We start from the raw sequence: 121,896 nt of genomic DNA, 5'->3' as shown, positions 1-121,896 counted from the left end.
TTCTGCTCATGGCGTCCTAGTGCTTGGGACCACTGAGAGGAGCCTGGCTCCATCTCTTTGGCACACCCACTTGCCCCTCCTTTTAGACATTTATGCACATTAAAGATGTCCCCTCTCAATAGTCTCTTCTCGAGACTGAACAAGCCCAACTCCCTCAGCTTTTCCTCGTAAGAATGATACTCCAGTCCCCCAAACATCCTCACTGCTCTGCACTGTAGGACTCCCCCTTGGGTGCCAAGGGGAGTCAAACCAAAACTACGCTGAACCCGCCTGGGGCTCAGAGGTGCCCGCTGAGGCAGAACCATCTGTTTCCATGCCAAAACCAAAAAAGTGTGGGGTTTTTCCTCACAAAACCCGCATTTCCCCCCAGGGATCGGCACGCCCGGGCCGTTAACGCGCAGTGGGCACAGGCGGTCCGCAGCCGCATGGGCCCAGCCGCCGGTGCCGTCCGTGGGCCGGGGAGCCCTTGGCGGGGCGGGGAAGGGCAGGGCCGGGACGCGCTGCCTCCCGCCGCCGCCGCCGTTCACTTCCTGGTTCCTCCCGGCGGCCGCTCCACCTCCGCGCAAGGGGCGGGCGGGCGGCCGGCGGAAGGGGGGGTGCGGTGCCGTGCCGTGCCGTGCCGCTGCCGGCGCGGGGGCGGCGGGGCGCGCCGGACCCGCGGCGGCGGCGGCGGCCACGGCCACTGGGGTAGGTGGGTGCGACTGACAGCGCGGGGCGGGGGGTGCTGGGGGGCGGGCAGGTGTGTGCGCCGGCGGAGCGGGGCGGGAGCGGGAACTGGGAGCTGAGAGCTGGGAGCGGGCCGCCAGTGGACGGCATCCCGCCGCCGCCTGCGCCGCTGCACCAGCCGCCCCCCGGCCCCGCCGCTGTCCCTGGTGTCCCCGGCCCGCGCGGCCCCTCGGCCGTACGTGCGGGAGCCTCGGGGGTGGCGCGGCCGCCCAAGGGCCGCGCGGGGCTCCGCGTCCCTCGGCGGGGCCCCCGGGCCAGGGCCGGGCGGCGGGTCGTGTCCCGCAGCGGCGTCCCCGGGACCTGTGGGCATCGGTCGGGAAACGGGCGGAGGGCTCCCGCTCTCACCTCTCCGCCTTCCAGCGCTGGGTTTTAAATACTGGGAAGCTGAACGCGTTAAATGATAGCGTGCTAAGTACGCGGTTTAGGTCTGCTCCGCGGCCTTTCGGAGCAGCGTTGAGTCCCCTCGGCAGGAAATTAAAAGTCGGAGCCTCCAGCGATTTCGTCGGGGTCCTGTGACCTGTCGGTGGATTGCAGTGGTCCTATAATTTGCTAATGCGTTGCAGCGATGGGAGCAGCTGGACAGCGCGTGGAGCTGACCCTGTCGCTTCCGAGGTGGCTTTGGTCACCAGGCGTGTGGCTGCGGCTGTCCCATGGCCCCATCGGCCAGGTGCGCCCCCGGGATCGGCAGGAATCCCTGGCGAAAGCATGGCGCTGTGCTGTGCTGTGGCGGGTTTAGTTGAAATGGATGGTGAGTTTTACGTGGCAGTAGCAAGCGATCCGGACTGATGTAGAACGGCAGCTTCTGAGTGCTACTGGAGTTGTTCTGTAAGGTAAATTTTTAAGAAGAAGCAAGAGTTCACGATGGCTCATTAGAAAATAGTCTTCAAGAAAATAATCAAGAAAACAGGCCTTGGGGAGGAGGGGGCAGCAGTCTGGTCCCTGATGGGCTTTCCACTTGGTGTGTACCATTGAGGGATGTGGGATGGAGAGCTAAGTTCGTTTACGTGTCTTTCCTTTGATCCCGATTAAGAAAAGCTAAACTGTGTTATTCAGCATGAGAGAGAGCGACAGTGTGCCAGACTCCTGGCACAGCAAAGGTGTGTGTGGAATATCAGATCTGTAGGAAAGGAGCCCAAATTTGGATGGTTGTTCTGATACGGTGGAATCACAGAGAAGGGAGGGACTGGTGACTTATGGTGAGTGACTGCATTGGGTGTCTTGTGGTGTACATAGCAAGGCATTAGTGAGGACCATATTTTCCTTTGCTTATTGAAAGCAACAGATAAGTCTTTTGCCTAGCGTTACAGGCATTTCAGTGATAAGAGTCCTCATAAGGGGAGCCACGCCATTCTTACATCTTTTTAAAAACACGTGTGCAATAAAGATGCACTCCTTCAAAGGCCATGACTCTGTCAGCGTAGCTCTTGGTGCTGCCTCACTGATGCAATAGTGTTTGTCACACCAGAGGGACCTGCTGCTGGTAGTAAGTTGTGTCTGACTGAATGCTCATTGAGATTTACAAGGTGCAGGCCCAGAAACTCTTGTGTGTTTATAGGTTTATGAAAGGGCAAATATCAGGGTCTGTCTAAACCCCAAAATATTTGTTGTGGCATTTAGGATCCATAGCAATAACATCTATTGGGTATTCTCATGTATGTTTCTGCTTCCTTTTAATTTTCATTTAAAGTGATATAGTTACAGGCAAGGGTGTCAATTTCAGTTTGAAATTGCTTGTTTGGTTGTACACAAATGTAATTTAATCCAGATAATGGGAGTAGGTTGCAAGAAGATGAATGCCTAATTCCTCAGCAGATGCAGGTCTGCTGTGCTCAAGTTATGTGTTTTTTCTGGGCAGTTTCCTTTGCGTCAGCGAAGGGGAACAGCTGACAGTCTTCAACAGTGTGTGTGTATCCTGGGCAATGGTCGCTCAGCTTTGGTGAATTGCTTTTTCTTACCTAATATGAATTTACTTTTCTCAATGGGTGGATTGCTGTGTGCCTCCAGCAGGACAGGAGCTAGCAGTGCTGCATAGTCCATGCAGTTTAAACCTGTGTGTTGCATTATTTCAGGAAGACTTGCTCATGGAGCCAGTTTTACTGTGCAGACATTTCCCATACAGCTGTGACAGGGCATCTCTCCTGTAGAGGAGACTAGATGGGCACCCACAGTGATGTCAGTCTGAAAATGGACTGGCTGTAGCTCACCCAGTCTCTGCAGATATTAGTTGGCTGAGCTTATGCTTTTCTCTGATGCCTCTGCAGTGTAGACATGACCTTTTTCTTAGGGCAATATTCAGGAATACAGTTTTTCTGCCTTCCTGACAGAAGACAGCAGATAATGTAAAATATGACACAACAGAATAGCTTGTTGTCAGTTTTTATTTCCCCCATCCTCCGCTTAGCTGGTTGAAGGAAACTAAATGTGACCAATTGTACCTGGAACATCATATTTAACCTGTGCATGTAACTGATCTGAAGCTTTGGGTTGTGTTCAAGAAAACGAGAAGTTAAAGCTTTCCTAATTGAAGCTGTGTGTTTCCCGGGTTAGTGCAGGCAATAAGGAAAGAAGATAGCCCTTGCCTGGAGCTGCAGTGCAGCAAGTCTGCCAGTAACACTTCACACATTGTCCTTTTGAGAGGGAGTCCAGAAACGTGAGCCAGCTTGTTTGCAGGGTGTGGGTGCCAAAGACCTCCCCATATGGCAGCAGTTCCCTGCTAGTGAGGTGCAAGGTGTTAGAGGCAAGGTGCAGCTAGGTGCTGGCTCACTGCATGGGAGCACTGGTGTGTTAACTCCTGTCGCCTGCTTCTGGCTGTGCCCCTAGCTTGGGGGCTGCTTGAGAGTGCTTCTGGAGACTGGAGTGAGAGATTTGTCTAGCCTTATAGCCCCATATCTCTCTTTGCACCACCAGGGTGACCGTACAGAACCCGTGCTGTTACAGGAGAAGAGGTAGAAGTGCAAGAGGAGGGGGAAAAAAGAGAGGATAGGTATGGAAAGGTAAGGAAATGAGAGGGAAGGGTACAGCAGCAGAGTTCAGTTAGAAAAATGTTGGGAAGCGCTATTCCAGGAGCAAGTAAAACAGCAAGTAAAAAAAGGACACAGAAGACTCACTGTTAAGATCCTTTGACAACAGAGGAATGTTGAATGAGAGGAAATGCAAGGCCTTTATTGATGTTCCTGCTCCTGGGCTGGTGGTGGATGGTGTGCTTGTCATGTTCAGCTGTAAGTTTTGCAATAATGCAGAATTGACAGGGGTGACCAATCTTAAGTGTGGTGCAGCATGCAGAAGTTAAAACAAGTGGGCTGAAGCTGAAACAGTGTGAGTGAGTAAAGGTAGTGTAAAATACTACACTCTTGAAAAAAAAAGGTAAAAAAAGACATATGTGGGCTTAGTGGGAGGGCAGTAGTACCATACCATAGATTGCAGAGAGGACTGTAGCAGATGATAAAGGTAGGTAATGTGATATGCATTCTTTGTTCTTTGCAATGCCCACTTGAATTACAGATGTCCAATACAGTACAGAATAGATAAGGGAGATATTATATATGGTAGCTGGTCTTGTCTTGAACTCTGTATTTCAAAGAAAATTAAGGTTTACACACAGAACTATTTTTTATGGCAGTAAGGATCCCAAGGATCCCTGCTGCTTGCCAGCGCTAAAGTGAGCAAAACAAGAAATGCTTAGTTTGCCAACTCAGATGTTCTTTGCTATGTTTCAAAAGCTTTAACCTACAGCAACTTTGAAACCTGCAGGTTTTTCCAGTTCTCTGAAGTAGCAGCGTATGTTTCTTCCAGTTGTGATTTTAACTTTGCAGGATAGAGGTGATAATTGTTTGGTCCCTGTGTTTTTAATGTGCTATTTTAATGTATGCCCTGTGTACTTCTGTAGTTGGCTTAGGGATCTGCTTAGGTGTAGTATGTAGATTTGAAATCTAAATGCCTTACAGCCTTTATACCTACATCTTTACTTACCCATATGTGGCAAGGCAGAATAATAAACTACAGGCAGGGGAATAAAATCAGAGAGTGAGTGACTTGTTCATGCTTGTGAAGAGGGGGCTGTAGCAAAAGCAGGTGAGAGCCAAATCCTGCGATAGACCATCTTGAGTGAAAACCTATGTCTGCTAGTTAAAGTGCTCTTTCTGCCTTGAAAGATAGTAGTTAAAATATTTTTTTAGACTAGAGGGTTTCTGCCAGCTTCTTATTATGATTAAAACTTTAAAGCTGCAGCTCTTTCCTGCTCTGCAAAACATATTCCTTATGCCATGAAAGTTGTGTGGTTTTTTAAGTTGAAACTAAAAATAATACCAGTTTTATAGATAAGCCTTTCCCTTTATTTTTTGTCTTTGTTAAAAAAAAAAAAAAGTTGATAAAGGACAAATTGAGAATTTACGTTCCCCTAATCCAGTGGCTTGCTGTTTTAGGTCCTGAGTCAGCATGTAAATTGCAAAGCTGTCTAGAAGACCAGGACAGCTTCTCCTGTTTTGTCTCTCATAAGGCTGTGCATTCAGGATAACTGCAGTGCTGTGGGAAAGCATGACATCCCCATCTGTTGTTTTCTATTTCCTGGTGCAGTCTCCTGCACGATTGCTCTTTCCTTCCAGTGCTTAACTTTAGATAGGTGGCAATGCAACAAGGATGGTATGTTCAGGATTAGTATTTCTCTTTTGACATGGGTTAAGTAGCTTGTGTGTATTTGGTTTATTGGGAACTGTGAGATTGAAGTAACAGAATATCTCTGTTGCCCTTGTAGCTCTGATAGTTAAAAACTGACCAGTTATTTTGTAATGGTTCATTACTTAATGACAGTTTTATAAAGTACCTTCTATCTCTGATGAAAGACTTATTAGGATCACTGACTGTGATTAGTCCAAGTCAGATCCAAGTCTGACCTCAGTCATGATGCCCTTGTGATTTGTGCCCTGTTTCTACATGTTGCCCCAATTTTGTCACTCTTCCATAGTGGTCCAGTGTTTTTGTACCTTGGACAGTAACTACATTGTCTTTGCTCTCCTTTGCTCTGGCTGGCAGCTGACAGGCCTTTTGGTGGGGGTGCAATCACCAGATAACTCAGACTCTTAGGTCAGTCTTTATTGCATTATAATTTATTTATATGATACATGTCCATTAGTTAAACAGAAATGATACAGACATGAACCAGGGAGCTGTTCCCATCCCCCCCGAGAGACTGCATGCCACAAGCATCAGGATAGGGAATCCCCTGTATTTGTAATTCAGAAAACATGGCCTTATTTTTCTTACAGTTCTACTAATGGAATTCCTCTGGCACTGTTGAAGTTGCTTCTTGTCTACACTGATGTAAATTAGAGGAGGACTGAGGGGTTTGTGCCTTATGTGGTTGCATCTTTTTTGAGGTGCAGTCTGATCCAAACCCTCAGGATGGAGTTTCTAGATATGACAGACATCTTTGATGTAATTTCCCCCTCCCCTTTCTCTCCTTAGGGAGAAGTTTCCTCTGTGTATTTGCTCTCCTATTCAAATGTGTTCTTCAGGAAGGCATGACTTCAATTAAATCTTCCCCTCTAATAAGATGCTTCTAATAAAAATAATGAAAGTATGATTTTAGCATGAGCCATATTTACTAAGGTCTTGTTCATGTGTGGCATCTTTGAAGTAAGAAATTAAAATTAGAAAATAACATCAAAATAGTTGATGTTATAAACACTTTTGCAAGCAATTACTGTAAAGCATTCTATTGCAGCCATTTACTCCCTTTATATATAGAAAAATGTTATAAATTGGTTATCATCTGGTTTAACTTGCTCTCTATTCCCCTTTTTAAGGGAGGTAATTCAAGCCTGTGCTTTTACCCTCAGGAAACATAAATATATTTTAAGCCTTGTAATTTTTTAAAGATTTCTTTACGCCACTTTTCTTGAGTATGGGAACTGAAAGTGTTGCAATTGCCTGACTTCAGGAGTCAAAGGATTCAGGAGACTCTTGAGATGTTTGTGAGCCTTTTGCTAAAGGCAGATGCATAGCTGGTAATGTAATATTTAGGCTGTAACTATACTCCTTAAAGCAGCCTGAATTTCCGGGAGAAAAGTGAAGAAGTATATGTGGTAGGCACAATCCTGTTCCCTGTCCCTGGAGGAGGGCTGGCAGCGCTGACTTTGCCCTGTGATAGTTCGATCTGACTCATCGGGTGTCCCGTAAGCACAGCGTTAACTTCTGTGCCCTGCTCCTTCCCTCCTTTGCCGTTGTAACCCAACAGGAGGGTTCTGCCCCTTTGGGTTTTCAGCCCCAACTGGGGTGGGGTTTGTTGTGTTTGCTGTTTGTTTGGTATTTTTAACCATGTGTGGCGTCCCGAAAATATGCCAATGGAAGTACAGCTCTCCATAGCAAATTTGAGCCTGCTAATAATAGGTTTGCTTTTTTTAGCTGCCTTTCGCAGACTTGTTAGATGTGTCCCGTTGACCCTCCAGGGTTTTGTAAACCAGAGGTTGGAAACTGCCATGCCAATGGATATCTGGATGAATCTGCAGGAGACTGCCAAAAATTCTCAGCATAGCTGGCCTCTTTTGTTGCACTCCTGCAGATCAGAAAAAGCTTTTTAGGCCTTGCAGGAGCCATTAGGAAAATACATATAAATACTGATATTTTCTTATTATCTGTGCTTTGGCAAGTTTTCACAAGCTTGTTAGATTTTGGTTGCATGGAAATGTGGCAGGAGAAGCATAGGTAAAAGCCCTTTTAGTTAGGAAACTCACCTTCTCTTATGTCTCTTGCAAAGGAAGATTTAAATATGCAGTGTTTTAATCTATTCAGTTTTATGTGCAGAAAAAATGAAATAAACTTAAAAATTAATTCTTCTGCAGTTTCTGTCTGTCTGGAGCTGACTGATTTTGTTTAAAAGGACATCTGTCCTGTGGATCTAGATTGCTTGCCTTAGCTGTCGTGAATATAGTAAGCCTAGTTATATATGTCTGTTTCCTTTTGATGATAAAAAATTAACTTTAGTATTGTTTGTCAGCTCTCAAGGTACTCTGTGTGTCATAAAAGCTCTTTGGAAGTATTCCTTTAAAGTAAATTAAAAACCAAACTGAAAACCTAAAAAAGTTCTGCCATCTGCCCTGATCTCTCGTCTTTTTATTCTTTTTTTTCCCCTCAGTATTGTTTTCATGTAGTTGGCAGAACTTGAAATTCACCTAGTTCATATGGCACAATGAAAATGTAACCTCTTCCCCGAGTTCAGTGTTAATGGACTTGTAATAGAGGAAATGGTTGCAATGTACATAGTAATGCTGTAGTTCTGCAAGTCATACCCATGTGCTTGACTTCACTAACATGAATAATTACATGAAAATCAGCAGGTTCACAATGATGGTGGTTTTAAGCTTGTTGTAAGTTTTACATCAGAACCTCATGTAGCTTTCAGGCACTTACTGGGTGAAGGTTGTTTGTACATTCTTAGCAAATTCTTTAGCTGTCACAGGCAATTAAAAACCAGATTTTTTTGACATGGCTTATGGCAAGTAAAAAGACAGTTTATCAGTTTATATAGGGTGTCGTAGCATATTTTAAGTGTTCATTGTAGCAGGAAGTAGATTTTCATTTTTGTTTACATTTCTAACTTATGTATTACATGTTTTTTGGTTGTTCCTGTATTGCCAAATGCCTTCCAGACAAAAAAAACAAGAAAAGGTCTTTGCTCTGTCATGTCATTAAGCTGAATTGATGTGTGTGTTGTCATTGTATCTCACATTTACCTAGTGGCCTCTCTTGTAGCCTGACACCAAGATTAAGTCCTTAAGCCCTTTGCCTACATTGTTTACATATTGTTTGCTCCAGAGCAGGAGGAGCTGACATATTCCATCTGTATTATAAATTAAGTTCATATGCAGCATGATCAAAGGGCAAACCAGTTAGGGCAAGTTACTGCTTCCACCCTGCTACAACCTTTTTTTTTTTTTTTTGGTTGTTGTATTATTTATCTGAAAATACCAAACTGGATAACATAAACCAAAACAGATGTTTGTATATATAAGAGCAAGGAATTAAAAAAAAAAACTCACTAACCGGGTCATGTAGGAGAGAGGCTGAGACTTTAAGCTCCTATAGCTTGACTCTTAAGATAATGAACACTAAAACACATATGTATTTCTCAAAACAGTGTATGGTGTTTATGTACTGATTTATTTTGTTGTCTAATGAGGCCTCTAAAGCGAGCATTAAATGGCAGAGTACATTAAATAACAAAATTTTCCTCTAGCCACAATCAGGGGCCTGTGCTCTGTCCTCTTAACTCCCTGCAGAATTGAGTCTCCAGACTTTCATACTGAGGGGGCCTCAGGGGTCCTTCCAGTTTCTCCTTAGACAGTTACACAGCAATAGGTTTTTCTTAATTTCCCCAGTTTAGCTTAATAATAAATTATTATTATTATTATTATTATTATTATTATCTCTCTGAGAGAGAGCTGTAGGACTTTTATTGGAGTGAAACTATTATTGGAGTGAAGCTACTTCCTGAACTTGCAAAAGAGATTAATTTTTATTTCACTGCTGAAGTGTGCTGTTCAGGACTAAACCCACAGCTTAATCACTGTGTATTTGTTCAGCTTTCAGTCAGCCTTTGCTCATACTGACCTTAAGGTGACTTGTCAAACGGATTCCTTTCTTAAATAGGAGTTTGCTTTTCCTGTGACTGTTTGATTCCTTTGCTTTGGGATACAAAACCTTAGTGGGGGGAAAAGGCTCAGAGTCTAGGCAAAAAATCCTGAGAGTCTGTGTTCAGGACTGTCCCAGCTTGTTACTGTACCTGATGTGTCAAGTTTAAACTTTCAATTGAAAGTTGAACACCTAAATTACAGTTTTCTTTCTTACTTTTTAGTATAATGTGATGTTCTTGTCAACTAAACACTGTTGTCAGGTGTGAGTCTAATTATGTCAGTTTTATTTTGAGCTGGCAAACAAGCACAGCAATTTTAATAAGATTGTTAAACAACACAGTGAAGGTTAACCTGTTTTCTTGAGGGAGTGAGGGAGTGAAAGAACTAAGTCTCTGAAATACTTGTTAAGTCTGTGTGAATGCTTGAATACATAGTTGTCCTTACAGCAGTTGTGAAAAAAGGGAGAAAAGGTATGCATATACTAGTAGGTATAGATTTATCTGAACTTAGACTGCCAGATTGTTTGGGTAATCACTATTTACAAAAATTACATAGCTTGTCTTCCTAAATATCAGAAATCACGAGGCTAAATTATAGCTGTGGTTAAAATACAGAGTAATTACAACGTGTTACGTGAATTTTGTGAATGAGGAGTGGGTTTTTTGTTGTGGACTTTTTTCTTGTCAAAGTAAATGACATCCTCACGAGGACATTATCATCTTGATATTTCTGTTCTGTGGGATGTGTATATAAATACAAGACTGATATGCTTTAACATTAATTCACGTGACTTTCTTCAGATTCATAAACCACCTTAAACTTGCTTGGCAGCATACTAAATGTTCAAAGTGAAAGATAAGAAAATACCTAATTCTCCTAGTTTATTTATAAGAGTTGTGCTAGAAAACAAATACTGTAAATTATCTAGTTCATCTGCTTCTGTGCACTTAGGAGGTTTGTGCTCCTGGCTTTTGCTTCTCACTGCTTCTCAGCAGTTCCAGTACCTCTCTTTGTGTCTGTCACTCGCAGTCAGGTGCACAAAGCTTTGTGCTTGGATGTAATTAACCATCCTGCTCATTAATAACCTTATTCTTTGACTGTGAAAGAATGATTGTCCTCTTATGAATTTGGTCTTTTTAAAAGAACAGCTGAAAAGTAAACTATCACCTCCTTCCCTGTTGAGATAGGGGAAGCAACATCTCCATTTAGGCTGGTGTTAGGCAGAGTAGAGCTTTCTTCTTGTACTTGGCAGAATTTAGCCATAAGATTTGGAGAAAAGTTTGAAGTCCTAGGGATTTCTGCAGTTCTCTCACTATGTTTTATGTAAAATATATCCATTTTTAAACAATTAATGACAAAAAGAGCTTTAGGGTGAACTTTCTTGACTGAAAAAATAGTTAGCAGTGAACATTTTCTCTGAATTTAAATGGTATAGTGAACACTCTTGTTTTGCAAAGCCATGAGAATAAGCCTTACATTTTGAAATAGCAGGAAGTTGATACCTTCCATTCAGGGATCTGCAATTCAATGTATTTAGTAGTAGAATTATTGCAGCCATTTTTGTAGAAGGTGGGTCTTCAGAGGGTGTAGTGTTATGAAGCATTTAGAGCCCTAAGCAAATACTCTGAGTAGAAGTGTGTTTGGAAGAGGTTGCTGGGTGGGTAAAGAGCTGCTTTCAAAGTGTACCATTCCAGGTGTGCTCCAGCATCGAGTGGTGGATGGAATGAGTGCAGATGGATTGATGCCTTGCCAAAGACTTAGGAGCACCCTCTCTGTTTTCTCTAAAGCCTGCATTTGGTGGGAGTTACACTGAAACACAATCCTGGTGCATACCTGGAGCATTACTATTCCTGGTTCCAAGATGGCTCTTACTCTCTGGATAGACAAGGTGTCTGCAGAGCTGGAGAGGAGAGGACAGGGCAATGTCAGTGTTGGTCCTCTTGCTACAGTAGAGTGGAGTTGTCTGGAATATGGGAAGCAAAACAAATGCTATTGAGGGATGGAGCAAAGGTGGTGGGAGAGGCATGGCAAAGCAGAAGACTTCCAAGGGGTGTAAGGCCAGAGGAGGAGGTGAGACTGGGAAAGAGCTGTTGTTGGGAAATAACATCCTCCAGCCAAGACCAGAAGTTCCTGTCAAGATATTTCCTGGGTTGCTTCTTAATCAGTTCCTGCAAATCTGACTGTACTGCTGTTTGTTTTTGCACTTTTACCCCAAAGCTGGGAGTCAGTGGGTAAGGAGGAAGGAAGCCTCATCCACTTGCTAAGTTTCCCAGTATGTGTAGGAAAGACCCTTCCCCAGATATGAAGCAGAAAAAAGGGGACCCTGCCAGCTGTGACAGGAGTTTTCTCCCCTCATGTAACAGTGCTGAGTTCTTGCTTCAGTTCCTGTTGTGGCCGCTCCTGTTGGCTCCTACCTGATGACTTTTTCTTCATTAAAATACTTGTTGCCTTCCACTTAGGGAGGTGGAGGTGGCACACAGGTAGACCTAGTGTGTAATTAAGCACTTCTTAAAAGCACTTAGAGTCTTCTGAGTAAGGAGTGTTCCGATAAGCGCAAGAGTGTGGTTTCCCAATCCATTATTTTATGTTTGATTTATTTACCTTTTTTGCTTTTTCATCTCACTTTCTGCAATTTTCCCATGCGGTGACCGTGCCGTTATGTGAACAGAGGTCTGGATGTCTGGCAGAGCAGTGAGCACTGTTTCTGACTCTCTTTCAGATGCAAGTATGGACATAATAGCCTATGATGATTACTCCAGTCCACCGCTTCAGAGATATTGAAAGGACACCTGAATACCTCCAGCCGGAAAAGTGTGTTCCACCTCCTAGCCGCGCTTCCCTGGGAACAATGTGGTTTATTCGAGATGGCTGTGGTATTGCATGTGCTGTCGTTACCTGGATGCTGGTGTTCTATGCCGACTTTGTAGTCCTTCTTGTCATGCTAGTTCCATCGAGAGATTATGTTTATAGTGTCATCAATGGCACACTGTTCAACACCTTGGCTTTCCTCGCTTTGGCTTCACATTTTCGTGCTATGCTGACAGATCCAGTAAGTATCCACCTCTCTCCGTGTGTCTCGGAAAGAAACAGGCGGTGTTTTTCTTGTCTGCTAGATGTTGGGTAACTCAGTTGCCGAGTGAGTGGCAGATTTAAATAACTTTTGTGTGTCAGCCTGCTGAGTGAGGCTGCTGATGTGGTATGCTAATTTTTCGTCCCACTCAAGTCGGATGCAAAGTCAGGGACCCAGCGTTAGATTCCTGGTGTGTGAGCAGCTCCTCTTTCTGCGCTGGGAAGGAGAGTGTTTCTCTCCGATGCTGTTTTCTCCCCAGTGGCAGATCTTGTGTTTGTGGCTTGTTGTGTCTTGACAAATAGGAAAGCTGGAAAAGCTGGTTTTGGTTGTCTGCCTTGGCAAGTATTGCTTCAGCAGAATAGAGCAGAATATGTGTTGTTTTGAAAAGCTGTGTTACCATGTCTCATTCTACTGGTTTTGTTGAGTGTATTGGACGATGCTGAAATAAATACGGTCTGAGCATGAGATGGCAGTTCTTAGGCAAGTTGGGGAGCAGCAGAGCTGTGAGATCCCTTTGTATGTATCCTTAGGACATTGCTTTGAGAGATCAGATCTGCTGCTCTCTCGTCTTTCAGTTTGTGACAAGGTAAAGTTTAGCACCATGATGTTAATTCTGAATGGCCTGTGATGATTTATTTTCCTTAATAACCTCTGGACAGTAGACTCAGTTCAAAACCCCATCTTCACTAGTTAGTGGAAGGAAAGACAAGCTTAGACTTCTCCTTCCTCACAAATATTCTTGCTGCTGTTGGGAGTGGTGATGTGCCTCTGATAACTCTGTCCCTTCCAAATGTTATTTCCCCCTTGAAACCTTGTTAGGTGCTGTTGAGACTTCAGTACAATTGTTGTTTCTTATATTGTAGCTCTTCCAGAAGCCCCAGCACTGCAGAAATGGCTTGATTTGGGGTATTCTCACAATTTGTGGTAAAGACTGTTGAATTGCATGCTACTGCTGCTGGGCAGAAGTGTAAGCAGTACTTCAGCCTCTGAAACTTCTGATCACTGGACTCGGGAATGAAGGGTTGCAGCAGTTTGTTAGATAGTTTGTATCCTAAGGGTGGTTGTTAATTATTGTATGTTGTGTGATTTTTATGCTTAGGGACCTTCAGGTGGCTGGAATTATTTTGCTGAGTTAGCAGCAGCTCTTGTGAAACAAAAGCTGTATTTTGAAATGGGCTAGTTGGAGCAGTATTGGAGAAGCAGATACAATTTCTGTTGAGAGTAATTGGGAAAAGATATGTTAATTCCTTGTGTGAGGTGGGATTTATGAATGTGGATGGAGAGCCAGTGGGATTTTGTTTCATTTTTATAATGAGGAATTCAGCTAAATAAAATGCAGGAAGGAAGATACAGAGAAGGGATGCACTAACATCTGGCAGACAGTGAGTCTGGGATTAAGGAAGCTTCCAGGACATGGGGAACCAGAGGCATATGTAGGATGAGAATGAAACAAAAAGCACTGCTGAGGCAAACAAGAAGAATTCTTATTATAAATAAATTAACAACTCAGTTCTTCACAATTGATAGCAGGTGTCCTGCATTTCAGTGGGTCCTTCTAAAAACTTCTTCCAGTGGATCCTTGCTAAAAACATTCCTAAAGTTTTGAGCTTTGCTGCATACTGAAGAGAGAGAACATGAGTTGTAGCAATTTTGTGGAAATTGGTTTGGTAATTTTTAAATTAGTCAGGCCTGTTGGGTGGTTTTTGTGAGAAAAAGCCCCCAAAGATTGCTTTAAAAAGTCTCACACTACTGGTTTAATGTGCAGTTCTCTCACTCATGTATCACTCCTGTTTATTGCTGTTAGGAGGTTGTATAGATGTATTGAAAGGAGACTCTTCCATCAGAAATCTATTGAAATATTGCATCTCTGTTTTTATTTCAATTTAAAAAGCCTTAAATTCACAGAAGTAAATTGTGCCAATGTACTAGCAGTGTTTTCATACACCATCTTTCATGGTGCTCTTTTTTTTTTTAGCAGGGGGAGTTTCTTTGGTTTGTTTGTTGTTTTGTTGGTTTTTTGGGGGTTTTTTTTGTGAGCAAGTTTTTGTCCCTATAAAAACTGTAAACTCATGAACTTGGGCTCCTGTAGCAGCAATATGTTATCTATTTAAAGATATACTTTGAAGTGGAAATTGCACAGCTAAGAATTTTTTACCTGGTCTTATTCAGGTGTGACAATTCGTAGTGTTCACTGTTTGAATGTTAACCCCCAATTTAAATAGCAAATACACAGTGGAAGCATAACTATAAATACATGAGTTACTTACCAGCAACTCTTAATGTACACAATAATACTTCTGAAGAAGCTGCTTCTACTGGCATAAAACATCTGCAGTTTTCTGTGTGTTAGGAAACACTGGCATGATAAATTTGTTGATGGGCAAAGAGGGATGAGGATTCTTAAATATTTTAAGGTTACTGTAGGACTACAAAAGACTAATTGCTTAAGTGGAGGTTTATTGATTTAAAAAAAAAAACAAACCAACAAAAGCCCCACCAAAATTATGTGTAAGTATGTGGTTCCATATTTTAAGACCACATTTAAATTTCTTTCCTGAATCTTCTTGCTCTTCTTAAAACTCTGTTCTGTTGATCTTAGGAAAACTTTTATTTCTTTTTCTTTCTGCCCCTCCCATAGTTTTAAGTCATCCTGTTGTTCTTAGCAGCCACAAAGTGCACAAGTTAATCTCCTGGTTTGTTTTTTTTTTTTTTTTTCCTGCAGGGTGCTGTACCCAAAGGTAATGCCACAAAAGAGTTCATCGAGAGTTTACAGCTAAAGCCAGGACAGGTGGTTTACAAGTGCCCAAAGTGTTGTAGCATCAAACCCGACAGAGCACATCACTGCAGGTAAAGTCTGTTCTGAGGAGGGCTGTCTCATCAAGACCTCAAGAATTATTCACCATTGTGCCTTGTTATTGCAGTCTGACACTGCAGTGGGTCAGTTGAGGGATTGGCATGCAAATTCTGTTGCCATTAGTACCAGACACATTTAAGCTTCTCACAAGAAATCTCATACCTTTTCTGACAAATGCTCATATATAGGAGGCCAGGGCTACTTTGTGCAAAGTGAGAAACACTTGCAATTTTTGAGTGCTGCCTTGGTTCCAGACTTCTAACTGACATTCCATAAATTTTCATGTAAACATGACTTGAAAAGAGACATTCTATACCAAAATGCATAGAAATCCATAAAACGTCTCCCAAAGGGTCAGTGTCTTTTCCATTTTTGTTTTTATCCACAAACCCATTTGTCAAACTATGTATTCTATTTAGAAGTGGTATTTAAGTTAAAACTGAAGTGCAGGTAACCGTATATGTATTTTTAAGAGTTCAGACTTCCACATTTTCATTGAGTGCTGTGACTTTGTTTTTGTGCTGTGTGATAGATCAGTATGCCTACTGATCTGTCATGTCCTTTCTTTTTCTGGTAGGATAAACTTCCCGGAAGACAGTAACTGGTAGTGAGCTTTTTAGTACTAAAGGCAGTGAGCAAAAAAATAACTACTTCCTAAAATTCTCTTCTGCTTTTAAAGCAAGCGAACCTGCTTTCCAGTAAGTAGTTAATAAGTTTGCACTGGTGTCACTTCCTTACCTACTCAAAAACCAATACATACAGAGAGAGCTCGCACCTGGGCTAGTGCTGATTCGTGCAGTGGTCTTGTGGGGAGGGAAATATGTGCTAATGAGCTGAGCAAACTTGTCCTGCTATTTGCTTTTTTTTATATTTGTTTTCAGAGCTTCAGTTTGCAGATGTTTTTATTTTTTGTTGGTTTTCGTTATTTTTTAAATTTTAATGAAAATCGGGAGTTGGTTATTCAGCAGGAGCAATGTGGTCATGCCTATCACTTATTAATGCTACTGTAAAATCCCCTCTGACAGCTTTTCAATTATGAATGAAACTTCACATCTAATATGCTGTCTTGGTGATGACTCACAGTGTAGGTAAATGAAAAGGACTCTGGCTAAACACAAAACCTTGTCGCTGTGGTCCTTTTTTCTGTCCTTTAAAGATAAGGTTTTAGACATTAAGATTTGGGAAGGTGATCCACTCACCACTGATGCTATTGAGAATCTTCAGTCAGACAGTTCTTTTTTGTGGCCTAGGAGATTTATTAGACTTTAAGACACCAAGGTTGAGTGTATGCATCAGCAGGAGATCCTGCTAGCTGTGTGCCAGAGGAACCAGGGTGTTTTTGATGGATGTGCTATTTAGTGAGTCCCCTGTGCCCACTAAACTAGTCCTGCCAGCATTTGGAAGCTGGGTGGTTGAATGGGGGAAGTGTCTGACTATGGGCAATCCCTGCTCCCTGTAGTGTTTAGTTGTGGTTTCTGTGTTTCCTTTTCCACCAGCTAGCTTCCCGTTCTCCCTGTCATCCAACTGTTTTTGGTACGTGTACATGGAATAAAACTCCCCTCCCAGTCTCCTCTCCTGCCTCTTTCACATCTGTGCCGTGGCTGTTTCAGGTTGTCCCTCTGGGGAAGTAGGAGCACTTGGAGGGTTGCTTGGGTACTCCCCTCTCCCGAGCCCAAGGGAAGGGTGTGCACACCTGCACACAGGGAGGCATCCTCCTCCTTCACCATCTTCCTCACCTTACCCCTTCCTTTTTTTTAATCACAATGAGAGATACTTGTCTTACAAAGTACATTAGCTGGCAGATAAATTGCTTTTACTGTGCCTGCTGATTTTAGACCCCATGTAGCTCCAAATAATTTTAAGCTGCTTGTTCTGGCAAAAGGTGGCTTTTTCTTGTTTCCCACTGGACGTGGGGCTGACAGATAGTACAGCACCCATGTTTGCCTGAGGAGAAGGAGCTCCTGATGTGCTTGCCTGGACTTTCATTTAGGATCAGGCCTATAGCAACTCATTTGTTTTTCAGGCATAGCCCATATCCTTGGGGATTATCCCCTTCCACCAATTAAAGTGAGTGAAAGGCTGTTCTGACAGAGATTTTCTATTATTTATCATACATGTTGATAAGAACATATTTATGTTTTCGTTTGAGTTTCCCTTAAGTGTTTGGGTGTTGAAGTTTATTATTTATATTGAGGTCAAGATGCTTTTTGTTATAAGAAGAAAAATAAAATTAGCAGAGCACTTAGTCCTTTCTGTTTAATTGCTGCCAGAATTGTTCTGGCATGGCTCTTTCCTTTCTGGGTCTATTGTTTGTTTGCTTTGGGGTTTTGTGTTTTTTCATATTTGATTTCTGTGCTTGTTTGTACAATGTGGTATCAGGAGACTGACTGGCTTTCGTCTCCTATCATATGAGAAAGCAGCAGAGAAAAAGGCTTCCTTTATTATGTGTGTTGAAGCAGTCACTGACTAAGCAAGAGAATGATGTTCAGAGTAATATATAAAGTAATAACATTTTAATTATTTGACTTCCAGCCACAATTTGCACATTGGCAAGAATTTGAATTTTGATTTCATTAGTCTGGTTTTGTGAAGTACTTTAACATCTAATTTCACCTTGAATGTCTATTGTGGTACCATCTTCCTGACTGACTGCCACAGCTATTTTCTGCTTGATGTCAAGAATCTTTCCTAATGCCTTATTTGATTGCAAGTTCCTGCTACCAGCAAATGTTGGCAAATAAACCTGAGTTTGTTGTTAGCAACTCTGAGAAGTATCTTTATTCATTACTACCTTTTGTATATTTGTGATTTATGTTTAGTTTTAATCTGTGGACGTTTTTACAGGCCAAATAGATTAAAACTAAAAAAAATCACAGATTTTTTTTTCCATCTGTCTGAATGTATTGTTCAAACCATATTTTGGAAAGAACCATTGGTGTGTGGCGTTAATTTTTGCAATGGTGGTTTGGTATTGTATGATTCATTTTGAACAGGCTTAGTCAAGTAAGCAAACCACAAATATAAATATGGTGGCAAGTAAATTCTTTCATGTTCAGATTTCGCCTTTGGTTCTTTAGCTGAAATTCTTTGTCCCCCAAATCCCTGTAAAATCCTGTGTTCTTGGAATGAAAAGTGCTGTTAACGAAGACCTGTGTTCTTTCAGTGTTTGCAAGAGGTGCATTCGGAAAATGGACCATCACTGCCCGTGGGTCAATAACTGTGTGGGAGAGAATAACCAGAAGTACTTTGTACTGTTTACAGTAAGTATTTCACAGGTGATGATTGAGGTTGTCCAGTGGGAAGTGCTGAAATGTAGTGCCTAGTCTGGTGAAACAGCTCCCAGGGCTGGTGTTCTCTTCCTTTGTGTTTTGGAAGAACTTTATGGGGACCTGCTGTGGGCTTCTGTTTCACTAATTAGGAAACACCTGCCCCCCCCACCATCCATCCACAGCAATAGGAAGAGGCATCACAGGAAGCATTTGTCAGGGCTTTTTGAGGTTTGCATTGATGGTTGCTCAGCACCTATTTTGTAATGTGAGTAGTGTATTGTGGTGCTGAGCTCTTTGAGGGAGGGGCCATCCTTTTACATCAAACACTGGCTGGTAGGATCCCAGGCCATATGTAGAGTTCCTAAACATTATAGTTGTACAAGTATCTGTGTGGGATCATGTAATAAGAGCTGTTGCCACATCTCAAAGAAGGAGTGGGAAGTCTGCATCCCCTTGGATAAGAATTATCCACCTTTTAATTGCAAGTGGTTTATTTTTGTACTTGAAAACCACGGAGGTGCTTGACTTTTTGTACTATATCTGTAGCATCATGAGTAAGAAAACAGGAGTACAAACTTGAACAGTGGATATTTCTGGAAGGTTTGAAAAGTGTTTCATCAAAGTGAACTGCAAATATCCCGTGGGAGTAGTGTGAACATTACAAGGCTGAGTCTCAGTGATGCTCTGTTTTATTAATAAATCTTCTGAGACATCTGTAGGTTTGAGGAAGTATGTTCTCATATTACCAAGCAGAAAGGAGGAGATTTTCCGTTAAATGACAGGCCTAGTGTTCTATGCTGGGGTTTGCAAGGATGTGGATTACAGAACAAAATGAATCCTATTTCTTTCCTATGAGCAAACAGGTTTTTTTAAACCTTGAGAAGTGAGCTAGGTGTTCTAGTCCTCTCAAAAGGATTTCAGTTACTATTAGGACTTGATATCCACTTTCTAGCAGACTGTATTTTAGACTTAATCTGGTTGAGAGAAACAAAATAAGGGTTGCTGGTTTTGTTATTGAATATTCTTTTTAATACATGAGGAAGTGAAAGAGCAGCAACATGCTCAACTTGCAAGGAAAACCAGAATGCTCCCCTATTGCCTCTTACTGCTTCCAGAGGTGTTTCTTGTTACAAAATCTCTCTCACTTCTGCTATATTCCTATCTTCCTCAGAGTTGTAGGTTCAGAAGAGTAACTTTTTTACCCCTTAGGAAATTGTAATCTATGTGTGACATTGCACATAGCTTTTGTTCTAACTTTTTGTTACATACAGTTTTTCTTACAAAGCTAAGACCTCGTTTAAACCAAAAATTATTATGTACGAAGTATTAAAGCTTGAGAGAAACTTTCTATGCTAGTGCCTACCTCAGAGAAAATACTTCTAAAAAAAAAAAAAGTAATTTTTCTGAACCTCATACTGGAAAACAAAGTGCATTTTCTAGTTAAAAGAAAACGACTGTTGTTTCTCTGGGAAACTGTAGTGCTGTCAAGAGCAAGGATGTAGGCTTTGGCAACTGGATACCTTGATCAGTGTTACTGTTCTCTGAAGGTTGTGCAGTGCTGAGCTGAGGTAAGGGCAGTGAGCTGTGTGGAAGGCCACTCCGGGACACAGGAGGCTGGGCTTTGGATTCAGCTGCTGTTGGATTCAGCATCTGCCTTGTGTTCACTCAGAGCTGTTCAAAGGAGAGAATGAGTCTATGTAGTCATGCTGTTTGCCAGCTTCACAGTGCTTTTTCAGGGGAGATGGGAGAGCTTGATAGTTTTTGGAGTTGTTTTGTGGTTTGGTTTTATTTTGAAATCTTAGCACTGTGCTTTTAAATAAAGTGTTGGGAAGATAAAGCATTTTGGTCTTTGAACTCACTTGATACCTGTATTACATCCTTCATTTTTCAGATGTATATAGCACTGATTTCCCTGCATGCCCTAATCATGGTGGGATTTCACTTCTTGTACTGCTTTGAAGAAGACTGGACAAGTGAGTATAAACAAAATACCTTATTAAAATAACAGATTATCCTTTGAATAAGAACTTAAAATGCAGTTGGCTTATTTCAGAAGAATGTTACCAACGTTCTGCTATGCTATCTCTATTTTTAAATTTTTTTTGTCTTTTTAATGATCATTCCTGGGACTTCATAATTCTTTTTGAGCTGCTGGAATCTCTGTCCTGAAAAGTCCTCTTTTAACTTATACCTGATAGTGCCTAGGTAAAAGCTGATATGTAAAGACACCTAAGGAATATGTGTGCAATAACCTACTGTTGGCATGAACACAGCACTAATTTCCTGAATGCTAGCAAAAGATAAGAAGAATGTGTGTGCTTTTTTTAAAAGGGTACTGTGAATCATTCTTGCAAGACTGCCAGGAAAACATGCTGCTCGTATCCAAAAATCCACCCTTACAAGAACAAACAATTCTTTTCCTCAGAAAAACATAAACCAAACAAACCAAAACCAGAGCCCAAGCAGCTCAAAAAAGTGAAACCAAAAACCTCAGCATTCACTCTGAAGTAGTCAGTGAGTACATTTTCACAAAGTCAGTCTGTGTATGTTCCTAAAACCACAAATGGATATGGGAAACCCTTAATGTAATGCTGAGTTGAACAGCAAGGTATCAAAGAACGTGTGTGCACATGTATGTACTGCCTGTGAGTTTTTTTGGAAAAAGAGGAGGGTTTTTTCCCTTGGAATTGCAGTAGTAGTCTCAATATCATGACTGGTTTTAGATCATAGTACTGCAGAGGATACACATGTGAATTGAATTTGAAAAGGTTGTTCTGCACTTCAAAACTTTTAAAACAGCTGCCAGCAGTCACTGAGAACATCTGCATTTGACTGCAGTGGCCAGGGCCATAAAGGAAGGATACATTAAAAGATATATCCCTTATGTCCTTTCTCAGAGCCTGTTCCTGTGGGGAAAGCACTTCCCTACACCTGTCCCAGGTTTAGGTGGCAGAGCAAAGCTGTTAGGAGATGGATGTGCTGTTCCAGCTGCCTTGTGTTTGTGCAGATTGTGTTAGTTCCTGATTATCTGTTTAAGTCTAAGATCTCATTAGAAAAATACAGGCTTTTGGTGAGAGTCTTAGATTTTGGAAAAATCTGGAGATGTTCTGGCACTTACAGCACTCAACTGTAACTTTGCAGCACTCAACTATGACTTCGGCCCTATAACATTACTTTCTTCTGCTCCTCCTTTCTAATTACCTTCTTGGGTTTCTTTTTTCAGCTCTTGCTTGAGGTTGCACTGTTGAGTATGAGGAAGAATAGGAACTTGGTTTAATCTGACCTTCTTTTAGTTACAGCTTAGAACAGTTATGAAAGGAAGCACACCCTGGTTTTATGTTGGTGCTACATATGCTCATGTCCTGACTGCCAGCTTGAGATTTTTAATGGACTTATCACTGTGGAAAATCTGTTAAGTCTAAGATTTAAGAGAGAACCTCCATGTGAAATGGAGGAGAATGGCATCCTAGTTGGTATGCTGGGGAAACACCAAAGTGGAAAAGAAAGTCGCAATCTTGAAGTGTTGCAGGGGTTTTGGTGGGCTTTTTCACTTTTTTTGAAATTTGAGGGAGTGATCATTTTATGATTGAATGTCAGAGCTTCCCTGTGTATCTTTCTGGGAATGTTGTTCATATAATTAATTGATAGTTTGGGTATGGGAAATTCATGGCTTAGTGGGTATTTTGCAGCAGCTGCATTACTTGGTGTCTATCCTTCCAACTCCACTGTTTTGTCTTCACAGAATGTAGTTCCTTCTCTCCACCAACTACAGTGATTCTACTCATCCTCTTGTGTTTTGAAGCTCTCCTATTTCTCATCTTCACCTCAGTTATGTTTGGGACCCAAGTACACTCCATCTGCACTGATGAAACGGTGGGTGTCTCGCTCTCTCCTTTACCCTGTCTCTCACCATTTGTAGAAACAGTGTCTACAGGGCTACAGGGTTTTGCCTCATGGCACAGGGAGACCCATGTACCCTCTGAGGAGAGATCCAGTGTAATAAAGCTGAGTTAGCACAGTGCTGGATGGTGCTCTTGAGGGTTCCTGTGGGACACAGTACCCTGTGTATTGGCTGGGGTGCTGTGTTGACAGTAGCTCCCATGAGGTAGGCATAGGTAGCTGGGGTTACTCTGTAGAGAGTATTTGTCCCTGTGGATTGGAGAACCTTTCTCCTTTAATGAAGTGCTTTTACATCAGTATTGTCTGAAATTCAGCTGTGTGTCCTGGTTGTCACTATTCACAGATTTATGTGCTGGAAAGGCTGGAAAGCCAAGATGAGAAGTTGGGGGAGGAACACACACGCACACTTCTTTTAGCCTAGAAGATTTTCCAGCCTTAGCTACCTCTTCAGCAGTTCAAAAACTCTTGCCAGGAGGAAAAAGAAAAGGGAGTGGAGTAGGCTCATGGAAACTGCTGGATACAGTCTGCTGCAAATCCACCAAGCCATCTCTGATTTGAAGATGGCATAGTAGAGATGATATAGTAATATTGCAGTCCTAAATCCATGTATTGCTCACTTCTGCGAAGATGGAGCTGGTGACTCCTGGGGGTGTTCCCACACTTGTGAATACTTGCACTCTTCACCAAGCATGCTCAGGTAATTGAATTAACCAGAGTGGCTGGAGAGACGTGATAGTCTTAAAAGAGGGACAGCTCTTCTTTCCTCCCCTGCCTCCTTTAGGTTTCTTTCTCCTTGTTTGCCCATGGCCAGTTGAAGCTAGAGTAGATGTTTTTGCTGCTGTCAGAGAGCTGTGACTGGCATTATATGCTGTACAAGCCCATTGTTCTGAGCCTTTGTTTGCAGTGCTTTCCTTAATGCTTGGCTTCTGCAAGAGGCTGATGTTCCACCTGTGTGTGTTCAGAGAAAGACTTCACTGTGCTTTCTGATGGGGAGAGCCCCAGGAAGAAGTACAGAGTGGTACAGATCCTGCTGAGCTTGTGTTCAGCAGAAAGTGTGTAAATTGGCAATGCTGCCTGTGAAATCATCATTTGAATTTCTCTATCTTTGGAACCTGTCAAGAATTTTTAGAAACTGCTTCCTACAGCTGGGCACCCAAATAAGTCCCCAGATTTTCCCTTCCAGTGTAGTTCTGGGGACTCGTGGATGTTAAAGGAACAATGCCACATTCTAAAATAAAGGAATGAAATATGGTCTCCCCCACTGGGTTGTGGGTTTTTATTTTTGGGTGTTTTTTTAATATGTACCAGTAAGGATTCTGCTCTATGGAATGTCTCATTGTTGGTTTGCTAGCATTGAGCTAGCTGTATGCAAGCAATCTGTTTTGAGCAGAGGAATATTTCCAGGTGAAGTGCTTCTTGGTGTGCTCTCTTACAGTGTTCTAATTTGCATTTTAGAGACAGGGCCGTATGTTGCCCTTTTTTCACCTTTCTCTTCCAGTCACTGGGAGACTTCATTCCTCAATTTGAGTATGCTGTCCTACCAGGATGGTTTCTCTCTGCCTGAAGGGACCCAGAACCCTGGCATTTTGCTGTTGTCTCTGGAGGTGACATTACCAGGGATCAGCACAACTCCTGCAGCTGCCCCATGTTCTGTTCATCAGAGCTCCCAGCGTCAGTGATTTGAGGCACACAGATGTATTGCAGTGCATTACTGTGTAGCATGGGAGACACATGTAGGTCAGGAGGAACCTTGCCTTGCAAAAGATGCAGAGTCAAGGAACTGGGTGATCTGCCAGCTGCTGCTGCCCGTGGGAGAGTGATGCTCTCCAGTGTCTGCTCTTACTCATTGGGCTTCTATAGCAAGCATAAATGGCTTTCCTGAAAGACCAAATTCACTTCCTGGGCTTCAGACACAATATGGGTTTTTATTTTCTTTTTAATGTTTAACTAGTGAATGTTTCAGCTGATTGCTTGACGGCTTATTTTTGTTCTGCCTCTAACCTTTACTAAACAATGCCAATGATTTCTTCAAATCAGTATCTTATTTAACCCTCTCTCCCTGCTGTCAGCCCATGCATGTTTTAGCAGTGATTCTAATGACACATGAAGAGGCACCAGGTAGACTCAGCTACACTGAGCCATGGGCACTTCCTGAACTTGCTTGGTGAATCTGAGAGCATTACAGAGATTATCTTTGGGTTTGTGGGGTTTTTGGTCCCTTTTTTTTTTTGTTTTTTTTTCTGCAAGCTTGTAATGGTTTCTTCTAAGACTTTTCCATCTGGTTAGCACATAATGCATTCAGCCATTAAAGCACATACTTTTTGTTTGGTTTTAAGTGGTGGGGTTTTTTTTATTGACATCAGAGGCAATTGGATGGCAGAGCTTAAAATGGTTCTGAAGTATGTAGGTCTGAAGAAAATGGAAGCAATTTTATTTCCAAGGAACAGTTTCTAGCTTTAGTATTTTTTAATATAAAGCAGAGAGAAGAAAAGGAAAGGCAGTACAGATGCATTTGTATTTTCTTACTCTGTCCTTCGGATGAGGGGTAACTGAGAGGAGACCTTTCCCCGAATCCAGAGCTACAAAACCTGAGTATTTGACTGAAAATGTCATATTTCTGTTTTCAGGGAATAGAACAGTTGAAAAAGGAAGAGAGAAGATGGGCTAAAAAAACAAAATGGATGAACATGAAAGCAGTATTTGGCCATCCGTTCTCTATAGCATGGCTTAGCCCATTCGCAACACCAGACCAAGGAAAAGCAGACCCATACCAATATGTGGTCTGAGGAATTCCTGACCAGCATTTCCACTAAAATAGAAACATATTACAGCACTACTGTTACAAATTTTCCATGAATGTTTAAAACAAAAAGCAAAATGGACTTTTTTATGTCTATTAAATGGCTGATAATTGCAGAGGAAAAAAAAACCCTGTGTTCCACCATTTTAGATAATTCTATATCTCTGGCTGAAACTGCTGCTTTTTTTTTTCCCTTTTTCTTTTTTTTTTCCTTTTTTATCACATTAACTTTACTGGCATTTGTTTCTCTTTGCTTTCTGTATGGCATAACTAATGTGAAGGGAATCCTCTCTTCTCTGTTATGACCCACCTCTTCTGAGTAAATTCTCATGCTGTCTCCTGACTGTGATGAGCTCTGTGGATGACCTGTGAGTGCCAACAGCCCTACACAGACACCTTTGGACTTCCTGAAGGAGCACATTGCTCTTTCATAAGTGAACTTGAACAGGGGAGCAGCACCTTCATGTACCAAAAGGTGCAAGACCAGAAGGCAGCACAGCAAGTGAGCCAATTGACCTGGTGATCACAAACAGTTAAAGTACTTCAAAGTTGCCAAACCAATTCTCACTCCACCCTCCTTTTTCCTTCCAGCCACAGAACTGATTCCATCTTTCTGGCATTATTTTATCTGTTCCCTCCCTTGTGTGCAGGAAATTGTTGCCCCTGTAGGATAACTGTGGCAGATTTAGAAGACTCTTTGGATTATTACATGCCTTACACTTCCAGGAAAGAAAGAAAGCTAATTTTCAAGTGTTTAGAATAGCAGAATCATGTTTTTTGATGTGTGTTTGTCTTGGTAAATGACTTGTTAGAGCAATGCCTGCGAAACAGTGTTAAAGTGAAAAACTGACATGAATGCCCAGATTACTATAAAGACTAATATTGATGGGATGTGTAAATGTTCCAGGGTGGTTGATTCTATATTGTTAGCTTTGCCCTGGTTTAGAGCTTTGTAAATCTTTTCTCCTGTTTATGCATACATGTGTATGTGTGTAAGCACACGCACATATATGTGTAAGGGTTTGAAATTGGGAAATATTTATGGTAAGGAGCATGCATGATGTTATGAACTGTGTGGTGATGAAAAGTGGGAGGGACAGAATGCATTCCAAAAACAGGTAGAGCTAAACCATTAATAATACCAACTGTTAATGTTAATTACAACATCTTGTGTTCAGGCAGGAATTTTATTTATATTTTTGATTCACAGCTCCCATGGGCTCATTAAATGAATTGCAAACAGAGGAAATACACAAATCAGCTGCATCTGTGACTTCCAAGGAATCTTTTCTTTCCTTGGCTTAAAATATTTTTTTGGAAACTGACCTGCTTAGACTGCTTCAAAGCCACGGGGGAAGGGAGGGAAATCAGGGAAGGAGAAATTTAATGGATGTCTCATTTTGGAAGTAATGTGAATGCTGCATCTTTTCAATCTGTTAATGCTTCCATATGGAAAACAAATGCAATAAAACTTTTCCAAAAACTTGTTTGCTGTTCTTTCTTTCTTTCTTTGTTCCAAATCTTGGGAAAAATCTGTAATGGTTTTCTGAACTTTCACTTCTGTATGCAAGCAGGCAGAAGCATGTAAAAGTTAATTAACTTGTGTGTTCAACTTCTAAGTTGAAAAGTGAGTTAATTGATAATATGCTGATCTGTTAATCAGTGGTTTATTTCAGCAGCTGGGAGAAGCTGTAACTCTGGTTTGAGTGTGTGATGGTGTTTCTCAGAGAATGCTCCCTTAATGGTTAAGCTGGATCTTGGGCCGTGGTCAGTCCAGCCAGTGAGACATGTGCAGGTGATAATTTGAACTGGCAGAGAATCTGGCCCTAAAGCTGCCTTGATGCAAAATCAGAATATATTGAAGGGAGAGGCTTTAGTCACCTAGGCAATTAACTAATGAATGCATCTCTCTGTAGTTCACTGCTTCAAAAATTGTTTTGATCACAAATTTTACATTCCAGTTTGGGCTTATTTTAATTACCCTTATTGGCTATGTGTTCTGGAGGAAGATTAATTATATTGTTCTGGCCTTTTGACCATTGTGGAAAAATGTGCAACTACTGTGTTTTTCTTGTTTCAAACCAGATGCAGATTGTTAAACAGCATTATATAGTACTGAGATCAAACCGTGTGTTTTGTCTTTTAAATGAGGCACCATCACAGAAATGCCACTGGTACCTGTCCTGTGTGTGGTGGTAACCTGGGCCTTCGGGTTTTCTTATGCTGTGCGACTTTGTTTGATGCAATTTGAATGGTACTAAGTCAGTATTAGTATGAGAAAGGCAGACTTAGTGGTTTGCTGATGGAAAGTATTTTCTTGGTCAGGACTACCTGATTTCAGGTGCTGGTTCTGTTTCAGTGTGGCCAAGAGAAATTGAAGGACAAACTCAATCAGAGCACTTCTGTTTTAAAAAACTAAGTGGTGCTCCGTGCAGAAATGTGTGAAGGAGCTGCTGTAAAAGAATTTCTGCCTTAATCATGATTTTCTAATGGCAATGCTTCCTGTGTCTTCTCCTTAACCATGAATTTGTCTCAATGCTTGTCTTTTTGGTTTGCTCTTTCCTTTCACATCTTAAAAGTGCATTGAAAGACGTTAATGCATTTCTTCTAACATTCAAGAGCTGTCCTACAGATCGCTTCTGGGTCAGACCATGCAGCCCACCATCCTCCTCTGGCACTGGGCAGGAGGAGATACCAAGGGCAGTAATTGAAGAAATGGGTATTATTCTACAGCATCACAGTGGTCACAGGTCAACTTGTCTAACTGTCCCCATGTTTGCAATGTCGTGCCTTTTACTTAAAGAGGAATGTCCAGTATCTTATATTTCTCACTGTATGTCTTTTCAGTATTGGTTCAAAATTATGTAATTTGAAACAGGGAAAGATGATGCTTTCTAAGCATTTTTTTTAAGTGGAATAGCTGCATGATGGGAAAGAGAAAGAGGTGTTGGTTTAATTCAATACACAAAATTCTCACTTTGTAAAATAATGGTGAGAGATTAATGTAAATATATTTCTTTTTAAAAAGCTTAATTAAATAGTACTTAAATGTCTTCAACATCTGTGCATTCCTTCCCTCTCCCTTAGATTCTTTTTAAGGCACAACCTCATGCCCTACTGACCATGTGGCCAGCAGCCAAACTTAGATCAAGATACAATTATAAAACTTCTGTTTATTTTGAATACATGCTGTGAAGGGATTAGTGAGGTCAGGCTGGGAGAGAGAAAGTATGCCCCTGGCTGTTCTGATGAACTACTCCCTAATTGGCATTAGCATAACCTCAGCCTGACCTTGCCTTGGTTAGCAGATGCTGATAGGAGCAGGTGAGCAGTGTTTTTTGGGGGAAGGGAATGAGGGGTTGCTGCACAGAAATGTTCCAAATTTGTATTCCCAGTCTAGATGGCAGCAGGGATTGAAGTGGATTACACAAATGACTGCGGGCAGGGTAGAAGCTTGTGCTCTCAGGGAAGGGTTTAAATGCCTGATGTCTGTCTCTCCTCCTGCTCTGTGCTGCTTGTTTTCCTTCTTTCCAGATGCTCACGCAGTAAGTGCTCCAGCCGTGCTCCAGCCAGTTTGTTACTAACACACAAGGAAACCTCTGCAGTTGGCTAAGGAACAGCGCGCAGCCAAAGGTGCTCTCCTGCTTTAGGCTGCCAGAGCTTCTGCCCCCTGGCTGCACAGCCACTGGGTGCTGGAAATGCAGTATCCTGGAGGAAAAGCTCATGGTAGTGCTAGAACACTTTGCCAAGGGCCTGCTGTGCACAAACTCTGCTCCTCTCCATCTTGCCCAGCAGGGAGGTAAGGTCAGGTCCTGGCTGTGGCACACAAATTGTGCCATCCCAAGGCACCAGAGGCTGCAGGGGATTCTCCCTGGAGCACTTGAAATGGTACATTTGCAAGCTTGGGAGCAGGGTGAGGTGCCACAGGCCTGTGTTTAGCATTCTAAATCCTTCAGGGCCTGATTTTTTCCCAAATTACAGCCCTGAGGAATTCCGATTTGGTATTGCGTTGTTCCTTTCTGCACGTTGACTGCTGAGTTTCTCTTAAGTCAGCACCAGAAATGGGGCATGAATGAAGGAATGAAGTTCATAAAAGCTTTGCACGCAGCGCTTTGGTTTATGGTGTGCTTTCTCCTGGGTCTGCTCTGCTGACTCAGCGTTACTGCAAACTGAGCTGCTGCTGTTGTCTTATTTGTGAGGCTGACAACTAGTGCAGCTGTGGTGCTGCTGAGCTGCTGTGTGTATTCCTTTCCCCTCGCTGCAAAGCTCTGAATGTTTTGTGTGTTGTCAAGAAAAATCTGTAGAATTAGAATGTGAGAAGTGTACTGTTCTTCTAGCTCTTCTAAAACTGTTCTTTCTTACAGTTTTAACCCAATTTGCACTTTTTTTTTTTCCTTCCCTTGAGTTTCTCAAAACTTGGATCCCAGTATTCTTGCTTCTCTAAGAACAGACTTTTTGTGTGGTCACTTGTATATCATCACAAGTGGATCGTACACAGCTGCAGATCTGACTCCTCTCTTACATGATACAGAAGATGGGCATAAAAAATCGTGCCCTATTTCACACAGTGGTAGCCTTAAAAAAATCATTAAGAAAATAAATCTTAGTTCCCTATTTCTATGTGGAGAAGACTATCAGGAAAAAAATATCCCTGCCCAAATTTGATGGATCTGTTTATTAAGTGCAATCAAAATGTTTGCTTTACTAAAAGTGACATTCTTGGAGGGAGGATGAATCAGAATATTGACTGACCAAGGCTCCAGTCCCATTTTGAAGCTTCCACAATAACCTGTACAGATTTTCTCAACTCCCAGCAGGTTATCTGGCTTGCATTGTGATTTGTCTTTGACAATTTGGTAAATGGAAGTTGTGTTCTTAAATATTTGCTCTTAACTGGCACAGAGTGAACTTCTAGTGACTAGCCTAGGTGTGGCAGTGGTAAATTCCTGATTGCTGGGAAAAGGTGCAGTATTTTGGCTGTGTCTGAACTATTGCAAAACAATGCCCAAACAAGGTGAAACTCTTAAGTTGTAACTGTATTTTGTCACTCCTTGGAAGGATTTGAAAAGCTGTGTGAAAGAGGTCCATGTTTCCCAAAAAGACTGGCTTTTCAGAAGCCATCCCTGTACTCTAAAAATCAACTGATTCCAAAATACATCAGCAAGACTCAGACTGTCCATGAATTAGATCTGGTGTGAGGGTTTTGCTGTTAAATGTGGAGATGAAACTCTCAGTAATGCAGAGTGTCTGTCTTCATACAGACACAGTTCCCCATTAGTTCACTCAAACTGGAATAGCATCAACCTAGCTATAGGTAGGCAGTTCTGCATGTGCTACAGTGCTTGGTGCTCCAACACCTGCTGTAGGCGTGAGATGACCATAAACTCTTCTCTTCTTGCAGGGTATTGAGCGACTCAAAAACCAAAAGCCAACGTGGGAGAAGATCAGCGGCTGGGAAGGAATGAAGCTGGCATTTGGAGGTGCCTTCTCCCTGGGTTGGTTCAACCCTTTCTCAAACCTGAACTGCGAGAGCCCAGCGCCTGCTGAAGCAGCTCCTGCGTCTGAAATAATGACCCAAGAAGAAATTGAGCAGTTTCTGGCTCGAGATGTTGCCATCCAAATGTTGCGTGAATAAGCAAAGCGTTCTTCTCCTCCAGGAGAAGCTTTCAGGTGTTTTTTTTTTTTTTAATAATTACTTGTGCTGGAGATTTAAGGGTTGTTTGTTAACATACTTTCTGGTGCATTAAACAATTCAGGAGTATTGGTCTGGAACAGACGCTACAGCACTAGCAGAAGCAATGCAAATCTCCAGAGAGAGCTTCATAAGTGATGGGGTTCATAAGCTCCTTTCAGACCTGTGTCAGCTGCTTTATTGGTCTTTTCTTACATGGCATTTAAGGGCAGTTTATAATTGTCAGATAGATTGGTTCCAGTTCCCAGAAATGTGCCATCCTAGGGAGTCTGGCTAATCTTTTGTTCTTACAGCCCTTTGGAAGACTAAATGTGTGATGGCAAGATTAGCCAGCTCTGAAGGTTTTCTGGAAAATGCATCCTCTTTAACCCATCCCATCCCATGCGTGCTGCTTGTGGGTTATGAACATTGCTAATGCACTGGTCTTAGCAGAGGTGGGATGCAGGGCTATGGATGAGCTCACCCTGGGTGTGATTTCTTTGGGCTCTGAAATATCTCCAGGAGTTAATTTTTACCTTCTGTGCTTGTGAGAGTGCCCAGGGCTGGTGGTGCTTGTCAGAGGTGGTGGTGGGCTTGTGATGGTGCTGGCGGGAGCATTGACCCAGGGCCAGTGCAGCCAAGAAGGAGCAAGTGTTGGCTGGGATGCTGAGCTGCTGGTGCTGGTGGGGGGAAGCTTTTCCCCAGGGCTGTGATTCATGTAAGATGTGTGGAGTGGGAGCTGCCTGGCTGAGCTCTGCAGCCCAGGGAGCAGGGAAGCTGTCTAGGCCAGGTCCCAGGGCTATTTTTGTATTTTTGCAGTGAAAGAGAGGGTGATGTGAGCACCCTGTGATGGAGGTACTACCTCTCTGTTTGACTTGTCTAATTTAGATGTTTCTCTTTCCTTGGTAGCTAGAGTTGGTGGAGAATTAGTAGAGCCTCCTAATCTAACTGTGTCTAACATTGTACGTGCCATTACTCCAGGTTTCCTTTCACTGATTTTGCAGCCAGTCCCTGGGGAATGCTGGTGACCCTGTAGAAGGAACACCTGTCACTCAAAGAGGGCACCACTGCAGGAGGCAGTAGTTGCAGCAAAGTCCTGCAGAGGTGTTGCCAGCTGCTGCATTCAGATGCACTGAAAACACTTGGCATCCTCCAGATGTCAGGCTAGTTTTAATTTAGACTGTTCTTCATTTGTGTTTTTGTTCCTCTTCTGTCATATCCCTTAGATTAATTGTCATTAGATTTGCAGGAGTCTAGAAATATGCTACTGGTTTCCCTCCACAGAACATTCTTGCTTTTATCTCCCCCTCCCCTTAACCTGAACCAAAGAGAACTGCTTCCTCTCAAAAGGAAGAGAAAGGAGTTTTTGGGATGAAAGCATGGTATTGTGAAAGACCTATATGAAGTTTTTATTATTTATAGGAGTAATATCAAATGGAATTTGTGCAAGATTTTTTTAATGTTTATTTTTAACCCCTCGGAAAGCATCTTTGTGTGCATTGATTGTGTGACATTCAGGGCTGCTGTGGAGGGATGAGATTCTCTCCTGGCCTTGTCCTCTGCCACAGCAATCCTTTTATCTGGCAAAGCAGTGGGAACAAATAGAGTGCCTTGGCTGTTAAGAGTACAGCTTCACCAAAATCCAGGAGGTATTTCTGAATAGTTGTCCCATTCTCTGTTCCCTCTGGATGTCTCTTCGTCAGTGAAAAGCAGATCTACAGAACATCATTAGGAATTGCATATTTATAACCTTTGGGTTAAAGGGAAACACCACCCATTTGAGGGGAAATGAGATCTCCTCTCATGTCATTTAGTCATGAGGTCTTGAGTGTCTTTGCCCTGTGCAGCAGGGTGCTGAGGGAAGAAGCTTCTCCTCTGCACTAGCCTATGTTCCTCCCTGTCAGCATCCCACAGGAGAGGGATGTCAGGGATATACACAGGTCTGTAAGGGATTTCCTTAGGCAGGAATGGCCATGTTGAAAGAGGAAGAGTGCCCTTTTTAGCTCATGTTTTCTAATTTTGCCCTGCTGCTCCACTTCTGCATCCAGGTAACACCCCTGCCTCTGGTGGTGTGTCTGCAGTGGGAATGGTGCTACAGGGAGGAACTAGTCCATGGCTGAAAATCAGCTTGAGGCAGGCATATGGGGATGTCAGCTTGGGAGAGAACCCGTGTGCTGCGTTCCAGGGATGCTTCTCAGGACAGGGACCCTACTCTGGGACATGGCTTTGGGTAGGCATGGATGGAGGCAGCCAAATTTCTCCTCCACCTTCAAACCTGGTTCTCTTCATCATGAGAACATTTGTCATTTGTTCTGTTTCCCACCTCTCCTGTTGTTCCTCAGGTGCTGGCATTTTTCGGTTTGTTTTTTTTTTTTTTTAATAGGGGAAACAGAAAAGCAGTGTGAAGAGGAGGGTAAGAGCCAGAGCAGTCATCTCCTCTCCTCCAGTTACAGTCTGAATGAGACAGGGATGTGTCCCTGGGCCTTACACAGAGCATGGACAGCCAGCTCTAGCTGTGGTGCCCTCAACACATGGCAGGGTGACTTCCTCTGCCTAGGAAATCAGTTCTGGTGTTTCTTGGCTGTCAGTCTCCCTTGGCCTCTCCCAAAGTCCCAGTACCCCCTGGTGTATCTCCTTCTTGTCTCAATGTAGTATGACAGCTGTCAGAAATCACAAGTCTTCACAAGTTGGAAAAATCTTTTATCCACAGCTTTTGTATAAACCTTCTTCTTTAAGGATTGAGTGGTAACTTGAGACCAAACATGATTTACATGGAATTGAAGCTAAGCTCACTGTTTACCTTCCCTTCCCTCTGTACACTTCTTGCCCTTTGTTAGGGGATGCCTTCATGTTCAGACCATGCTGCTGTGGTCCTGGCTGGCTCGCCAGGTCCCAGGAAAGACATCCTGGAGAGCCTGTTTTTAGTGCCCTGAATTTATGGGGCTAGGGAGAATGCTCCCCCTGCACTGCTCAGTGGGACATGGTCTGCTGAAGATCCCATCACTGCTCTGACATGAGGTGTTAATATGTGATGGACAGAGCTGTGGCATATGTGGAAAATGTTCTCGTACTTCTCACCTGGTGTCTTCCACAGCAGGTTTTCTATGCAAATAGGGAATTTACATCTTGTGAAAAAATGCATTTTTTGCTGTTTGTAACTCCTTTTGTGCCTTTGGTTGCTGCTGTACTTTTTAAAGAACTAATACTTCATCTGCCAAGCACCACCTGCTCTTCCCTGCTCTGCGGACGTGATGTGCATGGACCATGCACCTGTTCTGCCTCTGGAGAGGAGCTGCCACTCCCTGCTGTGCCACCACAGGAGGTGGCCTTTTGGGGACCCTGTGCTGCTGTGGAGTGACACAACACTGGGCAGAGGGGCAGCAGGGGTCTGGGCAGCCTTGACCCCCTTCTGTGGCCTGGCAGCCACGTGTGTGCTTGTCTGGGAGTTCCCCAAATCTTTGAAATGCAGAAGAGTGGTTAAAACCTTTTGGCCTTTTAATGTCCTTTTTTTCCCTCTTCCCTTTTTATGGGCTGGCACATAACCAGATGTAGTCACTATTTCTTTTTTCCGCTCCACTGCCTTAATGCTTGAGCATTTGCCTTTTAAATAAACAGATAAATTACTCCCTGTACTACTGTGTGACCTGATTTCCTCTTTACTTGTGGAAATGCTGTCAAACCCACTGCCACTCTGCTGCTGGCCATGCTGGGACAGGAAAATCCCTTGCTAAAGGTGGGCTCAGGAGTTGCTGGGGTGTGCAGTGCAGAGGTGGGCTCCAGCTGTGCACAGCTGTTGTCTTTTCCAGTGTGATTATGGCTGGAAGAGCTCCAGGTGTACACTGCCATCGAGGTTCTTCCTGTAGTCCAGCAGCATTCAGGGTGGAAGGGGAAGAATAGAGGTTGTACATTTCTAGGGAAGTACTAGTAATGAATGCTGCTGGAGATGGCAAAAAATGCCTCTTCCAAAAATGCCTGAAAACCCCCAAAAGAAGTGGGATAGGAAGATGTACGAAAAATGGTGTTTGGGGAGAATGTGCTGGGTTTGCTCTTTCTGAACTCTAAAGTCAAGGAAAGGCATCTGCTGGTACATTCCCCAGATGGTCAGCTGGGAGGAGAGGGAATTACCTAGGAGGGATTTGCTTGAAATGTTCCTTGAGCTGCACAGCAGCCCTTTGTGCAGTGAAGTCCCTGTGTGTCCCTCTATGTAGGACCACAGCACTGCTGCCCCTCCCAGGCTCACACCCATCTCTGGCTGAAGCTGGTACCAACACAAGCTCCAATCCCTGGTCTGAGATGAGAACATCCCCTTGTGGGTCCAGAGCCGTCCCAATGTGACAATATCACCAAAGCAAATCACACAGTCAATTTTCACCATCTTTATTGAATCACAATTAACTACAATCAATGCAACTGTGCCTTTAAGGCAGTTTAATTCCCTTAGCTTTATGGCATTTTTGCTCTTTACTTTAGAAGCACTGTGCAGCAATCAAGAAGGCAAGAAGTGCCCAGTGATGAGATACATTTAGCAAGGCCAACATTTGCACGCTGCCAAGGCACTGATCCTACTCAGTGATGAAGATGCCCTTCTCTGCAGAGATCCCTTTGATCTGGTTGGAGATCAGCTTGGCTACGATTTTCTTCTCTCCTAGTCTTGTCGGAGTGCATACTATTTCAGACTTCATGATCCTGCCAGGCATTATATCCCTGAGGACAAAGGAAAAACCAAAATAGTCCCATCATTAATTTGGGTTATTTGCCACTTTTGAATAATTTCTCTTAAAGAAATAGTCACTGCATATGTTTAGGGTGGGTATTCCCCTTCCCCCATGACCAGTTTGCAGCAAATGGGACCTGGCATGGTGGTACTGCCTGGTGGTCCCAGTGATCCTGGGGACCTTCCCCAGAGTTCCCTGTACTGCTGAAACACCAAATTCAGCTCTGAATGAAGCAGCTGTGCTCACACTTATGGGCAGCACAGCAGGAGCATGGGGGGAGTCCCTGTCATGCCCATCTGCCCTGAGCCTGTCAGCTGCTGTGTGGGTCTTTCTGGTCAAATGTGGTGCAGTTTCAAACACAGCTGGCAAAGGCCTCTCTTCCTGCAAATCCTCTAACCACTTCTTCAAGGATATTTAAAAAAAAGAAAAAGCAGAGCAGAGTTCTGCCATGGTCATTTCATTGGCTCATCTCCTTACCCCAGCTCAAATGTTGTCATTTTAAATATGCCCAAGCCCTCCACCAGCAGCTTGCAGTTTTCCAGGGTCACATTCAGCTTGTTCTTGAAGATGAATGCACAGTTGAAGTCATTGTACAGACTGGCTGTTTCTGGCATCTAGCAGAGGAGGAAAGAGAGAAACAAACCCAAAATTGGGGATTAGGGGGGTAATAAAGATGTCAGAGCTGCTGCAGGTTTGCTCACCACCAGCATGATAGGGGACAACCCCTTCATATCCTTTCCACCCACCCAAAGCACTGTGTTTTCCCAGATGGTTTCTCAGCACATTTTTGCTTCAGGAGGAAGAGCTGTGGGCTTGGAGATGGGCTCTGTACAAACTGCCCTCTCCCATCCCCTTCCCTCCAGCAGCCCCTGCCTTCCCCTTTTAGATGGGGCAGTAATAAAACTTTGATTTCATGGCCGCTTTCAACCTTCAAATGAATGTTGAATAGCCAAATAAGACGCCAAGAACTGAGCATCCTAGGAGGCAGCTGTTTGGGAGATCCCCCTGGGAATGCTAGCACCACCTGGTGCTGCAGTGAGCGGAGCTTTAACCCTTGTCCTCCCAGAGCCCAGCTGGCGGCTGCCTCACCTGGACAGTGATGGGGGGATACTGGAATCTCATTGAGGTCTCCTTGGTGAGTTTGTCATTGGTTTCCTTGACCTCAGCAATGGCGGTGACAAGGATGAGGACTTCATCTTCCACAGAGGACAGTGTCTTCATGTATGCATCAGGTGCTATTTTCAGGGGGATCTGCATCTCTGCAGGAAAGAAAACACAGCTTGGTGTTTCACCACATGCCCAGGAACTGGGTGGCAAAGTCGGCAGGATGTGGCATGAGCCGTATTTGCTGAGACCATCCTGCTTTCCCTTCAGTCCCTGCGGGGGGAAGCCCTGGCTGAGCGGGTGGTACCTGGCACATGCAGCCCATGGAAAGGAGCTACCTTTGTGTCCTGCCCTGCTGCATTTTGACAACAACAGTATATGAGTGAAAACACTCAGTGCTCATCAACAGCAAAGATTTTTTAAATTTTTTTTTCTTTATTTTTTTCTTTTTTTTTGAGAGTGATTCATGCTAGGAATCAGCAAGGGTTGTTAATTATTTATTATTTGTTAATCTCTTGTTTAGCAAATTTCAGTTACATGGCTTGGGATCAAAAATACAAGCTAGGTTACTCAAAGATGTGCAGAGCACTGCAGCAAACAGCTCCAGGGATCAGCCAGGCAGGCAGTCATGAAGTGGGAATTTGCTTGGGCAAAGAATTCAGAAAATAACACTCACTGGCATCACCACCACCCAAATTAGAGTGGCAAACAGAAGGACAAAAAAAGGCTGAAATTTCCAGCCATCTAAATCCTGTGAGGGATATGATCCACATGGATGCACACAAAGCCTGTGGTGACATCTTTGATGTTCAGACAGTGAGGACAGGAGGGAGATGCTTCAGCACACCTTGCTCATGCCATGAAAACCTCTGCCCACAGTGATGTATTCCTAATCACCTCCTTGAAGCTGCAGCAGGGCCTTCATGTTTTGGTCTCTGCTACAGAGGGATCCCAGTCTGTAACTGAGACTTCAAATGCAGTGAAGAGGGAGGTAGGCAGGTTCTAGGCAGGCAATTTCTGCTCTTCACAGAGTACAGGGCCTACACAGGTCTATAGTGGAGCCAGTACAAACCCCAGACTGCCACAGTAAATTAGACTACAGAACACAGCAAGCTTTCTGTGCTTACCAGATGGGCCTTCAAGAGTGATGGTCTCTTTGATAGTTCCAAGATTGGCCTGAACATTTCCAGTATAGTACTGCAGCTGGCAGGAGCCAATAAGGTCAACGGTCCAGTTCCCAGGAGCAGAGATCTTCACTGTGATGGCCATTTCCAGGGGATTGCCAGGATGCAAAGGTTCTGTATTGGCTATCTCCAGGTGGAGTCCAGTCTTGGTGACTGGCTCCTTGGGGACCAAAGGCTCGGTGTTGGCACCTATTGTCTGCACAGTAGAAGCATAGCCTGAACGAGGCATCAACCCCGAAGGGCGTAGGAAGCTGTAAGCTCTTTGCATGGACATCCTTTCCTCTTTGGAGCCTGGATGAAGAGAAATATGGGTGACAGCTGTATCTCAGTCTCCTCACCCAGAGCTATCTTCCCCTTATTTATGCTTTTGCTGATAAGCAGAGAGGATGTCAGAGCACCTCCAGCCTCTGCTTAGGACAACTTCTTGGTTTTTGCTACCACCAAATCTAGCTGTAGCATTCTGGCCTGGAAGAATTTCCTGGAAGAGACAATTTAGAGGATGGATACTCTTAAATATTTCAGCCTGATATTTTTGCCCTCCTCACTGAGAAGGTTTTAACAATCTAGGACAACATGGCTGGATCTTGAGAACTGTGGGAAGGAAATGTGGGATTTTTGTTTTCCAAAATGGTTTGGGGGAATGGAAAGGCAAAATGAAGAAATGAAAAAATAAAGCCAAGGTCAGTGTGACACTAGGTCCATCACTCAGCCCATTTCTTTCACTGTCTGGAGGCTTGCTCGTGTCCCTGAGGAGCAGCCTATAGGTGTCACTGCGGGCATGAGGATGCCCAGGAGCAGCGCTGCCTCCCGAGGGTCTCCAGGCCTTAGGCCGAGTTTGCTACTACAGCTACTCCTGCAGTTTTCTCCTGGAAAAAACACGTGCTGTGGGGTGACCTGCAAGGTGGGGGTCTCCTCTTTGGCACTGGGTCAGAGGATGGGGGCAGTTACCTTCGGGGTACTTGTACTCCTTGGTGATGTCTACCCGCCTGTTCTGCCCCACGGCTTTTGTGCTGATGTTCTTGCCGATGGCTTGGGTCTCTGTGCCGACCTTGAAGTATTTATCCTTGCCGTTCACCTTCTTGACCACCCAGTAGACCCTGTCAGCGTTCACCTCCGCATACACGAACTTGGCGTCGTAGGGCAGGTACACATCTCCTTCCCGCACAGCCTTCACCGGGCAGGGCCCACACTGGAAACGACCTGGAAAGGGCATTCAATACCAGCTGGCTTTCCAAACACCTGCTGTGGCTCCAGTTTTTGCTCCACACTCAGACAACATTCAAGCAGGAATCTGTGGCCATGGCAGTTGATGCTTAGCAGTAAACAGCCCTCCAACTCAGTAATGAACTCCAAACCCTCTCATTTATCCCACAGCTGCTTGGGAATTTTTTATAGATGACCAAGGTCTGGTAGGAGCTTTTGCACGTTTCCCCTTACTTAGATAATTTTAAGGTTAGAAAGCCACAGCTGGGTTTGATAAAAGGAATGGAACATAACAGTCCCTTGTCCAAACACAGGCAGTGTGCTTTAAAGACATAAATAAAATGATGTAAAAGTAGGCCCACAGGATGCTAAATATAGCTGGAACCAGTGCATAAACAGATAATGAGGAATATAGTGGCTTTTGTGTCAATGTTATGTGACAAGAAACAACTGCACGTGCCCTAAGAGAAGTTCCAGGCAAGGTCATCTGTAAGGCCGGGGTACTTGGTGAGTACAACCACCAGGGACCCCTTCAGACGACCCCCCAGAACCATAAAAGGCCTTTCAGTAAGAGGCAGATGCAAGCAAATTAGTTCTAGAAGAAGCGATGTTTATGTATTAGCCATAAAGTACACTCTAATGAATATGTATGATCATGATGGAATAAATACCTTGTTGTAAAATTTCATGATACACCCAATCAGAGGGAATACCCTCTGGGTGTTCAGCATGCTGCAATAAGGAATGTCTGCTTTCTAATGCTTCAAAATTGTGTTAGAAAGTTTCTTCCTTAGCCAATTTCAGTATCAGGTTATTAAGTCGGCTGCATCCAGACATCTCTGTTTGATCTCTAGGCAATATTCCACTTTCTGCATTTCCCTGAGGATTATTCTTTTGGTTTTGTTCCACCTTCAAATTCCCTGAACCTGTGCAGGGAGTTTTGGTGGTCACTCCTGTCATCTACCAATGAGCAGGCTCATGACCCCAATGACTTAGATGTCCTCTAACCTCTGAAACAAAATTCACATTCCCACACAGTTGGGTTTGTGCCTGCCAAGAAATGCTGTTCCTTCCATCCTGGGCTGAGGGGGCAGGAGTGAGACCTGCTGTTTTACAGTGTCACTGCGCTGGTGCATGAAGTTGTGTGTGAGGAGTACCTGGTTTGCTGACTGGGAAGCATGTTTTACACACAAAATGTCCCTGCCTCCCTCAGGAGTTGCAGAAGAGCCTTTCTAGGCAAATCCTACCTTGACTTTGCTCCTGAGGGGTTGAATCAATTGCCTGCCAGCCACTAAACCCATTTGGTATGTCTGTTCTCTTCATCCAGGCATCATTCCACACGTGGAAGTTCCTGTGTGCGTTTGGGTTGGAAAGAAAAGGTGTGAGTTGTTACAGCCTGAAGAGTCATGGTCTCCTCCCTTAATCCTTTAGTAAGGACAAATTTAATGGGTACTTGTAGGTAACCCTGTGAAACCCCTGGCTTTCTCTCTCTCTCTCCTGGGCAACAAATCCCAAGCAGTAGGGAAATTCTCAAAGGAATTGCTGGGGCTGGGAAATGGGGCACTGCAAGGCAGCACAGGGCCTTTCGGGCATTGTTAGCCCCACTTGGCAGTACCAGACAGAGTCGAAGGACAACGAGTTCAGCTTTTCTCCTTTGTCGTTCAGGTAAACATCAACCCTCAGGTTCTCCTCCGTGTCGTGGGCCGCGTCAAAGGTGCTCACACAGCGGCAGGGCACCCCCAGGCAACGCATGACTGCAGCACAGACAGACAAACACAGGGTCACAAAATCCCTCAGCCTGGCGGGCATCCTCTCCCCTGACCCCTCTGCCCACCCAGGCTCCTCTAGAGCAGGTGCTCAGGACTGTGTCCAGATGGCTTTTGAACATCTCCAAGGATGTAGATTCCATAACCTCTCTGTGCCAGTGCTTGGTCATTCTCACAGTGAAAAAAGCTGTTTTCTCAGGTTCAGACAGCAGAACCTCCCATGTTTCAGGCTGTGCCTATCACCTCTGCTCTTGTTGTTGGGTGCCAATGAGAAGAGCCTGTCTGCACCCCACTCCTTCCTGTCAGGTATTTACACACAAGGATCAGACCCCCAAAGCCTTCTCTTCTGGCTGAGCAGTGCTGGATCCCTCAGCCTCTCCTTACAGACAGACCCTGGCCCCTCTGTTGCTCAGAGGCACAGTAATTTGGCTTACGAGCACAGTAATTGGGGTGTCAGAGAAGGGAGGCAGGTCACTGTTCACTGCTCACCTGTGTTGAGGACTCCTGCGAAGACCCAGCACTGTCCATAACGCACCGGCTTCTTGGTTTTGTAGTACTTCTGCAAAATCATCACACTCCCAATCCAATCCATAGGGGATGTTCCACTGACGTAGTTCCCTGACCAGTTCCCCAGCAGGACTCCGCTGTCATCATTGGCATTAACCTGTGGCCACACACACACAGAGAAAAATTAAGGGATGAAGCTGAATGAGGCTTAAACCCCAGGGTCTGTGCCTGCCCTGTGGCTTCCCTGGTACTCCACAGCCATGTGGAACCCATCAAGGCTGCTGGTCCTGGCTGGGGGCTCCCCTGGTTAGAAATTCCACCTGCATATCTAGAGACAGGTGTAAATTCTGCTCAGGGCAGTAAAAATTAACTCTGCATCCTGTGTCTTAAGCCACAGGCCTCCAAAAGGGTCCCAGCACAGAGAGTAGCTACCCACCCAAAACACAACCCTCTTCTTGGCCCCACCAACACAGCTGATGAGGCAGGACAACCACTGGGGCAGCTGCAAACTTTGGAGATGGGAACGTGCTATATTTTGGGTTGCCTCTTCCCTCCACCCCAAAATGCCTCTGTCTTTTTGCTTGCAGTTTCCCAAAAGAATCCCATTCAGATGCCTCCTGAAATGGTGTTCATGGTCCCAGGGAAAGAAGAGCAAGTAAGGACGAGGGAAGATATGAAGAGGCAAAGCACTTCACTGAGAGAGGCTTACCAAAGCAGACATGGCTCTGGACACATGTGCAGGATCCCTTCTCTGAGCCAGGCTGAGCTTGCTTTTGTCCAGCAGATACATGCAGGCATCCAAGATAAATTCCTCAAACTGTTTTGGGGAGAAAACAGAGATATTTTTATATGCTGCTCTAAAACAGAATTTGCTTGTTATATTGAATTTCCAAGGCTGTGGGTCTTTCCAAAGCTGTTCTCTCCAAACAAGGGCTAAAATGAAACCCAGCCTTGTAAGACAAAAGGCTGTCTCGAGTGTCATACAAAAACAGTTGGAACCTGATCCAGCAATCTTTACTCCTGTGCACAAAAGTCACCAACGTCATCTCCCTGCAACTCTGCAAATTACTCACAAGAGTAATGAAAATTTAAGATCTCTACTGATATTTAGTCTATTGACATAGGCACAAAATGAACCTTGGAAAAAAGAAAGGTACGTAAATGCTAATTATTACAACAAAGATTCCTAATTAGCAATTGCTGATAAAGCTCCCTGAGGTCCAGTTCAGAAAGATGTCAAACATATGATCCAATGAAGCTTGTCAGAATATCAATATCAATTCTCATTGCTTAACAGCAGGATAAATATTAGGATAGGAACAGCCCTACAGATTATGCCCTTTGGCCCCTTTAGTGTAAAGGCATCAGTGTGAGTACCTTTAGGCTATGTATGTCCTGCAGACACATACTCTGCAGATAGCCTGCAAAAATTGTAGACTTATAAAACAAAACAAAACAAAACAGAAAAACCCCAGATTTTAATGGTTTTTGCTGGGGATTTCTGTCTGGATAGGGTGGGATATACCATGCTTGGTGCCTGTGTGCTTTGTACAGGGTGAAAATAAATCTGCTCTGGCATCTACCTCTTATCTCTAGCCCAAACCAATTTGACATTCCACTCCTCTGGAGTTATCTCAGAGGCAGCGCGCAGGAACACCTTTCCTGAGAGAGTGGCTGATTGTGTCCTGCCCACAGCTGTCAGTGAAGGCATCACTTGAAAGGTGATAACCTCTGCCAGTAATTTTACCCTCTTTATTCCCAACTACGATACAACAGGTAAATCAGACTTTTTTTTCCCCATCAGCCCTCTCCATGTCTCATTAGCTGATGAACAGCACCTACAGTTGCATGAGAGCAGGAATTCCCTTATGGGAATTTTTTCAATCAGAAATATCCTGTCCCCAGTTTCCACATCCTTTACCAGGGGGTCACATCATCTGACTATAAATGTGCCGCTAAATCCCATTCTCCAGCTGTGGGTGGGGAACACACGTAGGCACACAGGTTACTCTAAGCAGGTGAGCCCTCCCAGTGAAGCTGGCAGGGTCATTCCAGCACTTTGAGCTACTCATGGGCTCCATGCTGAAGGGATGAAGAAGGGTAATAGGGCTGACAAGACAGCTGTGTTTTACCTGCCCAAAATTCCAGGGCCTGTCGTAGATGCTGTATGCAGACCCAACATAGATGGTGCCAGTGTCGTTGAGCACATATTCCTCCTTCTCTGCATCATTGGCCATGTAGACAACATCATCTGCAGAAAAAAATCCCTCAGATGTCAAGTGGTTTGCACACCCTGTATGAAATCTTCCATGAAAAGCTAAACTGGGGTAACCAAGGATCTGCAACATTCACACAAACAGATGACCATGCAGCATTCCCATTTTTTTGCTCCTATCATGAAAGAATTTCTAATAAGACTAATCTTTAATTTCCCTTTGTAGGTCCATTGCTATGTGACCACTCTTCTATTATTGCCAAAATCTTATTTCTGAACACTGTGGAGTACTAGGTATACAACAGAGAGAACTGGGGAACTGATGCCCACCAACCACACAATTTTTTATTCTGGTTATATTCTCTGGATCTTAAGCCAACCCAGTTCTCTCAGTTAATCTTTGGCTGGCTCAGGGAAACAGAGAGGGATGATACAGAGGTGCAAACAGATGTGACAGATAGATGTCCCTCTATGTCCTGGCACTGGAGAATATCCAGTGAGGATCTGGCTTGTTGCTATTGCCCAGCTTCCCACTGTCTCCACGAGGATGCTGCTTACAGTGTTTTATGGGGAAAAAGCAATGTATGTAAGAAAGGAGAATAGGGAAAATATGAGGCAAAAATCCATCTGGGACAATCCCTGGTAGGAGTAATTATCACTCCAGTTGCAGGACCACTCACCTTCACACCAAGGATTGAACAAAAGGTAGATGACACCATTTTCAGGCTTGTAAATGTTACTGCCAGTCTTCACATGCAGGTTGTATTTTCCCACAGGGGCATTGGGCGAGCTGGTGACAGACAGCAGGCACTGAGGAGACAACAAGGAGAGACAGCATGAGGGACACCCCACCATGGCCACATGCATGGCACAAACATGGTGCCACAGAACTGGCACGAGTGGCAAAGCTGGGGGCCATGCAGATCCCTGTGGGGAAAGAGGGGAAGGCAATGGGATAAGGCAAAGCCTGCCTGTGCATGGGGGGAGCAATGAAATAAGCAGGACAAGGCTGCTGCCCATCTAAAATCAGAGAACCAAGGGAAGCAGGACAGGGACATGAGGATGCTTTGCTCTGTAGCTTCTAATGGCCTTGGTACTGGGCATTGGGCCCCTTGCCCACAAGCTTTACCTCTTTGCCTTTCCTCTCAACCATGGAGATTTTCCACCCATTGAAATCCTCCCGCTCCGGTTTCAGCGACAGCAGGCTCCCATTGTTTTTCATTGGATTTTCACCTGGAAACATACCCAAGACAATATGTGTGAGGGTTGCACAGGTCTGCAATGCCTGTGCAGTGCCAAGAAGAGGCAGCTGGATGCTCCTGGGGCTCTCTGGCTTTGCCTGGTGGGCGCAGAGGGACCCCTGCTTACCGATGCCAAAGCGCAGAGTCAGCTTGTCGGCAGCCCTGAGCTCCCTGCTGAGGCTGACCTGCACCTGGAAGGGCTGCCCGCGCCTCACCACCAGGCTCTGGATGTTGTACCCATCCGTGTGGTGCTGCCGCGTGTTCTGGCTCTTCAGAAAGTCAACCCCAGTGACTTTCAGACTGCTCTCTGGAAAAACATCAGGAGACAAGGAGAAAGGAGAAAGGAGAAAGAAGAGATGGTGATTTTCTCAGTAAAGACAGTTTTCTTCTTCTTAATGCGGCCCTGTGAGTCATCAAAATATCTAGAGTAACAAGAGATCTAGCAAAATACAATATAAAATAAAATTTTAAAAGACACAATATTGAAAATGACTGCCTCCTCTCCTGCAGCTCTGGATGGGATCAGGGCCAGGAAAAGCCTCAGCATCTCTGTGCCCAGTGGTTTGTGGTTCAGGGCTGTGGCATAGGAGTGGAACTTCGAGAGGCACAACCCAGTGATACACCTGAGCAAAAAGAAAGCCCTCAGCTTTGAATGATGATGGAGATTTGGGGGTCACTGCATCAGGCTTTGGCAGCCTGCCCAGTTGTGACAAGAAAAGCCAGAGCATGCTGGAATGTGGCTGAGCTGTATTTCTTCGGGAGCGTTTATGTCTTGTACCTGCTCATTAAATATCCTCAAAGGATGAATTCTGTGTGAACAGCAGGGAGTAACAATACCTCATAAGCACTCTTCTCATGAGTGATTCAGATGAAGATGTGGGAGAGGCAAATACGGGTTACGGTAACCTTTGATATTAGCAAGTCAAAAGCATAATGGTTGAAGAGATTAATTCACCAAATGTCTTGACAGATTTGCATGGTACCTGGCAACCATGTTATTATCAACAAGAACCATCCCTAACACAGAAGAGGCTGGAATCTGCTGGTAGCTGGTGTGGCATGGGAGATGCCACATGCAGGGCTAGTGTCAGGGCAGGCTGAAATCAGCAGCACGCTTCCTACTGCAACCTGTGCTGCGCAGCGACTGCAGCCCTGAGTAAACAGAACTGACCACCTCTGGATCCCCACCCTATCTCTGTGTATTTCTTCTTCGTAAATATATAAACCATATTTATCTTCATTACATACCAGATATAACTGGCACAACAAATAGACTTAAAATTGACCAGCATCTTTTGTTAACCAGCTTAATATTTGAGTGCTTTTTTGTTTGCTTGCTGCATGCCAGTAGCCAGCCTTGAGCTGACATTTTGCACAATGGGGTGTGTGTGCATTTATATCAAAAAATTTCAGCTGGAGCTAGCTGCTTAACCCTCTTGAGGACAAAGAGGAAGTGCATCTTCCTCAGCATTAAGAAATCTCCAAACACTAAAGTTGCTCAACCTTGTTCTTTATGGAAAACCCTGGCGCTGGGCTGAGGAGATCCCAAAAATTCTTGGCCCTGGGAGAGGGATGCAAAGGGATATGAGAGTTGAACACATAGGATAGCTGTGGGAAAGGGCCCAAGGAAATCCATTCATCCAGCATTTCTTAACTTAGGGACTGCATATCCATCCCATTTCTGGACATCACCAGTGCTGTTGAGGATGCAGGGAAGATTCACTGACAACAGCTGCCCTAGAACATGGCCTGACTGTGCCGAGCACTGTGCCAAAGATCTGTCTCCACTCAGCACTGCCCGTCAGTTGTGCTGCATTTATTCCTGTGCAAACACACCTGCGATACCCTGTGACCTGCCTGGCACGGCGTCCTGTGCCAAGGAATGCCTCAGAGTGAGCCAGTGGCGCACCCATCACCACATCCCAGGGGGCTTGGCCGCAGCTTGCCTTCCCTGGGCAGCCCTCACCTGCTGCTTTTGCCTTCCTGCCCTGCTTCCTGCCCATGGAGCTGGGCCCCCACACACCCTGAGTCTGGCTGCCTGCAGGCACCTTGGTGTGCCAACACGGAAATTCACGATTTACAGAAGAGCTGAGTATACCTAGAACACGGAGGACAGAGGCTCAGGCTGTGAGAGGCAGTTCTGTTTGTGCTCATTCCTGGGCCGGGCCAGAAGCAAGCCCAAACCTCAAATCCTGTCAGATTTCTTTTCTTTTTTAATAGAAAAAAAAAATCAAGGCAGTATTTTGTCACCTAGTTCCATGATTTATCCTTTATAGAACTCCTTTCTACACTAACCCACAAGCCCCATTGCATCACTGCCTGCCTGGAGAGATGTTCAGAGCTTCAAGAGAACAGTGATCAAAGATGGACATATGAGACCTTATCACTGGTAAGTATGTGGGGCCTTCTTTCCCTTATGATGAGGAGGTGATGGGGTTTATAACCCTATCAATATGGAGCAGGGTATTTATAGTATGTCTGGCTTCAGTGGGAACAAGGGCTGCTCAGAAGGACAGAAGAGAATGGGAATGAGAACTGTAGTTTTTCAAGACAGAGCATAATTTGTATACCTGCACTTCCTCCTGATTTTTGCCCAGCCTCCAGGCAAACACTCAGGCACATCCCAGAGATGTGAGATCACATCCCAAAGATGCTGCAGTCCAGGACTTGGAAAATTTCAACTCATCCGCACTCAAGAGTACAGAGGTTTAAAACTGAAGGACTCAGAGCGGTGTTAAAACACCCCTCCCCTCCTGAAAGCCATAGAGACCTGCTCCCAGCTCTGCTGTGGGCACCACCCAGCCCACATGTGCATCTGCTCAGCTACATCCCAAACCCCAGGGGTTCTGGGCATTCTGAGGCTGGGCTGGGCTGGCCAGTGGTGCTGGTTCAGCAGCTGCTGCAGGAGTGACCCAGGCACCTTTCTCGGTAGGTGCAGGATCTCCTGACAACAGGGTAGGCAGGACAGCCATGGGACAGAGCTCAAGCCCAAAGAAATCCTCCTTTCGGTTATTTTGAAACTTCAGATGCTATCAGCCATCACTAAGGAGCAATAATCTACATGATAAAGTAGCCTGAAAGAAAGAAATTATTTTAACATTGATGTGGAACAAGTTTAAAAGAGCTGCATTTCTTTCCCATTGTCACTGAGAGAACCAGATGTCTACAGGTTGAAGAACAATGATGAAAAATGAGCTGTGTCTTGCAGTTAGTTTACCAATCTGTCAAAAACAGAATTTGCACAGCCAGAGCAAACTAATCCCCTGTGAGCATCAAAACTTCTTTCCTCAAGGTGTCACCCATGGCAATCAGAGAGCTGAGAACCTCTGGAGCTGCAATCCTCCCTGCAGGAGACTTGCCAAACTTCACACCTAACATATGTCAAGCATTAAAAACTCACCAGTGTTGCTGAACATGGTTCTTGTCAGAGTTTCTACCCGAGATGCTTGCAGTGCCAGCAGCTTCCAAACTCCTGAGCAGTCTCTGCCACTTGCTTCTGAGTGTGGAGAAAGAAGACAGACTGCCCTTTTTATCTGTGTCTTGCTCTGAGGTGTCAGCAGGTCCACTGCCAAGGGGTGGTGTTTCGAGAAAGGAAGTTCCTGTGGAAAAAAAAAAACTACAACTCCCTCTGCACATAGTCAGACCCTGAAAAACAGCGAAACTTAAATCCCGACTCACATGGAAGGTGAATTTGCATAATCAGATGACAAGTGGACAGACCCTTCACTGACAAACAGTAAAATCATGGGCTAGGTGAGTAACAAGAATTCACCTATGCCCTAATATCCAGGTCACCAGGACTGCAACTCCAGGGCTAACTTTACAAGGAAGCACACAAACATTTAATCCTTAGGAGAACAGAATTCCCCATTAGGACCAGTCTAACATGCTTATAAGTTAATGAGGTTTCTGTCATCACATTTGGGACAGAAATACTTGGAGCCATGGGCTAAAATCCAGCATTTACACATGTGGGTTGAAAAGCTGAAGGATCCTAGCACTGGCCCCCTCCTCACAGGATGAGGTAGACTTCAAGGGACACAGCCCAGTGGGAGCACTGAGTGGGAAAGAGGAGAATCAGACTATGTCCAGGAGGAGAAAGAAATGTGATGGAACAGGAGCTGTTTTCTGGCTGCTCTCTGCTTGCAGCTCTGCCAAAGGTCTCTGCCAGGACATGGTTGAACCCCACATGCCTCACTGCCACCCTGGTCCTCAGGGCAACCAGAGATGGAGAGATGAGCCTACAGCACAGAGAGGAGAGCTGGTGGTATACAGGCCACCAGTGACACGGGCACAGTGTCCAGAAAGAGATACAAATGTCCCCAGGCACCCAGAAACTTAGAGATGGCTCAGATGTGGGAGCAGCCTCAGCGTCCTGATGCCTCCCTCAATGGGAGCAGCCCAAGGTTCAGTAAGGTAGAATTCTGTTTTCAAGGCTGCCCCGTCTAAATGTGGGTTCTTCCTAAAGAAGATCTCCCTGTGGAAGCCTTCAAAGGCACCGACTTTTCTTCACTGGTTTGGGTAAGCAGGTATTTCCTTTTGGGAGGACAGTTTCCCTTGGTGCAAATGTGGAGCTGAGTTAGCAGATACCACCCTCCGAGCATGTCACTGCTTGCTGGCAGGTGTGTGTTGGGTGTCCTTGCTTGAGAGCATGACTAGGGCACCACAGGGCACCGAGGGTTCAGCACACATCCCTAATCTCACTGGACATCTGAAGATGAACAAGAACATTGGAACCACCAATGTTCTCAGCAGACGGAGCATCACTCAGCATTCAGCCCCAGACAATGCGCTGGCAATTGCGTATTTCACTATTGACAAAAACGCTGCAGCCCTGATTTACCTTTCCGTGCCCCTTTTATTCTGCATTTCCTTCCTCCTAGGGGGTGAAAGACATTTTTGTTTAGGAGCAGTATGGGATGAAGTGAAGTACACACGGAATGTCAGTACAACAACATAACCAGTAATGCGTGTAATCTGAACATTTATGATGTATCTTACTGGTTTTCACTTAACTGCAGCAAGAGTAATCCACATCAGCTGAAGTCACTGACAGTAGTTTCCTAATCCAGTCTCAACCTGTTTTATACATCATTCTATGCTTGGTTGGAGGCATCTTAAATTGTGTTGACACAATAGTCCTACAGCAAAATTACAGATTTTTGCAAACAGGAACAGATTTATGTTGGTAACACTTTGCTTCTGAAAAAAATGTTCTATATTTGTGCTGGAGGGTGAGCAAGGGAAGCAGGGCATGTATTCACCAGGGACAGTCATACTTCCAGTCCTGTAGAGTTTTGCAAAACTTTGATTTCAACAGTGTGCTTGTCCTGATCCTCACTTTAAACCTCAGAGTTCAAGGAAAGATTGTAAAAATTACATGGATGTGGGTTCTGCCCTGCCACCTTTGAACTTACTCCATCTTGGAAGGTGGCTGACCTTTTTTGGGGGGGGAGGTTTGGCACTGGGGCATGGTTTCAGTTCTCCTTTTGCTTTGTGCAGCTGCTGCTCTAGCCTGTTCCCATTATCTTTCTCTACACACTGGTAGTATCTCAATTCAACAAAACTAAACTTGGCGCATGGTACCACACTCCCAACACAACCTCCCGCCCCTGGCTCGTACCAGCCTGCCCTGCCAGGAAAGGCCATTGAACTCTAATACTCTCCAGGAGTTGTTGGCAAGGTCTGAGAAGAGGAATTTCAGCTTAAACTACAGGAATGTTTTTAAAAGATGTGGTTTCAAGTTTTTTCATGTTGTCAGCAGGTGATCTCTATCTTTTTACAGGTAAACCTCCTGTCTTTGCTGATCAGAGTGGCTGACTATGGTTCAGCTCCATGGCTTTTTTCTTCTTGGTGAAGCAATGAAAAAGCCCATTTTAATTTCATTTTTTTACCCCCAAACAGTTATAACAGTTAATCACTTCAATCTTTCTCATAAAACTATACTCTTTTAATTAACAGTAGGAGAAGATTTTTTCCCCCACAGGCAATCTCCCTATTCTCAATAATTTCAGCAACTTACTTCCCAGCTTGCAAAATAAGACAACAGAGGCAGTGAGCCTTATCTACATCTGTCTGTTGCAAGGTCACCTTATTAGCTGGCACAAGAAGGTAATAAAATGCAAACAAATAAAATAAAATTCCCCAGTGGCTGCTCCCCTATTTGCAAGCTTGCCTTTTGTCTCAGGTTTTGTTTATTTTGTGTATCAAAAATGACAAAACAAGTCAAACTTCCAGAGCATGACCACAGGTATTGATGCCAAATACGAAAGACAAATCCTTAGCTTAACGTTTTCATTCATTTGCAACCCCATGAGAAGCTGCCCTTTATAACAGCAATTTACCGAGCTACATTTTTTATAAACACCTGAGGCTTTAAGTTGATTTTGTTTTGTCGGGTTTTTTTCCTATGTCTAGTCAGAGTAACACTCAAAATAAATAAGAGATCAAATGGTTTCCTTTTCGGTGCTCTGGAAGGGTGAACTCATCCTGTCAGCCTTCCCACGGGGTTGCTCTGAGGTGTCAGAGGGTGAGCAGTGCATGTGGCACGGAACACATCAGGACCTGTCTGGATCCTGATGGCACCACGGTGAGGAGATGTCCTCCACTGACCACAGCAGGACTGCTCCCACGTGCACCACCTAGTAGGTGTTGAGTCCTGCCTGAATCACAGCCTAGGGAGTGATAAGTAGTGAGAAATCTTGGGGGTGTCCAAGACAAAAAAAGCACAGAAGAACAGCTGAGGATCTGGTCCATCTCATTTGAGCTGGATTTGAGGTGCTACGTAGGTCCTGCTCTCACAATTTCATTAAGATGCACCTCAGTCTTTAGGAATGTCCTAGTATTGAGACACATCACATCCACACAATGATCTTGGTGTGCCAGTGCTGCTGTTACTCTGAAAGAAGCATTGATTTGATCACTTCTCACTCACATACTTCGACCATGGACCATGACAGTGGTCTGTGCCCAAAGGGCATCCCGTGTATCCAGCAGGCAGATTCACTTCTAATCCAACATGAGCCAGCTTGTGGTAGGCATTCGGACGTCAGGGGTTGATGAAAGATGGCCAAGCCCAGATCTTAACTGATTCCAAGTCATCTGGCCCCAGGTACCTGGTAATGAGTTTCTCACAGGCAAATACCAGAGAAGTGATTGATGCCAGTATAATTATTATGGAAATTCCACTGTTTCACAGCATCGTGAAGTCATAGACAATCCTGAGTTGTAAGGGACACACAAGAGTCATGGAAGCCCAACTCCTTCCTTCCAACTAAACACTGAAAGAGGATTTTTGGACCTAAATTAGGGATATAGGTGACTGACTTTGGACATTTACCTGCAGAAGGAATGAAAACTGTTATCACCCTGTGCCCAACCCAGCACCACCCAAGGGTTCTGCTCCTGAAGAAGGCAAAGACAGAGATCAAACAGCGACCATTCCTCCACATATATCAAACATAGACTTACAGCTACTCAGGCAAAACACTCTCCTGCCCTGAAAGAGATGTTCTGTGGGCCCAAAAACTGAGGTTTTAGACCACTGACAAAAGAGAGAGCTGCTTTAAGAGCAAGCCAAAATTCTATGATGTTAAAATATTTTTTAAGATCCCTTTCCTGGCAAAGGTGCAAAAGGCAAAATTGCAATATCAGTCTAGATATATGGAGCAACAACGTGTGAAGGCTGAACCTGGAATTTCAGTACTATGACTTCTTGACGCTCAGTTCTAGTACAACTGTTGCACTGGAAACACTGAAATATGCATGCTCCAGTGCCAAGATATTATGTATTAGTCTAAGACAACTCAACATGAGGTACTTCTGCTTCTCGGCAAAATACTCTAGAATTTGTCATGTTTTAAAAATATTTGCCCACTTTTTGAACCTGATGAGCCAGCTAGCATCTGCTGCTTCCTGCAGGCAGGAGTTCCTCATCCAAATGACACACTGCAAGAAGAGGAAGCTCCTTTGGCTTTGACGCTTGCTGGCTTCCCTTGTGGCCCCCATCCTCGTGGCAGAGGAGACAATTGACAGCTCACCTTCTCCATTATTCTAGCTTACTTTCTCCATGCAACTTAGGATCTTCTCAGCCCCTATTACAAAGCACCATGGTCTCTTTTGCAGTCTGAATGGCCCTAAGCTGCTAACTCCCTCCTCACACCTTCATCCCATCCAGAAACCTGAAATGGGGAGAAGGACCCCCCTCACCATGCCATCCCATAACCTACAGTGTGTGTTTGAAAAGGGTCCAACAAGTGGGTGGGTGTAGTTATTCCAGGGCTGTATCCACCCTACTGCTACTGACCCATGAACTTGCTTGCATGTATGACCACACTGACTGATTGCAGTGTGAACACATACCCACAGCCTACACCTAAAGCAAACAATATGAAAAGGTACGAGGAAAAATAAAGCAAAAGAGGGCTGCAAAAAATAAATGGTAAGGGCAAGGAAATCAACAGGCAAATATTGAATCAGGGATAAAATAGTTTATCCATGTATTAAAAACAGCTCCAGTGAACAAGGAAAATACTGAAAGAATACCTTCCCACCTACAGGATATGTGTTAGGTTGTAGATGTCTAAGTGAGAAAACAGAAACTTGCATGCCAGTGTCTTCGAGTAACATTTCTTTCTGCAGGGGAGGTGTAACAGCTTCTCCCACCTGTCTGTGTGGGTGTGTGTCTAGATACATCAAGATGTACATGGTCTGCAGACTACAGGTCACACTGAGCCATGCTGCATTCCCGCCAGCCAGCGTTGCAACTGAAATTGTCACGTGGTGGGAAGGGAGAAACTTCCTAGACCAAAGTTTGCAGGGAGGAGATGATCCTGCACAGTGCTGCACCAGAGCAGACCAAAACCACAGCAGGTACAAAGGTTTTGTCCCATCCCTGAATGCATCCATCAAGTGGCAGTCTCCAGGTATGGCAGGACTGACTGAGCCAAGGGATCTGTGGCTATTTGCTCTGAAAAGCAATCAAGCCACAGTATTCCCATCGACCCCTTGTCACAGCATCCAGGCTATTGTCCTTCACAGCAGCTCATGATGCTCCACTCCATGACTACCAGGGTTTTCTAGGAAGCATTTTCATGCAACACTGGTTCCTAGCAGAATCATGCTTGTGATTGCCTGACACTGGAGTGTCCTGAAGGGAAGAAGTCACTTAATTTACCTCCTATCTGGATGAGGAAACAGTCAACTGGCGTCGGAAAATATATTTGTAATGCCTCATCTTTCCCTGGGGCACTGCTCATTTCTCCCTAAGTGTTTCCTTAATTTACTGAAAGCAATTAGGGTCAAAGCCCTGGCTGCTGTTCAGACATTGCACACTGCAGGTCCCAGTGCCAAGAAGAGCTGTCCAACTCTCACCTCTCGCTGCAAAACCAGAGATGCTCTGCTTGTGCCAAGGAAGGCCCCGAGCTGCTCACACGGCCGAGCCCCAGCCCCGACTCCCACAGGCAGCTGCAACTCTCACAGGCTCACAGTGACCTCTGAGGAAAACGAGACTGAGCAACAGGTTCAAAATGTACAAAAAGTGGTGGCACCATCTACAGCACCCCACCTACTACCACTCCTTGCAGCCCTTCCCTCTCACTTATTTCCATTGTCATGGATTTATCCCCTCAGGGTGCAGTGGAGCCTCTGTGTTCTGCAAAACCTGTGCAGGGGCTAAGCAGGGTGTGCATCATCTCCCCCCAGCAAAATGGGAGTGGGAGGCCCCACCCAGGAGTTCCTCAGGCTTTAACCCAGCAATCCCTCAGGACTTCAAGGGCATGAAGGGAGCTGCTTAAGAAATCTTGGCAATTAGTACAGCCACTCAAAGACACCCTTCCTTAAACCTCAAAGGAAAATTGAAACAACAAATAATGTTATTAAGCAGTCAGAAACCGAAAAACTTGGTTGGAGAGTGAATAGCATGGCTGGCTGTTTGGCTGCTCCAAGGGCAAACAGTCCCCTGTGTGTGCCAAGCGCTGTTGCTGGCCATGGGTCACTGTGGTGCTGCACACAGCCAGGGGATGGAGCAACACGAGGTCCAGGCTTCCCAGTCATCCCTCCGGGCACCCCACGCTGGGGAGCTGCAGCTGGTCAGCCCTGCCCAGCCCTGGGAGCCATGGCTAACACTGCAAGAGTACAAGCCTCTGGCATGCATGGTGCCTCAAGGGGGAGCCTCCTTTCTGTGGCACAGCAGGATTTAATGGGAACTACTAAACATGGAGGCAGAAGGTCAAACCAGTTTCCAGTTATAGATGATGGCATTCATGAAATTGGCCCCTAGGTCACAGGAAATCCATCTGTCTGCCCAGACGGCATGGTCACCAACACTAGATTGAGTCACTTGAGGTTTTGTCTAGCTGAGTCTTGAGAACCTCCATGGGCAGAGACCCAGCTGCCTGTATAGGCAACTAACCTCCTAGTGACATTTTTTCCCCTGATGGCCAGCTTGAAAGTCCTAAGAGACAACCTGTGTCTGTTACCTTGTTTGGTAGTGGCCATTTCTGTGCTGCCTCTGGAACTCCTTTCCAAGGCTAATTGGGTCAGCCCAAGCCTTCCTTGTCTCCAACCAGTCCACATCCCTCTCTCCTCCTAGGCCGATGCCATCTTGGAATCCTTGAGCCAGATCAGTTTCCTACACCTCTCATGAATTTGGGGGTCCAGCACTGGATAAAACACTCCAGGTAGAACCATTGACTATGTTAGGACTCTGAAAGCCCCACTGGGACTGGCTGCCCCTGCCCAACCCACAGGGCTTCCCCCTACTCTCTGCCCATGGCCCAGGACCCCATCTCAGATTTTACAAGCAAGTTGCTGACCTTTTTTTTGGTGTTAAATACGTGGAAAGAGACTTGCCTTAGAAAGGGCGCTGAAACCCACAGCCCAAAAGCCATCTGCCTAAAGCTAGAAGGTGTTATTTTACAGTCTAAAGTACTTTGTTCTGTCCTCAGGAAGGAACATTCTCAGGAATGTTGTCTTCTTCAATTCTTTCCATTAGAAAGTCATGTGGTACAACACTCCACACACTTGATTTTTAGGGGCAAAGCCCTGGTTCTCCTGTGAAGGCTTTTACCCCTCACCTGAGCTCACCCCAGATTTTTCTCCAAGACCAAGTGAGCTGCAGGCACCACACCGCTTGCTGTAGATAAGTGCCCATATTGTGCAATTTCCCTCTGCACCTCTCAGATCCCCAAAATGAAGGTTTGCTGCTGCTCTTCTGCAGAAGAGCACCCTGAACACATCAGGATTAGTACCCATTTATTCCTAATTTCATGTTTTTTTTCTGTGCCAGACAAGGTCAGAACCACTCTTCTGACATGTTGTGTCACAGAACTTCCTTCTTCAAAAACACCCCACTGCTTGCAAGATCGTGTAATTATGTGTGCATGTGGGACACTCTTGCAATGTGATCATTTAAGGTCTCTGAAGGGTCAGCAGAGGGCATTGAGTCAAATTCCTTGAAAATTTTGAATATACCAAACTTGGCAGAACAAGCTACCAAACTTATTTATCGCATCTACTTCAAATAATTATCACCTAGGCAAACATACCATCCTTCAAGGGATTTCAATATATGTTGTGACTGAGATGCTGTACAAACTTTCAGTGACTCCTTGTCAATGACAACAGGGACATTTAAAAGTTTTTATGTATCTTTCCTTATCTAATCAGTCAAATTATGGTTTATGGTTCAACTGAAACTGTAATTTCATTTGGCTTTGTTCCTTGTAAAGGTATATGAGACACTGTTTACCTTAGAATACAATACTCCTCGATCCTGTTTATACAACATTTTTTGCTTGTTTATACAACATTTTTCTGTTTCTGCTTCCCACCATTAATTCAAATATTCTTCTTTGAATCTTCCTGAGTGTCATTGTGAGCCTTCCTGTTAACCATGCACCTGCTTCTTCTACTCTTTAAAAGTATGACATGGTATGGCCATGCCTGATGATGAATAAGATGCTGAAAAACAAAGTGTTGTGTTTGAGAACGAGAGGTAGGTGCAGGAAAGACTCATCACAACCAGCACTTGGGAGGTGAGAGAATCATGGAGTGGTTTGTGTTGAAAGGGACCTTAAAGATCATGTAGCTCTAAACACCCTATCAGGACCAGGGACACCTTCCACTAGACCAGGCTGCTCAGAGCTCCATCCAACCTGGCCTTGAATAGTGCCAGGGATGGGGCATGCACAGCTTCTCTGGGCAACCTCTTCCAGTAGGATTTTTTTTCCTTTTATCTAAGTTAAATCCCCTCTTTCAATTTGTCCCCATTACTCCCTGTCCTATCACTGCAGTTCCTGATGAAGAGTCCCTCTCTGGTTTCTCTGTAGGCCTCCTTCAGATACTGGAAGGTTGCTATGAGGTCTCTCCACAACCTTATCTTCTCCAGGCTGAACAGCCCCAACTTTCTCAGTCTGTCTTTCTAGGGCAGGTGCTCCAGTCTCCTTATGAATTTTGTGGCCTCCTGGACTTGCTCCAACAGTTGGATGTTCCTCCTACATCAGGGGCACCAGAGTTGGATGCAGCACCACAGGTGGGGTCTCAGAGAGCAGAGCAGAGGGACAGAATCACCTCCCTCCACCTGCTGGCCACACTCCTTTAGATGCAGCCCAGGATTTGTTTGGCTTTCTGGGCTGTGAGCCCACACTGCTGGCTCATGTTGAGTTTCTGGTCAGCCACCACCCAAAAGTCCTTTGCCACAAGTCTGCTGTCAGTCATGTCTCTGCCCAGCTTGTAGGTGTGCCTGGGATCAAATCCATGTCTCCAATTTAGAGACAAGGATGTTGTGCAGGACAGTGTCCAATGCTTTGCACAAGCCCAGACAGACAACATCCATGGCTTTGTCCCTACCCACCACTGCTGTAGATACAGCACTGTGTTTCTGTAAGATTTTGCTGGAATTTGGCTGGAAATATGTGCCCAAGACTCTTCTCTAATAATACCTCACCTCAACTGAGCAAAAACTTCATGCATGCACACTGCTGTAGTTCCCACATAAAGGTAACCCATCTTCTGCCCTGGTTAACCAAAGTCTTGGAGTTGGCCATGATCTTCTCAGCCACCTTATAAGGTCCACCACATCTGAACCACTGACTTGCCAAACACAGTTATTCTCACATTGCTTTATTGTCTGTGTGTGTGTGTTTGAGATCTAAAATATTTAAAAATAAAAAAAATCAGACACTGAGCTTTGGACACAGTTTTATATTGGAAATCCCCGTTTTTTTTAATTACCTTCAGCCACATTTTGGATGATCCCATATGAATGGTTTACCAGAAGTACACTGCTTTGCCACACAGTGATTACAGTTTTTCTTGTAGCCATGGCTCCACTGGCAGACATGGCCAAACTCTTGTGTACACAAGAAGCGTGGGATTCTGCCATAAAATGAACCCTGCTTGGCTGTCTTTCCTTACCATGGGAATTGGTGAAAAACTTCCTTCTGTTTCCACCTTCAAGTATTTATGAGAGAATTTACAGCCCTGGTTTATATTCACCCTTAAAGGGAACACCACAAAGCAAAGTGCTGCTCACACCTTCTGCACACGTTCCACTTCCGAAGAAACAACTCCTAAACCCTGACCTCCAACAATGACCGTAATAAAGAAACGTCAGTTTTGAGATAGTCCACGTTAAAAAGCTTTCCAAATGGTTTATTAGGAAATGGGACAACAGCCAAATTAACCAGAGTGCCTGGTCCTTCTAAAGCTGTTTGCACGAAGGCAGCCATGGCTTACAGGTGGCTGAGGGTTAATAACAAGGGCAAATAAATCAGGCTTCATTAATTTTCCATTATCTGTGAAGATCTAAGGAGACCTGATGTACTTAGAAATGCATGGCTCTTGGCTGTCATATCTGCAGACCTATGAGGTCCCTGTGTCAGGTCCCAGCTTCCACTGCTGCCACCCAGAGAGCTCCCCAGGTTCAAAGACCCACGGTGGCAGGGAGGGAAGACACTCAGAGCACTCTGCCCTCTCCCCCACCACACATGCAGCTCCCCTCTTTGACAGGAAGACCTGAGAGCATACTGAGGGGGAACGCAAAGGCTTTGCCCCTCCTGAGACACGCCTGCCAGATGTGGTGAGCTAGAATGGCAGGGAACAGAAAAAATGGCTCTTGGCCTCTTCTGGGAGACAGTGACTCTTCTGATTCAAAGAAGGCACAAACTTAACTCCAGTGGCATTTCCATCCACAAGTCTATTTTACAGTTGACACAGCACAGATCTGCCAGTCATGACAGACCTGACAGGTTCAGATACAGATGCTCACAGTGTCCTTAGGTTTTCTGCACATGCCACAACCATGACTCACCTTCTGTCATTACAAGATGACAGAGACAACCTGGCAAGCCCAGAGCAAGCAAGCAATATCACCACCATGATGCATACATTTATAGGCATGATTATATTTGTTAATTCCAACTGAAGAATTTCCAAGGAAGAAAAAAAAGAAGCGGGGAGGGGAATTAAGTCAATACCTTACAAATGATGATTCATGACACATTCACCAAACTGACACGTGGAGTAATCACTGATGCAAAATTTAGCAGATACCAGTGATCTGGTTGATCACATTACATCAATGGGAATAAGCATCATCCAGAAGTGTAGAAAAAACATGGCTTGAGAAACTTCCTTTTACCAAACATTAAAGCAATTTTCAACTTGAGTGGGGATGAGGGATGTATTGAACATGGACACTCCAAGTGGAAGCAGGTTGCCTGTTGAACTGTCCCAAAATTAGTTTAACCTACACAAAGCAGGAAGGGTGATCAAAACCCTATTCTGGGTAAGGGTTTAAAGGAAAGAGCAGCAACCTTACAGTGACTAACATGTCAGGAATGGGTAAGTGAAAATTCTAGAAGTCAGATACAAATGCCAAGTTCAAGGGTGTATGTGACTGATAGAGGAAGCTGAAGGAATTAATGAAAGTCTCTACAGCCTTACAGGTAGCAGTGGGCATAGAACCATTTCAAGAGACAAAAAGTCAGGAACAGCAGAGCAGAAATAACAGCTGCCTTCAGCATCTAATTCTGATTGCTCTTCTATTTTGGGATAGGTCCTTTCATGGAAAAATACTGATGTACAAGCACCTTCCACAGCCACTATATTTACTTTCAGCATTCCCCTAACTGGGAAAGCTCCACAGCCACAGGGTGTGAAGAGGAGGAGTGGCTGATAAGCCTCTGGCCCTGATTTTCACAATACTGACTCAGAGTTGACCAGCTCCCTCCGAGCTGTCACTGCCACCATACCACCACCAGGAAAGATGTGACCAACGTGATTTTGCAAGTCAGCAGATGAGCACTGAGCAGGGGTTAGCATCTCGGTGGCCGACGTGTTGAGAGGCCGGTGGGGACTGGGGATGCTGTCATGAGACAGGCTGGAGAGAGGCAGCATGGCACCGTGGCCCCTGCAGCAGCTATCATTCCTTCTTCTCCGCTGGGACTGGCACCAGCTGGGGCGCAGCCGTGTGCAGCAGCATGAGCCCGCAGACTGTCATGGCGAGGCCGACCCACCACAGAGGTGTCCATGTCTCCCCGAAGAGCAATCTTCCCAGGATAGCCTGAAGGAAAAGAGAGACACAAAGCTTTGCTGGGCTGAGCTGCCCCAAGGCCTCTTGTGCTGCCAGAACTGTGAGGACTTCTGGGAGAGACAGCCCTGGAAAAGACCTGGTTGAGGAAACTCCTACTGGGATGGCCAACAGGAATGGCTGCTGAAGATGATGGTGGAGATGACCAACTCCACCAGCAGCCTGGAAGCACAACCATACTGTGGTCCCCAAGCAGAATTTGACAGATGCACATGTGCTTTGCTGCCTTCCCAGCACTTTTCAGGAGCCAAATTTCCCACTGACTGGGCATTTATTATGATTGTTGATTACTGGACACCACCATGAGCTGTCTGCCAGCTGGAGCACAGAAACAAGGTGGACTGCTGTCAAGAGCAAAAAAGCACGTGGAAAAAACCTGCGGGTCAAAGACTCTCTTGCTGTCACTAGAGATGCTGCATCTTCAGACTCAGCTAGGATGACTCTGGCTTGTCACAAGTGAGGTGCTGCAAAGGAAAAGCAAAACGAAGCAAAGCTCCCAGCTCCAGCTCCCACTGGCAATCAGAAAACTTCAGTAAACTGTGTTGCTGCTGCAAGGCAGGCAGCAGCACCCTTCCTCCTGCACCACACAGGAAAGTTCCACCACAGCTATCAGAGCAGCTGAGGCCTGACACAATCATTTCCCACTCTCCCTTTGTGGCCAGAGATGCTGGTTGCACTGGGAGATGAGTTACAACCAGCGTGGGCATTCTCACCTGGCTGTGCTCCTCAGGCTTCAGTGTCTGGGGAAGGGGTCTACTCACCGAAAAGATGAAGTTGGAGGCTGTTGTTGTCACAGAGGCAGCAGCTGAGGAGGAGGAGAGTCGTAAGGCTTTTGTGAAGACTGTCCACATCACTGCATTGCACACAAACACCAGCCAACACAGCTGAGGCGAAGCAACACTGGCAGCTGCAGAACAAAATGGAAAATTCTGTGTATTTTCACCCCCTACTTATTCAACCTCAATAATTCATGCACACTTTGGAGCCAAACCTAATGGTGTGGGCTTTTAAAACTGAATTATGGCTGGCTGGTATTACACAAAGATGAACATATTAAATCACAGAAGGAAATGGAAACGAGGAAACAGCTCTGGACAGACTGTGAGCCTGCCATGTCCTGCTGCAAGCCCAGCCTCACACGACAACCTGAGAAGTGCTGGGATAATGTGCAGCAGCTGCCATGCCAGAAGCCAACCTGCAGAAAGCTCTCCAGTTCACGAAGTGGTGCCACACACAACGCCCATAAATGCCCCTCACTTATCACCTGATGGATGGAAAAGGGTCAAATTCAGTCTGACAAACACCAGAGATGTACATGCTGGCACTGTGTGTGCTCCAGAACCCAGCTGTCAATGTGAGCCAGGACCTGGGCAGCCCAAAGCACTGGTCCTTATGAGCTCCCAGGACCTGGCCTGCCCTACTGCTGCAGTGAGGGTAGAGCAGGATCTCTGGGAGGAAAGAGCAAGCTGAGTGGCTTCATGCCTTGTTTTGCACAAGGAGTGGCTTTTGCCTTGTTTTACTCACTGGAGAGCAGGGAAGTTTACTGATGGGGTCTCTGCTCTAACATTTAGTAGCAATAAAACCAATTTCGAATTCAAGGGCCTCAAAAAAGATCTCCCTCCTTAGACAACCTGACCAGATGTGTAACTGCCTCAGTTTGAAAAAAGGGCACAGTTGCACCTAAAAATCCAGCACCATTCAGTGCCTCCCACCCCTTCCCTGTTTAAGCAGCTGAGGCCATCTCCCCAGCCCCTGGCTACCATGTAGTTGATGTGAAGACACCAAGGGAGATCACAGGCACGCAGATCCCAACTCTCACAGTGACAAGTGAAAGCAAAGCTTTGTCTATGGCCATAGCAATCAGAGCTTCATAGCCTGCCACCTTTCCGTCCATGGTGGCATCCATCTTGTGGCAGACAGAAATGCAGGTTTGAGGCCACAGCTCAGAGGTGTCACCTGCCCTGTGGGAATGGCTGCAGTGTCCTCCTGCCAGCTGCCCAAATCAACAGTGTCCACCAAATGTGTCCTGCTCCCACTCAAGAAGAAGAAATTACTAATTGCAAGCAGTGGGGGAGCCCACAGTTTTCTGAAGTGAGTGATATGGTAAGTACAAAGTTAAAAGGAAAACAACACAAAGCAAATCCATGCTAGGTGGTTGGCACAAGCTCTCTGAGACTAATCCCACTCCAGTGAGGGATGGTGCTGGTGTGTGGCCTCATTTTGCCCCAGTTGTGGCAAAGGTTGCCAACTTTTGCAACTAATCAGGACAACAGTAAAGATTCAGAATGATTCCCACCAGTGAATCAGTTTGTTTTCCCACTGACATCCCACTGACAGGAAAACCCTGTGTGGATGGGTAAGAGGGACAACTATGCCTAGCTACTACTGCTCCTCTGAGGAAGAAAACTTCTGCTGTGTTAGGGCTCACCACAGAATGGGGTTTGCCTCCCAGTTTCACTCTCTGCCTGTATGACCTGGCAGTTTGACTTTCCTCAGGGAGTTATGTACATCCACACACCTCTAGTGAGTAAGCAGACTTGGGAGTGGGGATGAGAGGGGAAAACAATTCTCTGTGTTTCACCTAACTCTAGTATATTTCTGGAGCAGAAAGGTATGGTACCTTACCATGCTGCTGAGGTAAAAAAAAAAATACCCTTAAGAAATCTTGTTACTGCCTTCAACCATTAGCCTGAGGGTGTAGAGGGATGGAGCCCAAGCTCTTCTCCAAGGTCCATTAGGACATGACAAGAGGCAACAAGTGAAGTATGGAACAAAGGTCAGGGGCTCTCAGACCTTCTAAGTATTTAAAGCTTAACTGGAGAAGATCATGTGTAAGCAAAGGTTGGACTAGAGACCTCCAGAGATCTGGCCAGACTTGAGCTAGTCCGAGACTACTGGTGACGAAGCGAAGCTGGCTCCCACCGTCACAGCAACTATGCCACCTTCAAAAGTGACCCAGAACCCACGGCTACTTCTGATCTCCTAACGCAGAGCCAGGGAAACCAGCTGCAGGTGGCACGTGCCCAGAAGGAAAGTTTATCAGAGAAAGGTCACGTTTCTCTCTGCCCAGGGCAGCAGAGTGGTCACTGCAATGGTACGCAGACAGACAGATAGGAACATCCCTACGTGTTCCCCACAAGGAAGAAGGGAGATAAATTCCTCCCCTGCTAAGGACTCAGCTGAGCCACCCCAGTGAGTCAAGGATTACTGTTCTGATTGTTTTTCTAAGCAAAGATTAATTTCAGTGTACATTTCAGATAATCCAGAATCACTCCTGAAGTGGCAGAAGTAATTTTAGATGAAGACTGGCAGGGGAGCGGAGAAAGCAAAGAAAAACTTTTGTTCAAGTGCAATGACCCTTCCTGGTCACACTGCTCTCAGGCTCTCAGACCACAACACATCCTTGTGGCCAGGAAATCCATCCCTGTGGTGCCATGGAGTATCCTGCTACCCTGCATCATCAGCTCTTAGAAATGTCAATACATTTTTTGCTGCCGTGTTCCACACTGCACAAGTGATGGCTGCTATACCACTTATTTTGGGATTTCTGTAGCTCTTCCTCCAACACAAAACCCCTTAAATTTCTGTCACCTTGTGGCTGCTCTGCAGAAATGCCTTTGCCATATATATGCACTGAAATACTTATGCATCTACAGTCCTGTGCAATTTAAGCTACTAGGAAGATTATGGCATTTATATAAAACTTGGCTAGTTTTACAGCTAAGATGATTAATTAATAATTGTCACCTGGAGTGGACCTGAAAACCAAAATAAACCAATCTGCCCACAAAAAAGAAACACAGCATGGCAGAGATTGAAAGGGATCTCCAGAGTTCATCTGGTCCAACCTCATCACTCCAGCAGATTGCCCAGGTCCATGTCTGGACAGTACAAGATTATCTCCAAGGATGGAGACTCTACCACATCCCTGGGCAACCTGGGCCAGTGCCTGGTCACCCTCACAGTTTCTGGATGTTCAGAGGGAACTGCCCATTCCCGTACATGCCCTTTGCTTCTGGTCTAGTTACTGGGCACCACTGGAATGAGCTTGGCTCCATCCTTTGTGCGCCCTCCCTGCAGGTACTTCTACGCATTGAAAAGGTCCCCCTGAGCCTTCTCTTCTCCAGGAGTAACAGTCCCAGCTCTTTCAGCCTCTCCTCACAAAAAAGATGCTCTGATCCCTTCATCATCTTTATGAGCCTTTGCTGGACTCTCAGTAGCTCCATCTCTTTTTTTGCAGTGGAGAGCTCCGAACTCAACCCAAAACTCCAGGTGTGGCCTCACTGGGGCTGAGTAGAGGGGAGGGATAATCTCTCTTGACCTTCTGGCAACACTTCACATCAACGACATGATACTTTGTCATATCACATTAAAAAAAAAAGAAGTACCAACCTCCTCCCACCTCTGCCACCCCAAAAATGGGCAATATTTTTATAAATTTCAACAGAGAAAAATACTCAGAAAAGATGCTGTCAGCATTTTCAGTAATTCCATGTTCTGCCATTCTCTCAGTAGAGCACAATTTGTGATTTTTGGGCACAGTGAAGAGTATCAGAATTTTTTTTCTATTTCTCCTTTCGGAGATCTCAGAAGGGATCAACAGGATTGGCAGGTACTGAGGTTTTGCCTTTTTAACTCTCTCTAATAATCACACATGTCAATTCTTTGTTTTTTTTCCCCTTGTGCAAGGCTGGATTTGTTTCAGATCTACCTTCCCTTGTGGGCTCCCTTTTGTACATTTGCCCTGTGAGTAACAACCTATGCCTAAATGAACCTCCCCAAAGTGCTTTTAGGATACATGCATGCTGCCTTCCTCCCGTCCCCACTCACACACAGCCTGGTGCCCATGTCCCCCTCTGCCGTGGCTGTGCCAGGGTCACTGCTGGAGGTAAGGACACCGCCTCTGAGCTGAAGGGCCAGCACTCCCATGTAACCTCAAGCACGCGGAGCTTTGTGAAACGCGACCCAGATAAAGATCATCACCAATGATGAACACCCAAAGAGAAGCAAGAGGAAATCAAGGGCTGCACCTCTCTGCTCTGCTCAGGGCCGAGCTGAGAGAGAATAAATGAGAGAAGGGCGCTGCTATCAGCAAAACAGTGGGCTGAGAACAGGCATTTGATGCTCATACTAACATCCTGCTTTAAAGTAACACTGACGTGGAAGGGCTGGATATGAGCTCCCAGAGCTGGGCTTGGTTCGGGGCATTCCCCTCACACCCGGCAGCCCCGCTGCGCGCCCCGCGCTGTTTACGTCGGCACCGCGCCTTACTCAGCCCCGCAAGGCTGGGCTTCCCCGGGGCTGAGTCACGGCTCCGCCCGCGGAGGCCGCCCGCCTTTCCCTGCAAATCCAGGGCAGCCCCTTGGAGCGCCGCAGGAAGAACCAGCGCGCTCCTTCCCCTCCACCGCCGCGACGAGCAGCGCAAGACCCGGTGCCGAGTGCCTCTCGCTCCTTCCTTACCGAGCCGCCGGCCGCCTCTCCGCCCGGGCCCAGCGCCAGCTTCGCCGCGGCGGCCGCCGCCGCCCCCAGGCCCCCCGCTGCCGCCGCCGCCGCTGCCGCCCCGGCCCCTGCCCGCATGGCCCGGCCCGGCCCGGCCCGGCCCCGGCGGCCCCGCGCAGCCCCAGCGCCGCCCCGCGCGGGCGGGCGGGCCCCGGCGGCGGAAGGGCCCGTGGGCCGTTTTCGCTCGTGTACAAAGGATTTATGGGAACAAGCAGGGAAGCACGGGGCCGGGGTACAACGCAGCTTCTGCTGTGGCCAGGTACAACACAGACAAAGGGCAGAAGCCGCTGCCGACATGACGATAGTCCAGAAACAGACAGGAAATTAATACTTGTAAACCTAGAACAGGGCAGTCACAAATAAAAACACCCTTGTTTAGCCCCTCTCGGCCTGTGTGCTCCTCATCCGTGCTAGTTCTGATCTCTACTCACACCCCAGCACATCTTCCCTTTAAGGTCAGCTTTTTATTCCTCCACATCTCAAGTGCAAACAAATCTGCAGCTTAAAATAGGTAAGGTAGTGGAAAGTCTTCTTTCCCTCAGCCAAATAAAGTAGTAAATCATTAGGTATATTCTACCCTTTACCAGACACATCTTTCCTCTTTATTCCCTTTTGTCCCAGTGCTTGTGGTCAAAACTATTATTGTATGAATTACCCAGAAAGCAGAAAACACCCTAGTTTGATATTGCTATAGAAATCAACATTTTGTGTTCCACTAATAAGCATTTCAGTTATTTGCAATAAATCTTTAAGTGCAATTAAATGAACTTATGGTGTACTCCTGTAAAATTTTCTGCATACTTTCAAATCTTCTTTCCTAACATTTTTCACTTCTTTGATAAGAAAAGGGTTGCAAAACCCTCAGAATCCTATAGTGTTAATACAGAGTTCAAAGTCAATACTAACAGAAAACAGGTTTGAAAAGTATTTTATTTTCAAATAAAGAAAGAACAGAAACAAAAAATGTATTTATAGTACTATTTACAAGCCTGTTACTAAATTCACATTTATGCTTTATTGAACAAAGTTTAATATGAAAATTATTTTTAAGCCACCCAGGAAAATCATTCTATGTCTAACTAAAAAAACAACCACAAAGAAATTGTGCTTTTTGAATTTTGGCTCTGATGGAAAATGTAGCATTTCAGAAGTAGTAGGAACCTGAATAAAAGTACAAAAGGAGAGAAAAATCCAGGTGTGTTCCCAGGGAGAAAGCTTTTCCTTGGCAAGGTACAGAAGTTTCAAGGAAGTATCTACCTAGTATCTATAAAAATCAGGTTTTTAAATTGAAAAAAAATTACAAAAAGGTGTTTTATTGAAAGCTGCCCACAGAGCTGGAATAACAATATTCACTTAGAGTTATTACCAGCAAAAAATCTACAAACTAGAATACTTGATCATTCCAGAACCACAGCAAAAGTCAGATTTGACAACTGACTTTTGCTTATTCTGTACACTTCAAATATATGGCTCTGCAGTTTTATTTGGGTCATTACCGCTGATTTTGTCTACAAATGTCACATTTTTTTGATTCTTTCAAAAAAATGTTTTCAACTCGTAGCTTTTCAGTCTCCTGTAAAACAGAGAAAAAACATGGATATATTAAGGAAATTATCCTCAGTTATTTTTACACAAGCAGTATCTTGTTGTGATACTGAGTTATTCAAGTGTTTTATACACTATCTACTTGAGGAAGTAAAATGGAGATCAAAGGTATCTCTGTTTCTCTCCCACAGAAGAGCAGGAATTTTAGTCTTCATTCTCAAAGCTTAGCTCTTTGCTATGTCAGGCCATTACTACATCTGTAATCTACTCTGCAACTTACCTCTGTAAGTTTAGCATAATCTTTCTTCAGTTTCACAAGATACTGAATCTTCTGGTTCAGGTTTTGATGACCAAGTAATTTCCCATTCTCCTCAGCAAGCGAGTCAACTTGCTTCCTCAGCAATTTTATTTCCTGTAGTAATAAATACATTGTGTACCTCTTAGCAGTAGCCTCTCCTTCTCTTTTCAGAAGCAATTCTTAGAGCTATTATCATACTAACATTCAGGTTTGTTGTAACATATGATGCAAGAGTTGGTTCAGTCAGGAAATATATGTTTGTCTTATGTCTCTTAGACACTATGTTATATCCCTCTAAAAGGCAAAAAAGGAGCACCATTTGATTTGTACTACTAAGTGATTTCTGTATCCAGACTTTCAGTAGCTAAACTGCAAAACAAACCAGCTGTACCTCTGCTAAATAAGATTCTGCTGTGAAGACAACAAAAAAATTATGTCTATGTAACCTTTTCAATCCTGTCTTTTTCTTCATATGCTTCCTCTAGTTTTGATCTAATTTCTTCTTTCTCATTAAATGCTTTGAGCTCCAATGTCCTTGTTCGTTCCATCTCCAAAGTCATTTCACGACAGCTTTTCTCTTGGATTCTGAGGATATTTTTGGTCTCTTCTAATCTGCCAATATAAAAGAATCATAAAACATTAAAAAACAACAAAAATGTCATACAACTGAATTCCTAAGTCAGTCTTGGACATGGAGGGAGGCTCCTTTAAAAGCATTATTTTGAGATACTGTATTTCCCTTAGAATTTAGTGCTAAAGAAAGGAAAAAATTCATTCTGCTTCACAGTTCTTGTGTTTGAGACTATCAACTAGGCAGTATTTTGGAGCTGCTCTTCTCTTTGGGAACTGTGCTGTTTGCAATCCTGGATATACAACTCCATTCATGATTGAAAACAGAAGCTTCACCTACAAGAACACTTTCAATTAATTCACCTAAGGAATGTAAATTTTCCAGCTAAACTCAAATGCTCTACAGGTTCCCTCTATAAAATTCTTGTTTGTCTGTGGCTTTTCCCCCCTGACTGCCTCATTGCTCAGAAACATCTCTGAGCACTTCAGATGGTCTGAGCCTGCTTGGTTGGCCTGGAAAGAGAATGAGTACCACTTCTGATAGAATGAAAACATTTTCAGCAAATGAGGTAACAGGATATTAAACTGTGCCATCAAACTTAGCAGCCTGTCTATTGCTTCCATGAACTTGAGTAATTTTGCAGATCAATTCAAATATTGCATACATGAAATTTCTGTCACCAGTTTGTTTTACTGAAGCATGGTGTTTAAGACCTGCTCTGTGAACAGTATTCATTTGCTGCATTTGGCAAGACGTTTTCTTGATGAGAAAAGAATGTTTTCCCTCTGTCCATTATTTGCCTGTATGACACATTGTAGCACTGCTATGAAGTATGTTTCGGAGATCAGACAGGAATGCAAAATCAGTGCATCAAATAGCAAAATAATCCCTAATTTCCAGACTAGGGTTTCTGGAAAATTTAATGCAAATTACTTTTGAAATTACCATGTGCATAAGAACTACCTTCCTCCTTAAAAGAAGTTACTTGCATAGAAAGCATTCCATCAAATGAAAATAACTCTTGTGTTAGGAGATTCAGCCACAATAAATCCTGAAGCAGTACAGATTAGGAAAAGAACAGCAGGACAGACATTTCCAAAGTAATTTTTATCTACTGATTCAGTATTTTCTTTCTTTGCTATTATCCATCCAAGGTACAAAACACTTGAGTTTTGAGGACTGCTTGCCCAATAGTGCAAACACAATTTAGAAAGCCTATAATAAAAGAAAAAAAATTCATTTTTCAAACTGAACCACAGAAATTTAAACAAATAGCATAAACCCCAAATAATTACATTTTGTTTAAAATTATAAAACATTTGCAATATTAATAAAGAAATGAGCAGTATTTCAATTTAATTTGAAAAGGAATGCTATTGCAATTCACTGCATATAAATAACTTTAAACAATTAAAAACATCCCTTCCAATTCAAGTTTTTATGGTTCTACCCATTAAAATATTGTCCTGATATAATGCTATCTAGTAATAGGTGCTACTACCACCTACTGATGAGAAAGAGTAAGAACTCAAGGTATCTTGCCGAAGTGTAAATACGTCCAAATGATGTCTTTTGTCATTTCAGATCTTGGACTTCTATTGCTTAAATGTATCTTTTTTTCTGTCATTAATTAGTTTAATACTAGCTTCCAGTTCAAGGAACAATACTTAGACTTACTCTGCTTTGATTTTCAGCATTTCTTCCACTGCTTTATTCTGGAAAAGTTCAAAAACATTAGATGCAGTCTTAATGTTGAATACACACACATATATATATATATATGTTTAAAAATATCTGTTACTTAATTGATGCTACATATCTCATTCCAGATCATGCTGCTACCCAGTAGTTCACATCCCTAATATTCACTTTAAGTTCATCTCTTTGCTGTAGGCACTTATTTCCCATTTCATGTCAGCACAGCTGACTCACAGCAGGTCTCTGCCCACACACACAGCAGAGCTCTAACAGGGGGTTCTTCTGTCTCGGACATTCATGGAAACCTCTGCTGTGACATTCACTTCCCTTTGACAGAGCCCTGACATTAGCAAGTGGCACAATCTTCACTTTCCAACACTGGGGATGAGTCAGATTTAGCAATCTGAATCTGTTTTTGCTAATTGTGCAATCTGACACCCAGTTCACTAGTGTTAGGCCAAGATAGAAATCCTAAGAGATAAGTCTCAGGCTGTGCCTCTTAGAATTCACTAGAAATTGGTGTTCGTTTTGCTGCTATGAAAACAAAAAAATCAAACCAAATCAACCAAAAAAATCCCATTAATACTTCACAGCAGGTCAACAGCAACTGACATGAGAAGGATAATATACCTTGGCAAGTCGCTCTTCAGCAATCTCTTCCTCTTTCTCTTTAAGGTACTGAACATCAAGATGTTTCTGATCACTATGAAATTCAAGAATGAGAAAAAAAGTTTCTCACAAACAGAGGAAGCCAGTTGTAAAAACATGTTATCCAGATGAAACCAGTAAGTGTGTGCAGTTGTTTTCACACATGTTCATACTCAAAATACTGAACATCATAAAAAAACTCTGGAAGGGTTTAAACTTCTGAACACATTTTCTTTCATCAGAGTATAAAGAAATTAATGTTTTAATGGAAACAACTACAAATGTAATAAATATGCAATTTATGTTTGTTAGACAGCTGTGCTGGTTTTGGCTGGGGTAGAATGAATCATCTTCACAGCCCACATTAGGAGGCTGTGTTTTGGATTTGTGCTGAACACAGGGTTGATAATGTAGAGATCTGTTTCTTATTGCTGAGCAGGGCTTGCACACAGCCAAGGCTTCTCCTGCCTTCCATACTGCCACACTGGCTGGGAAGCTGGGGCTGTGTGGGAGGCTGGGAGGAGACCCAGCCAGGACAGGAGACCCAAGTGACCAAAGGGACATTCCAGACCATGTGACATCATGCTCAGTGTATAATAAAGTGGGGGAGAAAGGAGGAAGAGGGGATGTTTGGAGTGATGGTGCTTGTCTTCCCAAGTCAGTGTTGTGTGTGATGGGGCCCTGCTCTCCTGGAGATGGCTGAACATCTGCCTGCCCATGGGAAACACTGAATAAATCCCTTGGTTTGCTTTGCTTGTATGTGTGTGTGACTTTCACTTTCCCTGGTAAACTGCCTTTATCTCAACCCACAAGTTTTCTGGGTTTTGCTCTCCCGATTCTCTCCCTGATCCCACTGCTGGGGAGTGAGTGAGTGGCTGTGTGGGGCCTGGCTGCTGGCTGGGGTTAAACTACAAGAACAGCTTTGGGATGGAAGTACATATTTTATTATTTCACAGTGTTCATGTGTATGGAGACTGCAGAGGACTTCCCACAGGATCACTGCTTAGTGGTCTTGCCAAGTTAAGAAGGTAAAAGCTTCTTGTATTCAAAAGACTTCACTAATTTTTATTTTGGTAGTTTTTAATCAACATGGATGGAAATAAGAAAACACATACAACTAAAATAACTCACTTGTGTGCCATACAGTGTGCCATTGGTTAAGAGTTTTATAATTGCATCATATTACAATAAAACCACTGTTTTCATAAACTTAAAATCTTGTGAACAGATCAGGTAGGTTACTGAACAATGATGCTGTTTCTAAGGTGTTCTGCTTAGTTTGCAACAGACATTTGAAATTGTGTTGAAATTGTTGAATTGAAATGGAAATCAGAGTCAAACAACAATGGTTACATTGCCATGGAACACTGGATTCTGTGGCTTTGTTTTCAGCTTATATAGGTTTTCTAGACCAATTTTTTCCACAATAAAAGCATTATTTTTATGTTCCTCACTTGTTGGATTCCTGACTTGGGACTTTGGAATGAATTTGGATATGCACTAAGAATTCCCTGCTCCTTTAACTAAAAGGAGTTGTGGTTTGAATAGACCAAAGACTAATTGTATACTGGAGGCTTTAAAATTTCATTTATGTCTATATTGAAACTTGTGTTGCATTTATTTGGACATTCCTTATCTACACAAGTGACATGGCAATATATAATACCCAGGAATTACAATGAATATAATGATTTTACATTATTTCCATTCCCTTTATAAAACTTTATTGCATTTAAGACCTTGTGATTTAAGGGTTATAAAATTTACAAGCCAGTAAATAATTTTCAAAGAAAAGCTTGAGTCAGTCTCTAAATAGGCAAACAACATAAGACTATACTTCAAATAAAACCTGTAAACTTTATCTTAAATATTTCAAGTTAAGAGAGATTTTTTGTGTTTTATTTTACTTTACCTGTTCTTGCTTGGTCTCTGAGTTTCTACAAGGCTCTGTAAACTCCTGTTGTTCTCCACCAATATCTGCATTTCCAGACGCAAGTTCTCCAGCTCATTTAATTGTTCCTAAGCAAGTGAAATCCAAACCATTTTACTTGAAGACCAAATTGCAATTCCTATTTTCATTTCTAGCTGAACTTGTTTTTGAGTAGAATAGAAGACAAAAAATAATTCTCAGAAAACAGGCATGGTTCTCTGGCAAATATCTGCATCACCCTTCCATCTATAGTTGCATTAGAAACTTTATTGAGAATAGTTTCAGCAGCAAATATTGAGAACTGTTTCAGCAGCAAAAGTGATGTTACCATTTGACATTCATGAACAGAAACTGGCACAGTCCTTGGGAAAATGAGATTTACAGACATCCCAAGCAAGTTGTCACCACTTGTTCCAAGCCTAGGTAAAGGGAAAACCAAAAACTGCCTTCCTGCACTAAGCAGAGCTCACTAAAAAAACTGAACTCTTCAGTCTGTCTCATTTTGACCTTGCAAATTGCCAGCAGAGATTTACTCATAGTACCTTCAGCCTTAGAATTTCTTCATTTTTTGCTCTTCGTTCTTCATTCAGTTCATGCACAAGGTGCTCCAGATTTATTGCAGAGGCCCTTCGATCAGCTATTTCTTGCTCGTGAGTTTCCAAAAGCTTGGCCAAATTCACATCAAAATTAGGAGGAGTTTTAGGACACTGGCAAGTGAAAAAAACCAAACATACAAACTATTAGTAAAGGACTGTTTTCCCTGTGTATTGATTACATGTTTTAATACTTCATTGGAGACATAAATAATAAATTTGTGGCAGACAAATCATCAATAATTACAAAACGTGTGAAAATGTTTCTCTCAAATGCCATACCTGAGGAAATGTTACTGAAGATGAGTCCACAAAGCAATCTATTTGCTTCATTTTCAGTTCATATTCACTCTTCCTGTTCTCCAGTTCCACTGTCATTTTGTCTAACTATTAGAAACACAGGAAGAATTAAAGTAGCTCATAATACTCATAAAATAGGAAACAAAATAGCACTCAGATCTATATTTTGAGGAAGCTTAAGTACACCACAAGTTATTTTAGATTAACAAAGACTTCACTTTTTATAACCCTTCTGTATTTAGTCAATCACTGTTAAACTCTCAATAGTTGTATGCAACAAGCATTTTTGAAAGCATCTATACATCTAACTACTTTGTAGTTGATCTGAATTTTGTTCTTGTTAGTATTTGATTTGTTTTGCCTTGCTAACACAATCTACCTTTCAAAAGGCATGCTAACACAGAAAAAAGCTATTATGAACTTGGTTGGCAAACGTTACTGGTCAAAACTTCATTTGATACAAAGATTTTAGTGATATAGATTTGATCAGTTTCCCCAAGAGAATATGGTGACTTGACAAAAGAACTCCTCTTCCAAAAAACAACTTATTAGAGTCTTTGCCAACACAAATATATTATTTAGCACTATGATAGTTGTGACAACTAGAGCTATAATTTGTACAAAGGTTTAATATAGCTATTTAGTCTGCAGCAGCTCCAAACCACTGCATAATTTACAGAGCTCAGCAGTTATCTCTATTGCATAATGATACTGTTTGTGGATAAGTGTTAAGCAGAGGAAAAAGTAATCCCCTAGGTTACACTGCTGATAACCTGAGGTTGCTCTGCTCTTACAGATACTGATAATTTTACTCTGCTATCAGAGTACACATTTTTGTGATCTCTAGACAACTGTTCCAAAACATTAAAAGTTACCTAATCTTTGTTCAGAAGTTTCTGAGCTACTACTTTCCTTTTACAAGAAGGAGCATTTCTCTTCCAAGAGGACTATGTACCAGATGCTCTAAAATGACAAGTGAAACCTTTTTCAGAAGCTACAATTGACCACAGCTCCCTCTCAACGAGCTAACTGTGAATATTTCTTTGTTTTACCTGTTCCCTGAGTTCCTGGATTACAGCTTCTTTCTTTGCTATGTCTTCCTGTGCACACTGGAGCAATGCATGGTGTTTCTTAGAGGCCTCTGTCAGACTGATCAGCTGATCAGCAGTATGACGCAATTCTTCACACAGAAGGTCCCTCTGTTTTAAGTCGTGGGATGTGTGAAAAAAGAAATGTTAAAGTTATTGCTCTAAGTCAGTTGTTTCAAGATGTTTTGTCATTGGTGCTGAGATTGCTAACAGCTACAAGCATCTCCCTTTTCCTTCTACTTTTTCATCATTAATTGTAGCAAGCATTTATCTATAAATTTATTTTAGCATATTTTCATATCCTTGGTCTTGGTTACAGAACAAAAATGAGGACTCTTCCCCAGTATAGTGACAATTAAGATTCTAGTGGAAGATCTTTAGAATTAGTCACTATTTTAAAATATAATATGTACTTCAAAAGAAACCAGAAAAGAATGTATAGATTTTAATCACACTGAAGTGATAACAGCTTTTTTTAGTGCACTGATATTCCACAGATACCTTTGCATTTATTCTAGGATCTATACTCCCACCCTATCTGAAGGGGCATCATACCTAAAGAAAGATGTGCTAACACATAAGGAGAAACTTCATCTAGTATTTTAAATGCCACCTCAGATTTGTTCTTTTCCAGTTAAGAACGCATGATGAAATTAGTAACTGAAGTATAAAGTAAAGGAGAAACACTATAATTTTATCAGGAGCCAGATATACCCACGGATAACATTGAAACAGGAACTGGCACTAAGTTAAAAAAAGCCAAAAGCCCCTAAGTGATCCATTTGCAAGACAACTCAGCTTTGGGTTTCAGAATGTCACTTTTAGATATGATTATGAACACAATCTGTTTATTTTAAAACAGATTTTGATTATGTTTAATGTCCTTTGAGAAACACACACCTCCCTGGAAGACTTTATTGGTGCTATCTGACTGGACTAGCAAATCTAATCACAGATGATCTTGTAGGAATTACATGTAAGGAGCTGCTAGTATTTGTGACTGCTTGACATGTTCAACAAAATAATGGTGACAGCAGTAATAGAAAAGACAGAGTTAAAGAAAGATACAATATTAAAAAGCAAAACCACATTTGAATCAAATGTGTGCCCTAGATCAGTTTCCAGCAGGTGGAGCTTTTAGTTAAAATTATGAGTAAAGAAAAGATATTGCTGAATATAGTGCAGTGAGGGAAGAGACACTGTGGAACATAATATATTCTTCTACGTATTTCAATTTCTCAGCTGCATCATCTAAAGCTGCCATTAAATTCAGCTGATGATTCCTTAGTGGCCTTAACAAAATTAAACCAGGCTCTTAGCATAGGCTTTTATGAAGTAGCTTATAAAATATTTATGTCAAGTAACATGGTAATTTAACAGAATTTGTCAGGTATCTCATGAAAAATTCTTTTACGAACAGCTTAACTAGCTGTAGTTTGAACTAAAATGAGGTTAAGTTTTACATGAGCATTTTAAGCAAAACTACATCCAGTTGGTCTGGTTGAACAAATAATCATAAGACACCAACATTAATGTTTTTACCTCAATGTTATCAGCTATTTCTCTTCCTTCCAAGGCTTCCTTCAGTTCTTCAATCTTCTTTTCCTGATCTTCTATGATTCCTGTGCTTTCTTCTTTTGCAGCCAGAACAATATTATACTTGTACTACAAAAAGCATTCAATCAGATTTAAAATATTTTAGAAAAACATGTTATCAGGTAAAGTTGGCAAACAGAAGCCAAATAAATGTACATCACAAATCTTTTGATGACAATTACATTTAGAAATTAGTGACAATGACTAAAACCAGAATGATATATTTTACTTGCTAAATTATACAAATTGTTTGTAGAGATTAGTTGTCAGAATGATATAAAAAGATTATTAATGTGAATTAGCCACCACAATACATATTACCCACTAAAACCATTATTGAAGAGATAGCCTTATTTAGAAATCTGTCTGATCAACATTTTTCTTCTATAGAACCTTTGGCATTCATAGTTCACACGTAATATATTATGTAAAGCATTCTGTTGGTTTCTCTATCAATTTTCAAACCAGACCTATTTTAATAAAGCAGAGGCATCATATTTATTCATAGTTATTCAAATACACAGTTTTAGTTCTTTATACTTGTTTTCAGATGTAGAACATAGTAATACCAGCAACATAAAAATTCACTCCATAAAAAATAAATTTACAATTCAGCTTCAATTGCTGAGGTCTTAAATTGCCAATTTCTGAGAAAATCTAAATGTGACTGTCAGCTGAGTGGAGTTTACAGTAGGTGAATAGGTCCCTTTAGAGACACAGCTTTTTACCCACCACATGGAGAGGGTTCACTTTTTGAGACAGCCTTAGGCATAAAATGTTCAGAAGATTTCAACATGTCAAAACAAAGAAGTTTCCTTCTAAAACACTGCAGCAAGTTATACTGTTTGAGACCTGTGATAAGACATGCCATTGCATCCCATTCTAAAGAACGATACCACGTCCTTCAAAATGACAGAACATACATTTATATCCTCCAGCTCTCTTGTCAGCCCATCTATGGACTCAGTTTTATGATTAATTGAAGACCTCAGCTCCTGGATCTGTCTCATCAAGTCAGTTACAACTTCCTGCAACATAAAAAAATTAATCCTGATAAAATACATATAAAATCCATATAATGTATAACTGGACTTTTTTGGTATATAATTTGTCAATCCTAAACATTAATCAATCAGGTGAAAATGAGTCCTCAAACTGCACATATAAAAATAGACAGAAAATTCATTGCTAAATCACTGGCTTTTGTTCTAAGCACTTAAAGAAAGAGCTAAATATCCTGCAGTGTTCCTTAGAAGAGAAGACTAGCCTGCTGATTTAGTCTTAGTAATGCTTTACTAATAGGAGAACAGAACTACTATAATTTAAGGGTATGTTTGTTTGTAATGGAAAAAGGCACATTCAAGAAACACCACTGCACTGACAATACCAGGTGATTCTGACCTTATGCATGTCAGATTTTTGGGTTTATGATGGAAAAAGCAATACTTATCATTGCATCATGTCAGGCAGTAAACACACCATGTGATTTCTTGTGCCTGTTTTATAGACAGCACATATGGTTGCACTAGAGGAACTCAGTTTTCATACTACAACAGTCTTGGCATAAAGAAGTGCTTTGATTTTACTAATAATGTGACACACAATCACATTCTTACAACACCTTTCTTACCTTTTCCATCTGCCCATTACAGCAGAGCCCTGAATGGAAGGCTCTATTAATCATCTGGGGAATTATGCATTGTTTAGGCATTCAATGTTTTGCCCAGTAGACAGTTTTACCTTCATTTTTGGATTTTGTTTAACTTTCAGTCAGCTTGTCTTTTCTCTGAATGCATGCCAGTTTCCTACCTCCCTACCAAGTCTGTGCTAGGAAAAAGTAGGATTTATTTTACTTGGCTATATAGCCAGGATTGCCTAAAAGCACAAAATTACTGAGCAGCACAGGAAGGCTCTGGTCTTTCATCTCTATTACAGAACATAGTTACCCACAAGAGTGTGTATCAGACACAGAAATAAGCCCAAACCTTATCTGTATCATTTGTCTTCTTCAAAGAAGCAATAGTCTCTTCAGCAGCAGCCAGCTCCTGTTCCAATGTCCTCAGTTTTGCTTCCTAGAGGAAATCATATTTATGAAGGAATGTCTTCCCTACCTTTGGTGTATTTTATAAAGCACCAAGTCATGAAAAAAAAAAGTAAGTTTTTAACCTTACCTAAAAAAATTAACCAGTAGCTTAACAAAACAGTACGTAGCCTGAGTACTCTACATTTATTTTGCTAGTGATCAAGCTAACAGTCAGTACACCAATAAAATTTGTTATTACTGCCCAAGGAAAGCCACGAACACACAATTCACATATTCAAATCTGCTGTTGTACCTGCTGCTCACACTGTGTTTCCAATTCTGAAAATGGTTTCTCCACCTGTCCCTTTTCAAGTACTTTCAACAGCTCCCTGGTAAAAATAAAAACATGTTTTGATTATATTTCTCACTAGAAATGTAAGAGAAATTTTAACAAGAACAAAGTGATATGAGTTTATTTTATTTGCACTTAATTTTTTTAAGTTCTTCAGTTATCACCTTCCCAAGTGCTATACAAAAGTCTAATACTTTAGTTACTAGCCTTACACTGCTACTAGTGACAGAATTTTATCTTTGACATGAAAAACTATACAATGAAATTACTTTAAATAAAAAAGAATTGCTGTTCTGATTTGGATGAAATAAAAAGCCCATCTGGAGAAAACACCTCTACAAATAGGATCCCCATCTGAATATAACATATAGCACCAATGAGGGCGGATGAAAATAAACCCTACTGCTAATTAAAGCTTACCTTGAATTGTTTTCTTTGTCTTCTTGTAATTGTAATGTTAGTTTTTCATTATGTTCTTTTTCTGTTTTCAGAAGCTGCAAAAGGTTCTAGAATATCAAAATATATGTTTGCTATAAGAAGTTACAATATAAGGTATCTAAAGCAATTTAAGAAAATAAAAATCTAAACAAATCCTTAAGATGGCTGAAAAAACCCAACCACCCCAGAAAACCTTAATTGGAAACTGGAAGATCTTTAGTTTGTCGTGAAGACGTTCAAAAGTAAAGGCTTATTTCTATTAAGTAATCAAATCTTTTCACCTGCCATTAATAATAGTTTCATATAGCTATGATGTTCCTCAATATCCAAGGCTGTGAAGGGAAAATTTAGAATTTTCAACTGTAGATTAATTTGGGGGCATTTTAAATTTCTGTATTTGTTCAAAATATTGAAATATACAGAGTTTAAATCAATAATATTCAATCTGTCAGCATTCTCTTAAACACTAATAAGGAAAATTTATATCAAACTTGCCGAGCAGGCACTACATACCCTGCAGAAACACAGGCAAAATTATTTGCAAAATCCCTTGAGCAACCTTGCTGCTGTTTTGCAGTCACTGCAGTCTGACAGGCTTTCAAGGACAGTATCAACTAAATTGCAGCACAGTGATCCACCACAAGCCATAGATCATTTTAACAAGATCACATCCACTATGAAAATTTTTAAGAAACTGCTTTGTAAAGATAGAATAATTAGGCTAGTCTTGGCTAGCCCGGAGATAAAAGGTCATCTCAGCTTTTCAATGTCAAGATTCTTTTCCAAAGAAGCATCTTATTCCTTTAGCAATTAATCATCTCCCTCAACATTTCCAGAGCAATTTCTTCAGCCTAAAAACTTACTATTCATGATGTTACTGGGTATTTCTGATAGCCTGTGGTTGCAAAAATCTTGCACTAAGTTTGGAAAAAGAATTTGGGTACATCTTCCAAATGAAATCACTAAGAAACCTATTACTACTGTGGAATGTTATCAGTGATACAATAATAGAAGTTAGGCAGTCTGGGTTCTGTATAATCAAGTCCTTTAAAATCCTTGACTGTCTTACACTCAGCTCAGTTTTCATTGCTTCTGCTTCTTGCTTCCCCTCCTCAAGTTGTTGCTTCAGCTGGTCTGTCTCAAACTTGGCCACCTCCTGCAAATTGTCGTAGTCATCCTGCAGGCTTGCCTTTTCTTCAAGAATCTTTTCATGTTCTAGCCTTCATAAAAAACCCAGACCAAATAATCTAGTAAGGGTTTGTGTCCTTATAAAAATATTCCAATCAACTGTATTTTAAAATATCCAAATAATATACAGAGGGAGAGAATACTCTCCAAACAGTATTTCTGCTGACACAGAATGCACCAATACAACCACAGCATTTAATTTCAGTTCCAGGTTCCTGGTCTTACAATGCCTCATTCAAAAAATTACTTCAGCTAAGACATGAGCTGCTATAATACAAAATGAGTGAAGTTTTCCAGGAATAAAAAACAAACCCAAAACATAAAACCAAAGCACAACAAAACAAACTAAACAAAACAGCAACAAAACCCAACATAACTAAATCACATTAGTGATTAAAAATCATACTGATTATCCTCTCCTGATGATAATTGCAATTATTGCAGACAAGGCAATGAGCTTTTCTGGCTTTGATACTCAAACTTCAGTTATTTTTTGTGATTTCTTTCTGCTTGTAATTTTTAGAGCAGTGTCATTACGTCACCTGCTTCATGCGACCAAACTGACTTAAATTTTGGAGAGCAGCAAGTTTATAGATATATCCTATTTAATGAGAAAATTATATAGGAAAGCAAAATAAAGGCAGGCACATTTTGTTTTCTTTCTAATAATTCCACCATGTTGTCTGAAATAGGCATGAAAGAACAGAGCAAACAAACCCCAATCAAACAACCCAAACAACCAAACACCCCCCAACAAACAAACAAAGGACAAACACAAACCAGCAACTTTAAAGAAAACATGTGAAGTGTAAGTTCATACACAGGAGAGGATGACTAAATCGCTGGATGCATCCAGAAGGGATGACAAGGCATTGTACCAAACTGCCATCATACCTGACACTGTCCAGCTGGAACTGTACATCCATATGTCTACCAGAAAGCTGACTTATTTCTCTCTCTTGCTTTTCCCTAAAGGCATTATATTCCAGTTTTACATCAGACAGCTCCTTGTCTGCAGACTGCAGGACAATGCGCAAGTCATGGACTTCACTTGTCAATACTGTCAAAAAACCCCAAAATAATTTACATGTTATTTGGAAAACTGTGCTAGATATAGGACACAGAATGCTACAGATCCTGTTGGGATCACAAAGCTCTGCATGTTTTCAGTGGAATTAATCTCAAAAGTCACACACAAAAAGGCTTCATGATCGGAAAGGGTCAACAAAACACTGACTTTAAAGGTGAATCAAAAGCATTCCAGACAATATCACTGTAATTTACATAGACAATAGAGGTTTAATCCTTTGTTTTTATTTAATATTTTCATTTTAAATACTGTATCCTGTACCTCCTCCATATTCAAAGACAGAACCATTTTGAATATTGTATACTGTGCAAGACTAGGCAAAGATGATATGCAAGTATTAAAAATTGCTTTCTTTATAAAAAAAAAAAATCAAACCAGAATGTCTAACATGCCAAATAGTTACTCAGCATGTGCTATTGTTGATTTAAAACAGTAAGACACTTCCAAACTTTTAATGAAATTTTAGTATTACAAAGACTTACAATCAGCATTGTTTTGACTTTCCTGAAGCTGCTTTTCAAGTGATTTTATCTGTTCAAGGAGCTCCTGGCGCTCTTTACTCCAGTCATTCCTTTCAGATGAAAGAAGCTTGAAAAGAAAAGTAAAATCTTTTAAATAGAAGGAAGTGTGGGAGTGGGTAGGCCACACACTGTAACAATAATATAATGATGTATTAAAGCATTTCATCAACTGATTATAAACACATTTTTCTTTAAATTCAGTATTTGGTGACTCTGAAATCCCTCAATGTCCAAGGAAAAAATAATATATATAACTGAAGACATTACTTTATCTAAAAAGTTCATTTAAAAGGAACCCACAGCTTAGGAGCTGATATCACAGATATCACAAGTGAGACTGATGTGGAAAGAATACAGGGCTTATCTCCTTTTCTATGATAAAACAATTAAGAAAGACTTGCAAATATCTGATAGGTAGTTCTGACTGAGATGAATATTTTCAGCATTCCAAAGTTTAAAATCTCCTTGTTGCTATAGCTGTTTTCCAAAAATCATGAAGTTGGCCAAACCCAACCACAACAGTGTTTATTTGCTTATTTTTAAGCTCAAGCAGGCTTGGATTCACAAGATTTAAAACAACAAAACCAAACTCAAAACTGCAGTGTTACGTTATATGAACCTTCTCTGCTTACTCCAACTCCAGGGGGGTTGGATTGGATGACCTTTAAACCAAACCAAACTATTCCATGATTTTAAATCCTTATCTTCTTGCAGTTATGATGCTATGTAAATTTGTCAAAATGCGAGTAACCTTGCAAGACCTCACCAGACAACAGAGCAGTATGACTGTAGGATAGTTACATGAGCCCTATATTACATTGTTCTCTCACCTCCTGTATTTGTGCAGAGTGGTGCTCTAGTTTATTAATATGCTGCTGGAGTTTCATATTCTTGCTTTCTTCTTCATCCAGCTTTGTCTGCATTGTGCTCAGTTGCTCCTGTGACACAACAGACACTCAAAATTAGAGCACCCATCTTGCACTTTTTTTCACATGCCATATGGCAGTCTGTGTTTATTAAATATAGAAAGTCAACAAGTTTCTTTTTTTCTGACCTGAACCAACAGAAAACAGAACACTCAAAAAATCAACTAGTATCTTAAGTAGCTTATTTCTCCTATTTCTAACTTAACTACCAAAACACAAGAAAATCCATCAGTGAATACAAGGACTGAATCCAAAAAACACTTAGCTTTCCGACACATGTTTATCTTGGAAAAATAAGGCTTTAAAAAGAAATTAGTCAAAACATAGACTAGTTAAACTTCTTACAGGATCTCTGTACTATGGTAAGCATCAAAGAGAGGTTTTGGCTGCTGTGCCAGGGTTTTTCATGCACTGAAGTTGGCTCCAGCTTCTAGAGAGTAGTTCAGATAAATATGTAGTATTCTTCTATGTGACAAAAGACCTTCCCTGCCCACTAGAAAAGATACGAGACAATGTATAATGGTGGAAAAGCATTATTTGGCAGGTTTCTTCAAATAATGCAGTATTATATATTAAGCTTATATACTGTTCCAAATGTAGCTGTCAACTTATAAAGAGGATTCCTCAGAGACAAGTTATCAGGTTTATATAGAAAAAAGTATGAACATCCTGCAACAAACTACTTATGATATTCAACCTTCAAATCACTTTCAGTATTTTTGTTGTAAATCCTCTTTCAAGTACAATGTATAGAGAACTATTTAGTGTTAAGTATTAATGAGAGGCTTCAGTTTCCCATGCAAATCAAAATGCACTTGGTGCAGGGGAGGTATTTCAGGGCAAAGCCTGCTTTTTAATTATGTTGCACATACACTTCACTTTCTATTCAGAACATTCACCTGTGCCATTTTGAGCTCCTCAGCAATGGCTTCACATGCTTGTTCACTTATCTCTGGAGGAACTGGCTCTTTTAGAATGTCATCCATCATCTCTTCACAATGCTGAAAATCTTCAAAATTATAATCTGGGCTTATTCGTGGCACAAGACGAGACCTTAGCTGGTAAGCTCTAGTTGGAGTGGTTATGCTCTGTTACAAAGATTACAAAGCAGCCTTTATTTTAACTGTAAAATGAAATTAAAACTTTGTCTGGTATTGTATTTTTTGAATTCTATAGGCAGAATAATTAAATAAAATACTTAAAGTGGCTAGTTCTGAATTACTATTACTTCTTCAGATTTGTCATCTGATGACAGTAGCAGTCATTCAGTTAAAGCTCCAAAACCAAAAAGTAGCCTATTTGTTTTATCATGTATGGAAAACATTCCAGAAAACTAGTTAGGCTAAGAGGTCACACAAAGGACAGTCTGTACTCTTGCACAACTCAGGAGTAAGTATGTGTGGCCTTAAAAAAACTTATTCTCATACCTTAAGGTTTTCTCTATGTAGCTTATGGAGCTGAGAGACTTCTTGGCGCTTGTGTGCTTTGGTTGCCTCCAGAATGTTTTCAAGATGTTGGTTGGCTTTCTGAAGGGATTGGAGCTCTGATTCCAGTTCCATCTGTTTTTTCCTGTTAGGAAGTATTTTGCTACTGTCAAAATGACTCCATGAGTATGCCTTCCTATCAGTAAGGATACTCTACAGTAGTGCCAATGAGCAAACTGTAGCTGAACCTTTACCCAAACACCAAAATGCATTATTTTGAGAAGAAAGCCACTACTGCTGTATTAAAAAGTAAAAAATAACGTCTAAAAAATTAAAGAGCTAAGGAGCTTATTTGTGCCTGCATAATGAAGCAAGCAGATGGATAACTAAACATGTCAGAAAAAAAATCCGTTACATAGTAAGAAATAAGCTGAGAGCTCTGCAGTTCCTTTTATGAGAAAGTGATATCACCCATACCAATATGGTTTTAAGCTTTAAAAATGTTATCCAGTTATATGAGAAGTCTAAACTGGAGCTTGCCAGGATTAAAGAAAATCCTTTAAAGACTTTTTTTTTTTTGAAAGTGCTGCTCTGTTAAGATTATTTTGCCCTTTAGCTGAAATCCAACAGTTGAGCAGAAATTTAGGAATAATTTTCACTAGGTATTTTGCAGAACTACATGCTTTACTGTGATAGTTGCCATTACTGTCATAATGGTAGGGTCAAAGTCTATGCACAAATGGAAACATGCTATTTAATCTCTTGGCAGTTTAATGCAATAATTTTCCCTCATGCTCTTGGCATCTGCAGCAAAACTTAGGGAACAGAGTAGAAGTTCTGACTGCAATTGGACAGCAGAAAAATTAGCATATGTTGTTTTTATGAAATGGCTATTTTACTCTACTTTTATTCAGCTACAGCATATGTAACCTGTATCTAAAGTTTCAGTTACTCTGAAACTGGAAACAAGTTTAAGTTTAGTGAAATTTAGTGACTCCAAAGGCTGAAAAACACATTTCTGTTTGACTGCACTCCACCAAGAAAATGTTGGTAATTGATAATAAAGTGCATACATACTAACAAGAAAGTAAGACATTCACAAAACATGGAATACATAAAATAAAAATCTATTTAATGGGCAGAAAAATAAACTAATCACTATATAAAAATATAAAGAGATTACTGCAATTAATGATATGGAACAATTGATGGACTGCTGAATTGATAATCTCAGTAGATCATAATACTATTATTTATAAAGTTCATAGGATTTGCTACACAGAAACCTAACAATAAAAATACAGATTTGCACAATTGCCTAAAAGAACAAAAAGGATTTAAAAGCTACTTTGTAAAAATAGAAGTGGGGAGGCAAAATTGTGCCTGATGCTTTTAGAATTACACTTTAATTTCACTGAAAACAACAGAAAGCAACATTGTTAGGTACAATTAAAATAAATTTTAAAAAGTATCAGGTCCCTTTTGCCTTCCAGGTTTGCATTACATTTGCTGGAAATGTTATTTTTCTTCTATCTGCAGTTACAAGATCTGAATTTTTCAGAAATGGGGTTAATCAAGTGAAGTAATGTATTATTCACATGCATATGAACACTGAAGGTATTAGTAAGGCCATTCCCATTATCTTGTGATGCCCTCTAGGAGAACAATGACAGTAAATTCTTTACTACATTAATAAGGGCAAAGTAGAGCCTTACCTCATGTTTATGGATATAATGGATATAAATGTACTACTGACACCATGTCTTGGCTCTGATCTGAATTAAACCTTTGTTCCCATAACAAGTCTCAAGATAACAGTTTTATTGCCTTCTTAAAAATCTTTGAAATTGAGATAAAAAATTAACCAACAGGTCATCCAGAGTTTTCTCGGGTGCTTGGATTCTACATTTATGTTGATTCAAACTTGCAGACTTTTATATTAAAAATTATTGTTGCAAAAAACCAAACCCCCGAATACCCCTCTCGTTCTCCCCTATCCCATCAACTCCTACTTCCTGTCAGTACCTCCACCTGTAATATTTCAATTACTGAAGACATCTGCTCTGCATGGAAACTAAGCCAAACTCTCCCAGTGCTGTTAAGGAGGTGACTACCAGCATTAAAGGGTATGTCCATCTCCTGCATGGTGTGAAGCATTTTTCTGCATCTTGCTATCAAGAGTGGCTTTGGAAAAGACAAGGAAACCTGCAGCAGTGCAGATATACCTTCAGCTTCAATGATGGCTGTTCCCTAGACTGGGAATTAGCAAGTTCAACAGGAACATACCCTGTGTGTGCATACCATTATCCTCAAGCTGGCCCTTTCTTACATGCAAAGAACCAGCCTAGTCGGTATAATCAGGATCTGAGTCTTTCAAAAATCGATATGACTTAAAACCACTTAATTACAGATATCTCAATACTGCTTTGTCTCACTTGGTTAGCTCTTTAAATTCTTCATATTCTTGCTTTGAAGATGCCAGTTCAGCTTGGGTCTGCAGCAGATGAGCTTTCAGCCTTTCCACAGATGCCAGCGAGTTGCCTTCCACTGACATGGTGCTGGAATGTAAGCGGTGACCTAAAGAACAAACACAGACCCTCTGAAATCACACAGAAGCTCAAATACCTAAAGTTTCACTAGAATGAAAGTGTTTTTCAGCTTTTGAACAGCACAGCAGCAATTGAAATTGACAAAAATAGGTACTGGCAACAGTCCACATGAAAACCAGTAATAATTAATATTACTGCAGTCTTCATGATAACTAAGGGGCACAAAATGAGATTATAGATGAGTTTCACAAAATGCAAATCAAAATTCCCTATTGCTGGAAGCCAACATGAATACAATTAAGTGAAATTGTTTTATCAGTCTTCAGGTACCACTTTGAGGAAGGCAAAAATACATCAAGACAGACATTTTCAACACTATGCTGCACACAGCAGAAACACAGTAAGCACATTGATCTGGAAAACATTTTTTTTTACCTTTAGTACTTTTCTCTGTGGCTGAAGCTTCCAAAAAAGCTTTTTCTAGCTCTGCAATGGTCTGAGCATCAATTTCTTGGGCCTTTTTAACTGATTGTAAAGAACGAAGTTTTTTATTCTCCTCTCTGAGATTATGGTTCTCCATGGCATACTTTGCAATTCGTGGGTGTTGCTCCATCTGTGGTAATCAATATTTTATTCAACAGTTTTTATTTTCCAGACAATGCTATAGATATCTAGCTGTTACTCTACTACCTTTAATAAGGATTAAACTGTAATAGAAAAGGAAAAGAGGCGTTTCCCACAGTGGTTATAACTACTCAGTTTTTCTTTGGTTAGTTTCCTTACTGCCTTGGAATCCATTCTCAAGACAGTGAATTTACATCTTATGTGATTACTCTTTTACTGGTAATAAAGCAGTAGGATGCTTTTCTTGCTGCTCTTGATACCCTTTTCCATTTTAATTTTAAACTTTGGCTTTCTAAACACCACAGTAATGGTGTCTTCCTTGCAAGCCATAGTAATGTTTCTGTAGTCAATAAAGGACTGTCCTGAACTTTGTTTCTTTTCCTCCTCCCTTTCCTTTGAAGCTCAATTATGAGCTACAGATTTATGCTACTCTGCCAAGACATTTACTCCTCTTCCCTCTTTGTGTTGGAGGAAATTGCTTTTCAAGAATTTGCCTTCTCTCTTGTGTTTCTTTGCTCTTCATAACTGCCTCACAAATGATACCACACCTACCAGACACCTGAATAAGCCAAAGCTGTTCTTCAAACAGCTCCAGGACCACATGCCCCTTTATATGTCTACCTGGCATGTGTATTATCTTTCAAAACCCACGGCATTATTGCCATCCTGCTGTCTTTCCCTTTCAACTGATGTCATAGAGCTTGAGGTCTGCCATCTGAATGAGGATTTGTGATTTGGAGACTTCCTTGAGCTGCTGAAAAGAAACTTGGTCCTCTGCCTAACCCAGATCAGGTGGCCTGTGGCAAGCTCCCACCACAACATCACTCCTACTAAACTGTCCTCTTAGGCAAACAAACTCTAAACCCAGCCATTGTCTCTCCCATAGGGAAGCCCTATGTGTTTGAGATGCTTCTATAAGGGAACCCACCACCCATCCTCTGCTTTTCTGCTTGAACTTCCTAAAAAGCCCCTATTCACCCATCACAGGACTACAACACGTGAGCTATCTCACAAAATAAAACCAAACTGTTCCAGAAAAGAAAAAACAAAGACTTTACCTGTTCTCTGAGTATCTGCACTTCCTCCCTCAAGTCACTGAGGAGATCATCTTGCTCTTTTGGCAATAACATTCCACCAGCTTCTTTATGCAACCTCTCCAAGCGAACAATATGGTGTTCCCGGAATTTAACAATCATTTTATTGGACTGAACAAATTTTTCCTTCTTGGCACACAGCTCTTCTAGCTGTGCCACTTTTTCTAATAAATTCTTAGAAAGTACATAGACAGATTTAGTGAATTTTTAAGGTGCACATCTTACATACATATGTCAGGCAGACAAATCATGCAAAATCTCAGATAACAGTAATTTTGTAAATACACAGACTATCATTTTTAGCAGATTTGTAGAGAGCACCAGCTCATATCAAGAACTAAAAGTACACGTGTTGCTAAAATTATACTTAGAAACTCCAATGTGATCTAGTAGAGTAAGTATTCTGTTAAGAACCTCAGATGCACATCACTAGAGTGCCTGTTTCAGTTAATTTTCTTTAGGAAAAAAAATCCATTTTGTCTGTTTCAGTACTATACCATCACCAAAGAACAATAAAATGAGAATGACTGGGGAATTTGCTTAAAAAACACACTGTTGATTAAAACACTCCAAATTCAGTAAAACAGAAGCTTGTTCTGTTCAATTCTTTTAAATTAGAAAACACCAATAAAGCCCCCACTCCCTAAAATTAAATACACTATCAAAGTTATCCTATGGCTTGTCAGAATTTGAAAGACAGAATAGAAACAGAATTGTTTCAGTTGGAAAAGACTTTTATGATCATCAGATCCAACCACTAATCCACCACTGCCAAGTCCACTACTAAGCCATTGTCCTTAACCACTGTAGATGCTACCTTAAATGTCATTTGACTAAGTTCCCTTGTTACCAAACCTTGTTATCTTTGGACAGACTATTTTTATTCAAAATAAATGAAAATCATTAAGAGCTTCAATATGCTCACTGGTCTCTCACCAGAAAGTACACTGAATGCACTTAGAAATATCAGTGTTTTCTTACCTTCTTTTCACCTTCTGATTTCTCCCAGAACAACATTGCTTCAAGAAAGTTGTTCATGTAATTTATGTTGTTTTTCCCTTTTTCAACAGCATCTGTAGGGGAAGTCAAAGAAACAAATGCAATATTTATTAAAATACCACTTAGACAGGTTTTTCTACATTTATAACATGACAATTGTGCAAAGTAAATTCAAATAAATTCTTTAAACAGTGTAATTCTTCCACAAAGATCATGTGCCATACCCAGGGCACACTGTTTAGACAGTCATTCCGAGTCACCTGCAAGTGCTGATAAAGAACAGAGGTAATTTACATAATTGTATAATTAACAAAGTTGTTCAAGCATTAAACAGCCTTGCAATGGACTTTAATAAAAGTAAAAGAATCAGTCTGTTCAGCTAAGCATATCTATAAAATGCAAAATCCCTCTGAAATTAATTTGATAACACTAAGCCATTATTAGTACAGTTTGTACATATTAAAAGTGGACTAACTGGTTTATGAGAAGGAAGTTTAGGAAAATAAGCTTGAATTATGTGGACAATTAATGGCTTAATCTGGAAGGAAAGTGTCCACACAAGGGATTAAGAGGGCTTAATAATCCACTTAGAAATTAATTCAAAATAGCATGTCTGAATGTTCTAATACAGGCAAGTCTACTTATTTATGCAATACTAATCACCATAGTATCTATGTGCATGATAGCTACATTATCATGATTTAATATATTTTAAAATGCCATCATGTTTCTGAAACACACAGAAAGCAGATTTTGTATTTCTGTGACTGAGTATTGCAAACATAATTAAACTGCACAGAACAAACACAGCTCTGATATATTTGGTTCTTCTCAAAACTCTTCCTCAGTGTTTAACCATCATCACTTGTTTTCCCTCAGAATTCTATCATGGGTCTAAACATTGAGCCCTCTGTCAATATTCATATATTTATGAACCATGATTCAGTGTCCTACCTCATCTCTGACTTGTTTTTACTGGCTGAACTTGTATGCTAACATAAAAGTACTTTTTCCTTGGGAAAACTCTAGCCCATTGGCTTTATATTAGACAAGGCTTTCTAGCTTCTGTCATAACTTCTCCTGCTGTATCTTCTATTTCTTGGCAAGGTCAGGAAAGAGTTGACTCACAAAAACAGTAAGAGTTACAAGACAAAGTTTACTACCTTGCAATCAAACATTATCAAGCAGTGCATTTCAGTGAGAAACAGACTGGGAAGCTCTGCTGAGATCTGTATTGCAGATAAAATGGCCTAATAAGAAGCTTATGGAAGATTACCTAAAAACTCTATTTCCACCTTATATTGAAATCAAATGTCTGTTGGAAGTAAGCATCCCTCTTAGGTTCTTCTGGAAGGGGCAAAAAGGGAAAAGTGGAAAGAAAATCCTGCCCTGAGCTTAAAAAGAATGCAACATTGTGCCTTCCCTCTGACTAAAATGTACAAGGAATCACATGCAAACTTTTGGTTACTTAAAGGATTAGGCAGCATATATCTTAAGAAGTGGAAGAATATCTAGGTGTCATATAATATAACCATAGTCCAGTACCCAAAATCATGAGAAAGAAAATAAAACCACATGAACAATTTCTGCAAGGTAGCAGATACAAGTACAGGAAATAGGATCCATAAGCAAAATGTGACCCCTGTAGGTCATTCCCTACAGAAACATTAATTCAGAAAATTAATGAAGGCCCCCAACCTTCTGGGTTACAGAAGTAGCAAATTCTCCCTCACCTCCAACTCTTACCTTGTGATACAGAAATACTGCACACAGATGGCACTGAAGTTAGTTTAGCAAGCTGCTCTTTCAACTTCTTGACCTCAGCTTGCAACTGGTTCACATTTCCTTGTGTATCTTCATTTACTACAGCCTTTTATAAATAGGAGAAAATTAGGAAAAGGTATAAATAAAAATCTTACATGATAAGAGAAAACTCAAAGAATGCAAACCAGTAAAATTACTGAGAACTCCTTCCATCTTAGAAAAGGAAGAATTCCTTGAAAAAGCAAAATTCCATTCACTGAGAGATCAGCAAGTTGCACTTCAGATAGAATTAGATGTTAAAAAATGTAATGTTTTTGCAGAATTTTGTCTGGACCTTCTTCACCCACAAAGCAGTATACATCAGAGACAGTTTCAGCTAAATGACAGCATGCTTTTAAACACCACTCATGAAAAATTACATTTTGGGCACTAGAATTAATATAGAACAAGTGAACAGAAACAACATTGAATCAGAACGTTTTTTGTCAATTTGCATTTTAATAGATTTACTTTTTCCTTTCTAATGAAGTGCTCTGAGAGCAAGCAATGAATAAGAGCTGTGTGCAGCCATTACTTAGTGTCCAGCTGTTGGCCTTTATTCCGAACCAAGAGCAAACAAGCCCTTTTCAAAAACAATTTGTCTTTAAAAAAACCACAATGCAAATTATTGTTTTTGAATAAGCGAAATCAACTTAAATTAGTGAAAGCACAGGAGTACTTCGGTGAAGCTACCTTGCTTGCAGATATGTACCTCAAATGACAAGTGTCTCTTGCTACAATAAAGACATTAAATAACTTTCTTACCTTGTTTTTAATCAACTTTGCTCTCTGAGCAAAATTAAGAGTGGACAGTGTTTCACCAAAACATTTGGATCCTGGGTGAACGTTGGCAATTATACATGTTTTTGCATTACCACCAAGAGAATCCTATTTAAAAACATGGAAGTTAGTTTTATTTGCATGTTTTTGGTGACAATATGAAGCCATCTCCTAAAAGATACTGTGCATAATTTTGAACAAATTGCAGAAATAATTTAGTTTAACAAATATCCACATAGAAGGTAAGTTTCTCAGATTTTATTTCAAATAAAGGATGTGACCTTAAATAAAGATTTTATTTGTGGCTTCAACACCCAGACTATATGGAGATACTTTATTCTCCTGAACAGCAGGGAGAGGAAAAAATTCTAAACAACTGCAAAAATAATTTTGGTAATTACAGATTTGTGGTTACACTACTTTCAACATCATCAGTTCGTTGTTCCAACCTATGTTTCTTCTGGTTGCAGCTATCAAACAAAATCACAAACCATCTTTTTGGGGTATCTGGTCAACCAGATTCTTGACCAAGGATATAAAAGGATACTCTCCCTTTTACATGCACAGCATTTCTGTGCTGTTAAATAAGTAGCTCTCAAATCTCAAGAGAAGCTAAAGACTAATAGTCTGGTACTACAGAATAGTCCACAAGCCTTGATGGCATTCTGGCTCTGTAGTAGTGAAGCTTATGTTTGTGGACTTCTTTGCAGTATAGACACCTCAAAAAAATAACCACTTAAATAGCTTACAAAGTTGTAATTCTCTTCCAATTTTTATGTATTTTGGGTTGCATTGGAAGAACATAATTCCTCAGAGTTTCATCAGTCTACACAGAATGGGATGGAACACTGAGAAATCTTGCTTTGATCACAGCACTGTGTTGTAATACAAATATTGTATGTGTACAAATACTATATTATACTACAAAAATATACTACAGCCATTCATGTACACTTCACAGAATTTTGGTGAGTGCAACAAATCTTTGACTGCTTATGTCTTTGTTTTGTGTTCATTTTGAAAAGAGCCTATAAGCTCTCATGCAGGAGACTAAATCTAACTGATCTTTGACACTAGACCAAACCTAAGCCCACATGCGCTAATTCTGGAAATCCCAGCAAATGTATCAACACATCTCTAAATACTACACTTTGATGCACATTATTTCCCAAATTATAAGGATGAAAATGTGCTTTTTTTTCATTAAAATTTCCAAATATGTATGTAGCAGTTGCTTATGAGAATAAATAGATTTGTCTTCAGTTAACAGCAATGGATTGATCAGAAATCTGCTTAGGCTAAAAAGGTAATTTTCAATCTTTTTTCCACTTGCCCAATAATGAAACAACTTTAATGCACTGGAATTCAGCTTTTAATAGTTAAAAAGCCCAATGAGATATATTTTTCTACATCCCAGGTAGCAGGTAAAATCCAGAGGATATACATTACCCGTAGCAGAAAAGTGAGCTTGGAATCCCGGTAACAAACGTGTCTCTGTTTGCCATTGCCCACATCAACAAGTGCTGTGATTACTTGGGCCAGGCAGCTTAGTGATCGATTGATGTTGCCTGCTTCCTAGAAAAGAGGAGGGAATCAGAGTGAATGGATTTGGTGGAAGGAACAGGGCACTGCATCTGAAAGGAGAAAGATGCCACAGATCCTACAGAACCAACCTTTAACCTCAGTCCTTCTGTATGAGTGTCTTTCTGTCTCTCAGATCCTGCCAAGTCAACCAGGTTGAGCAGGGAGGACCGAATGTTAACAACCTCGTTGTTTTTCTCCATGGATTCCACTGTGATAGTGAAAACTGCATGGGATCTGGAGGATTCTCTGTTCATGGAGGTCGATGCCACACGACGGTTTCTCCAGCCCGTGGTTAATACCTAAGCATGAAAAAAACATCACAATTTCAGCTGTGTCAGACTGTACTTCACACACAGGTGACATGAGCAGCCATAGGCATAATTCCATGCAACAGATTTTAAAAATCTCAAGGACAAGGACTTTTTTTACTGTTCTCCAATACAAGTATTTTAAAAGCAAAAAAGATACAGCTGCAGTCAAGCTTAGTAGCAGAACTTGTTATAATATTCACTTCTTTTCTCCAAAAGTGCCACTGCTGTTTGAAAGCAGTACACACAAGAATAATTTTAAAAAAATTAAAGTCACACAAGTACTATCTGTATGTGTATCATTCATGGAGAAATAAACCTGACAATTCTGGAACACATGGAGCCCACTTAGCCAGAGAAAACTACATTTCCTGCTATTTCAGAGACGTGTAGGGCAAGCATTGGGGAAAGATTACTGTAATTGCCATTCAGGTATTCCGAACCTTTTTGATTTCTTACAGGTATGGGATAGTCAGGAAGCATTGACTTAAACAGCTTTTTTTACACTGTGTTTTGAAGTAGGGAGAAAGGGGGGGAGAAAGCATTACAGACAAAAATAAGCAAAAAAATGCGCTTTAATCCAAGAGGAATATTTGCCATGTAAGATTTAAGATGAATAGTCCAGCATTAAAAAGTGCCAAAAAATACCTGGTATGCTTCAGCAGCAGATGACACCACCTGTTCAACAGCACCATCAACAAAGACTCCCTTCTTGATGTGCTCTCTGAGAAAGAGTCCAGCTGAAGCAGAATCTAGCAAGTCAAATATCTGTTCATTGTAGATTTCAATAAATGAGCATTTGCAGAGAAAACTCTTTCCACTGCCAGCCTGAAAAACACAGTAATTTACACAATAAACAGATTGGTTTAATGAAGTCTGTCATTGTATGGCAGCAAATCTCTTTTCACATGTACCTAAAGCTATTAGATTGCATATATATTCTGCACACTATACATTCCTAGTGCCCAGGTGACAACCAACATCCAGAAACCTAGATGCATTTTTAGACTCAAAATATGAGCATGCTTGTGTCTGAAGAAACTGTACTATAATTTGGTAGAGTACTAGATGCAAGCATTTCTCATTAATACATTTCAGGCAATAATCTTGGTAACTTAATGGCTGCACACCAGTTTACCAACCCTAGCTAATCTTTACTGTGAGACATTACTGCAATAATAATTATAAAATAAATGTACCTTTTCCTTTTCCCGCTCAATTAGAAAAAATAAGTATTCAAAGCTCCGTGGAATTACACCTCTCAGACTGTGAGTGAAATTATCAGAATCAGATGGTCCTAAAGAGATTTTTTTAATTAGAAAAATAATTAATTAGTAGTACTCAAGAGTAGTGGCTGACATAAGGAATACATCTCAAGACAAAAAAAAAATTAAGAAACCACTGAAAGATTAATCTCTCATGCACTTACCCATCATAGTAAAGGTTTTTCCTGACCCAGTCTGGCCACTAACAAAAAGAAAAAAAAAGTGAGACTAAACTTTAATCTGAATTTTTCAATTATCTGCAACTTTTAAGGAAAAGTCAAAGCTTAAAACAAGCAAACAAAAAATTTTCTAAACTGAAGATAAGCATAGAGAAGCAAGCTGAGAAATCAGTCAGCTAAAAAGGTATAAAAATAGAACTGCAAATTTTACCAAGAAATCCCATTAGATAAATCCCAATCTGTCTCCCCTACCACCCACCATTTCCTTCCTCATCTCTGTTGGAAAGGGAAATTAGCATTAAAATGAAGGTGTTCAAATATATACATAAAACTAATTTTTGGGTCAATCTTTAGAGTTTTATGTCACTCAGGATATATTTGGATATAAGGATATATCTGACTTTAAAGTAATTTTTTCTTTTCGAGATTTTTTTTCTAATGTAGTTATTAATCATGCTAGAGAAACCTCAGGGCAATTTCACTTCATTTTTCCACATTTGTATGTTGTAACAAAGTGGACTTCATAGTTTTGCAAAAGCTGTGCTACACTAAAAACGCCCCAGTAAGATTTTGATTAATTAGCCCTTTAAGTCAGCATTTTCTGACCAAAGTGCTTCCTCAGTTTTCAAAATGAAAAATTATTAAGTTACTATAATGATATTCATATTACTAGTCATGGATATATTTCTACCTTAAAAACATTCTAAAACTTAAAATTATCATTCATGAGTTTTCCCACAGGCAGCCAAGAGTCACTGAAGAGTTGAGCTGACCAAATGTCAAGTTAAAACAAATTTCATTTCATTTTACCATGGACATGCTGAAAACCACTAGCTTTCTCTTTAACAGTACAGTAACTTCTACAATCACTAGCTTTCTCTTCCCACTTTTTAAATAAATAATAGTAAGATTGACATGGGTTTACATGGGCATTATTAGCCTTAAGTGTTAAAAGCATAACACCTACATAGAGATTCCTCCAAAAGAGGGGCAAGGAGTACCATCCAATACTTCAACAACATTCCTTATGCTGTGCTGCAGTAAGGAAGCACTTTTAAAGTTCACTGAAACCTCAGGCAGGCTCTGGCTCTTAAAACCCCAACTGCTTATTAGCAGGATCTCCTTAAATGTCACCATTGCTATGAAATGACTGTAATTGCTACAAAATCACTTACTATGCAAAGATGGTTCCATTGTAGCCATTCATACAAGATTCAACAATGTTTTTAGCCACACTTGAGAACACAGACTCCTGGGGACAAGGGAAAGAGAAAGCACTTGGCACCACCTGTTTAAGTATCTGTTATACCAGTGTTTCCTATGCCATAACTTTATAGTATATAATAGATGCATTCCTTAAGGGTAGACATGTATGATGAGCCCTGGATTTCTCAGAGTAAAATGATACATCCTAAGTCTTTGTGACATAAATCATTCGCTCTGAAAAAATTGTATTCCTTGATAAACTCAAAGAAAAATAATAAAATTCAGCATCATAGTAACAGCTCCCAAATACATAGTAATAATTTTGATCCAGTAGTTTTATGTTACACAGTTTATATCATCTGTAGGCCAGGTGCCTGTGCCACTTAAAAAAATCTAGCTTTCAACTTTTGCCACTGCACAATGGCACATTCAGCAGAGCTGCACAACTTAGTCTCATCTGTCTTCACATTTTTCTCTTAGATCTGCAAGAAGAGCCTAGCTACAAGTAATAGCCTAGAGCAGGTGAGGTTTTTGGGAGGTTTTGTTTTGTTTGTTTTTTAAACAGAATTTGAATGGAATTGGGAGTCCTAGCAGAATTAAAATTACGTTCAGAATGTCAATCACCATATTACAGAAATTAAATTGAAGGATTTTCTTTCCAGTATTACTTGTCCCAGGTGAGCAATGCATCCATTTAAAAGGCAAAAGTAGAAGTAAATAGAGTAAATAGAATATAAACTTTGAAGTTCCTTAAATACAAATGTGCAGGGCCAAGAGTTGAACTTGATGATCCTTGTTGAGTCCCTTCCAACTCAGCATATTCTGTGGTTCTGTGAAATCACATCTTAATATCAGCTACTGACTGCCAGTTATTTTTATACATTTGTCTCAACAGGCAGATTTATTTTCTCTCTATGGCATTACCATAATGTTTACAAATAAAACCTTCAATTTTAATTCAAACTCCAATTAAAGAAATTAACAGCTAAAAAAATATCTCATCAAAACTGTTAGCAGAATTTAGTGCTGCATTGTATACTGTAACAACACATTTCCAATCTGACCACTGCAAAAAATTAGACCTGATGATGATGCACTATATCTTTGGAAAAGCTTAGCATAGTAGTTGCCAAAACTATAAAAGTAGTTATGAGATTCTGGAAATGATTACCTGTGTTGTTTCCATATTTGCAACACAATCAAAAGTGAAGATCTTAGGCTCAGGCTTTGAGTGCAGGCGGATGGTGTTTGATGAAAGCACAGATAAACACAGGCCATGATCCCCATCGGTTAATGCAGTGCTGTCTGAAGGGGGGCGCACCCGCACAAAGACTTTGATAGCATCACCTTCAACACTAAATAAATGTTTATGCATTAGATTACTTCCAAATAGATCAGCTGTCTGATAAAATTAAATTGCAACCATCAGATGAAGCATATGAAGCCTTACAAAGGTCTGTCTGAAAATCATGCTACTTGTAGATGAAATCAATAGAGGTAAAAATGTGGCAGATTTAAAAAACAAAGAACATGCAGTTACATGCAATTCATTGCTGGCACCTAGCTTTAGCTCTAAAAGACTACATTGCACAGTGAACAGGAGATGCCCTTCTTACTCCTGGAAGCTTTAATGGAATAATGGATCAGATAGTGCTATGGTCCAGCAAAAAAGTTGTCAGCATTTTTATTTGGTGCTCACAAGAAGGGGAAAAATAATAAATTCTTGATCAATGAATCAAATAAAGGATAGCAAGTGCCTGCATCAAAAACATCTTTAACCAATTTCATCACATTTATCAGCTTTAATAAGTAACTGTGCATGACTTCCATCAAGGCTCTGAAGAGTTCTGCCATAAATACCAATACACCAATAAAATAGCAAAGAATTAAATTCTTACATGAAGTGGTAGGAAACTTTGATTTACTTTACTTCATTTTTTTCCAACTGTTTTAGCAGGAGGGTGTTTTAACTGCTATTTTTACTTTTGGTAACAAGAGAAGAACAGTTCTGAAAGTGGGGAAGGGTCTTCATGAATGAAATGTGCAGTTGGGTAGTGGCAGAGGAAAGGGCTGAGAACATAAGCAGCACCTGAGAAAAATCCAGTATAACATTTTCCCTAAGACACGCCAAATTAATTTGCCAAATGTGCTTTCATTATTCTGACTTGTGGCACAGTTTACACTTGGAAGAGGGCTTTTTGGTTTTTTGTTTTAGTTTAGGGCTTCCTCACAGGACTGAAGTTCCTAGTGAGATATTTCTTCATATAAACTCTAAAGTGCAGCTGCAGAATTAGTGGACAAATGAAAATTTATTGCATGGCAGCATTCCAAGAGGAACCCAACATGTCGGTGTAACATTCATTTCATTTATGAATACATTTTTTTAAAAGCCTCTAAGGATATTAGGAGAGAGAGGCAGCAATCTTAGGCAGGTAAAGATTGAAAGAAAAAACTTTATCTCACAGAGTTACGCTAGGTTTTGTTTCTGTGCAATGTGATTAATAATATATGGGAACTGGCCAATATTATTTTACCTAGATGAGTTCTGCAAAGATATTGAAGAGTCACGCAGACCTCCTATAAAAGAAAAAAGAGACACACAAAAATTAAAATTACTGCTCAAAACTCCTGACTTAAATAGAAAATACTGTAAGCAGTACAGAGGGAAATAAATGGAGAGCCTTATAAATACCTGTTTTGTGCATGAACAGAACTGCATGAAAATATTTGGTAAATATCTTCCTTTGGCAGAAAGATTTCAGTTTGTTACAGAGGAAGTGAAACCTTCATTCCCTTAATGTGAATGTGCACACACTTATCAATGTGCCATTTGTTTATTCTGGCAAAAAGGAGGCTCTGGGAGACCATATCACTCTACAACTGCCTGGAAGGAGGCTGGGGTCAGACTCTTCTCCCAGGTGACAGGACAGGACACAGCCTCAAGCTGTGCCAGAGGAGGTTCAGGTTGGACATCAGGAGGAATATCTTCACTGAAAGGCTAATTAGACTTTGGAATGGGCTGCCCAGGGAGGTGCTGGAGTCACCATGCCTGGAGGTGTCTGGAATTGCACTCAATGCCATGGCCTGGTTGACAAGGTGCTGGACAGTCATAGGTTGGACTCCATGATCTCAGAGGTCTTTTCCAACCTCACTGATTCTGTGAGTGAGGGTCATTTTGCACAGCTTCAGATTTCAAGGAGACAGCACATATTACCCCATAGGCAGATTAAGGGACATATTTTTTACTTAAGTTGACATCAAAGTCCATAAATATAGTCAAAACATTAACAAAATAACAAAATTGTATTTGGAAAATAAGCAAAATAACAATGAAAGACAATGCCTTAAAATATTCCAATAATAAAGTATTTACAAAATCTTTATAAGCACACGGGTTTTTTTGTAAGAGGATGACCTTTAACAGCAGAACGAACGATGATGTGCAAAGATGCCTACCTTCTCTTTGACGTTCACACTACCTAAACATCCTGCTGCTGCGTGAGCTTTTTATGTGCTGTTTTGATTTACTCAACATCTAAGAAATATTTTAGCTTCTAATTAAGCAATTTATTCTTCAATTAAACAAGTTATCAAGGAAAGTGGTGCAGTTAAAAATTGAAATCAGACTGATAGGTACTTGCACAGCCCTGGGAATAGCCTGAATTTATGTCAGCGGAGGTTTGAGTTGGAAAAAGGCTCTTTACTCAGAGGCTGGCTGGGCACTGAACAGGCACCCCAAGGAAGTGGTCACAGCACCAGCCTGGCAGAGTTCAGGAAGCGTTCGGACAATGCTCCCGGGCACACGGTATGATTGCTGGGGATGGGGCTGTGCAGGGCCGGGAGTTGGACTCGATGATGCTTGGGGTCCCTTCGGACTCAGCTTATTCTGCAATTCTGGGAAAGGGCCGACTCCCAGGTACCCCGACACCACCGGGGCAGCGCAGGACGGAACCCCGGGAGACACCGAGCCCCTTGGCACCCGGCCCCACTGGTTCTCCCACGCGGGTGATTCCCCGCCAGGGCTCGGCACAGCGCTGCTCTCCCGGGAACAGCCGTCCCTCAATCCCCCTGCTCCCCGAACCGCGGGCACATCCCCAAGCCCCTTCCCGGCCGTTCCCCCTGACCTTTCTCGCCGGGAGCCATGGTCACTCCAAGCCCGGCGACTCCCGCCCGCCCGCCCGCCGCTCCAAAATGGCGGCGCCTTCGAATTTGGCGCTCAGCGCCGCGGCCCCGCCTCCTGCCCGAGCCCAGCGCGGGCGTCACCATTTCCACCGGCGCGCGCGTGCCCCGCCATTGGCCGGGAGCCCCGGAACGGAGAGCGCGTGGCGCGCCCCCCCGGAAGCGCGCGCGCGGCGGCGGCGGCCATGAGCAAGAGGAACCAGGTGTCCTACGTGCGGCCGGCCGAGCCCGCCTTCCTCAGCCGCTTCAAGCGGCGGGTCGGGTATCGGGAGGGCCCCACGGTGGACACCAAGGTAACGCCCTGGCCCGCGGGTGGGAGGCGGCAGCGCCCGCTTCCCGAGCTTTGGTGCCGGCCCGTCCCCGCCCGCTCGCGTTGTGGGCTGTGGGGAAGCAGCGTTTGTAATGCAAGGGGGAGCCGTAGTTACTCGCTTAAGCTGACTGAAATCCTATGTGTAACTTGGTTTTGCTTTGTCTTGGAGGATCAAGACAACTGCAAGGCTGCAGTGGCGGCCTCGCGGAGCAGCCGCTTCAGCCTCTCCGTGCCCGAGGGGCCTGGTGGGGGCACGGGGCGGGCAGCCGTGGTGTCCGGGCTTGAACGGGACTTTAAAAAGCCCAGGGCGGTGGAGGAGGGGCGCGGTACGGAAAAAATGTTACAAAAGTGCGGTAATAAAATTACTGTAAAGGAGTTAACGTGAGTTCGAACTGGAAGAGGAGAAATTTATGTTCGATACATAGAAAAAAATTCTTAGAGGGTGGTGAGACAGGCTGCCTAAGGGCACTGGGGATGCCCCGTCTCTGGAACTGTTTAAAGCCAGGTTGAATGAGACGCTGAGCAGCCTGGCCTAGTGGGAGGTGCCCCGTCCACGGCGAGGGGGCTGGAACTGGATGATCTTTAAGGTCCCTCCCTTAAAGAAAAGGAAGGCACTCCTAAAGCATCTTGCTGTAGGTCCGTGGTCATGAACTGTGTTGTGATGGCTGGAAAGGCAGGGGGTTAAAGGGCAGCCTTTCCTGAGGCACAGTTTTTTTTCTGCTTCCAATGTGATTTTGCATGTGTTTCTCTCTAAATAGGATTTTACAGGATACCTTAAGGAATGAACTTCTCATTTTTTATATATATACGCATATTCAGTAGATTACAGTAATACTATCTATACTTTTCCTTACAATATAAAGTTTTCAGGTCCTCTAATATTGCCAAACTTCAGGTTGGTGCACTGAGGTTTCCATGCCAGAAGGTTTATTTAAAAAAACCCAAAAATTACCAAATTGATTCTTCTGTCCCAGTGCACAAGTTTGAGAGAGCAGAAACAGGAGCATGACATTCCTTGTGTCAGTGCTGCTTACAGTGATTTGTTTAGCCAGGTTTAATAACCCAGCCGCCATGGACCCACGTTTCCCTTTGTGCTGCTTTCAGTACAGCATAGAAGGTTCAAGTTTGGAGCCTTGCATTTAAAGCTTTTCTTAATGTTGCATAGCAGACAGTGCTGCACAGTCAAGATGGCAAAGAAAAGGAATTAATTTCTTGCTTTCCAAGTTCCTTTTGGTCTCTAATTGAAGAAGCCCATACTCCCATGCTAATGTTTCCAATGGAAAGCCATGTCTCAGTGATAGGATTGGAGTGTCCTTTGGATAGCATGTTTTGGGAGGGCCTGGCACTGGCAGCTATGCCAAGTCTCCTCAATAAGCTTTCTGCAAAAGTGAAACCAAAGAGTACTGGCCCACAGCTGGAATGATGATCAGGATGGCTTTTATTTCTCTCTTGTCCAGAGAGAGCAGCTTCCACTTGCCGATGATGACAGTGACAATGGCAGTGACAAGGAAGATGAGCAGCCTCAAGTGGTGACACTGAAAAAAGGAGACTTGACTGCAGAAGAAGCAATGAAAATTAAACAGCAAATCAAAGAGGCCTTAAAATCAAAAGAATCAGGTGAATTTCAAACTACTTATTTCTTGCTTTGTGTAGTCAAAGAGATAACCCACAAAAGCGGGTCTGATACTTGCTCAGCTTTCTACTGTTTAATACTACCTTTGATTAGTTCTGAGTTTTTCACCTAAATAATTTGCACTTCTGGTTCCAAATCTCAAGTCGTTAAGTACATATTCAGGCTCTCTGGCTTTTGATAATGATGTAGTTCTGTGCTTCTTGATTGTGCACCATCCTCCCTCTAAATACTCCCTTAAATTAATTCTTTTTGTATTTTTGTAAATTAACTTTTTTGTTGTATTATTCCAGTGCACAGTCTTTTGACATCACCTGTGATCATTTTTTAACTCATTGACTAGTTCAGTCGAATTTGACAGTGGAGTGGATGTTTAAAAGGTAATTGTATGAGTTCCTGAAAGAGGTTGTCAGGGTAAAGGGATTCAGGTCTGTGGAAAGAATTGCAGATGTGTGGCTTGGGAACATGTTCACTTACCTGACTGGTCCATGTGATTACTTGCTTAAAATCAACCCCAGTATGTGTTGTGGCTTGCAAATGCACTAAGCAAGATAAACAGATGATACAATAGTGCCAAGGTCCAGAAAAAAATGTTTTTCTATGTCCTGGTTTAGGGCAAATTTGGTAGAAAACCTCCAAAAGGTCCCCCCTCCCCCCAGAAAGCAAACTCACGCGGCCCCTTCCCCCAGCTGGTTTGGGAAAAATTTCCTTGGACAGAAGTGGAAAAAACCTGTTTATTTAACAGGTAAAGCACTCCCCAGCACAAAAAATGAACAGTATCAGATGACAAAACTTACTCACTGCTCTGAAGAGATGGCAAATTCAGGAATTCAGAAAGTCTCTCCTGGGGTGGTCGCTCTGTTATCATTTCCTCTGGCACTGGGAATGGCTGCTGCCCAGAGAATGGCCCCATGGCCGCAAAGTGCAAACTCTCAATGCTCCTTGGGGCCCCAGTCCAGAGCAGGTTTGAACAGTTCCAAGAAAAGGAAAAGAAAAGACAGTTCAGGGAAGACTTCCCTGCCTCAGCTAGCTAAACTAACTAAAAAGCAAAAAAGGGTCCTGTTCTGCTCCATCTGTGCCCAAACAAAACAATCCAGCAGAGCATGTAGAGGAGCAGTGCAGTTTCTGATTACAAACTCCATGCTTCTTCTCTCTGCCTTTGCTCTCAGAACCAGTCTTGAAGGCACAGAGTATAATACCCAGCATAAACAGAGCAGAGGATTGGGGATGCAAAAATCATAAAGTCACCCTAGGACACTCTGCCACAAAGAATTACACAGAATGGGAAGATGGAAGGGGTGTGGGAGGGGCTGCTGCAGTTTTACAATAAGGATGAGAAACTACAGTTGATGGATACAGTTATGTTAAGAATTTCTCTCTATTCATCATTCAGGTGTGATTGACATAAGTGCTTTGAGTGTCCAGAAGCTTCAATCATCACACAGGGTGTGATGAAATGTAGCTTTGTCTTTTGCTGACAGAAGACCTGACAAATTGAATGTAGCTACTGTTGTCTCTCGTGGAAATGTCTTGACAATTAAGAATATAGGAACTGGAACCCCACAAGTATAAAATAGGAAGGTGAATCATAGAAACTGGACATCTTCTGTGGTTAGCCATTATGGCTATTTACAAAAGCTGCCAATTGAATTTAGAGCACACTGTGAGGCCTAGCACGTGGCTGTCAATATGACATCCTTAGCCTCTCTCTTTGTCTGCCATTTGGATTTGAAAATTCAGGTTCATGGTGTCTCTGTGTAGATGTATATGTTAAAATTCAAATGGTATAAATGGAGAAGTCAGTAACAGAAGTGAGAGAAAATATGTTGAGAATCTTATATTTTTTGAAAAGCAGATTGATGAGAAATCTTAATTTTTAATAACGTAGGTTAGCTTGAAACTAAATAAAGCACGTCCTATTTTCTGCAGATAGATCTGTATGTGTTAGGTCTAAGCAGGTGTATGACTTGAACTCCTCTGAGAATATATGCTCAGCTTTGGGCTTACTTCCTGGTGTCTTGTTATTGAAATGTAATGCATATAGATGCTTGGTGTCGCAGTTTTTAAAGTCATCACAAAATTTCTTTTCACCCTCCTAGTATTGGGAGAAGTTTCAACTTATTGGAAAGAAATATCATGGTTCTTTCTGAGCATTGGCTTCCTTTTCATGTAAGCAACTTGAACTTTGAGTGATCACAGTAGGAGGAAAAATGATTTTGTAAGGCTGGGCTAAAAGAAGTAGTTGTCCATGAGAATCTATTGAGGTGGAGTCCATGCTGTGAAAAAAGTCCAAAAGAGCTACCAAGCTGAATACACAGTGTGAAATGGAAGTGTATTTGAATAGAGTGACTGAACTTACTTGGTGGAAAAAGACATTCCTAAGACATAATTGTAAGTAGTGAGGATGGCAGTATTGAGTCCCTGTAGAACTTTGTCACCTCTGCTTATTACCCCTTCAGTCCTTCAGTAATAGCTTGCATTTGGAGGAAAAAATCCACAGAAGTAGGTAGCAGGAGTGTTGGGGACTGCTGCCCTCTGTTCTGCATTATTGTGTTACTATTCATTCATCTTTGCAGTTCATATGAGGTCTTCATGTTCTTTTCCTTTTTATGGCTCATGGGAATAAACAGGGTAAGCACTGTGCACACTACTGTGTTCCTCTGCTATGGAGAGAACCCAGTGTGAAATCTCCAATGAAGGGAGGTGAGTGTGACTATGCTAGAACTTGCTGAAGGCTTTTTTGCATTTTGGGCCATTTTTGCACTGTCAGTCTGACCTCTAGATTTAAATTTTGATTTCTAGTCTGAGACAGATATTTAGACAGCTGTTTACTTCCAGCTTAATAAAGAGAGTTTTGAGTAACCTGAGAATTTTTTTTTTTTTGGCTCTCAATTCTGAAAATGGGAAGTATAAAGAATGTTTGGTGCTGCATGATTTGGTTGCATTTCATGTTACTTTGATTTTAATCCCAGAGTTGAAAGTCAATTATTAATAGCTACTAGACCTTATTATATAGTCCCGAATCAGATCATTAGTGAAATTACATGAAGCTAAAAAGGTAATAGGAAAGTAAATTTCCCAACTGATAATCTTCCTTTCCAGCATGCATCAATGCTGAGGCACTTTGATAGATCCTTAGAAATGCGTTACTAACTATCTGTTGTGGATACAGACAGTTTTTCAGAACCTGCGAAGCACTCAGTTTTGAGGTTCTGCCATCTCTTCTCTTATATTGTAGTGATTGTCTTCATTTGAAGGACCTTGTCTTCAGGTTTAGGATATTACTCCAGATTTTCCATATCTCATTTACATACTTTCACCTTTGTTTTCTTCTATAACCATTTAACCGTCTTCTATAACCATATAACCACGGACACGGCTACAGCTTTTGTTCGTTTTGGTTTGTTTATTTTTACTTTTAGACAGATGTTCTATGACTTGATTTTCTTTTATAGATGAGTAACATTTTTGCATTAATTTGGTAAACCCACCTGATTAATGTCTAGCTGCACTTAATTGCTTCCTAAAGCAGAGCAAATCCTAGCTTTTCTGTTGGCTTTTGCAAGTAGAGTCACAGGGATCTTTTTTATTTATGACCAGACCTTTCTTATATGAGAAAACACACTTCTATATTGAAACCTTTTTCTCCATAGAGCAGAGACTCAGAGACTTTTTAAAAAGAAGTAGTTTGTGTATCAGCAGTGATTTTGCTTAATGTTTTATGCATAATTTTAAAAGTGTCACTGTTGGTTCAGAGACAAAGAAAAATGGTCTTATGAAAAATGAAATTTGCACAAAAGAAAATATGTGAATTACTGCAAGATAGTTTATCTCAGCATTCATTACAGTCTATAAAAAAATCTATAGATTTTTTTTCTACTGCTTTTCTACTTCATATGGCCTCTGGGACACACTGACATATGCAGATGACCAAATTTGGCAAAAGGTATCCTTTCTTGTTCAAAGCCTTAGAATATTTTTCTTGTTTCATTCTATATGCTGGCTTCTGGGGAAGGACAGTAGAGGGAAGAGGCAAGGAGAATACAGTCCCTGCTGTCTTGGCTATTGGAGCCCTTTCTGAATAAGCACAGGCTCTTCTGATTTAAGCAGCTGATGTATCAGATACATCTCACAGAGGTAATGCTGCTCTGTGAAATATGAAATATTTCACATATATGTGAAATAGCAGGAACCTAAATCAAAGCTAACTTTGCAGTATTTAAGTAAAGAAAATTTCCCAAGTGTTCTCATAAACAATTTAAACAACTATGGAGTAAGAGTGACCTTCCTATCTTCAAACCACAAGTGTGCTGAATTCCTGGAGTAAATGTTTCCAAAGGCATGGATGGAGAATGGATGGCCAGAAAGCATTGGAAGGAACATTGAAATGGCTGACCTGAACTTCTAACCTTAGAAACCATTAAAAAATTTGCCAGGTTATTGTAATTTCTTTCTTACCCTCCTATCTTTGAATAGATGTATATGGGTTCCACTGTTCCTCCTGTTGCTCCTGACACTTTAGTGGCACTTGTGTTTCCTGTTGTTGCCTCATTGACATATGTGGACAGAAACTGCTGAAAAGTGTTGCTGCTAACTACACAAATGACTACTAAATAAAAAACCCTCTAAACTGAGGAGCGGTATTTCATTTTCAGGCTCTCATTCCTACTTCTATTTTAATACATACCTTGAAATAATTAGAAAAGAAGAAATTCCTGATTTTGTGGTCTCTTAAATTGATGTCACTTATGAAGTAAGTTTTCGGCTCAACGTCTGACTGTGCTCATGTTGGTAAGCCAGTGGTTTGTGATCCAGGAAAAAGCAGCAATGACTAAGAACAATGGGAATTTGAACTACTAGTGTAGTTTTTGACTCATTTTTGAGAAGTGGATTTTATTATTTCTCCTGTAGTGCCTTTATGTATTTTACTTCATATGTTTCAGAAATCCCACTTTCCATAATTCATAATACTAACAGAGTCTTTTATTGGGAATCTGTTTTAAAAACTACCAACACTGAGATTGTTTCTTTAGTATTTTTTTTTTGCATTGCTTAATACAAGTCGGTTTTTTGTAGGTCTTTGATGCAAGCAAAAAGATAGCTGACACATAAGAACCTCGTGAAATTACAAAGGATAAAGTGAAGTCATTTTACCAGCTGAAAAAGACAATCTTAACACATCAACACAAATTCCTTGAACTGCCTCATCAAATTTTTTCAAAAAGCATGGTCTGTCCTCACTCTCTCCACATGTAGGCCAGGCCTACTGTGTTTCCTTATCTGCTTCATTCTTTGTCGAGCACTGCCAGCACTCACTGCTCTCTGAAGCTGGCCTGGGCTTCCTGCTGAAAGGAATGTCCTTGAGCATATAATGAAATTTTGACAGTGTTTAAGCAGGCCAAGAGCTAAAATAATTTCCTTTGATATGGAATGACCTGTGAATAGTATTGTAACCCTGGAGGTCAGAGCTGAGCCAGTTGCCATTTTGGTGGAGTTTTTGAGCTTTGCTGTTTGTGCCCTTAGCTTATTACATGTTGAAATTCATATTGCAAAGATACTTATCAGTTTCTCCATCTGGTTGGCAAAATAAAATTCTTTTGTGCAGTTCACAATGTGGGTAGCAGGCCAGTTGTGAGTAAAATTAAAATTTCTGTCCTCTCTTTTTCCATGGATTAAAACTATGTAGCTGTTTATCTCTTTTCTTTTATGGATATGCTTTGAACTATATTTTTAGAAGTTAGGTTTTCAAATTTACCACTCTTCAGAAAATGTAGTAATCCATTTGTTAAAGAGTATCCAGTGGGGGTTTGATTTTTCTGCTCCTCATGCTTATCCAGTAGCTGATTGTGTCATTTCCACAGCAGTATGGATACTGTATACAGCACATAGACAGTTGTGTCTGCACATAAGGGACTATCTTATAGATAGATTTTTTTTTTCAGAATTTGGCTTAATTGGGCCTTAGATCTTGTTTAAATTAAAAAATCTCTATTTCCAAATAAACACTGTAGTTATGTAATAATTAGTAAGAGGAATCATTTGCTATTAAACTTCTTAGCCCAAAAATGAAGGCCCAGTTTCTGAGAAAAAGGATGCATAGTGTATTCTGATTCATTAGGTGTAATATGCTTTCAGGAGTTCTATTTCCCTCCCAAAATTTACTGTAGGCACTTCCTAAACTTCTGTATCACATGTACAGCATCTAAACACTTAAGCTCTCTGTGCAGAGTTCACAATGAATCCATTGAGAACTATGCTTTTCATAACTACAGTTTATTATTGCTGCTAATTCCTTGTAATGGTAATGCTTTTTTAATGTGCCAAGAATGAAGTATTTTTCCCCAAACCTGGTTATTTTCTGCAGTAGTATTTTCTCATAAACTAGTGTAGAATCATAGAATCAAGGTAATGTTTGGTCTGGAAAAGACATCTAGGGTCCATGGAGGCCCACTTACCAACCTTGCACTGCTTTGTTGCCACTAAACCATGTCCCCAAGTGCCATGAGTTCTTTGAGCACTGCAAGAGATGATGTTTCCACTACTTGCCTGGACAACTTGTTCCAGTGCCTGAGCACTCTCACAGTGAAGAAATTTTTCTTGGTATGCAATCTAAACTTCCTCATGTTGCCATTTATTGTCCTATTGCTTGTTACTTGGGAGAAGAGACTGATGCCTACCTCACTACAGCCTCTTTCAGGCAGTTGCAGAGAGAGATGAGGCCTCCCAGAGCCCCTTTTCTCCAGGCTGGACAACCCCAGGTCCCTCAGGACTTGTGCTCCAGCTCATCACCATATGCACCTTTTGGAAGGATGCATTCTGTAGAAGCCATTGACAGACTTGCCTAGTTTTTCAAGCTAGGTTTCTTCTTTAAGAGGGTCTCTGAAACTTAAGGCATTCTAAGTTGATGTCTTTCTTCATTTGTACCACACAACCCTTAAGGTACCAGATTTATTAGTTGTATTGTTTTGAGAATGCACTGAAGAGAGTTTCAGCCAGTGCTGTGTAGATAACACTGAAATGTTAAGTCTTTTGCTGTAGTGCTGATATACCAAGGAAAGAATTTGTGCTAAAGAGAAAAGTTATTTATTGATTTTAATTAAACAGCACATAATCTTGTCAAACACATTTCTGTTGAGTAATGAATTTCACAAAAGTAATTTAGGAAAAATATCTTGCACAGAACCTACGACTCCTTAACATTCTGTCACAGATACATTATAAAAATTGCAAACTACTGCAGCATGAACCTTTGTGTCTGATTCACAACTTTACATTACACTTTATCTTCCAGAAATACTGCCCAGATGCTGTTACTTATGCAGTAGCTTTCCCATTCTGCCTGATAATCATGGAAGGGACTTCTCCTGTTTTCAAGATTGTTGTCTGCTCCTCTGCATGCACTAGAGCAAAATTGGTCAGTTGGAATAGTTGGGTGATGTTGCAGATACAAAGAAACCCTGAAACTTTCATCCATTACGATAAAAAAGGGGACCTTTATTGCCATGTGATCTTTTCAGCTGTCTCAACAGGACAGAATATATTAGGGAAAAAAGTTTTTCTTGTATATGTGCCATTTTGTTATTCAAAGAGATGCTATAATTCTGAAATAAATGCATTTGTTATCATAAATTTTACAAATACTGAAGCGGAGTGAGAGGATCCTATGAAGTTGTCCTCTCCATTTTGGTAAGTGGATGTGAATGGAATGTGAGGGAAGAGCTCTCATTCTGCTCACAGAACTGCTCACAATCTCTTCTAAGTTAGAGCTCTGGTTAGTGAAACCCCATTTCAATAGAAACTGCAGGAGGATTTTCTTCAAGGGCTTGCTGACATGAAGCAGGTGTGTGTACATGAAGGCCATTCATTGATACAGAGTTTATGGCCAAACGTATATTTTCATGATTGTTGTATTCTCTCAGAGGCCTTACTGATTTTGCTTCAAGGTCTGTATGTGTTTGTGAACATATGCAGATGAGTTCTGACTTACTCTCTTTATTACAGATGATGAACCAGAACCTGCTGATGGAAAAATTATGTTCAGGAAACCAGCCAAACGTTCATCAGAGAAGTGTTTGGACTTCAATGTAAGTTCAAGTAAGAAGATGAAAGAAGCAAAGAAAACCAAGGGGGAAGCAACTACTTCTCAGAGTACAGCTAAGCAAGTGAAAAACAGCAGTCTTCTCTCATTTGATGATGAGGAAAATGATGATTAGAGGTTGTATTTTTTTATGCTTAACTTGCCTGTCTAGAGACCTGGATAACATTGGGGGCTTTTGTAGGAATTGAAGCATGGTGTCTGAGTCTTCTCTTACTTTGCTATAGTCCAACTAGAGAAATAATGTATAAAATTAGCATGAGCTAAGTCTTTGCAGTTAGTTGGAACTGTATGTCATGTCTTAATTTTAAAGGAGAATTTAACCATGTATGTAAAAGCTATTTGAGGTCACAAATGAGTAGCAAATTATACCTGTATATATTTAGCTTACAAATTTTCAGTCAATTTAAAATGCCCTCCATTACTAAAATGTATTTCGTCTATATTGAGTAGCCTTAGTTGACAGTTATGGTTTTTACCTGTTATTATTGACATTCAAAAGAGAGACACTTCATTGCTGTGAAACAGAGACTGAAGTTTTCTGTCTCACAGCTTAACAAAAGTGTACACAGCCTTTACATTGGTGATTTGCAAGATTAGCTCTTGCAGAGCCTTGTAGGAAATGAGGCTGCATTTGCTAAATTCATGTAGTCTTGATCCTTTGTTTGGTGAATGCAGTCTAAGAAGCGTCCATTTCATTTGAATTGGTTGTAATAGCAAGGTATAAAGATTGTGATTCTAGTTGATGGTATCAACTAATGCTAAAGAAGCCTAAACCATTGGAGATTGTGCACTTTGGTTTTAACACTGATGGGCTCAGTGGTTTGATCGTGTTTTGGGGTTTTTTTTTAAAGTATATTTGTTCCAGTTAACTACTTACATGTTCACAATTATTTAGGATCTCAGCCTGTTTAAAAACTGTATTTCATCTTTAAGCTGTGGAAAAGCATTAATTTAGTATTCTTCAAGTAGGGAGGAAGTTGTAAACAGGGAATTTAAGCCAAGAAACACTATAGGGGTATGTATCTTGGTTTAAGACAGTTTCTGGGGCAGACACTCCAAAATGAGTTACTGCCCCTTTTAGCTTTAACTGCTTCCCTTTCACTGATAAGCAGAGATGAAAGCAAGAACATATAAGTGAAAAAAATTAAAGATACTAAAAATTGAAATAGCAACAGGCAGGATAACAGTAATCATCACTAGATACAAAGGTGCTGAATCCCATGGACTGCTTGGGAACAAAGAAGACAAGATGGCAGAGAAACCCCTCCTCAAAAATGTTGGCCTCCAAAGAAGACCACGTAGTTCAGGGGACAAAGACAATCTGGTGGAGAAGCCCCTTCTCCTAACCATGTGCTGGAGAGAGAACAAAGGGAAAAAGCCACCACAGGATCTGAAGCTCTGTGATTATGAAAGTCCCTCTTCTCCAAACAGCAACCAACGAGGAACAAGGACAAAACAAAAAGAAACCTGAACTCCAAAACCAGTCAAATGCTGCTGATCCGTTTGCTCCATCCACATCACTGGACAAGGTCTCTCTCCTGGCAGCAGAGCAGCTCCATCAACAGTGGCAGCTGGAACTGGTCAGTGGCTGGAACTCCTAGGGGGACTTGGCCTCCTCCTCAGCAGAAGATGCCAGGCAGATGCCCAGGGCAGCCCGGGCTCCACGCCCTCCCCACTGCAGCTGAGCGCTGCTGGGGGGCTGGAGTGACCGTAATGGAGCAGGAGCTGTTCTGGTTTTCCCACTGTGGTGCCATGGCTGGCCAGCCCAGGTGACAGCAATGAAAAAAGGTCAGAAGAGAGAGAAAGTCCTCCCTGGCCCAGAGACCAAAACAAAGAGGAGCTTCTGCCTTGCACTGCCTCAGCTTCTCAGTAGCTAGCGGGAATGAAAGAGAGGCCTGTGTAAGTGTTGTCTCATTTTAAATGCATCTTCTGCCTCTGTGAACCTGGGGCAAGACCCTCTGGTTTTGCTTCTGACCCCCAGGTCTTAAAAAGGGAGAGTAAAAATCTTGGGCAGAGGGGGGTAGAAAGAAAGTGTCCATTTCAGCATCTTTTCTGTAACAGGACAGAAATAACCCTGAGAGCTGATGGGATTTTGGAGAACAACGTGGTAGGAGTGTCACTTGTGACTTTGAAATTATTTGGATGTATGGTGTGTTCTGTAACCATATGAAACCAGTTCTGCTGTGTGACAGGACATTTGAAATTACTTGGCCTGTAAAGCTTCATCGAGGAGCAAATTTCAAGTTGCTGTGTGAAACAGCTGGTTTTAGTTTGTTCATCTGGTAGTAAATGATAAATTATGCTTTCTTTTAAGTGGTCCAAAGATATTTTAATAAAAATTTCAGTACATGAAATGAGATTTTTTTTTTGCCTCCTGATATTGGAGCCTCCTGTACCTGCTGCCTGTTTCCCTACACACCAGCTTCCTGCAGCATAATATCATATGCAACTCTGCACACTGTTTTGCACTGTTTGTGTGAGTACATGTTACCCTGATTTTGAAAATGAATATATCTGTTGTCCTTTTAGAAAATTGAAACCAGACCTATAAATGGATATTAAAGTCTTGTTGCACTGGTTTCATATTAGAATTGTGAGAGAGGTGCTGTGGGACAACCTGATTATTCCCATGAGGACATGCTACATTTGTAAATACATAATTTGTCTGTATTCTCTACGTATAAAAGAAAAATAAATTTAAAGAAAAAGTACAGAACCAAAGGTTCCCAGGAATTAGTATTTCCACTTATTTTGCATACTTAAAACTTGTTTGAATCCATTAAAAATATATACCAATACATACATACACACTCATGAGTAATCTTGTAGCATTCCAGTGTACAAAAGGAATATTTGGGGATATGTCAACAATGGAGTAAATACTCTGACTTGCTGAGACTCATCTGAAAGAATGAATTAACCATTGGCTGCTTACCTAAACTTTTCTGGTTCTGTTTGTCAGTACAGAAATATATTTGCATACATTTTTCTTGCACAACCTGGAAGCTCATAACTTGAGCTGTGAGGCAGCTTAGGAGACATGGCTATTGAGGTAAATGCTTGCCAAGGACCAGGGGGAATGTGGTTTTACCTTAAAATTAGAAAATCCCTCAAATACGCAGTTGATCTGGCCTGTTCAAAATAAGATTGAGATCTTGTTTGATTCTGGATAGTAATTGCATTTAAACAAAAGTTACCATTTTTAGTGAAAGACTCAGGAGACTCAAGGCCAGTAAAGGGAGGGTTACCTTAAAGTATTGAGTGCAGTACTTTTACTTATTGAGTGTGGTACTTTTGGTTAATCATGTTTCTTGCTCTACAACCTCGATGACAGATGTCTGGAATGCAAATAAATGGATTGAGTGTGCTTGGAAATAATAAATTAAAAGATATGTTGTTCAGGCAACACAGCAAGGGAAAGAAAGGTGGATATGGAAACCCAGTTTCTTTCCTTCATTCTGACTAATTTGAAGTGCTCTGACCAGGAGGAGACCTTTATATTCATTGTATTTAACTCCCAGTTCACCCAACAATAACTAATTGAATAGATTTATTAAGAGGTGTGAGTGATGCACAAAAACATTGTAATCAGGTAGTCATGTGAAAATTCAGTGTTTTTACCATGACACACCAGGAAAATCACACACACTATCAACTCCCATGAAACCTGTGGTTAAAGAGAACAATTACTTGTTCATTTAGGAAAGAAATCTGAAACTCTTAAGCAATCACCTGTTCTAATGGGCCATGGGAAAATAATAATCACAAGTTTCTTAAAAAGGGGAAGCCAAAGCTAAGTACATGGAACATGAGGTTAGGACAGAAAAGGACAATTTTCCTGGGTTTTCTTTTTCTCTTGCTCTTGCCCACATTCCCTGTCCTTTTCCCCTCCTGTAGTGGAGAATGTATATGCCTTTATTTTCTCATGGAGTTTGCTGAGTTAAATGTGAGAGCAGTGAAGGAGGAGTAAGGTGAGAGTAGCTGAAGATTGTTACCCAATACAGGAATCTTGGTCAGATGTAGCCTATTACCTCATATGGGAATCTTGTACTGTTTCGATTAATAAAATACTTGAAATTTCCTAGTTCATTAAGACTAAAACATTTATTGATGGTATTAGCTGAGAAGTGAAGTGCAACAAATCTGGTGAACTGTAGTAGCATTGCAGCAGCAGATGCTTATAATGGAGGCTTTTTATGCTGCAAAGGATGTCAGTAGGAGAGGTGAGATGCTCTGTCATCTTAATTTCTTTTGAAGAACCAGGATTTTTCTCTAAATGATAGGAATCAAGGTGAATCATCAAGAATGCTGCATTCTTGGTAGATAGAATAAAAAAGAAAATGCATGTGTGGGCAGATGGCCCAGAAGTTCATACCATTGACTGTATTTCTGAAATAAAAGCAGATTTGTTGTACTGAAAAAGTTCATCTCATTGGGCTAAAGAGGAAGGGATGAATCAGAATTATATTCTGATAGTTTTTTTTGTCTAGCACTTTTCCTATCATTTGGAGCATCAAAGGCTGTGTTTTGCAGACACTGAGCACAAGAAGCCTGTATTTAGCGGTTTTAATTGCACATTTTTAAGTTTCATCACCAGACTTAATGTCCTTTTTTACAGTGCTTCAGCATATAATCCTGTTAGGAAGCTGCAGATTTAAAATGAAGCAGGAAGCAGCAATGTCATCGTTTCAGCTGATTGTTTCCCTTATGCTGTAGTGTATTAACTAAGTAATGCTTCACTTGGCTGTGCAGAGCCAACTGCCTTCTCAAGGACATCAGGCTTGCCTGCAGATGAGTCATTACCTTTTGTGCGGCACATGAGGTATGATGTGCAGCCTCAGCGAGTGTTTGTCCATTGAGGCTGGTTAATAACCTATAGGCCTGTCCTGTGGCAGGATGCCATAAATCAATCCTTTGTGCATTCAGCAAACAGAAGGGCTTGTGGATCAGCTGCCTCTTCAGTATCATCCCTTTATTCCCATTCCTAGAGCAAGGTACCAATCTGCAAAGACATTTTCATGTTGTCGACCTTCTGCCCCAGTTCCTTGAGAGCATTTCACAGGCAGCAGTCACAAAAGATAGCCATTAAAACCAGGGGAGACACACCATAGGGTTAGATGTGACTGCAACCTCCTGTAGACTTCCTCAAGATATTGAGAACCTATAAAATCTCAGAGGCAGCCTCTGGGAAGTAATTTCCTCCTGGGGAAAATGAATGGGACCAGCCAGGCAAATGACACAAGATTGAATTTTACTGTTATTTACCTCACTGTTAGTGTATTTTCTGTTGAAGGTAAAGCAACAGCTGGTAAATCAGGTCTTTCCCTCTTATCAGAAGTGGCTTTGGTGCCATTCCAATCCATATGGCAAAGGATTCCTTTTCCTTGACTCAGGTGGCAGTCCTCAGTGCCATGCCTGATTAGTTAAGGCCGTGGGCAAGTGGGAGCTACCTTGTAAGAGGCAGAAGTTATTAGAGGAAGGTGTTGTCAAGCCTCTGTAGGTTAACGGTGATCACTGCACACTTTTAGTTTTGATATCATGAAAGAGTTGTTCCCTTAGGGACAGCACACTAACAACGAACTTTAAAAGGGCAGATTATAAAACTATGAGGAAAATGGTTAACAGCAGGCTGAAGGGCAAAGAGAAGTACTTAAAAACCATAGAGATCTGCCTGGAGGCTATTTAAGAACATTGTATTAGAGGCACAGATGGTTTGTATACCTCTGAGCAAAAACAGCCTATGAGGAAGGATGAAACTCACAGGGTTATGTGGGAGAAAAGCGTGAGTATAGAAAGGCTGAAATGCATCCCTTAAAGATGATGACTGTGTGAATGACAGACGAGGGAGTGTTACCAGGAGAGTGGAGGGAGCTGGAATGTCAGTGCCAAGGAAAAGACTGTAGCAGCTGCTGACTCTGGAGCCCCAGGATGAAACACCAAAAAGGGTGAGTCTAATAAAGTCCAGACAACTCTGCCTCTGAAGACTGGGCTACTCCACATGAGACTTAACCAGAAAAAGCAGAGTACTGTTAATCTGAGTCAGCTAGCACGAGCCAAAATCTTATTAAAGCAGTCTACATTTTTAATATGTTACTGGGCCAAATGTAAGAGTAAAGGAGTAGATTCAGTCACAGTTACTCTATGCTAGGACTTTATTTTGACCTTGTGTTTTATACGGTGCCAAAAATGCTTTCAATCTTCGCTGAAGAAGGTAAGAGATTAAAAAAAAAAATTGAACAGTCCTGAAAACTCTGATTTTAGTAAAAGCAAAAAGCCTACATGAAACCCTAGTAAAAGAAAAAACTCAACCTGTTCTCACACAGCTTTGGTCTGAGAGGGACTATTTGATAAGGATGAAGTGAGGTTTGCACAGCATTTTTACACCTATGTGTAATTGGGCACATGTGGAATTTTATTGTCTTAGAACAAGAACACACTGATTATAAATTAGGCAGGGAACATCTCAAGTATCACAAACCTGATGATGTGTGCAAAAAGAGTCCCTGTGAAATCAATGAAAGCTATTTTCTGGTTTAAAACCAAGGAAAGGCAGGGGAAGGTTAGAACAACTTATTTTTGCAATAAAACCTTCATGCACACAGTCTCACTGGAACTAGAGCCCTGGCATCTAGGCTGTTTTATTCTGCCCTGTTAAATTGAAACAAACAATTCAGCTGCCTGAGTCCCTTCTTTTCTCCTCTGACAAGCCAACTGTCTTGAGAGAAGAGATTAGGCATTGTTCTGATGAGTGCTGCAGAAGCAGCAGCTTTATAATTTAAGGGCTACATAAAATTTATGGAGCACTGAGAAGAGCTTAAATCAATTTTATGATTTTCATAAATTATTTCAGGCAGATGAACTTTGTGCAAAAAGCCAGTGATGTTTGAGCTGTTTATCCAATGGAAAACAACACTGAAAATAGGGATTTTCAAAGGCACCTGTGGGAATTACGTATCTGAGTTTGATGTGAGTTCAAAGACTTGTCCCTCTGAGCTACTCAGTATTCCAATGTAAATTTTTAATCATTCTAAATTGCTTAAAATACTTGGTAAAAATCAAAACTAGAGGAGCGGTAAATTTACAGCAATTTTGACATTTCATTTAAATGCTGCATATGCTTATAAACAGTGGATGGATAGCCTGTAATTCTACTTCAAGTGACAAACCAGTCCAGCGCTTGTAGAGTTAAGCCTGTAATTCTACTACAAGTGACAAACCGGTCCAGCACTTGTAGAGTTAAGCCTTTTCTTACAACAGTGTATTTTTGGGTTGTTTAGGCCCCATTCACTGAGGAACCTTGTCCTGTCTTCTTCACACTGTGTCTGCAAATTACTCCAGCTGCTAAAGAGCAGGATCTGCCTGTACAGCAGAAAGAGAAGCTAGCTGGTTTCTTATAGCACATTTCAAGATTATATAATAGGACAAATATAATTCCATACGTTACAGAAGTTAATAGAGACTGAACTTCCCTTCTGGACAAGTAACTAAAGAGCTGATAGCATGCCATTCCCATTTCGTCATAATTTTGGGTATTATTGGGTGTGATTTAAAGAGCTTTCCTCTCCCTGGGTGTTATGGTCATCAGGATACAGGTAGATTGGAGACCTTTCATCTAATTGGGACCCCTCTGAGCTACAATTTTCATGTATAATTTTCTGTATTTTAAGGTGCTCCAACTCCTCTAAACTGACATCACTGTGCTTCAGATGATTTCACACTGAATATACTAAACACGGTACTAATAGGAAGAACCACTGCTGAATTCCTCTAAAATGGATGGGCAACTTGGAGTAAATTATTTACTGATATTACTGCATTGCTTTCAGTGAAATGACACTGATAGATACTGAGCTCCTTACTAAACCCGAACAAGGTAGTCTCAGGTGAGTGGGTTTAAATTCAAAGTAGTTAAGTGTGGGACACTCCAGGATCTTGCCACTGAATTTCTATAGCCAACAGTATACATAAATAATGGGAGCTTCTTACTCAGTGGTCATTATTCTGCAGGAGGGGATTTGTGACTGCTCTGAATTAAACACTGAACACAGTCCATGGTATGAGGAAAACTAATGGAATTTCAGCTCTAAAAATTAATGTGTCATGGAGAAGAAATGAGAAATAATCTTACTTAATTATCCTCTGCTTCAGAACTTAGCTGGAGTGATGTGTCTACTTTTGTGCACTATATTTCAAAAAAGAAAGATACAGGCCAATTGGAAATTCCAACAGAAAGCAGTGGTATTGATCAGGAGTCTAGAAAACGTGAACTGTAAGACTGAAAGAAGTGGGTAGTACAACTAGAGAAAGGAGATGCAGGGAAGGGAATAGGAATTGATACCAGTGTTCAGACATATTGCTGCAAAGAGAGAAGTTGCAAATTGTTCTCTGTGTCCTCTGGGAATACAAAAAGAGTGAAAGGATTTAAATTGTAGCCAAAGAGATTTAAGGAAGACATTAGGACAGGCTTTCCATCTGTAACAGTAGTGAAATATTGAAACAGATTGCCTGGGGAGGTTGTGGGATCTTCATTGCCAGACGTTTTCAAGAACAGGTTAGACAAACTTCTGTCAGGAATGATTTGGGTATAATTGATCCTGCCTTAGGGCAGAGGGCTGGACTAGATGACCTTGCAAGGTCCCTTCCAGTTCTGCTTTCAATGGTTCTCTTATTAGAAAAGCTGATGTCATGTTCCTAGAACCTCACCATCCCTTTCAAAAGCAAAAACATGCTATAGTGATGGCAAGAGTCAGATTTAAACTGACAGTATCTGGGAAAAGGTACCAGCCAAAGGTTGATATCCCACCTTTAAATACTAACACTTGAATATATGCAATGCAGATGGACTTGTTCAACAGCTAAATACTTGTGGGTTACACTACTATGAATTTTTTGTGACCAGACTATGATCTTTTTAATGGCATGAGAATTTGTTTCTTGTAAAGTGTATTAATCTTATATATTGCAACTTCCTTTTTGTCACTTGAGTAAGTAGCAGGCAGTGCTATTTGGCATCTAACATGTTCCAGGTGGGTCACTCTCATTCCACATGCCATGACACACATTTGGCCACTTGCTATGTACTCACTCACTCACTCTCACTCCCTCACTCCCTCACTCCAAAGCTCATTCCCCTGTTCCAATTTATTATGGTGCTGATGCTCAGCTTCATTATGTGGCTGTGTTTAAATGAACTAATGCGACTGCTAATGTGCTTGGTATCCTTCTTTCCATCCTCAGACACTGGATATGCCTCCTGCTGCTTTCTGCTCACATGTTCTTTTATTCCTGTTGATAAATTTCATTTTCATCTCTTTTGCTGCTTTCCCTTCAAGATGTGCTTGCATTACAAACTGCAGTTCAGCAGTTTAGCAGTTGGATTGCATCCAAATATTACCAAATGCCACATCTTTTAATATCAGGCAGAGCAGCTTGAATTTTCTTCCTTGGAGTACTGTAAAAGACACACTGACATGTTTTCTGTGCAAATGCCAAAAAGGAAAAAAAATGCTTAACAAAAGATGGAGGGGTGTGAAGCAAGCTGAAAAGTCTGCATTCCCAGGATTTTCTATTTTCCCTGATTTCTGGATTTAGTTCATGACCCAGCTGCTGATCTCTGAAACTCTGTGGAACCATGCCAGTTTCTAGCAGCCAAGAATTTGTTGCTGTCACGTTTGTGACTGGTAGTACCTTTGTGTTCAGCTAAATAACCATATGTGTTTTTATCCCCAAAGGTCATGCCTGGCCACTGATGATCACAGTATTGCCAAGCCCTTAGATTCTAAAAAATTCATTGTCAAACCATGAAGTGGTTTGACTGTATACATGTATACATGTGTGTGTGTTGTGTGTGTATAGATATATATGTGTGTATTTATATACTATAAATTTGAGTTTGAATTTGGCCTTTCAGCATTCATGAGTTTTGAGTTTTTCTCTACATGGAGAATAAAAACTGAAGTAAAAATAAAACCAAAAATAAAAACTGAAGTAAAAATAAAACCAAAACCAGAATAAAACTGGGCTTTTTGCACACTCACATAATGCTTCTAGAAGCTGAGACATGGAAAACATTCCACTTATACCATGAAATCTGGTAGTGCTATAACTGGATATTTGGCCACTAAATTGTTTTACTGCATCCTTCAGGGTGAAAGATGTTATCAGTTGTTTTTCATAATGGTGAAATGCTTGTCAGGATGCTTTAAAATACCCATTATTCTATGTATCTTTGCCATTTCCTTGTTAGAGATGTTCATGTGCACTGCAGCTGTGGGTACTGCATGTGGTTTGCCCTAGAGGATTTCTCTTGATTGCCCTGGGCTTTGGATCAGAGTCCAGAGTAACTTTTGCTGTGTTTGTTCATTTCTTTTGCTCAAGACTTGTCCTTCACATATTTTGGAGGTAAATGGACAAACAATAGAGATACTCTGATGCATCCAGGTCACATGGCTATGTTCCTTGTCTGTCAGGTTTGCTGTTGTTGGAAAGGCTCCCGCGGTATTAAAAAGTTGTTTTTCCCCGCCCTGCGCTCGAAGAAGAAGATGGGATTCCTCGGCTCTGGTTCTCAAGGTTTTTTATTTTCTTTTATCTAAAACATTCTTTTTCAGACCTGTGGAGTTCTGTCCAGCAGGCTGGGTTGAGGCACACTGACTGCCCTCAGGGCGGTGTTATCTTTTTATACTAAAAACTATGTGTACTTTATTTACAATAATTTTCCAATACCTATCACCTATGTTAGGCAGTTTGTCTCTACTCTAAACCAATCCAAAAGTGCCACCATCAGCAGCAGAAGATGGAGGACAAGAAGGAGAAGAAGAAGGACAGGACACTCCCAGATTCCTCCGTCTGCCTCTTGAACTCCCATTCTAAATCCCCAAAATTCTACTTTTTCACCCTGTGATAAATTCATTATGATTCTACTCAAACCCTTATGGCTTGTAATTCTTTGCACAAAGTTGGTAATTGTTTCCATGGGTTAAAATCAAAGGCACAGGTGTTTTTGACTCCATGCCAAGGTCTCTGAAGTCCCTCGCCAGGGTCTCGAGTCCTCCAGGGCAGTCAGAGGAATGTCCTGGGTTCCGACACTTGGACATCCAAGTGTCCATGTTGTGCATTC

General features: G+C 41.7%; 5 protein-coding genes across 7 annotated transcripts; 2 read left to right on the top strand and 3 right to left on the bottom strand.

The window, feature by feature from the left end:
- Positions 1 to 600: 600 nt before the first annotated feature.
- ZDHHC3 (zinc finger DHHC-type palmitoyltransferase 3) lies at positions 601 to 30,913 on the top strand. 3 transcript variants are annotated; one of them, XM_036406844.2, is made up of 7 exons: positions 601 to 687; positions 12,073 to 12,402; positions 15,146 to 15,270; positions 18,441 to 18,537; positions 20,438 to 20,519; positions 22,289 to 22,419; positions 30,648 to 30,913. In XM_036406844.2, the coding sequence occupies exons 2-7, from the start codon at positions 12,097 to 12,099 to the stop codon at positions 30,879 to 30,881; spliced, it is 975 nt and encodes a 324-aa protein (XP_036262737.1). In that variant the 5' UTR covers positions 601 to 687; positions 12,073 to 12,096; the 3' UTR covers positions 30,882 to 30,913. The 3 variants fall into 3 exon arrangements, with proteins under 3 accessions (XP_036262737.1, XP_036262739.1, XP_036262738.1); XM_036406846.2 differs by lacking the exon at positions 30,648 to 30,913 and adding an exon at positions 25,074 to 28,299; XM_036406845.2 differs by having other exon boundaries at positions 647 to 691.
- A 4,365-nt stretch (positions 30,914 to 35,278) lies between these two features.
- Positions 35,279 to 48,427, bottom strand: TGM4 (transglutaminase 4). Its single transcript, XM_036406631.1, has 14 exons — positions 48,253 to 48,427; positions 44,980 to 45,159; positions 44,741 to 44,844; positions 44,292 to 44,421; positions 43,529 to 43,647; positions 42,106 to 42,213; positions 41,379 to 41,553; positions 40,739 to 40,877; positions 40,371 to 40,474; positions 38,869 to 39,120; positions 37,864 to 38,211; positions 36,722 to 36,891; positions 36,110 to 36,246; positions 35,279 to 35,621 (listed from the first exon to the last, which is right to left on the bottom strand). Exons 1-14 carry the CDS (start codon positions 48,266 to 48,268, stop codon positions 35,480 to 35,482), a joined length of 2,124 nt encoding a protein of 707 aa, XP_036262524.1. The 5' UTR covers positions 48,269 to 48,427; the 3' UTR covers positions 35,279 to 35,479.
- A 10,602-nt stretch (positions 48,428 to 59,029) lies between these two features.
- Positions 59,030 to 66,021, bottom strand: TMEM42 (transmembrane protein 42). Its single transcript, XM_036378993.2, is given in 4 exon segments — positions 59,030 to 60,417; positions 61,206 to 61,318; positions 61,321 to 61,351; positions 65,905 to 66,021. Coding segments are annotated over 4 exon segments (402 nt in total). The 3' UTR covers positions 59,030 to 60,276.
- Positions 66,022 to 66,852: 831 nt separating this feature from the next.
- Positions 66,853 to 100,829, bottom strand: KIF15 (kinesin family member 15). Its single transcript, XM_036396614.2, has 35 exons — positions 100,688 to 100,829; positions 99,098 to 99,140; positions 97,735 to 97,918; positions 96,533 to 96,609; positions 95,343 to 95,380; positions 95,113 to 95,210; positions 94,562 to 94,741; positions 93,695 to 93,904; positions 93,471 to 93,596; positions 92,007 to 92,129; positions 91,185 to 91,308; positions 89,421 to 89,512; positions 88,404 to 88,613; positions 87,157 to 87,334; positions 86,608 to 86,749; positions 84,176 to 84,317; positions 83,648 to 83,836; positions 82,653 to 82,760; positions 81,784 to 81,889; positions 81,106 to 81,271; positions 80,093 to 80,243; positions 79,006 to 79,091; positions 78,547 to 78,622; positions 78,196 to 78,282; positions 77,134 to 77,238; positions 76,157 to 76,279; positions 74,579 to 74,725; positions 73,509 to 73,613; positions 73,176 to 73,340; positions 72,616 to 72,722; positions 70,686 to 70,758; positions 70,035 to 70,072; positions 68,233 to 68,398; positions 67,769 to 67,900; positions 66,853 to 67,516 (listed from the first exon to the last, which is right to left on the bottom strand). The coding sequence occupies exons 1-35, from the start codon at positions 100,827 to 100,829 to the stop codon at positions 67,436 to 67,438; spliced, it is 4,320 nt and encodes a 1,439-aa protein (XP_036252507.1). The 3' UTR covers positions 66,853 to 67,435.
- Positions 100,830 to 100,927: 98 nt separating this feature from the next.
- KIAA1143 (KIAA1143 ortholog) lies at positions 100,928 to 113,137 on the top strand. The gene is made up of 3 exons (XM_036378797.2): positions 100,928 to 101,035; positions 102,510 to 102,669; positions 110,684 to 113,137. The coding sequence occupies exons 1-3, from the start codon at positions 100,928 to 100,930 to the stop codon at positions 110,893 to 110,895; spliced, it is 480 nt and encodes a 159-aa protein (XP_036234690.1). The 3' UTR covers positions 110,896 to 113,137.
- Positions 113,138 to 121,896: the final 8,759 nt, after the last annotated feature.

This window comes from Molothrus ater, chromosome 1, assembly GCF_012460135.2.
Source record: "Molothrus ater isolate BHLD 08-10-18 breed brown headed cowbird chromosome 1, BPBGC_Mater_1.1, whole genome shotgun sequence".
In the NCBI taxonomy this organism is placed as follows: Eukaryota; Metazoa; Chordata; class Aves; order Passeriformes; family Icteridae; genus Molothrus; species Molothrus ater.
Note: the sequence above shows the minus strand (reverse complement) of the source record. Positions and strands in the feature narration are given on the sequence as shown.

What these genes read in the sequence shown, in the direction of transcription:
- ZDHHC3 (XM_036406844.2), top strand. Translation starts at nt 12,097, where the DNA reads ATGATGATTACTCCAGTCCACCGCTTCAGAGATATTGAAAGGACACCT. An exon ending in GTGCTATGCTGACAGATCCA is followed by an intron (nt 12,403 to 15,145) that starts GTAAGTATCCAC and finishes TTTTTCCTGCAG; the next exon opens with GGTGCTGTACCCAAAGGTAA. An exon ending in AGTACTTTGTACTGTTTACA is followed by an intron (nt 18,538 to 20,437) that starts GTAAGTATTTCA and finishes TTCATTTTTCAG; the next exon opens with ATGTATATAGCACTGATTTC.
- TGM4 (XM_036406631.1), bottom strand. An exon ending in GGAGTACAAGTACCCCGAAG is followed by an intron (nt 38,212 to 38,868) that starts GTAACTGCCCCC and finishes CTCTTCATCCAG; the next exon opens with GCTCCAAAGAGGAAAGGATG. An exon ending in CACTCTTGAAGGCCCATCTG is followed by an intron (nt 36,892 to 37,863) that starts GTAAGCACAGAA and finishes TCTTTCCTGCAG; the next exon opens with AGATGCAGATCCCCCTGAAA.
- KIF15 (XM_036396614.2), bottom strand. Translation starts at nt 100,829, where the DNA reads ATGGTGACGCCCGCGCTGGGCTCGGGCAGGAGGCGGGGCCGCGGCGCT. An exon ending in AATGGAACCATCTTTGCATA is followed by an intron (nt 95,381 to 96,532) that starts GTAAGTGATTTT and finishes TCTTTTTGTTAG; the next exon opens with TGGCCAGACTGGGTCAGGAA. An exon ending in CAGAGACCAAGCAAGAACAG is followed by an intron (nt 70,759 to 72,615) that starts GTAAAGTAAAAT and finishes TGAATTTCATAG; the next exon opens with TGATCAGAAACATCTTGATG.
- KIAA1143 (XM_036378797.2), top strand. Translation starts at nt 100,928, where the DNA reads ATGAGCAAGAGGAACCAGGTGTCCTACGTGCGGCCGGCCGAGCCCGCC. An exon ending in GCCCCACGGTGGACACCAAG is followed by an intron (nt 101,036 to 102,509) that starts GTAACGCCCTGG and finishes TCTCTTGTCCAG; the next exon opens with AGAGAGCAGCTTCCACTTGC. An exon ending in CTTAAAATCAAAAGAATCAG is followed by an intron (nt 102,670 to 110,683) that starts GTGAATTTCAAA and finishes TCTTTATTACAG; the next exon opens with ATGATGAACCAGAACCTGCT.